General features: G+C 43.0%; 2 protein-coding genes and 1 long non-coding RNA gene across 26 annotated transcripts; 2 read left to right on the top strand and 1 right to left on the bottom strand.

Annotated features, from left to right (window-relative positions):
- The first annotated feature begins 6,078 nt into the window (after positions 1-6,078).
- On the top strand, positions 6,079-21,108 carry LOC102556513 (uncharacterized). Its single transcript, XR_015651843.1, has 4 exons — positions 6,079-6,144; positions 18,694-18,787; positions 20,395-20,524; positions 20,810-21,108. It is a non-coding gene; the product is annotated as an uncharacterized LOC102556513 (long non-coding RNA).
- A 15,254-nt stretch (positions 21,109-36,362) lies between these two features.
- Positions 36,363-89,006, top strand: Hdgfl3 (HDGF like 3). Of its 6 annotated transcripts, XR_015668217.1 has the most exons (7): positions 36,363-37,060; positions 65,347-65,423; positions 70,197-70,335; positions 70,784-70,939; positions 74,413-74,569; positions 76,442-76,588; positions 84,233-89,006. XR_015668217.1 is itself a non-coding variant. In NM_145785.2 (6 exon segments), coding segments are annotated over 6 exon segments (609 nt in total). In that variant the 5' UTR covers positions 36,854-36,976; the 3' UTR covers positions 84,239-86,240.
- On the bottom strand, positions 85,273-115,527 carry Tm6sf1 (transmembrane 6 superfamily member 1). 19 transcript variants are annotated; one of them, XM_087569857.1, is made up of 12 exons: positions 115,302-115,484; positions 114,040-114,273; positions 109,370-109,473; positions 107,964-108,044; positions 107,272-107,369; positions 101,643-101,746; positions 99,212-99,294; positions 98,521-98,642; positions 96,432-96,536; positions 94,780-94,872; positions 94,491-94,610; positions 86,231-87,072 (listed from the first exon to the last, which is right to left on the bottom strand). In XM_087569857.1, the coding sequence occupies exons 5-12, from the start codon at positions 107,290-107,292 to the stop codon at positions 86,881-86,883; spliced, it is 840 nt and encodes a 279-aa protein (XP_087425983.1). In that variant the 5' UTR covers positions 107,293-107,369; positions 107,964-108,044; positions 109,370-109,473; positions 114,040-114,273; positions 115,302-115,484; the 3' UTR covers positions 86,231-86,880.
- Between the last annotated feature and the right edge of the window lie 9,779 nt (positions 115,528-125,306).

The following is a 125,306-nucleotide window of genomic DNA, read 5'->3' as shown; positions in this document are numbered from 1 at the left end:
TCCTGCATCAGCCTCCCAACTGCTGGGATTGCAGGTGTGCACCGTCGTGCCCAGCTCACTCAAGCCCTTCCATGTCCAAGCCAGGCCTTCTGGACTCTTGTCCTTTCTTGTGGTATTCTCCTGCAACCAAGTCAGTCATGGTTCTTCCGTGACACTATTAAAGAGCCAACACACACGAAGGTTCCCGGTGCCTTTCTCATGGTCACATTCAAAGAATATGTTTGGTTATTTGGTGTGTCTTGGTCGTGACTTGAACTTTGTCTCCTCTTCCCAGGTTGTTACATCTCCACAGCTGACTCACGCATAGCTAGCGCCTTCTCAGGTAGTAAATAACCCACTAAATGTCACAGAATAGCCAGTTCTCAGCTCTTCTGGTTCACCTCCTTCACTCAGTTCAGTGGCACTTGAGTTTCTCCTCTACCTGACCACTGTCCCCCAGTGTTTCCTCATGTTAGAGAAAGATGTATCGTTACCAATGAACATCTCCAACCTGGAAGAACATCAACTCTAGTCAAGGACATTGATCTTTAACTGTCCAAGGTCAAGTGGCTACTCCACATTCTAGCAGGTGACTTCAAGGAAGGAAGGACTTCTCTGACTCATAGTTCCTCATCAATACCATGAACATAAAAAATGGCCTCTACTTCAGGGATCTTTTTTTGGGGGGGGGTTCTTTTTTTTGGAGCTGGGGACCAAACCCAGGGCCTTGTGCTTGCTAGGCAAGCGCTCTACCACTGAGCTAAATCCCCAACCCCTTACTTCAGGGATCTTAAGAAGACCCTAATGACAGTGGACATGTAGCTCTTCGCTCACAGCCAGGTACATAAGCGCTCAGTACATGTGGTCTGTGGTGCTGCAGACCATCTAGCACTTCTTTTTCCTCAGTCCTAGTAGGCAGCAGTCACAACATCCCAACACAACTACCTTCCCCACACACTTCATACCCATAATGAAATTTTGTTTATCAAGATCAGTGGTTCTCAACCCCATGGGTTGTGACCCTTCAGGGATCAAATGAGCCCTTCACAGGGGCCTAAGACCATTGAAAAACACAGATATTTGCATTACGATTCACAGCAGTAGCAAAATTACAGTTATGAAGTAGCAATGAAAACAGTTGTATGGTTGGGGGAGGTGATCACAGGAATGTGAGGAACTGTATTAAAGGGTTGCAGCATTAGGAAGATTGAGAAACACGGATAAAGATAATGCTTTCCTTTTTTGTGTAAGACTATTCCAGTAAACTACTTCTGTTTGCTCTCAGACGCTCAAGTTCAGCCTTCACCGAGCAATCTTAGGAAGTTCCACCACTGCACACATTTGACTGTGTCCCAACCTCTAGCTGCATCCACCACCCTCAAGTAGAATCCAGCAACACCAAGCCTGTCATTTATGACTACAACCATGCTCCAAAGCCTGACCTCTACAGTTGTCCCTCTGTCTGGGCTCAGCCTCTTATGGCCATGCATATGACACCTGCTCTGCAGAGGGTGCCTTTCCAGCTCTGGCCCACTGTCTAGGATTTTTTTGTTTGTTTTTGTTTTGTTTTGTTTTTGAGACTCAACTCAGCAATCATAGTTTGTAGGAAACCTCTTTTGACACCTACTGTTTCCATGGCAGGGTTGAGAACCACATTCTCAGGGTTGGCTCACAGATTTCTTTACCCCATGGCCCTGGGTGATGGTCCTCTATTCACAAATCTCGATGGTAGCCTTTCAGGTTGGTGTTCCTCAACAGAGAGAGAGACTGAAAACTCAAGAACTGCTAATATATAGTATTAAGTCACTAAGCACTTAGTCCCTACCTTTAGGAGATTTGGAGTCCATCAAGAAAGGCATATTCTTGGGGAAGGGACTGGGAGGAGTGGAAGGAGGGGAAACTACAGTCAGTTTGTAAAGTATGAGAGAGGAAGAAAAGAAAGATTCTAAGCCAAAAATTAAAACAAGAAAGTAATAGAAGCTAAATTGTTAGAAGACAATTCTACTGTGTGTTTTATTTGCTATAGTCCCTCTCATAGATACCCATTTGTAAATAACTGGGCTACCGTCAGGACACCTCCCATGGCTTCTCTTCTTTAAGAAAGGTTAAAAGCTCATACTGTTTGTGGTGGTTTGAATGAGAATGACCTTCATAGGCTCATATGTCTGAGTACTTGGTCCCCAAATGCTGAAATGCTTGGGAAGGATCAGGAGGTATGGCCTTGCTGGAGGAGGCAATGGGGGAAGACTTTGAGGTTGCAAAAGATAACATTTCAAGTTAACTCTGTCCACTTCCTATTTGTGGATCAAGACATGAGAGCTCAGCTGTCCCTGTGGTCCTGTCTTTATTCCACCATCATGGACTCTAAGCCTCTGAAACCGTAAGTCAAATTGAATGCTTTCTTTTGTGTTACCTTGGTCATGGTATTTTGTCACAGCAATAAGAAAGTAACTGAGACACTGTTCTTGCAGAGGACCGAAGTTTCATTCCCAGCACTGGTGTCTGGCAGCTCACAAGTGTGTGCAATTCTAATTCTGGCGGATCTGAGGTCCTGGCTTCCAAGAGCATGTGCACACGCACTTACCTAGAAACAGAGATATTTTTTAAGGCTAGCTACATAAATGGCTGCACACACGCATGTAACTTAAGTGTCAATTGCCTATAGTGGCCTTGACCTTGAATCTTCTAAGGCCATCCTTCCACTTATATTCATATTAAATAACTGAGTCCCCACCACACACGGGAAGAAAAATTTGTCTCAGCAATGATTCTCTCCATTAGCTTCTAAATGTCAGAAAAGCACAAACCTCATTCTGAAGACAAACTTTCAAATATTAAATCACAGCCTCCGGGAGGAAACTTGAATCTTTGCTCTTAAATCACAGGGTCCGATTGTATACACTTCAGTCAAACTCCAAAAGCATCTTACTCCCTATCCTGGTCAAGTGTTCAAAATCACAGGAGTACAGCTTTGTCATGTTGTCTAGGTTAGGGCATTTCCCCAGACTAAGCTAATAAATCTACATTGTCCCTGGTTTCTTAAAACCTCTTTTAGGAAAGCTTACAGAACACTGAGGTTGACTTTCTTGTGTGTTTTGTCCCTTGAGATAAAATGTGTGTAACATAAAACTTACCATTTTAAAGTGTCCTCTCTGATGGCTTTCATAGTGTTGTACCACTCCGTCTAGTTCCAAAACATCTCAGCCTCCTCAAATAAAACTATGTGTCCACTAAATACTCAATCTACGGAAATTCCCAGCGCACACCAACCCTAGCAACCACTGATCTACTTTCTGTTTCTATGGATTCACTCATTCTTAATACCTCATGGAAATGGACTCATGCAATTTGAGACCTTTTGAAACTCGTTTCCTTTATGTGTTCAAGGTTCATCCATGTCATGGCATGTCATTTCTTCATATCATTAGACAACATCCCATTGTGTCCATAGAACACATCTATTTTAATGCATTGATCCGTTCATCAGCTGATAGGTATCTCTTGTCCCACTTTACCGCTGCGAACACCTGGGAACAAATTTTTGTGTAGGTTTGTGTTTTCAATTCTCTTGGGTGGTTATCTAGGAGAATTACTGATCGTATGGTAAGTATATGTTTAAGAAAATGCTAGTCTGTTTGAAGGTCCCTGATTCCTAAGTGGCTTTATACTGGAATTTCTGTGCAGCTTTTTAAAGGACTGGTGGTTAGGTCCGATCTTCAGAAGTTCTGATGTAGCCTACATCATTCTGTGACCTTGGTAAAAAACTTAGAAACTCCCAGATGATTCTCCCCATCCTGACTCAAAAATGTCGGCTGTAGGCCTGAGAGACCCAGAGATTGTGTCCTTAGTCAATAAGTCCTGCATTTAACCTCCCAACACAGGATTTTCAACCCAGTTTGATCATATGTTCTGATACACTCATTTTTTAAAAAACGAGTATAAAATAAAATAAAATAAAATGAAAAGAATCAAACCTAGCCATAGGTCCTTCCTTTGGAGATGCCCTCCTTCTTGGGAGTGAGGGAAGCCTGGGACCTAAACACTTTGTGTTTCACACAGGCAAATCTGAGGCAATGTCTTGGGTTTTTCTCAAAATGTGGTCCTAGACAAACACTAACAGCATTGCCTGAAACCTGTAAGAGATGTAAATTCCACTAAATAACTCAGACCCTGTATCTTAGTAGTTCTGTAGTGACACAGATTTGTAGTCTAAAAGCATCAGTTTCTGAAGCTGCTACTTTTAAAGGATTCCTGGAAACTGGCCTGAGTGGATAGCTCTCAGGAGACACTGTGGGTGAGGGGTAGAAGGTGACAGAGATCAAGCAGCTCACTCAGGATGGCATGACTGCTGACCAGAAACTTAGCAACACACTTTCCTCCTCTAAGCAAACTAGCTTAGAAGTACACCATTAAACTGCCAGCCTCGGGTGTTATACTCCCTAGACAGGTCTCTCAGGTTTGAACTTGCTACAGATCATCTGAAAGACACATTGCTACTGCATGGCCATTGCTCCCAGCTCTGACGTAGCAGGTCTGAGAGGGCACCCAAGACTCCACGGGTGTACCAGCCCTCAGATGATGCCCCCATGCTAAGTCTTGTGACCACACTTTAAGAATCTCAAGTCCCAGGCCTAAACTCCATTTTCCCAAACTCAGCAGTAGTACTGACGTCTCAGATTAGGGCACTCGGCCTGTCCTGTGCACTGGAGTGTTCAGTTGCTGCCCTGCCCTGTACTCACTAGATGTCCCAGTAGTTCCCTACATTATGACTACGAAGCATTCCCTGATGCGGATGGAGACAAAGAGCTCCAAGTTGAGAGCTAATGGTCTACCAGAAGCATCCAACCTTTTGATATCGTGACATGATGTCATTATCTGTAAATATCAGCCCTGTTCATGGCCATCCTGGGTCGTGTGAAGGGGCATCAGGTTAGACAGGCCTGACATGCATGGGTTCTGCTGATCATTCCCTTCACAGGGACAGTATAGTGGGTACCGGGCTCAGGCAGACTCTCTCTGCCTGTCCCCACGACACAGATGATCAAATGGCTACAGAGGAACAGGAAACCCAAGACAGCAACCCTGTAGACACAGGTCTCTCCATGCAGGAAATGAGACCTGGCCCAGCTGCCTGACCATGGCAAGAGCAGGAGGAAAGTGTGTTCCTAAGTTTCTGGTCACCAGCCGTGCCATCCTGAGTGGCTGTTTGATCTCTGTCACCTTCTACCTTTCATCCACAATGTCTTCTGAGAGCTATTCACTCAGGCCAGTTTTTCCAGGACTCTTTTAAAAGAGCTGCTTCAGAAACCTCAGAGGAAGGATTCCTTCTGGCCACCTGATGCTTTTACACTATAAATCTGTTTCATTGATAAGTTTTGATCCTATACTGGTAGATACTGATACCAATTGTACATGGTGGTACATTTCATAAAGACGTTTTTAAATGTATGCCATATACTTTGGCTGAATGTCCTCTCTGTACCTCCCCCTCTCTTCCTTCTTGCTATGGCCATTCCTTCCCCCCAATCTCACTTGTAATTTTTTACATGTATGTATAACATCATTTGATATACCTACTGTCATGTTTATGTGTGTATGTGTGTGTATGCGCGTGTGTGTGTGTGAAGTGTGTATGAATGTGTGTGTGAAGTGTGTATGAGTGTGTGTGAAGTGTTTGTGTGTGTGAGTGTGAGTGTGTGTGAGTGTGTGTGTGTGTGTGTGTGTGTGAAGTGTGTGTGTGTGTGTACCCATGTGTAGGTCTCTGGATGTCTGCATGTATGTGTATGTCTCTATATAAAATCTAGGATTCACAAGTGAGAGAAAACATGCAAAGTCCGCCTTTATGAGTTTAAATGATGTGTTTTCTCTAATTATAATTATGGTACTTAATCTTTAGAGAAATGCAGGAATACTAGGGGTTCAAAGAAAAAAATTATAAAGGAATACTGTGGCTTCCAAAGAAAGCTGCTAGCTGTTCGGATCATTAGGGAAGAGTGCCCTCTGCCGGAATTTGTGGGTTATTGCAATAAGCGCTGTGTGCTACTCTGGAATCCTTCCAGATCTAGGAATGTAATTGGAAAGTTCCCCTGCGGCTACCGTACTTGCCCTCCAGTTTAAGGGCAGCTGAGAAGAGACCTGTTCCCTGCACACTCCCTGTTCCAGGAGGTAAGTGTCTTAGATAGAACTTCAATCCAGGGCTCTAGCCTCCACACCTATGGCATTTCCTTGGTGAAACAAAAGCATGGGGAAGTCAGGAAGCAGTTCCTGACTATAGGAACCTATCCTGCTTCCTGCCCTGGCCCTGGCACCATCTTCCACCAGAGCACACCTGGCTATGAGACCTTAAACATCAACTCTGGAGTCCTCGTCTTCTTATCCGCGACATGGTGGCCCCAGATTGCATGTCGAGGTGTTCTGGGGGGACCTTAGAGTGCCTCGTGTGACACTGTTGAAAGACAGAGAAGAGGATGTAGAGAGAAGCTACCCTGAAGGAGCTCCCTCTGCTTCCACGATGGAGATGGAATTCAGTTTCCATCCATTGAGGTTTTACTAGGGGTCAGGTCTTTCCTTGGGGTGGGGCGGGGGTTGTCGAGCTTATTTTGCTGAGGTTTTGGTTTTCAGTTACAGTCCCTGAGGTTGAAACAGGTAGCTCAGATTGTCCTTCAACTCTTGGTGCACTTGCCTCCACCTCCAAGTGCTGGACTTGGAGTGTGTGAGATTATATTCTCCAAGGTTGGTTATTTTAGGGGTCGTTGTTCTTTGCTTGTATCTGTGGTGAGAATTCTTTCTATGGGGAAATATGAACAACGTCTACCCTCCTCGTCAGGTCCCAGCAACAAACAAACTATGAATCCATCAAAGTTCCTGGGGAACTGACGGGCTTACCACAGAGTGTGAGTAAGGAGTGTGGGTTACCCCAAAACAGAGGTACTGGAAATTCTTCAGCAGCATTGGTGATGGCTTCCCAAAGAAAGGGAACCCTCTCACTTCCCCTCCCAGTATTCTCTAGCACCTCCTAAGGCTTGAAGTCTCTGAGGCTGCAGGCGATTAAGGCAAATTGGAATACAAATGGCTGGAATCACTGGTGGGGCACCAGAGAACCTGGCAGGACCTCTGTGCCTTGCCAACAGTCATCCGACTAGATCTTCAGGGCCTCTTGCAAGCAGGAACGACTGGTTTGGTGAAAATGGCAGCTGTCTTGCTCAAAGGAGCACATTCTAGGACACATAACTGCACAAGTATGGTCTATTGTAAACCCAGTCAGTACAGATGTATACCATGCAATGACCCAATCAAGCATTTCCCCTCCTCAGGCATCAATTATGCTTGTTCCGGTGACCTTTGAGCCTCTAGTTATCTTGTAATGCAACATAGATTATTCTAGACAGTAGTTACTGTACTCCTACCTAATCTCCTACCTTCCCATCTCCCTGCCTACCAGGTTTTATTCATAGATGCTTTTCAATGTATGATTCAGCCAGCTTCTAAACCCGCCAGCCTCCTGAACTGCACAGGAGACCTGTCCCAGCTTAGCTCAACACCTGCGTTAGCCTAGCGGTACACAATCGTCTGACACGCCTTCCCGATAGAAAGTGTTGACTGTCTCATTGTATGGGCACACTTCCGCACCATCATAAAAGCCACAGATCACTTAATATTGTGTGGATTGATTCTAAAAAAAGAAAGACTTTTTTCTCCAAAACCATTCAGAAAATGATATCTAAAGTCCATCTTTCTCTGATTCCTGCCCTACACTCCCCCCTTCCCTGGTTTTCAAGCTGTGCTATGGAGAACACAGTGAGAGCAAGGATGACCTAGTTTTCCCAGTGAGCTGCAGCCAGTTTCTCAGTCTGTTGACAACACTGGTTCCCTCCAAAATCCGTTTCCTAACAAGCTCAATAATTGTCTCATACCCAGGGTTGTTCTGCATCTTCTGTGAAGCAACTGGTTCGACCAAATGCAACCTCTCTGAGCTTGTCAGGAAGACTTGTGACTATAGCGTGTGCAGGGGAAGCTGACACAATCCTTTGAAAAACCTTTCTAAAGTTTCACATGGAAGATGTGAAACCCCCAGGAATGGGGAGGAAGCTTAATGGATATTCACATTTAAACACCTAAACCCCAGGAATAGCGAGATGATTGAGAGGCTACAGTGCTTGCCCTACAAGCATGAAAGCTAGAGTTCAAATCCCAGTGCCCATGTAAATGCCAGGCAGGTGTGAGGGCACATCTCAATTCCCACAAGACGTCAAGAGAGAACAACTCCCGAGAGTTGTACACGCACATGTACACACGAGCAAACGTGCACATGCACACACATTTAAGCCCTTTTTTGGGTGCTACTCAGTGGTAGAGTATCTGCCCAGCATACACAAGCCACTGAGCTGTTTCCAGCACCAGAAGCTGTTTCCAGAGGTCCGACTAATGGCCACCCGAATTCTAGACACTGTGAAGCTGGGTTCTACCGGGTTCGTAAAATGGATGAGATTTTTAAATTCTTACTAGGCCCAGTAGAATTCTTTGAATCAACAGTAGCTTCTGGGAAAGCCCCACTTTTTATATACTTGAGAGGTCCCAGGCTCAGAGCTCAGGAATGAACTAAGCTAACATCACTGTTTCATGATTAATTGTAAACTACAGAATAATTCCTTGGGTTTTTGGAAAGCACCAAATAATTTTCAGAGCACTTCACATGAGCCCCTCCAGGCAAGTACCTCAAGAAACCACAAATCCAGGACTGTAAACCCAGTCAAAGGCCCATGGCTAGGGAGGTAGGTCATAGGCCCTAGTTGGGAACTCATTATTGTTGTTTAGATAAGTCGGCATGGTAAAAAGCTGCAGTCTAAATATCAGTGTTTATATCCACAGACACTCCTTGCATTCTTAATCAGAGAAGCTTGTCTTTGCAGTGAATGCAGAGACTCACAGCTGCTCAAGATGCTTAAAATATATGATGGTTGAGTGCTCGGCCCTAAGCAGGACCTTTGTAAACCCCCTCTAATGTTCAGGAAACGCTGCAAGAGAAAGCAGAGAGGGTAAGCGCCAGAAGATAGGGGCCGGGGAGCGTTGCTATTTTCAGGGCACAGCCTAGCCATGGCAGGCAGGAGCTCACAGCAGCTGTGACTGCTTGCACTGGGTCAGCAACAAGACTGGGGTGCCAGCGTCCCTTTGCCCTCAGTTAGCTGTGAACCAAACAGTGACCTGCCCGCTCAGCTCCAAAGGGTAGTTGTAAACCCATGGCCAAAACAGAGGGTGCTGGTTAAAAACAATGTGCTGTAAATCAAATGGTCACGAAGGTGAGGAGACCTGTGGGGTGGAGAGAGTGGAACAGCGTGGGGGAGAGAGTAATGGCGGGGGGAAAAGGGTAAGCAGGATTCGCCAAAGTCATGTATGAAACTGTCAAAGAACAAATTTACTTTTTTAAGGTGACTTTCTCCTAGAAGCTCATCTTGGTTTACTCACTTGTTATGCAAGGCCAAGAGTGTTTCCTGCCTGTACCCCAGTGTAATCTCCAAGCAGCCTCTTTGGCTGTGATCAGTGAGTTTGGGCACAGCGCATACTGTACCAGAGTTGGAAAAACCCTACTGTGGAAATGTCTCCTGGGGGAATGTGAACAAACGTCTACTCACCCAAACAGAATAGGGGCACCAACTACAGGGCACATAAGACTCCACCCAAGTCTAGGTGGATGAGCCAATGAGTTTATCCGGCCTACTTACAAGTGACACTCCCTGCCCCACACAAACAGCGATATCACTAAAACGTCTTTCCCAGCATGGATGATAACTTCCTCAGAGCTGCAGAAATGCTATCTCTCAGCCCACTCCACTCAACCCTCCACATGCTATATATAATCCAGCCGCTCCGGAAACAGCATCCAGAAGGGGGCAGAATTACATAGAGCTGGCACAGGCATTCACGGCAGTGTGGCCAGGGTGTTGGTGAGAGTTTAATGACCCTCCTCACCTCCTTCTAAGTAGGGACAGCAACAGCCAAACTTGGAGGCCACTTGTGAGTAGTCACAGCTGCCGTGATGATGATGGTGATCGCCGCCATCCTTGGAGGAGAGCATCCTACAATGGGCCTTACACAATGGCAACATAGGCTGGCTCTTTAGGCCGGAGTAGGAAGAGCTGGGGGGAGGGAGGACTATGTGTCTACTCCCTATCGAGGGAGTGATAGAAGTTTCCTTAGGCATGGTCATTATTGGCTCTGTTATAAAAGGGTCACCAGGACTGGTTTATCCAGTAGTAGTAAGGCACCTGAAGCTCTTGCCTTCTGGATACATGCTGGTGGCGGATCCAGGTGCCTCATGCAGAGCTGAGAGCATCCCCTCTGGGACACTCATACTCAGTATTGTCAGTGGTGCCTGGTCAGACAAGGCATGAGGACACCCACTGTAGGGACCCACGTAGATTCACAGATGGTTAAAATAAAAATGATGTTACTCTGCTGCTACCACAAGCGACCTCAGGCCTCCCTGGCACATATGCTTGAAAACAAAGTATTGGCCAGGACCTTTTCTCCCACTTCTTTCCTTGTAGCATCCTCCAGAGATCAGTAGTGAATAGGCTGCAGCTGGCTCCAGGCAAAATTCCTGTCAGCCAAGGAGCTCTCAGAAGAGCCTGAGGTCAGACACCACCAACACCAGGGCTACTGGACTTTCTTAGGCTGTGCGTTTGGAGCAAGGCTACATCATCTAGGCGGGATGTATTAGTCAGGGATCTCTAGCGGAACAGAGCTGGAGGAGTGGCTCTATAAAATATACAGGAGGGATTCATTAGAATGGCTTACAGGCTGTGGGCTAGCTAAAGATAGCTGTCTACCAACTGAAGGATCAAGAATCTAGTAGTTGGGCTGGGGATTTAGCTCAGTGGTAGAGCGCTTACCTAGGAAGCGCAAGGCCCTGGGTTCGGTCCCCAGCTCCGAAAAAAAAGAACCAAAAAAAAAAAAAAAAGAATCTAGTAGTTGTTCCAGACATAAAGCTGACGTCTTAGCTGGTCTTCAGTAGGTGCTGGAATCCAGTGTGCTTTAATGTCAGTGAAGGAATGGACTTGCCAGTGAGAATGAGCACAAGCAAGGTCTTGAACATCCAGCAAGCTTCTTTCTTCCACAGCCTTAATAGAGGCTGTCCGCAGAAGGTGTGTCCATGATTAAAAATGGACCTTCCCACCTCACATGATTTAGTCAGTACCTCACAGGTAGGTATATGTAGCCACTTGAGTTTTAGCTAATTCTAGATGTAGTCAAGGTGACAACCAGACAGCCATCATCCTGGACAGCCCCAGCACTCCACTGGGAGTTGGAATTAGTAGAAACTAATAATTCCTCCTGCATCTTGTAATTGATATAAACACCTATACTTGACAGTAGGACAACTGCCAATGCCACCACTCTGGTCCTGACTCCCACAGGAAACTGTCCGTAGACTCAGTGAGTAGGCGCTCATCTCCTACCCCTTGCTTCCTCTAGATGGCAGCCTTCCTTCCTTCTGCTTTGCACAGTCTCCCTCCCTATAGTAGCACTCTCTGGAAGTCTGTGTTAGCATTGAGCCACAAGCCAGGTCTGGTTTCTGAGGATGCCACCTGTAAAGCTGATACAGAGGTATCTGGTGTCCCCAGGATGGGGGCGTGCAGGGCTCCTAAAGTAGCCCAAATTCAGCCATGTAGGGTCCCTCTCAAAAGAGCTCTGAATGAAGTCAATTCCTTTTCAGAAACAAGCAGCTCTGCGGATCTCAGGGGGCGTCATCTGTTCAAGCCTCAAAGCCACAAAACTCCAGAGCTAGGAGTGGCGCTGAGCTTTCGCCTTGCTCATTTAGAAAGGAGACTCTCCCTTCCTGGCTTTGGAGCTGGAAAGGGGATGCTGGGTTATTTTGTTTCTCTTTCTATGCTATTTTCCACCCCAGGCTGTTTGTTTGTTTGTTTGTTGTTTTAATTTTACAAAATATCGATATTCTATTTTCGAATGCTAGGGCTGCTCTTAAGATCACTAGGAATTTCTGGTCCCCCATTGCCTCCCAACTATGCTCCTAATCTCCAGAAACAGCCATGCACAACTATTGTTTAAACAAACATTTTCACAGGGGCTGGAGAGATGGCTCAATGGTTAGAGCACTGCACCCTCTTTCAGAGTTCTCAGGCCTGATACCCAGGAACTATGGCTGTCTGTAACTCCAGGCCCAGGGGATCCAGCACCCTCTTCTGGCTTCTGCAGATACCAGGTATACACACACACACATGGTACACATACATACATATGTGCAGGCAAAACACTCATACACAAGAAAAATAAAGTAAATATTTTTCAAAAATTAATAATTTCTTTTCTAAAAAACAACTTTATTTGTTTGAGTTTGTGTGTATGTGTGCTATGTGTGTGCAGGGGCCTGAAAAGACCTGAAGAGACCAAAAGAGGCTTGGGATTCTCCTGGAGCTCGAGTCACAGGTGGCTATGAGTGACCTCTAGGATTCTGGGAACCGAACGCAGGTCCTCTCTAACTAAGGCAAATCCTCTTAATCACTGAGGTATCTCTCCAGCCCTCAATGTTTTCATAATGTTATTGATAAGTCATGCGTATATTCTTAGACACATTCACACATTAAAAAGCAACTTCATATGTAAGGTAAATAGAACATGCCTGTAATTAGAGCATTCAGGAGACTGAGGCAGAAGGATTTCACATTCAAGGCCAACCTGGACTACTCAGTAAGACCCAGGAGAGGCCTAAGCTGGAGACTTAGAGAGATCAAGCTAATTCATATATTCATAACCTCAGATAGCAATTATTTATAGGGACAGCTTTTGAAATGTCCTTCAGCAGTTCTGAAATACACAGTAGATTTTTTTCCTCCCTTCCTTCCTTCCTTCCTTCCTTCCTTCCTTTCTTTCTTTCTGTCTTTCTTTCTTTCTTTCTTCTTCCCCTCTTCCTCTTCCTCTTCCTCTTCTTCCTCTTCTTCTTCCTCCTCCTCTTCTTCTTCTTTCTTTCTTTCTTTCTTTCTTTCTTTCTTTCTTTCTTTCTTTCTTTCTTTCTTTCTTTCTTCCTAAACATGGTTTCTCTGTGTAGCCCTGGCTGTCCTGGAACTTGATCTGTCACCTGCCTCTGCCTCCTGGGCGCTGGGATCAAAGGTGTGCTCAACCACTTCCTGGCTCACAGTGCCATACCCACCAAACTGAAAAATGGTTTGAGAACTTGCCTCAAATCCTGTCTGAGATTCAGTAGCTTTTGGTTAGCACCTCCCCTTTCCCACTCCCTGGGCCCTGCAACTACCCTTCAGTTTCTAGGAGCTTCATTGTTTTAGATCCAACAGGAGAATGAGGTCACTCGATATCTGTCTTAGTTAATTAACTAAGGAGGATATTTTCTATCTCTCTCTGCTGTCGTAAACTGCAAGGTTTCTTTCGTTTGAGAAGCTGAGTAGTATCCCATTGTGTATGTACACCACACTTTTTTTTAAAGAATTATTTATTAATTGATTTATTTTATGTATGTGAGTACACTGTAGCTGTCTTCATGACACCAGAAGAGGGCATCGGATCTCATTACAGATGGTTGGGAGCCACTATGTGGTTGCTGGGATTTGAACTCAGGACCTCTGGAAGAGCAGTCAGTGCTCCTAACCACTGAGCCATCTCTCCAGCCCCCTACACCACACTTTTTATCCACCTATCTGTAATGGATACTCAGACTGGTGCCATAGCTTGGTGATTGCATGTAATGTTGCAGTCACAGGAGGTGTCCATTTCTTTTTCATACCAACTTTAACTCTGAAGTAGAATTGCTGGTTTACATGGTAATTCTTTTTTTAGTGTTTATGAACCTCCACACCTTTTCCATGCCTACTTTATATTCCCACCAACAATGGACAAATGTTTTCTTTTCTCCACATTCTCATCAAAACCTGTTGCCTCTCACCTTAAGATAATATTTGTTCTGGAAGGCGTAAGGTATCTCACCGTGTCCTCTTTGCCGCCAAAACTCCAATGTCACGCATGTGCACACCCCAGGGAAGGGCCTGTCTCAGTTGGGCGCTGCACACTGCCCTGTAGCATCCCCACCTGGATGAGGTTGACATCTGATGACGTGAAGGATTAACATACTGGCCAAGAAAGACCTGACTCCCCCTAAATCAGTGTGATCCCGACGGACTCATGGTGTGCCCCGAGTCTGTTGAGGGACTCAAATGGTGTGCCCCGAGTCTGTTGAGGGACTCATATGGTGTGCCCCTAGTCTGTTTTGTGACTGGTAATAAAATCTTGAGAATCCTTAAGGCCGTGCCTCCCCGAGGATGATCTCTACCATTTGCCTAAGAAAGAAGTGGCTGTCTGCAAGCATCTTGAGAGCAACAGAAAGGATAAGGGTGCTAAATCCCATCTGACTCTGATGGAGAGCAGAGCCCACCCATTGGCTCGTTTTAAGACCAAGCGGGTCCTCCCAACAAACTTGATACCTGGGTGGTCCACAGCTTCTGCTCTGTGGCATAAAATCTCTTGGGTACTTGATATATATATATATATATATATATATATATATATATATATATATATATATATATATATATACAGGCATGTGTGGTTGGTAGCACATGCCTGTAATCCCAGCTTTCGGGAAGCTAAAGCAGGATGAGTATTGTAATTTGAGGACAGCCTAGACTACAAAGAAATACTAAAAAAAAAATTATTACTTAAATTAGATAAAATAAAATTAGGAAGTTATTTGCAAAACATAATATAATTTGCAAGTGGTTTTAAAATGTTAAGGGAGACAACACGCAATAAAGGTATGTCCACCAGGAATCATTGAGCAACAAATGAAGTCGCAAAAAAGACTGCAGAAGTTATTAGCATCCCACAAATACACAGAAGCAGGAGGAGGCGGTGCTTCATTTCTCTCTGCACGTGACAAGCCATCAATCAGAACTTGAGTAGTATGAACAGGTCTGTGCTGGTTCATAATCAGTAATGTTGAATTCAACCTAACCTCCTCAGTGAGTGCTGCCCTTTCCAGTACTGACATATTTATAAAAATCAGCCTTCTGTAAGGCCCAAAACAAAACCTGTATCCATTCCAAAGAAGTATGAGAAAAGCATACCCAGCATGCTGCTGAGACACAGTGAAGGTGGGAATTGGGACCCAGACATGCTCACACACTGCTGATGGGACGCGGAATGGTACCATACTTTGCAGTATCTACTTTGGTAGTTTCTTAATCAGTCACACGACTACTGTGTGTCCAGATCTCTCACTCCCAGGCACCTACTATGGAGAGAAGAAAGCTCTTGTCCATATTACCCAAGTGCACATATATGCAGGTTCGTCTGGAATTGCTAAACACTAGATCTCACCTGCTGTGGCTTAACTAGGGCCTAGCTCCTTGACCTTGTATAGAAATCTCCAGAGCTCATGTTAATAGCATTGAGAGTGTAGAAATTAGTGTTAGAGGATGTGGAAACTGATCAGGTTTGGATAAAGTCATTAGGGTGGAACCCCAAGACTGGTGGCTTTAAAAGAAGAGAACTCAACTTTGCACCAGAGAAGCAGAGACAGGAGGATCAAGCAGGTTCAAGGCCAACCTAGACTAAAGTGTAAGTTCCAGCCTAATCTTGACAACAGGGTGAAACCCCAACAACAGAGAGAGAGAGAGAGAGAGAGAGAGAGAGAGAGAGAGAGAGAGAGAGACAGAGACAGCGAGACAGAGAGACAGACAGAGACAGACAGAGACAGAGAGACAGAGACCAGATGCAGACATGGACATGTACTTTCTCTATGACACATCCTGTCTCAAGGCTCTGCTAACAAGAAGGCCACCATCAAAACTGAGCCAATGCCAGCACTATGACCTTAAGCCTCCAAAACTGCAAACTAAATAAACCTATTTACTTTATAAAGTCAGCCTGTTTTGAGTATTTCATTATAGTAATGAAAGACTGACAAGCAGATGAGTGGATAAGCAAGTGGTTGTGGCTTTGGAGACTGCAGATGGGTCCATATGTCCTCTTGGTTTGTTGATACTCCATGATCATGTCATTTGTCAAAATCTAGTAAATTACACATTTAAACCCACATACTTTATTGAACATCTTTTATGCCTCAGTTGTTTCAACCCAACCCTAGGAATAAAGTTAATGAAAACTACATGAGACCTATACGAAGAAACTCTCAAACACTTATTTTTCTCCTTTTAAAACACATAAAATAAATAGAGTCCAATAGAAAGACAGTTTACCCATTGGTAGGGACACTCTATTTCAAAAATTGGGTGCAATAAAAGTACCACAAAATGGCCAGGCGGCAGTGGTGACACATGCCTTTACTCCTAGCACTTGGGAAGCAGAGGTAGGCAGATCTTTGAGTTTGAAGTCAAACTGGTCTATATCATCTCATCTATATCATCTGTATCATCTATATCATATCATCTATATCATCTCATCTATATCATATCTATATCTATAATCTATATCTATATATATCATCTATATCTATCATCTATATTATCTATATCATCTCATCTATATCATCTGTATCATCTATATCATATCATCTATATCATATCTATATTTATATCATCTATATCATCTATATCTATATCATCTATATCATCTTATCTATATCATCTATATCATATCATCTATATCATATCTATATCTATAATCTATATCTATATCTATCATCTATATCTATATCTATATCATCTATATCATCTATATCATCTCATCTATATCATCTATATCATATCATCTATATCCTATTTATATTTATATCATCTATATCTATATCATCTATATCATATCATCTATATCCTATTTATATTTATATCATCTATATCATCTATATCTATATCATCTATATCAATCATCTATATCTATATCATATCTATATATCTATGTCTATATCTATCTTAGTTAGGGTTTTAGTGCTGTGAACAGACATCATGACCAAGGCAACTCTTATAAGAACAACATTTAGTTGCCGCTGACTTACAGGTTCAGAGGTTCAATCCATTAGCGTCAAGGCAGGAACATGGCAGCATCCAGGCAGGCATGGTGCAAGAGGAGCTGAGAGTTCTACATCTTCTTCTGAAGGCTGCTAGCTGAATACTTATTTCCAGGCAGCTAGGATGAGGGTCTTAAGCCCATGTCCACGGTGCCACACCTACTCCAACAGGACCACACCTCCTAATAGCAGCACTCACTGGGCCAAGCATATACAAACCATCACACACACACACACACACACACACACACACACACACACACACACACAATTAATTTACTTTTTCATTTGAGGTTCAAATTGATTTCAAAATTACTGTAGAACAATTATCAAGTGAAAACACCAAGGATGTCCAGAAACAGAAGAGCAGCATGTGTACAGGAACGGAGCAGCAGCGGAAGGGAGCCAAGCACACAGGCCAACCCAGAAGTAGACAGAGCCTGACATATGAAAAAGATGGTAGACCAGAAGGAAGGGCAAGGGGACCACTAAGACTGTCCACCAGGACGACTATGGCTTACTCAACTTCACCAATAGAATTAGTGAGTTGGACTCACAGGGTCAAGGGCCATTCCAAGTACCAAGTTGGTGCTGCTGGCAAAAGGCTTCAGTCCCTCCCTAACTATTGATAAGTTAGGTTGTTGTCCCTCCCTCCATCATGACAATCCTAGAGTAGTAAAATGCCATTGAAGGAATCAGAGAAAGAACTGGAAGAGCTTGAAGGGGCTCAAGACCCCTTATGAACAACAATGCCAAGCAACCAGAGTTTCCAGGGACTAAGCCACTACCCAAAGACTATACATGGACTGACCCTGGACTCTGACCTCATAGGTAGCAATGAATATCCTAGTAAGAGCACCAGTGGAAGGGGAAGCCCTGGGTCCTGCTAAGACTGAACCCCCAGTGAACTAGACTGTTGGGGGGAGGGCGGCAATGGGGGGAGGGTGGGGAGGGGAACACCCATAAGGAAGGGAAGGGAGAGGGGTTAGGGGGATGTTGGCCTGTAAACCGGGAAAGGGAATAACACTCGAAATGTAAAAAAGAAATACTCAAGTTAATAAAAAAAATAAACCATCAAAGTTCTATGGCAAAGCATGGATGAATACTTTCATATTTATGGAATGAAAAAACAAGTAAATTAAGAATGAAAAATTTAAATGTATAATGGGAAAGACTGGTTGACTTTTAGTTTTAAAACTTTGGCGGAGGCCAGCAAGACAGCTCAGCAAGTATGGGAGCTTTCTGACAAGACTGACGACCTGTGTTCAAACCCTGAAACCACGTGGTGGAGGAAGAAAAACGACTCCTGAACTGTCCTCCGACCCAACACACACACACACACACACACTCTCTCTCTCTCTCTCTCTCTCTCTCTCTCTCTCTCTCTCTCCCCCTCACACACACACACACACACACTCTCTCTCTCTCTCTCTCTCCCCCCCCACACACACACACTCTGCATAAATGAATGTAAAAATGTCAAATATATATAAATTAAAAATATATGTAAAATGTATATAAGCAGCAACAGACTAGTTTCCTCAGTTAAAAGACCATCCCCTGCATATCAGTACAACAAATCTAAATAAATCATCGAATCAAAGAGCAATGCTCGTCAAGCCTGTGAAAAAGCAACCAAATCTTATTAGAATCAGTATGAACTGAAGAATGATTTTAAATGACTGACAACTGTAAGTATTCATTGTCTCTAATAATTTTTACAGATTGAAAATTCATACATGCCTCTACTGGACATTTCTGGGCTGGGGTCCATTGAGAAGCTGCCATCATCAAAAAGCCAAGCGTCTTATACTGTAGGTTAGTTCCCTATATCGGTTGTTCAATTGTATAGGGGGTGGTGTCATAACATTTTTGCCATCAATAAAATATTACCGAAAGTGCAACAACCAAAACTACCATTCAAACTCAAGTGTGTCCCATGGTATGAGTGGCAGCTCTTCCCATGTGCTACACAGGGCAGGGCTCTGCACTTCATATGTGTGACAGGACACAAAACGCTAATTCATTTAACAACCATGTATAAGCATTCCCTATGTGCCCAGCGGTACAATAGTAACTCATAATGACCCCATGGAATTGGTAACCTCCATTCTGTACAAGTAATTGAGACACAGAGAAGTTAATGAACATTAAAAAAATCACTCAGTAATAAAAAGGAAAAACCCAACCTTTCAATCTGCCTCCAAATTTCATGTTTTTTAAATCATTAAAGTGAAATAGTTTTGTTTATTTATTGTCTCAAGAGATCCTTTTACTACTGGATAGTTTCTCTTCTCAATCAAATTCCCTAAACTTAAGGTCCAGTCCAGTATATTCAATGTGTCTTTTGAAAATGTGATTGAAACCTCCCTCTCTGTTTCACTCCATGGCCAGGGCATAGAGTCACCACAGAAAGCAGCAGAAAGGATCTGCATTATTACTTCCTGGTAATGCCCCTCTCCTGGGCAGGAGGAGAGCTAGGAGAACCCTGCCTTCCATGTTACAAGCCTGCCTTACATCATTGTCTGTTAACATGATGTGGACAGTGGTAACTCCAACCAGTCCTGTTGGTGATGGGCACTGTGCTATTAGGAGAACTAGCCTCATCTTCAGGGTGATTGACAGCTAGTGATGTCATGTTACATTCCTGAGATGTCTTATGTCTTGTCGTTGCTCACTGTGGTGGTCCTAGCAAGACTCACCCTCCCTATGTCATCTGTTCTCATGGCAATCCATGAGCCTTTGGGTATACACAGGTTCTCTCTCCCATTTTTAAGCTGCTGTCAAGTAGGGCAAATTGCCCTCGTCCTTCTGCCCTGGCACATGTTTCTCTCACAGCAGAGGGGTCAACTAACTGAGCAAGCTCATAATCAACAGCCAGAAACGCCAGGGGCCTCTCCCTATAGTCGCTCCCAAATGCTAGAGGAGGTTCTTTTCTTGGGTCTCCTGACTTGCCTTTGATAGATGAGTAGTGGAAAGACCAAGACTACATGGCCCAGACAGTGCCTTCCTTCTTCCCAGACCTCTGTGGGTGAGAAACCCTGTGCCCCAGACTGTCCATGGTTTTCTAACTCTGCTCCCTGGAATGCAAGTTCTTGAGCTGTCTCAACAGTAAAGGATACTGTGAGTGAATCCATTTTGAATGAATGCCATACTCTGTTTCTCTTGACTCCCTTTTCTTGAAGTTTTCCCCCTTTTATTAGATTCTGTAAGCATATTAAATGCTCCGAGGATTCCCTAAGATGTCTCTGTCTGTGCTTTAATTTGGCATTTCTCAAACTAATTTGACTATGCACTTCATTTTGCTTCACATTTATATGCTGTCCTGGTCACAAGCCCTAGCAGCAGAAGCCTTTGTCCTGGACCCCACATGTAAGGAACATTCCTAGGAACTAGAGAAAGGTGGTCATCTATTGCTTTTCCAGCCTCTGCACCCTCAAACTCCAAGGTGACTGTGGGAAAACATAATGAAAGTGTGTGGGTGACTCTGCTGGAGTGTGGATGCTCCGAGCTGGCTAGGAGTTTGGAGAAGAGCCAAGTGGGCGAAGCACTTAGGTAAGAGAAAAGAAAAATGAATGTGCAAAACCCTTCTCAGATAGCTGGAAACAATCCATCTTTATATAACCAAGCATCTTTCCCTGGTGTAGAGAGACTTCTTTTTCTCTTCTTTCTTTGTATATGAGTCAGGGTGGTTGCAAAACATTCTGTGGACTCAGCCATGAAAACTGTTTTAAAAACCATGTGACAGGTGACAGCAATACCTTGTATTTGTCACTACATGGATATTTTATGCTAGAAAGGCAAATAACTTTTCATAAACATTTTTGTTTAATCCTATAGGTACAGTAGTGGCACACATACCTTGGCAGTAACCAATGGCTCTCTAATTGGACTGAAGACTCTCATAACAAGAGGGATACTATGTGTGATAACAGAAAGCTAGCTAAGAGACAATAAAAGTCATGATACCGAAAATAATACGTAGTGAAATTGAAGTATTTTATAACGTTCTATGATAATGATCATTTATATAAGCTAACCCATTATAATGATATGCATGGCATGTAAACTTGCTGACTTGTTTCTAAATCTTATTTGAAAATATTATTCACAATTAAAGTTGTTACAGCTCAGGCAAAGCAGTGCTTTTTTTTTTTTACTTTAATTTTTTAAAAAAATTTCATGTCTACGAGTGCTTTATTGTTGTTGTTTGGTTGTTTGGTTGGATTTTTGAGGCAGGGGTTTCTCTCTGTAACAGCCCTAACTGAGTGCTGGGATTAAATGCATGTGCCACCATTCCCAGCTTTCTTTTTTACTGAGTGTTTTGCCTACATGTATTTCTGTGCACTGCAAGCAAACCTGGTGGCCGAAGTGGCCAAAAGAGGGCATTGGATCCCCTGGAACTTGAGTTTCAGTTGGTACACATCATGTGGGTACTGGGAACCAAATCCAGGTACTCTGCAAGAGTAGATTGTACTCTTAATCACTGAGCTCTCTCTCCAGTCTGCCTTTTATTTTTAGGTATGTGTTTGTTTGCTTGTTTGCTTGTTTGTTTTTAAGAACAGGCATTTACCTTGTTGCACATTCTGGCCCTGACCTCCTAGACTTAAGTGATCCTCCTGCCTCAGCCTGCCAAATAGCTGAGAACTCTGGTGTGTGCCACTGTGTTGTACTCTGTTTAAAAACATCTCTTAGGGTTTGTGTTCCCTGACAGCCCATTGTGACTAAAGACCTGGTTCCCAGGAGAAGTGGCCAGGTGATAGGACTTTTTAAAGTGGGGCCTCATGGGAGGTCTTTATGTCACTGAGAAATATACTCGGCAAGGCTGATAGGTACCAGCTCCTCCCCACTCCTCTTCTCTCTCTGTCTCATCCTGGATCAGCTCTGTTGTTTGCTCATGCATACTTCAACCACTGCTCTCTGCCATGATGGGTTGGAGCCAAGAACTGCGCTAATGTCAGCACCATGTACTTGAACTTCCAAAATGTGAGCTAAATGAACTTCTCCTTCTTCAGAAGTAGCTTGTGTCCAGTATTTCATCCCAGTGATAAATAGCTAGTCAACATACTATTGAAGAACTGCAATAAGGTATTATAGACATTAGTCATATCTGTTTTTACATTATTGTCAATAAAATGCATCTTTTAAATCTCGATTTTGCTAAGATAAAGGATAGGAAGTAAATATTGAGGGGAAATAAAAACAGAGTCTCCTGTAGTCCAGACTGACCTCCAACTTGATATGTAGCCAAGACTGACCTTGAGCTCCTGATCCTCCTGCCTCTGTTTTCCAAGGCCTGGAGTTACAGCTGTGTACCACACCTGGTCACATGTGCTTGATAATTCATCATCATTGATTTCTACCATCTTTTGGATGCATAAAGAAGTTTGTCCTTTTGAAGATGTTTGTCAAAGTAGGTAAATAGTACCCATTTTATCTAACGTGTGTTGTCATGATTCACAAGCGGTGCCACTGCAGCCTACACCCTTGACCTGGGTCTTGGAAATGTTCAGAGCAGGCCTATGTTTACTTATGAAGAGCCTACAAGAGTCTTCCTTGGAACAGTTGTTTGGGAGAAGTTGATGTACAGTGTGGTTTCCTATTCTGTTTTCACCTCACCATGATGTACTGTCAACATCTTTCACTATTCTTTCCCCTCAAACGTTATTATCTTCACAGTAATTGTATAGATTGGTTCACTGACGTTTCTGTCATAATATGCAGGATTAGCCCGACGTCTTTTGCTCCAACTGTGAGATTCTTCTCTTTTTTTTTTTTTCCGGAGCTGGGGACCGAACCCAGGGCCTTGCGCTTCCTAGGCAAGCGCTCTACCACTGAGCTAAATCCCCAACCCCCAACTGTGAGATTCTTGACCAATGAGGTTTATAATTCAGTGTTTCACATTATCTGTCAGCATCTGATGGTTGTGGGATTTAGGGATCAGATGGCTAAAATGGGCCCGTGAATCACTGTTTAGTATTTACATGCATTGCTCAGGGGAGGCAGAGCATGTCCTACTGATCCTATGGCAGATTCAAGATGCATTCTATACTGCTCCAGGGAGCCATTACCAATGGTTTGGAATTGGCACAGTGGGTGAAACCTATTTGCCTTTCTCTAGTGCGCCTAACTGAATAAAAGAGCCTCCCCTTTGGGGAAGTTTAAATGTCACTGACAAGTGACCTTTAATGACCTGAGCAAGATTCTGAGTTTCATCTAAGAATTCTCTCTCCCATTCCTGAAGTCATTTCTAAAGTGACAACTCCCTTTCATCCTTCAGGGACTTGTTTAAAGAAGGAAACATTAGGCATACAAGCACATGTGTGGCATTCAGGTCACAATTTTTAAGTCACGGCTCCAAAACTCAATAAATGTTTTTATTTTGAAGTAAACTTTATTCAAGCGTAATAGTTATAGTGAAGAAAATCTTGCATGCAGCTTGATGAATTAGCATAAATGAACATAGCTGTGCAGCCAATCCCCTGTGAGAAATAAACACTTAGCACCCCAAAGTCCCCATGCCTTTTCAAATTCCATCTTTCTTCATAAAAGCAACCACTGTTGCTTCAATGCCATTGACAAGTTCTGGACTTGGTGTCAGGAATGGCGTGGGATTCGCTCTTCCCCATGCCTGGCTTCCCTGTTTGACATTCTCATGTAATCCGTGCTACTGCATGTAGTGTCCATTTGCTCTCTCCATTCTCATGAGCTATAATGTGATTGCCTCACGGTACGTTTACCCACTCCAGTGCTGGCTTATTTCCAGCTCTTGACTACACGAATACTGCTTCTCATCAACCTGCTGTGCCTGACTTGGTCATTCACATTTACACACATGGAAGACTAAGCCACCTCAACTGTGGTGACAGCTCCAACTTTAGTGAACATGAGCACACGATTTCAAATTGTTCTGGTGGAGTCCTTTCTTAGTCTGTGGTCATCTGTGGTTGGAAAAATTAAATGACAATTTTCAGAAGTAAATAATTCTTGTTGAAACAACCTTGATCACATCACAGTGTTAGAATTATTCTGCTCTTTGATTGTTATTATTAATTGCTCACTATGCCTAATTGATAAATTAAACTTTGTCATAGTGTGTATGGGGACTATGTTCCTTTAGATCCGTCAGGCCCCTCAAATAATTCATATTACATCCTTATTTTTTGCATAATTGAGAAATTATATATTTTCTAACTCCTGTATGTACAGCTCCTTCCCATAGCTTTAAGGGCTGTCCTGAGGTCCTGGCGTTTACCATTTTGCTGAGAAGTAGCAGTACCTCAAACTCATGCTGTTTCTAATTCTCATGGAGTCATTAGCGTTAGCAGGGAGGACATTCCTCAGAGGGATGAGAAATATGTACATTAGTATACAAACAAGCCATCTACCCATGGCAGCCATCAACATCGGGGCCCTGTCCCAGGGTCAGGAACCCTGTCACTCTGTCCTTTCAGGGCCACACCAGGCTTGGCAATACACATGTGGATTAGTAACTGATCTTGCAGTTTTAACTCACAGTCTGTTAGTCTACTTTCATTCTAAAACCTACTGTCTTGATCACTGCATATTGAATTAATATTGGAAAATATTAATACCTAGTAGCATCAGTCCTTCCAGTTTGTTCTTTAATATTTTCAAGTTTCTACTCTGGTTTACTACATTTTATATATGTTTTGGTTCTTTTTTTTTTTTTTTTTTTTCAGAGCTGGGGACAGAACTCAGGGCCTTGCGCTTCCTAGGCAAGCGCTCTACCACTGAGCTAAATCCCCAACCCCTTATATATGTTTTAGAAGCAAGATCCACATTGTTAGGGTCCAGGAATCACTGAAGAATTATAGCCAAGACTCAAATAGTATGCAAAAGCGAAGAGCATTCCCTGCTGAATGAATGCAGGGAATTTCCTCTATTCCGGAATGGAGACCCCTAGCAGGCCCAGCTTTGTCAGTTAGAGGAATTTGGGAGGGATCTGTGCCCTTTTACCTTGATTGGTTAGCTCTATCTCTAAGGCCTGACTAATTCTATAATTGGTTGGGGCTCTGGAGACCTCCCTGGGGTGGCTGGGGGAGGGGAGGTTGTCACTTATTCATTCTAGCTACCCATTCTTACCTCAGGCCAGATGACAACTTGCCCTTGGATTGGCTGCCCAAGACTGTGGTTGGCTGACCCACAGGTTTCTGGGTCCGGATTCTCATTTCTAGGAAACAGAAACTTAGGCCTGGTCTCCCGAACTGTCAGTTTGCAGTCTGTCATGGAGTCAGACTGGCCCTGAGCTTAGTCCTCTAAACATACCTCAAAAAGCACTGGGATTTTAATTTGGCTTAATTAGAACCCATAGATTAGTTTAAGGTGGAATAATATATTTATAATATTAAGTTCCAGGATATGTGCACAAATCCATTGATATGTTGGTATTATCTTTAATTTGCCTATATAATGCTCTATGTAATGCTCTAAACTCTGTCTATGGTTCTTATAATCTTTCACTGATTTATTCATAAGTAGTTGGTTTCTGGTATTATTACAAATGATGACATAGTTAAAATTTCACTTTATAACTGTTGCTATTATAAAGAAATACATTTATTTTTCTTTTGAATTACGTTAATGTGTATGAGTGTTTGTGTGCATGTGTGTCTGTGCACCATGTGAATGCACTGCCCACAGAAGCCTGAACAGAACAGCAGATCCCCATGCGGGTGCTGGGAACCGAAACTGCTCCTCTAAAAGAGTGGCCGATGCTCTCAGCCTCCACAGTTAATTTTTCTGAAGCAATATTGTCACCAATAACCTTGCTGAATTGACTTCTTGATTCTAATAGCTACCAGGTTTTTAAATTATTACATGCATAATTAAAATTTAAGTTTAAAAAGTGGATTTAATATTTTCCAACCCTGTGGGTTTTGCTTACCATATTTCAGAGGCCAAGAACTCTAGAGTGGTCTTAAATACAAGAAATAGTTTCAGATGCCTTTTTGCTCATAATTCTAGAGAAAGTTTTCAATATTCTACCACTAAATGGAATGTTTTTTCAGGTATTTTATGGATATCTTGTATTTGAGTTAGAAAATCCCTATTTCTAGTTTTCTAGGATATTTTATACCTTTTTTTTAAACTTAAACACTTTCCCGAAATCCCTTTAAAGAGTCACTTTTTTTCTCCTATAATATATTAATGTGATGACAACAGTTGGTGTTAGAATAATGCCTTATGTTCTGTGCAAAGGTTGTCTTTTTATTATTTAAATACTGATTTCTGTACCAGCAGAGAGTTGAGAACAGGCCAGACGTTGGTATTCTTATTTTTAAAGAAGCATCACCTAGCTCAGTGTTTTGTAAACATCTTCTCCATCATCTTCTGATTGGTTTAATAAAGAGCTGAATGGCCTATAGCAGAACAGGAGAGAGTAGGCAGGACATCCAGCAGAGATTGGAACTCTGGGAAAGAATCAGGCACGGAAAAATGGCCAGCCAGAAATGGAGAAAGAAACGGGACAGTACTGAGGAGAGGGAACAAGCCTTGTGGCAGAAGGTAGATTAGTATCAATGGGTTAATTTAAGTTATAGGAGATAGTTGGAAACAAGCCTAACCTAAGCCAAGCTTTCAAAATTAATAAAAGATCTCTTCATTACTTGGGCCGCTGGTAGGTTGAGACAGTTCGGTGATAGTTTGGTTTTCAAATGCCAACTTGCATTCTAGATTTATTTTAATTTGCTGTGCTGGATAATCCTTTTTGCAGAATTTAGTTTGATATTTGGTTTGACAATATTCCACTTATATTATGAGAAACTGGTGTGAAGTTTTCTTTTCTCATTTTATACTTGTCAAATGCTGATATTAATATTGCACTGTTTCCTTAAAAAATTTGGGGTTGGGGATTTAGCTCAGTGGTAGAGCGCTTGCCTAGCAAGCACAAGGCCCTAGGTTCAGTCCTCAGCTCTGAAAAAAAAAATTGGTAAATTCACCCTCTTTGTAGGCTCAGGTTTTGTATGGTCTTGGCATTTATTAAGCCTAAAAATACTTAGTATGACTTGCTAGTAAACCTATATAAGCCTGAGTTTCTTTTTTTTTTTTAAATTTAGAGAATACTTTATTAGTTTTTGTAATCAAACCCACGTAGATAAGACCTTACATATTTAATACAGTGTGTTACCCCTGTACAAATGGAAAAAAACTTATGTTCAACATTTCTAGACCAATATGGCTGTTAATTTCTGTACAGTGCCAACTCAACACAGTAAACGGGGATACTTTTTTCCAAAGTTGACAGCACAGCTAAAGTTTCAAAAAATTCAAATTATATATCTGTATATATATTTATATTTATATAAAAAGACCAATAATAGCAGTGTGTTATGCATCAACAGCAGCAACAGCTTTTCCAGGTTCTGCAGTCATCTGAACAAAACTGTAGAGACATCCAGCACACTCCATTAAAAAAAAAAAAGTAAAAAAACAAAACCCGAGAAAACAGCACAGTTCTGTTACTCTTGTGGTACCTGGCACCATTTTTTTTTTAAATTAGCTTCTCAATCATCATCTGGAAAGAAAACATTCTGAGCAACATCATTAAAAACAGCTCTGATAAAGCACGGTCACTACTACGTATCATAAAGCAGGTACAAGCTATTTTACATCCACAGAGGTATGATACAGTACTGTCCTACATCTATAATACTAGAGGATTCAATTTAAAAGGCATTATTTGAGACTTGATTCTACTTTTCCAGCAGAGGGCCCAAAGGATGGTGTGACACAGCTTTGTAAAGAAACATACTCTAGACAGGATTTCCTTTCACTAGTGGCACAGTTCTAAGGATTCATTCTCTCCATGAATGTCAGCTAAAACCGTTATTAAAAAAATGAAATATCCCTAGAACAAAACTGTATAACCACCGGATTCACATGAAGATGACCTAGTGGAGACAAGCTGGACCTCACCTTACCAACAAGCTATCAAATCTGTTATGTTTAAACAGTGAGACCTCCAAGGAACGAGATGCCAAGTAGTGCTTCAAAGCTTCGGACCACAATCAAACACAGCATCCTTTTCAACAGAAGCAGAAGCTCATCTGAATATTAAGCCTGAGTTTCTTCGACAGATTTTATATTATAGATGAAATTTATTTCTCTGGAAGATATAGGACTACTCTCACTTCTCTTTCTTCTTGTGTCAACTTTGTAAGCTGTATTTTCCCAAGATGTTTTCTTTTTTTTTTTTTTTTTTTTCGCAGCTGGGGACCGAACCCAGGGCCTTGCGCTTCCTAGGTAAGCGCTCTACCACTGAGCTAAATCCCCAGCCCCCCAAGATGTTTTCTATCTCAACTAATATTCAGATGTATGGGCATTGACTTGTCCATAAGGTCCTTTATGTTGAATATCCATAGGACTTGACGTTATGTACCATTTTTAACGCTCATATTTGTTCATTACACTTTCTATCTTGATCAAATTCTACAGTGGCATGTGCAATTTATTATCCTTGACTTTGTTGAATCACTATATTTTTTATCATATATTTATTCTCCTTTTTTTTTTTGGTTCTTTTTTTCGGAGCTGGGGACCGAACCCAGGGCCTTGCGCTTCCTAGGTAAGCGCTCTACCACTGAGCTAAATCCCCAGCCCCTATTTATTCTCCTTTTTGAGTCATTTTTGGGTTTTTCCCTGGCTTTTTGAGATCACTGCTTTTCAGCCTTCTTCATATGCTATGAATTTAGCATTCTCTAAACAGCTTTAATTTGAGCTTTCACGTACAGATACATTGTGTTTCCAGTATTATTCACTCCAAATATATTTTAATTTCCATTGTTATCTCTTCCTTGAGTCATGTATTATTTAAAATTGGAAGTAAACAAATTTAATTTCCAGGCTCCTAGGAATTTCCTACTATTTTGGTTATTGATGCATAGTTCTATGATCAGAGACTGTATCGCATGTCTAATTTTTTTCTCCATCTTTATTAACTTGGGTATTTCTTATTTACATTTTGATTGTTATTCCCTTTCGCGGTTTCCAGGCCAACATTCCCCTAATCCCTCCCTCTCCCCTTCTATATGGGTGTTCGCCTCCCCATTACTGCCCTCCCCCCAACAATCAAGTTCACTGGGGGTTCAGTCTTGGCAGGACCAAGGGCTTCCCCTTCCACTGGTGAATAGCTCTTACTAGGCTATTCATTGCTACCCATGCAGTTGGAGCTCAGGGACAGTCCATGTATAGCCTTTGGGTAGTGACTTAGTCCCTGGAAGCTCTGGTTGGTTGGCATTGTTGTTCATATGGGGTCTCGAGCCCCTTCAAGCTCTTTCATTCCTTTCTCTGATTCCTTCAACAGGGGTCCTGTTCTCAGTTCAGTGATTTACTGCTGGCATTTGCCTATGTATTTGCCATATTCTGGCTGTGTCTCTCAGGAGAGATCTACATCCGGCCCCTGTTGGTCTGCACTTCTTTGCTTCATCCATCTTGTCTAATTGGGTGGCTGTATATGTATGGGCCACATGTGGGGCAGGCTCTGAATGGGTGTTCTGTGTCCGTTTTAATCTTTGCCTCCCTATTCCCTCCCAAGGGTATTCTTGTTCCCCTTTTAAAGAAGGAGTGAGGCATTCGCATTTTGGTCATCCTTCTTGAGTTTCATGTGTTCTGTGCATCTAGGGTAATTCGAGCATTTGGGCTAATATCCACTTATCAATGAGTGCATACCATGTGTTTTTCTGTGATTGGGTTACCTCACTCAGGATATTTCCAGTTCCATCCATTTGCCTATGAATTTCATAAAGTCATTGTTTTTGATAGCTGAGTAATATTCCATTGTGTAGATGTACCACATTTTCTGTATCCATTCCTCTGTTGAAGGGCATCTGGGTTCTTTCCAGCTTCTGGCTATTATAAATAAGGCTGCTATGAACATAGTGGAGCATGTGTCTTTGTTTTATGTTGAGGTATCTTTTGGGTATATGCCCAAGAGAGGTATAGCTGAATCCTCAGGTAGGTCAATGTCCAATTTTCTGAGGAACCTCCAGACTGATTTCCAGAATGGTTGTACCAGTCTGCAATCCCACCAACAATGGAGGAGTGTTCCTCTTTCTCCACATCCTTGCCATCATCTGCTGTCACCTGAGTTTTTGATCTTAGCCATTCTCACTGGTGTGAGGTGAAATCTCAGGGTTGTTTTGATTTGCATTTCCCTTATGACTAAAGATGTTGAACATTTCTTTAGTTGTTTCTCAGCCATTTGACATTCCTCAGCTGTGAATTCCTTGTTTAGCTCTGAAACCCATTTTTTAATAGGGTTATTTGTCTCCCTGTAGTCTAACTTCTTGAGTTCTTTGTATATTTTGGATATAAGCCCTCTATCAGTTGTAGGATTGGTAAAGATCTTTTCCCAATCTGTTGGTTGCCATTTTGTCCTAACAACAATGTCCTTTGCCTTACAGAAGCTTTGCAGTTTTATGAGATCCAATTTATCGATTCTTAATCTTAGAGCATAAGCCATTGGTGTTTTGTTCAGTAAATTTTCTCCAGTACCCATGTGTAAACACTAAAATTGTAAGATGTTGGAAATTATCTTACTACCTTGCATATGATCAATTGTGGTAAATATTCCAGATGCATATTTGGCATTGTATCTTAAGTATATTAATAAAGTTATATTGTGTGTGTGTGTGTGTGTGTGTGTGTGTGTGTGTGTTCTGTGTGGGTGTACATGGAGGTGTATGTGCACGCATGTGGAGGCCCAAGGCTGACGTGAGAGTAGTCCTCGCTTCTGCAACATCTCATCAAGGCAGGGTCTCGCAGATGAACTTAGAGCTCACCTTGATGACTAATACCTAGTGTACCTGCCAGCCTGCTCAGGGTATCCATCTCTACCTTACAAACATAAGCATTGTAACTACAGACAAGACACCAAATGCACCCAGCCTTTACATGGGTCTAGGGACACAAACTCTGGTCTGCATGCTTGGGCAGCAAGCACATCATTCACCAAGGCACCCTCTCAGTTCTCCTTGGGAATTCTTCAAAAATACTTATAGTTAATTTTATTCATGTGCATGGGTGTTTTGTCTATAAATGTCTGTGTCCACATGCTTTCCTAGTACCCAGAGGCCAGAAGAGGAAGTGGGTGTCAGATCCCCTGGTACTGAAGTTACAGATGGTTGTAAGCTGTCCTGTGAGTGCTGGGAATCAAACCCAGGTTCTCTGGAAAGGCAGCTAACACGCTTAACCTCTGAATCATCTCCACTGCCACCTTCTTATGAATTCCTAATTCACCATAGATAGCTCAAATAAGCAACCACTGCCCAATCAAAGCACTTGATTTACTGTGATTTACTGTGATATTTGTTCTCTCAATTGTCTGTTTCTTCTGTATCTTCCTGCTTCAATTTAGGACCACCTTGGTTTTGCCTGACGATCGCTCATTAGTATTTCATTTAGTGTAAATTTGATGTTGATGAGTTCTCTGGATTTCTATATCTACAGTCTTTATTTCTCCTTTATTTGAAAGCTAAATTGATTTAGAATTTTAGGCTGTTACTTCTTTGTGTTGCTAAATCAGCACTTTGTCTTGTGCTGTATCTCTGGAGATAATGAGGTTTTGCACATCTTTTTCGTGTAGACACATCTTGTCTATGTGTCCCAATGATTTTATGATAAGATTAAGCTGTCGTCATGATTGGCATTCAGAATACTTTTTAATCCTTGTCTTTGTTACTAAGTCGACTTAGGCTGCTGTAACAGAGGACTTTCGAAGGCAGCTGGAAAGCCACTGAAGCTCACCCCTGCTTATATAAGCACTTGCTTTACTTATTTTTTAACCCCACGAAGGTCCTTTGTGAATTTTCTTAGAGGATCCATTATGGCTTACCCATGTGGCTGGTGACTCAAATGTGGAAGACAGTAAGAACTCGGAGCTGTTCAGTCTTCTCTCTCCTCACTCTCTCACTTTGTCTTTTACCCATCGTGGAGAAATGCTGCTTGCTGACTCGATGGGAGGCTCTTGCTTACTTAGCTTGCTTACATGTCCCAGAACCATCTGCCCCAGAAATGCTACCACCAAAAATGCTCTCACTCCCCACTACGACATCAAGTAACAATCAAGACGACCCCCACAGATACAGACATGCCTACCGACCAGTCTGATCTCACAATCCATCGTCTCAGACTCCTTTTCCAGGTGACTGACTAGGCTGTGTCAAGTTGACAGTTAAAGCTGACACCATCTCTCCCTATATGCCCTTTCCACAGCCTCAACATACTCATACTTCTTGACATGGTGTTGGGACTCTACAATGATAAAAGCGAAAGCACTAAGCCTCTGGATGTCTAACCCTGGAACTTCCAACATATCATTTCCTCTACGGCCCTCACTCCACATCCCCTTGAGAGACCCAGAATCTCAGCTGTCACGGGATCCTGTAGCACTGCTTTCATGGCTTGGCCCCTGGCACCATCGGTCTTTGTTCTCTGTGGTCGTAGGTGTCTAGAATATGACTGGGGCGCTCCAGCATTCCAGGAGTGGACACTAGTCCTGAGCTAGCGCTTCCTTCATAACCATACACATTAACACTGGAATGACACTAGCAAACATGGCAGGCAATTTTGCAGATTCTAGAGTGTTTAATGTATTCTACAACCTGGATCTATTCTCCCCAAGAAGCAACTAATTTATTAAACTTATCCACTTTCTTCCTCAGTGTGGAACAGGACGGTGAAGAAGTAAGAGTGGAACTGACCTCGGTGAAATAGCTGTGTCTCAGAATTCCTGAGACCTACAATGATCTCAGGCAGTCCATGCTGCATCTTCAGAGGCTTTTACTATGTGCTAGATCATTGCGAGAGCATTCTCTGCTTATCTGCTTGCTGGCCTCAGTGTGGTTTCTTATGTTACCCATCCACTCTCTAATGCTCAGACGCTAATACTGTCGGGCCCTAGCTTCTCCCACCCTAACCCGTGTAGGCTTTATGGCGCCTTCTGCCCATTTAACACTGCTTCCAATGCACGCCCGATGAGGGGCTTCTCTCCGGCAGTTTGCTATGACTTTCAAGATGTCAGTGTCAACGAGCCAATTTTCTCTCAAGGAGGGTAAGACCTAGGGATGGGTTGCAGGCATTTAAGAGATGCTTCAAGTAGCAAAATCAGTTGAAATGGCTTGATGCAAGGCCACACGAGCTTTCTTCTAACATAGTTACGGTGCATGTTGGATTAGGCCCACCTTTCCCAGACTCCTTTTTCAGTTACTTTCCCCTTGCCATGTTAACAATTAAAGAGCAGTTGCTGTGTGCTCAGCACTGTCTAAATTATATCTCTCTATATGTGTGTGTGTGTATATATATATATAATTATATTTATATAAAAATATATAGTAATATATAAAATTGATATATTGCATATAATATACATGTTATATGATTATAAATATGCAACATATAATTACATTTATATATAATTTTATATAATTATCTATATATTCCACTTCACACATAATCTCAGGCAGAGGAATAGATTTTTGTCAGTTGAAATGGGTGAATTTAAAGGCAAGATGTGAGGAAAGTACTGGAGCTCTATTGGATGCTAACTTTAAACATGAAGGAGATGGTAAAAGCAGGATCAGCTCAAATACATGGATAGATATGAGTGAAATAAGGGTGTGCAAAAATAAATCTCAGAGCCAGAGGCAGAGAAATTGTTAGCCCTGGGTATTTGAGAATACTGAAATTAAAAGTAATCAAAGAACATGGATAACATTACAATTTTTGAATGTATTGCCCTCCAAGTTTTGGAAATAAAACTAATTTTTTTGTTGTTTTTAGATATGGTCTCATACAACCCAGATTGTATGTACACTCATTTTGTATCTAAGGCCGGCTTTAAATTTTTGATTCTCCTGCCTCTGCCTCTCAAATGCTAATGTAACAAACAGACCAACTTCTGGGACCACACAGACTAAATAAATACATCAGGTTCTTTTTGGATGGTCCTAACCGTACCTAACCTTTAAAGGGTTTCATATTATCTGCTAAATATTGAATAGAGCATTGTTCTGGAATTTCCACAGCATCAGTCCTTTGGAGAACACAGTCGGAGCTTGAGTGGATACTGCAAGACAGTGTTTCACCCCAGCAGGTCTGCATCCAACCTGGCTCTGAGCCAGGCATGAGGCAGTCCTGATGAGCATCCAAAGACAACCCAGAGGGGTTCCCTGTTTTTGTGTTATTAAGTCCAGCTTGGTTAGGGCACAAGAGTTGGGCCAATAATATGGCGGGAGCGGTAAGGCCAAGCTCAACTGAAAACGAGACTAAGACTGGGAGAAACATCCATCTTCTCAAAATAACCCAAGTCCTGTCAATTATCCCCGTCAGCCTCCCTGACCGCTTGGCCAGCTGCTTCCCCTTTCTACAGACACTAACACTGAAACAGTCTCTCCCTGCCTCCTTGCTGACTTTTCTCCACTGCTGAGAATGAGCTGTCTGAACTTCCTGCTTCCACAGTTGTGCCTCGGACGCACCTCAAGCCTCCCGCTCTGCTTTCTTTCCACAGCTCTTCAGTTCCCAACAAGCTCGCCAGCAACTTCCCAGTTAGCATAAGAAATGGAACATCTCCTTCAGAAACTCACATATCCTCTCTGTGCCATCTACCAAGACACTTCCTGTCTTCTAGAGATGCTTTAACTCTCTGGCCTCCCAGGACCAACATCTTCCACTTCTTCCTAAACTTCTGGTGACCTGTCTCCAAACGGTCCATCGCTTCTCGAGTTTTACAGACTCTTCGATCACCACTCATAATTGATATCACTCAAATCTCTACAGTCCATCTCAACCAACAGCCTGCTAAATATGACCCACAGAAACCTCAATCCATCAAAAACACTCATGGCCCTATCTTGCAAACCTGCCTGTTCCTCACAGCCTTTCCAGAAGCTGAAAACCAAAGACTCATATTTTAGTCACCATTCTTCCTACTACTTGTCACTCATGAGTTGGCAAGATGCCTGAGACCATGTCTTCTCTCTCCTGGTGAAAGTCCCACTCCAGCCCCCTCCCCTGCCCCCAGAGCCACCTCTATACAGGCCACCCGAGTCCTCTATCTAAACCCAACTATGATCTCGTTATTTCCCAGCTTCCTTCCATGGCTTCCACACTGATTCCTTCTTTCAATTCTCTCCCCTACTCATGACCACTCTGAGGCCACTGGGAGCCTTGGGCATTCCAGCTTTGGACAATTAGGGTTTTGGTGACCTGTCAGGAGATGAGGCTTTGACATAAGGATCTAGGAAACACTACGATGTGTGTGTTATGTCTACAAGTGAAAAGCACATTCTCAGGCTGTCACAGTCAGGGCAAAAAATCTAGACTAACTTTGCCCGAAAGGAGAGAAGGTGAGCCTACAGGAAAGGTGAGGAGGTGGGTGCAGGTGAAATTTGGGATGCAAAAAGAAACCGCCAAGTACCGTGAACAAAGTAAATGCCTCTCAGGAAGAGGACTCTATACCCGGTCACTGGACGGAACGGCTATGTTAAAAAGCAGTTCTCCAGCACGAGTGAGGCAGATACTTGGAAAATCCACTTTCTGTAGAGGGGAGAAATGGCAGAGGGTAATTTACAAAAGAGAGCTGTCTTCTAAACTAGGTGCAGTACCAGCGGACATTTTAAAGGCAAGTTCACAGGGATGGAAGAGGCAGCATTCACTTGTTCACGGGCAGATTCAGAAAAGAGCAAGTTATTTTATTTACCTCTCACAAAGGAGAATGCTATAAAGATTCTCACTCCCAAAATGTCTTTTTCAAAGCAGCCAGTTGAAATCCAAATAAAACAACTGTGAATGCACACGTTGGTTCTAGACCTACTGACCTGTATAAAGAAATCTCCAGAAGCTGCTGTCCAGCATGTTAGCAGAATCGCAAACAACTGACTTGACTTGTCAGGGCAAGTCCTTTGCCCCAAAATTATTGGCCCATGAAGCCCCCACACAGAGAAGCATGACTTAGGCTATGGGCACTGAACCATATAGGTCCATCCATGTTCGAAACCCAACTGTGCCATCCTGTCTGTGAGAACCGGTCTTGACTCCAATGAAGTAGCTCGCCTTAGGTGGGTCACGTTGCATTGTTAAGGCAGACCTGGGGCAAGAACCTAAGGAGGTCGCTTGTTCTTTCCATCTGCCTACTGACCAGGCAGCGAGTCCCCAGTTCAGCTATCCCCCATGCCGGGGGCGCCTTTGTCCCTCCCACTCACCAGAGAGCATCCGCGGAAGTGACCCGCGGGTGGGGGGCAGCCAGAAGGGGGGTGCAGTCCGTGGGGGGTGGGCGCGAGCAGGAGGGGAAAGAGGGGCGGCCGGGTGGTGATTGGCTGGGCTAGCCAGGCAGCTCCCGGCCAAGAACAAAAGAGAGCAGGCGGCGGGCGTCCTCGGAGTAGGCGCTCCCACCCGCCGGGCACCGGCTTCGCTGCTGCGGGAGGACGCGCCCACTAGCAGCCGGCGGAGCAAGGCAGGCGGCGCGCGTGGTTTCTCCGAGAAAGCCGGCCGTGCACCTAGGAATTAACCGGCCGGCGCGCGAGGGGAGGGAAGCGGGGCGGGCGAGGGGTGGAGGGGGGAATGCTGAGCGCGCGCGAGAACAATAATAAGATCGTGTTTGCGGTCGCTGCCCGAGGAGGAATTCGGAGGAGGCGCGAGGCCCGGAGCTCGCACGGAACCCAGAAGCTCGGCGGGGAGGCGGCGGCTGCATGAGGCTGGCGACGCGGCTCCTGTGAGCAGCGCGCGGTGGTAGCGGCGGCGGCGGGACTCGGCGCGGCCGGACACGGGCTCCCCTCCCCCGCAGCCGGGCGGGGATCTGCCAGGCCTGCGGTGCCCCCCGCCCACCGCTTGCCTCGGCCTCTGCCTCGCTGCTCTCCCTCGTCGGAGCGGCCGCTCGAGCGCCCGGCTCGAGGCCCGCGGGAAGCGCGGCGCGGTCCGTCGTCCCGCGGAGGGGCGGCCTCCCGGCATCTTCGCGGCGACCAAGGACCAGCGGGCAGGGGAACCAACGGGATGGCGCGTCCGCGGCCCCGCGAGTACAAAGCGGGAGACCTGGTCTTCGCCAAAATGAAGGGCTACCCGCACTGGCCCGCCCGGGTGAGTACGGCGGCCGCGCGCGCGGGCCCGCCCGCCCACCATTTTCCCTTCATGATGGCGCGCCCGCCCCCTTTCCCCATCACCTCGGCTCGAGCCCGCCTCGCGGCTGGGCTGCGCACCGGGCTCCGAGCCGAGGCGAAGGTCCCGGGCTGCGCCCTCACCGGCTCGGCGGCCATCCTGACGCCCACGTTCGAAGGCGGGTCCGGCCGGACAGGCCCGACGTCGCCGACTTCCAAGAAGGTGACTGGGAAGCGGGCCCGGGGTGGAGGCGCCGGCTCCCAGCACTGTCCTGGGTAGACGCCCTAGTCCGGGGCGAACGTCGAGGCAAGTAGGAAAGCGAAAGGCTGCTCCCCAGCCGGCTAGAGCCGGTGACGGTCAGTCCTAGAAAGGGGTTAGTCGTGCCGAGACCAGCGGCAGCCTCGTGGCAGCTATCTTCGATCTCAGAGCATCCTTCATCTTCCAGACTTGTTGAGTGTTCCCTGGGATCGATTGCCTGTGCCCCACCTGCCCTCTCATTGTCCATTGCCTCCCTGGTGCCCTGGTTCTTAGAAACTGACAGCAAATAGCCTGTCACCGACTGGTGAGTTCAAGGAGCTCCTTGTGCCTTTTCACCTCCATATTTGTTTTAGGTCGGTTTCCGAACCTTATTCTTGGCCTCCAACCAAACCCACGACAGCTCTCTTCTTCCTAAATAGCGAGGCTGTCCCTAGGTTTTCTCTAGAAAGCATCTGCATTTAATACACAGCATTCAGTATTTTTATTATGCTCCCTGACTGAGGAAGAAGCATTACCATGTGTGCGCACCTTATGTTGGAAAAAAAAAATCAATCACTTTTACCTTTAATTTGTTTAAATTTAATAGTTGGCAGTTGACTGACTGAAATAAATATAGTTAAAAGATAGTTAAGGCAGTTTGGAGACAATGTTGGTATTCTTGAGGAACAAAAATGGTCAAGGGAAAAGCTGACAGAAAGCGGGAACTCATGTGTTGTGTGGTAATGAAGTGAAGATAACATGACCAAGGGGAAAATACACCCATTCGCACAAGGAAGTGACATCAAGAGGGGCAGGCTGAAACTCGGTGAAGTTGAGGTAATGGGTAGACATAATCATTTTGAAATCGTTTGTTTTGGCATGATTTAAAAATGGAAAGGACATAGGGCCAGGAATTTAGGGGATCTGGAGAGTGGTTCAGGCACTGTTAGGAACTAATCATTTTAACTGCCTGCACATCCATTTCTGTAACTTTAAAATAATCATCTCTAGGATTCCTTCCAACACTAACAACCTCAGGCATCGGGAGGAAAAAACAGTCTTACTCAGACTCCACTCGGCTGTGATAAGTTCTTCATGTATAAACTTCAAGTTCTTAAATAAGGCAAGGTTTCAGAGTAGAAGTACGGGTTGTTACGGTTTTGTTTGTTCTAATCTTACAAAATTGTATATAATACTTAAAGGGCAAGATTTGCAACTTTAGGGGTCTTTAGGGAGTCCCTGTGTCAAGTAAATAAATGGCTCTGTGAGGTTGTGTGTATATACTCAAAAGTGAAAGGTCACAGTCAGGCCATAGAATCTTGCCATTGAAAAGTGTCTTCTGAGAGTCAGAAGGGAAATACAATCTCATTAACATATTGCTCTCACAGGTTGACCACCTGTGGTCATTAGTGAAACAAAACTGCTACCGAAGTATTGCTAGTTGAACAAAAAAAATTCCTAGAAGGTTTAATTCAAACCAATATAAAAAGGGAAACAAGAAAGCAAAAGCCATTGGCTTCTCAGATTTAAAATGATACACGGAAGAAAAGCCCATGTGCTCACGATTACCTTCTTAAGGAACGTTCTGAGGCTCACAAAGACTACAGCAACATTTTACATTTTCAAGGAAAGGTAAAGGTTAGAAGAAGAGGGTACTTTGAGGCCTTCTCTTGATTACATGTGCCTGATTGCACAAGTTCTCATTTTCATCTCAATTTAGCAGCAGTACCCCTCCCTTTATACCTGCTTCTAACTTGAAGGTTGATATTTAAAATACTAAGTGGAAAATGAATGGTATTTGCATTTCCAATACTTTCACTATATATAAAAGATATAGTATGACATATGTATATGTCAAACCTAAGGTGGGAAGATAGGTTTTATTTCATACTGCAGGAAGGAGCTTTGAAAAGCCAGAGCTGGTCCATACAACAATGGAAGAATAATTTCCTTGCTTCTGAGGAAGATGTTTGGTTCAGGGAAGCACCTTGTGAGAAATGTGGGTCAAGAGGATGCAAGAGGAAAGCTTGGATTGCACTCCTGGCAGGCCTTGATGCTGAGTGGTCTGGCTATGCTTCTGCAGTCTCCTCTGCATTTCAGACTAGTAAATGCTCACCACGGAGAGCCTGATAGTCTCCTCCATCTGTGCTTTCATTTCCTAGAGTCCAAAAGGCCAGTGCAGTGCCACGCAATATTTTGAGAAATAGGAAAAGACAACATTTAAGTGATTTTTATTGCAGTAAATTGTTTTTAATTATTCTGCTTTATTGTTTCCCTTTACCGAATCTCTAAATTGAACTTTTTCATAGTTATGTGCATTTCAAGAAAAAAAACCAATTTTATAGAATTTTGTACTGCTTCATTTTACCCACTGTGAATCTAGAAGCCTATGAAGATAAGGAACTACCAAAGCAATGTGCTTGAGCAAATGTCCCTACTTTTTCCTTTATAAATTTATAACTTACATTGTACCATCATACAATTTAAATTCATATATGGCAGTGTTCAGCTCTTTCATAGATGTGATGATTTTCTCAGTATTTTATCATGAGAAATGATAAGAGAAGTTCAATTATACAGTGAACATCCATGTATCTTTTACCTAAATTTGTATTAATTACACTGTATTAATTTGTATTAATTACCTTATCACATATCTATTCACATATCAATCCTTTTATACATATAGCAGTCTACCTTAATTTCATACATTTCAATGCAATTTGTAGACATCATTATAATTTACTCTTAGACAGTTAAACATGCTTGTCATTAATTAGAGGTCAATATATTTAATGGATTTTTCCCCTTATGGGTAAAATTTACACAGAGGAAATTTAAATGTGTATTCACTTAAATTTGACCAACATATACACTAGATTATATGTGATACAATAAAAATACCTACCAAGATATAAATTAGTTCCAGTAACTAGGAAATTTTTCTTGTGTCTCTTCCATCATTTTCTGTGTTATTTTTAACAACTATTTCTTTGACCGTTGCATATGGTTTTAAAAACCAGTTCCTTTGTGCATAAGGATTTGCTAGCTTAATACTAAAAAAAAAAAAAGTACACTAAACAAGAATCTGAACCCTTGATTGAGTGTCCTGTTGGTAAACTGAAGCACACATCCCTAATATGTGTAACGCTATCTTAAAATATAATATATTCTTTACTTTATACTACTACTGTGTACATTGTAAAATAAACACCCAGGTGATCCAAAGGAGATGAGTTAAGGATATTTTATGGTTTAAATGTGTTAGTGTCAGAATAGTAACAGTAATGTATTAGAGCCATAGTTTTAAACCTTAGAATATTTCTGGCCTGCACTTTGTGGAACCCAATTGATGATGGCCTTGTAGTTTTTAATCTTCTAAAGTGTTTTAGCGTTTTTTTGTTTTGTTGGATTTTGAGGGATTTTTTTGTTTTGTTTTGTTGGATTTTGGGTTTTTTGTTTTGTTTTAGATTACACTTGCCAATTGAGCCATTTTTAAAAGTTGTTTGCTTGTATTCATTAGCATTACCTGTGTAGACCTTTTTTAGTCATCTGTCTGTTTGGTGAAAGGTACTTGAATTAAATATTCAATAATTCTCTTAAGCTTTCCCAGCTATAAATTGCAGTGAGCCTGAGGTAAATAAACACAACCGTCCTGAGTAAGGACATGAATGTTTATATATTCAATGACAGTGAAACTTACTTTTTAGATAAAAGAAATGAAAACAAAGTGTTTCCTTCCTCACACCCACCCCATTCGCTCAGAGTGTGAGGTATGAGCACTCTATGTTACCGAGTACAGAGAATAGTCTCAAAGCTTTCGTGCTTCAACTGAGGAGCTTTTTTAGGTTGGAAAATATGATATGATGGACTTCAGTGGTAAATCATGTGCTTTGCATGCATGAGGTCCTGAGTTTAATCTCTGGCTCCTCCCCTCTGCCCCAAGTTATTTTCAGGCATGTTAGCCCATGCCTTTAGTCCTACTACTTAGGAGGCTACCACTAGAGGATGGCTTGAGTCCAGAAAGTTCAAGTTCAAGGACAGTCTGGGTAACAGTGAGACACAGTCCTCCTCCCCATCTCAAAGTTTCAGTGAATATATTTTTATATGAACTCTTTTTTTTTTTTTTTTGGTTCTGTTTTTCGGAGCTGGGGACCGAACCCAGGGCCTTGCGCTTCCTAGGCAAGCGCTCTACCACTGAGCTAAATCCCCAACCCCTTATATGAACTCTTAAATGCTGTTTGTAAGTAATTGCTATTTCACTTTTAAAATCTGGCCTTTCTTATCTGCTGAAATTGAACACAAACCTACTTTGTGGCCTAGCAGTTTGTTGTCGCAGAATCAAGAAAAGCTAAATGTTTACGTCCAGCACGAAGTCTAGAAGTGTCTGCATACAGCAGCATATTCATAATAGACTAGTAGAAACAACCAAATGCCCCTCAGAGGAGAGAGACTCTGTTCCGTGTTATGCATTACTGATACTGATACCACAGAAAATATGAAGGTGAGGCAGAGCACGCAGGCATGACAGTATAGTGAGTAAAAACCTGTTTACATAATGTTCAGGAACACACAAAGCTTCATGGTGACCGTGAGCCGCACTGCAGCTGTCCTGTGCCTTCCTCTCCTGGTGCTGGTTGAGCCTGAGCTCACAGAAAGCTTGTCCAATTGTACTGTAGTGGAATTCGGTCTTAATTTTTAGAAACACATTTTGGGATAGTATGTGGTATAGCAACCTCTCACATTTTATATGAGGTGAGGAGACAGAAACTAGTTGTATAAACTACATAGATTAGATTTCGCCATTTTTAGTGTTCAGTGTTTTGTTTTCCTTTTACTGCTGGAGATTTGGCTCAATGGTAGTGCTCACTTAGCAATGTGAAGCCTAAGTTCCATCCCAAGGCCCTGGAAGACAGAAAAAGGTTTCATTTGCCACTTTACAACTTTCTCTCAGGTCTCCTTTCAGTTCTGGTTTCAGCTTCGTTTCTTTCCTTGCATTTGTCTTTTTGTTCTTTCTTACTAATCACTTTGGATCATGTTTTGGATCTGTTTCAACCTCTGTCACTTGATAGAACTTTACAGAAAAAGCATTTGCCTTACCCTTCTGTATTGCTTGAACTTTTACGACAATTTTGTTGGGTATTCTGTGTAGGGCATAATACTTGGTGCAGTTTAAAATTTAGATTAAATTTGAGGCAAGATAAAACCATAAATATAAAGTATTTTTATAAACTTTACAAATGTAAACATTTGGAGCATTTTGGTTGCTTATCATAAGCATTGTCCAGGTGGTGGTGGTCATGCATTTGTTTGTTTGCCTTTGGCAGTAAAGCATTGGTATATAAGACTTCATTTCTAGAAAGCAGGCCACACATTTCCAAGAATTTAAGTTTGAGTAAATCTCAGCATAAAGAAAGATGTCTATAATGTTCACTATTTACACATGAGCCCAGAGAAGTTATCTTAAGGTAGAAAACAGCACAGGCCTCTTCCCCAAAGGGCCGCATTGACCTTACCAAGAAATAGGTGGGCTGTCTCATACTTTTACATAAACTGAGAGCAAATAGGCAACTTAACCTTAATACCAATCTGTGCATTAGTTCTTTGATGTAAAATCTCCAAGATACTGTTTATGATTCTTTTAGAAGGTGACTGATGGTTTAGAACTGTAGACCACTTTATTAGAAGTGCCCATCAGTCTCAAAGCAGTATAGGCTAGTCATCAGGGGATCCTTTTCTAGTGTAAGAGTATCCAAAGGTTAGACCAGACTCTGGTCTGCTTGATGTGGTTACTGGTTTAGGCCTTTCTGATCACTTCAAGCCTGTTATTGGGAGCATGAGCTCCAGATTGTCAGCTGTCATTGGTAAAGAAAGTATAATAATGTGAAAATGTAGCGCACATGCCTTAAATTCTAGCACTCAGAAGGCAGAGGCCAGCCTGGTCTACAGAGAAAGTTTCCAGAACAGCCAAGGCTTTGGAAAAGAAACAAAAATATATGCGAAAATCATTTGAGGTAGTTTAGTTTGTGAATATAATTATCTTAAACCAAGGCTTAATTTTGTATGCCTTTTAATTATTACTTTTTAAATTATTCATCTTTATTGTATTTTATAAACAACAGTAGACTTTTTAAAAAATACCACTGTCCTTCACAGTAAGTAGAAATGCTATTTATAAAAGACTATTTTAAAGGCAAATTACTAGTGTCCTTCTCTTCTAAAATATTTGACTTAATACTATAAACTACTTCTACTAGTGTCAACTTTTTAAAAAGAAAATAGATTGAATTTTATATTGTAGGTACTAGCTTCTCCTAGTAAAATGTTGTATTATGCAAATTATATTCATTGTAGAACGATTAATACCACTGTACCTAGTTATAACCAACCTGAATATATATGCGCTGAGAATGGTTATCAATTATAATAGCTCCTGTTATGCAATAAGTTATTTCAATTTATAACTGTATTACACAACTCAGGAACATTCTTTTTACTAACTTGTTATTTTATTTGATGAGCCTCTAGAAATTCTCTTTTTAGGTCAAGGGATGTGTATGCATTTTAGAGCTCTGGATTTACATTTCTAAAATTGCTTTAGCAGAAATTTTGACTCCCACATGTTTATTAGCAAAGAAAATGAATACCTGTTTTCCTTCTAATTAATTAAAAATAAATAAGTTGACTTTTTAAAGTGTCTAGCATACATAGGGCTCTAGATTCTACCTTCAGCACCAATAAATAAATAAATCTGTCAATTTAATAAATGCCCACATGTACCTGAATCAAGTTATTTAATTATGGCTAATTATCTGAGAGTATATATATATATATATATTATATATTACATATTTTTTATAATAGGATAGGGTAAATATGATAATACTTTTTACTCCCAAGACTTATCTTAACTGCACTAACAATTACCCAATTAAAGACGATCTTATTTTTGTTATTTTTTTTTTTTTGGTTCTTTTTTTTCGGAGTTGGGGACTGAACCCAGGGCCTTGTGCTTCCTAGGCAAGCGCTCTACCACTGAGCTAAATCCCCAACCCCATTTTTGTTATTGTTTTAAAATAGAGTCTCCTACTTTCCAGGCTGACATCAAATCCATTAATGAAGTAACAAATGACTTTAAACTTCTGCCCTTTCCGTTGTAAACCCTCTGAGTACTAGGACTATGCGTGTGCGTTACTATGTTCAATCATAGAGTGCTGGGAGTCAAACTGGAGCTCTAAGCAAGCACTCTGCCATCTGTCTTCATCCCTGACTGGTAAAGAATAACTCAAGAGGCTAACAAGTGTGGATTCAGATTAAATGAAAGGACTGAAGAAACATTTAAAAATATGTAAGAAGATCAGAGAGAGAGAGAGAGAGAGAGAGAGAGAGAGAAAGAGAGAGAGAGAGAGAGATTGATTCTCAGTATATATGAAGCTGGCAATCTTAAATCATAGACCATTCATTTATGGTGGTTTGTATTATATTTCTCTAGTTCATCTCTTTAAAAAGCCCTTTTATTTAAGAGAATATAAAAACAAATAAGGTAGTAGTTATGTGTTTAGACAAATTAGAGAACTATTAAAATCAATTCTGAGTTAATTGCACAGTATTATTTACCTAGGCGAAGGCTTCAAAACCTGCATGTGTAAGAGAATAGGTACTCTCTGAACATCAGGTAGGCTAATTAAGAATATTTAGTTTGCAGGAGCCTATAAGTTAAGTTGAAAGACTATTTTTTTTTAAAGATTTATTTATTTTATTTTGTATATGAGTACACTGTTGCTGTCTTCAGACACACCAGAAGAGGGCATTGGATCCCATTACAGATGGTTGTGAGCCACCATGTGGTTGCTGGGATTTGAACTCAGGACCTCTGAAAGAGCAGTCGGTGTTCTTAACCACTGAGCCATCTCTCCAGCCCAAGTTGAAAGACTATTAGCCAATGTAATTTCTACCAATTTACTGCAAACCTGATCCTGAGAACATTTTCCTGAATTTCTCTGCCATCTATATGGTAACCTTTCAGCCTAAGTAAAATATAGTGAGTTAAATGATTTTCTTTTCTATCTCTTCCCTGCCCAAATACAAATTGATTACAGTTAGACTGGTAAATATGTGATTACAGAGAACCACATAGAAGGAAAGGAAGGAAGGAGAAAGGAAAAGGAAGATAAATTTAAACCTGCAGGAACATCTTCCAGACACTGAGGAAGCCAAGCATCTGTTCCACCACTGTTTAGGTGCCTTTTACAACAAGAAGGATGATAACGTCTCAAACCTTGCTCCTAGGGATTCACTATTAAACTACTAAGTGACTATTCAGTTACCTCCTAAAAGCACCCAACTCTCTACTTAGTAATGCAATAAGAGGGGCTAGTGAAAATCTCAGTAAATATTTTGTATGGCTTGGTGGGTATATTTTTCAACAATTTCCTTGTGATTTTATAACAATAATTTTGACACTAGGTTCTGGGAATTATGGGACCTTCCTATTGTAAGATTTTCAAGTGCAATGAACCATTTCTAGAGATTCCACATAGCTTCAGAATTTGGGGGGCAAGACATATGGCCATTTTGGTGCAAAATGGGTCAGTGAATGAACAAATCAGCCTTTCTGTTTGGTCACTGGCACTCAAGCTTCATAAAAATGCTGACAGTAGTTTAAGGCTACCCAGAGGTGATGTCCACTTTCCACAGAATGGTATAGTCAGTGATAGCAATAATGTTTCTTGTGTGGGCACTAGAAAAATTTTGATATTACAGTAGTCATTTCTAATGCAAAATATGCTTAAGATTAAAGGTATTAAAAATTTGGTTCAGTAGTGCTTAGCACATATGAAAATAAGCTTCACAGAAGATTGAGAAATTTATGTAGGCAGGAATGTCAGAAACTAACTCGGCTTTAGACTCTCCTTTTAGATTCTGAGGTAGAAACTTTGTACTAATGACATCTCTAATTTTAAAGGAAATATATATCTAGAGGGAAACAGTATTAGAAATTCTCAGTGAATTTTCGAATTTACATGTTGAATTGATTGAAAATGAATTTTTCTCTACCTGTCTTTGATTTTCAATGAGACCAACTGTTGTCAAACAAAGTAAAACGTTCTACCTCACTGGACTGCTATGTAACTGACTCACTGCTTTTGAAGATGCAGACTCTAAAAAATGAGTAATTGCTGCTTCACTTAGCATGGTTTCTTGTTTTGTTTTGCTTTGTTGTTTTTGCTATATTCCATAGGAAGAATAAATGCTAGTTCCCAGCACACACACACTAGAATTTTTTTCTGATCCATACTTTCTACATGTGATGCAGCCTGATAGTTTTATATTTGATTTGATTTAAAGTTAGGTTAAATACCAGTGAATCAGTTTTTACTAATTTAAAAGCACATTTTTGTTTTTTTGTTTTTTTGTTTTTTCTGTTGGGCCAAGTTGGAGTTGTGTGTTATATGTGTTATATGGAATAATTGTTAGGTTTTAAGAATAATAATGGCTTACTAACATTCCTGAATTGTATATTTTAATGCAACTACAGCCTTATATTAAAGTCATAAATAGAAGAAATGAAAATGATACTGTGTTAGATATTTTAATCATCCAGGCCTATAATATTCTGTGTTCTCAAAAGACTTTAAAATACAAGCTCAAACTTTCCTACTTTCCTCTTCTTTCTAATTTTTTAACTGTAATTTATCTATAACTTCCTCAAAGCTGTTATAATTTTATGTATATCACTTGTTAAGGGTAAAAAGTACTATGTGTTTACTAATTGCTATTTATGCAGAGTCTGACTATATAATGTTCCCTGGCTAATATTGAGGCTCTGGAATTTGCTTGAGTTTACAGTGCTAAACTATTAAAGTGTGAGACCATCTGTGACTAAGGATGAAGACTTCTGTTTTGTTCACAAAAGGCGAGTTTGTGGAATACAGATGGTGGGAGGAGAGAACCAGTTCCCAGCAGTTACTCTCTTACCTCAGTAAGCACAAGAGCACTCACACACCAAAGAAGTAAATGTGTGGAGAGAAAATGTTTAAAGGAGAAAATTTGAAGCATTTATATAGTATTTGTGCACCACTAGTCAGCACAGAAGACCAATATAAAAAGTATTATTACCCCTTCTTTTACAATGGGAGAAAACTAAAGTCTAGGGAGATTCTAAGTGTCTCCCCTAAGTTGCCTAATTATAATAATTGATATACCGAAAGCTGTCTCTAGTACTTACTAGTAAAACTAGTCAGTGAATTCTGTGTTTACGTCTAGCAATCCCAGTTTATTCATCTTTTCATTCAAAAGCTATTGAGTGCCTGTACACCAAGCACTGGCCTAGAGGCAGGGTTTATATGTTTGGACTCTGACAAAGACCCTGTCTTCAGGCATTGCTTAAATAGCTGAGGAGATGGTGTGTGCTACCAAGTATGCAGAGTACAGAGTAGATGTTTCTGTGTTACATAGAATATCTGAGAAAGTCCTTTAATACAATGGCATTTAAATAGAGACCCTTAGAGAAAGATCACTAAATCCTGAACAAACCTACTTTTACGTTTTGTTCTATTGCTTCTTCCCTGCATGCAGGCAGTTTTGAAACCTTTACTAAAAAGTTAAATGGTGGTACTTTCTGAAATATAAGGTTTAAGGTTTGTTGTTTTAGAGAAGATGAGAAAATTTAAATGTATTAATCTAGGCAATTAACTAAGTTGCTTAGATTACACTCAATTAATAGAAAGTGTTTTGCTAAAATTGATTTCTCTTATTTACCTGTGCAACATAAGGGAGGAAGTGCAGGTAAATGAAGTCACTCTGGCTTTGACAATTAGAAATCATGGCATAATACACTACTATAAACCATCGTAACCATATCTTATTTGTTCCAGGATTTTGCTATTATTAGAGCAGTGTGGAAATTTGCAAAGAAAACGACCACCATTCCAATTGAGTCTCAACAAGGCAAAGCTTTACTCTTAATCAGGAGGGTATGCCACTCACAAAAGCGGAAGAGCAAGGGGGTCAGGAAGTACAGGTGGTGGCTGTGTCGTTCCCCTGTTGGCTGGAGTCCAATCTCACAGTCTTCTCACAGTTGGCTAGGTTTAAAAGAATCCACGCAAGAGATGGAGGAAAGGTGGTTGAGCTGTGCTACTTATACTTAGTCCAGTAAGTTCTGAGAATACAGTGTGACCTTTGTGTAAACAAAGGTTTTGCCCAGTGGGAGTGTTTTTAAAATTTGCACTAAAGTCTTACCAGGTAGAGGAGATAAAAAAAAAGACTAGAATTCCTTGTTGGAAACACAAATTTTACAGTGTTTGATAGAAAAATTAATATTTAATTTTTTATACTATATGGCTCAGGCCTAGAACTTTTAGTCTTTCTACATCAGTTCCTTGTTAATGGAGCATGTACCAGCTTAATAACCTCACAGAAGTGGACAGGTTAGTAATGTGATATCACTTTATCTATCCTTAGATCTAGAACTTATTTCCTCCTATAAAAATAAAGCTCTGTGTCCTTTTAACAGTAACTCTCCATTTCCTATCTGCTAACTCCTGCAGTCTGCATGTGTGTGATGTGTCTCACATGAGAAGAATCATACATTATACATGCTTTGTGACTGGCCTATTTCACTTAGCATAATGTTTTCAAGATTCATTCATGTCATGTTAGAATTCTCTTCTCTTTTTTTTTTTTTTTTTGGTTCTTTTTTTTTTTTCGGAGCTGGGGACCGAACCCAGGGCCTTGCGCTTCCTAGGTAAGCGCTCTACCACTGAGCTAAATCCCCAGCCCCAGAATTCTCTTCTCTTAAAGACCAAATAATGTGGGGCTGGGGATTTAGCTCAGTGGTTAGAGCGCTTACCTAGGAAGCGCAAGGCCCTGGGTTCGGTCCCCAGCTCCGAAAAAAAGAACCAAAAAAAAAAAAAAAAAGACCAAATAATGTTTCTTTGTGTGAATGAAGAATTGGAGTCCTAGGACAGAGGCCATATTCTAGTGAAGGCTAGTAGGTATGGCCACTTGCCCTCCAAAAACCAAATAGCAAACGTTATGGTTAAGTATTTCTTAATCGGGATTACGTACCATTGCTGTGATAAAACACCCTGATGGAAAGCAGGTCGGAGAGAAAGGGTTTATTTGCTTACCTCATTGCACTCCCCGACACATACCTTATTTATTAGCATTATATGACCTCATCCGTAATGACGTTAACTTTCTAATCACAGTACTCACAACCATGTGGTTTAAAACTAACTTACATTGATAATTCCTTCCTGCTGCTTACTTATTCTGTCAAAAGCATATGTCCATCAAAATATTTTTTTTTCCCAGAGCTGAGGACCAAACCTAGGACCTTGAGCTTGCTAGGCAAGCGGTCTACTACCGAGCTAAATCCCCAACCCCTATTTTTTTTATTTTTGTGTTAAAGCTTTTGAAATATAACAAAAGCTTTATATTTTATCCTCAAAAAGAGATACTTTATAGAGGGATGCATTAAATCCTTTGAATGGTATTATTACTACTATTGGTTGAATTTTTGAGGTATTTGATAGACTATGAAATGTGTGCATTGATTCAGTGATTTTTGCCATTATCTAGTACATATATTCCTGTTTTCAGAGGGAAATAAGATAATTGTTCAATCCTAAATCTGAAATTATATAAAGTATCTCTCTCACCAGTCTTTGCATTATTTCTTTCTTGCCCAGTTTTGTGTCCTTTTGTGTTAATATCGTCTTCATCCAAAGCCATTCTTTTTGGGGTCTTACCCACATCTCTGATTCTTAAAATGTTTTTAATCAGTGAAGAAAATTAGAATGTTAACAACAATGGCATAAAATAAGAAAGTCCAGAATGGACTCTATAAAATTCTGACACCTAGTAGAATCAGTGCTGCAGAAAATAAGCTAGTCAACAGAGCTAGACTTTGAGGGATATGGACAAAACAAAAGATAAATTATTAGCAATAAAAGTGATAATGAAATATACTGTGGGAAAGTCAACTTTCTGAAACAATAATGCCAACAGACAGAGCAAAGCATTTAAGATTACCAGGAAAAAGCTCTAGAGCTACTTTAAAAGAAAGGTCTAAATTTAGAATCAGGTAGCATTCAACATGTTTTACAAAACACACTGTTAAAGTCTTAGACTTGTAATTCTGAATATTTCCAGTCAATGAACTGTCTTGGGATTTTGGATTTTGATTGGATTTAAATCCCATCATGATAAGATGGGAAGAATTGACATACCCATGAAGGTAGTTTATTTACTTCTCTGTTCATTTAGGCCTTTAAATGCCTGTGTAATTTTCTGCACATGTGTTTTAAATGCATGTTAGTCTTGTTATAATGCTTGCTCATGTTATGTGTGTTTCATTTATTTTTTTGTTTCTTCTCTTTGAAATATACATAAAAATAAGAGATGGCCAAGACAAAACATTTCTACACTATTAAAATGATGGGACTTTATAAGATAGCAAAACATAGAAATTTTCAAAGAGTAATTAAAGATAGGGTAAGGTAGTTTAGACTCAGAAAAAGTGAATTCAGGAACTGGTCCACAGAAGATGCGATTCACAGTAGGTGACGGTGGGGTTACAAATGGGGGTGGGGTAAAGTGACGCTGACATGCTTGGTTAGTCATATGCACTGTGGCAGAGTTTTATTTTATTTTTTACAAATAACTGAGACAGTTAGACAGCGCTTGTTTTGTTCACAGCTTTAGATGTTTCAGTCCGTAGTCATCTGGTTCTTTTCCCTTGTGCCTGAAAGAAGTAGAACATCATAGTACAAGGCATGAGAGAACAGAACTCTGCTTACTCACTGTAGGCAAGAAGCAAGTGGGGAGGAACGGTGTGGGGCCAGGACAAGTTAACCCTTCAAAGGCATGCCTCCAGTTACCCACTTCCTCTCGCTGACCTACACTTCCGCTAGCTCCCATAGTTAATGTGTTGATTACGGCAGAGCCTCATAATCTAATCATCTCTGAAATGCCCTCACAAGCATACCCAGAGAAGTTCTTCACTAATTTTGTAGGCATATTTAACCTTAACCAAGTGGAAAAGACTAATATCACATCAGATATTCAGATGAGTTAGCTGTCATAACATCTGTGTAAAACCAAATGTCTATTTTTCACCATATACAAATGTTGGATGAAAGTGAGGAGTTTTTAGGATGTATGAGAGCACCCTAAGAGCCTGTGTCCTAGGAGAGGGAAGAACTGTGTGACAAGAAAGCAGAGGGGATGCACTGTGAGAGGAGAGACTGGTGAATTAGAACTCATTAAAGTCACTTTTAGACAATCCCATAGTGTAATTGCAAAGGTAAACGAGATTGAAAAGGATGCTCACTGCACATGGCACCTGTAAGGCCTGAGTGTGTTTAATGAGTCAAGAAGACAAAGACAGACACTCAACAGAACAATGAGCAAAGCTGCACGAACATCCATTTCACTGAAGAAATACATAATGTCTACAAGTTTATGAAAGTGCTCATAGAAATGCAAATTAGTATCACTATGGGGATGCCAGAAATTTTGAAATTTGTAAGTATCATAAATTATTGATGATGTAACTCAAAAGAGATTCTTTAACACAACTGATATTGGGTAAGGGTCCACCACTTTGGAAAACAATTTATATTGTGAATTAAAATGTTGCATGCTTTCTGACTCGGCATCTATAATTTCCATGGCACATAAATTCCCACTTCTAGAGGACCAGGAATGTAGCTTAGTTGGTAGAATGAAGTACATACACACACACACACACACACACACACACACACACACAGAGGATTTATTAGAGTGGCTCATAGGCTGTCATCCAAATAGTCAATAATGGGTTTTCCCAGTAGACCAAGGATACAGCAGTTGTTCAGTCTGTAAGACAGGACGTCTCAGCAGTCTCAGACTGGTGCTAGACTCTCCAAGAGTCAGAGAGTTGCAGTCTATGTTAGAATCCTGAAGAAAGAGCTGCTAATACTAGTGAAGCAATGCCTCACCAGCATGATAGATGAATTTGCCTGTGAGAGTGTGGACAACTGGTCAAAGAGCAAAACTTCCTTCTTCTATGTCCTTATATCTGGGCTCCCACCAGAAGATGTGGTCCAGATTTAGTATAGGCCTTCGTACCTCAGATAATTCATTCAAACCACAGGTGTCCACCTTCTTGACTGATACCAGATCAGATGTAGTCAGGTTGCAACCAAGATTAGCCATCACACTACACACTACACACTACACACTACACACTACACACTACATGTCCTGGGTGTTACAGATCAAATGCTGAACAGTATGAAAATGTTTCTGTCCTTGAGAGATGTTTTAGTTTAGAAGGGACTAATGAATAAGCCAGCAAGCAGAGTCACATGTAATTTAATGTGACTCTGAGAAGTTAGTGATGACCAAGGTGTAATGCCTTTGAAGATTACATCAACAAGTATCTTCCCAGTGTCTAGGAGAGGAATCAAGTTAAAGAGGGTGCTTATGATGTGATGCTGAGATGAGGACAGGGAGAGAGAGCCTGTGTGTCTGTATGATAAAGGGAAGAACTTTCTGCAAATGCCAATGTTCCGGCAGTTCTTATTATTGAGTGGTAGAAATCCATACAGCACCCTGAAGGAAAGGTGGCAGTGAGGACCAGGAATGTAGCTTAGTTGGTAGAATGATGGTAGATGGAATAGTCAAGAAGGAGTAAGTAGGCGAGCGAGGTTCGTACAAATTCTCCTTAGGTAAAAAGACACAGACGATGAGTTCTGCAAGGTAGGCAAAAAAGCCTTACTATGTAGGCTTTTAGATTTTATAGCCTATTTAGAATTTCGTAACTGGTAAAGAGTCACTGGGGAATTTTGAGCAGGCAGTGGCTATCTGATTTATATTTAGGTACTGAAGAATTGACTGCTAGGTGCACAGTTGGGAAGGGTAAGGACTGGAGATGTTGAATGAAAGGCATTCTTAGGAGGCTTGTAGAGTGTGGGCTTTAGATAATTGACAAGGACGAGATCAGTGGGCTTGGGAAGAAGTGGCTAGTTGGTGATGTTTCTTAGCAACATAATTGGAAGAAGTTAGTGATGACCAAGGTGTAATGTCTTTGAAGATTACATCAACACGTATCTTCCCAGTATCTGGTAGGAAACAGCAGAGTAGACAGTGATGCCATTTACTTATGTGATGACCAGCAGGTTAGGGCACAAGCTCACATTTTTTTAGGACAACCTCAGTATGTGATCAGAGTCTTACAAAACTCTGGCATTTGGGTATTTACAAAATGAGACTCATCAACTTATAGATGACATTTAAAGCCATGAGGATCACTAATAGAGTAAGTGAAAAATAGAGATGACTCATGAGAAGAGGAAGTTTGTGTGGGAACAGAGGGTGGGGGAGAATGGATGGATGGATAGATAGATAGATAGATAGATAGATAGATAGATAGATAGATAGATAGATAGATAAGATAGATGATGATAGTGATGATCAATCAGTCCTGGAACTCAGAAAAAGAAAATGTCTCCAAAGACACTGACTGTCTTGGGAATGCTTTGTACTAAGGAAATAACAAATGTAGGGTTAAGACATGGCAGAGAATGATAAAATAAAGAAAATTCTGTAGGGAAATGAAAAAAATTATATGAGTAGGCAATTTGCTGAAGGGCAAATTATAATGGCCAATAAAGCTATGAAAAGATGTTTAACCTCCCCCATCATTCAAAAATGTAAATTTAAAACAAAAGTAACACCCAGATACTATCAACAATGGAAAAGGAGGCCATTTTTATACTTCGGTAGAAATGTGAGTTACTATAGCCCTATGAAAACAATTTTATCTATGAGTCAACAAAATCCTAGCAATCCTCTATTTCATTGACATTGAAACAGTGTTACATAAATGTAAGAAAAAAAGGCCCTGAAAAGCAAGGTACATGTCCATCTCTTAGGGGAAGGTTAATATATAGGTTCTATAATCATTTTATTATTAGTCATTAAAAAAGTTAATTGGTCTTTGCCAGTTTTAAGAATTTTCATAGTGAAGAAAATTTTATAAAATAAAATTCCGTTTCTTTTTGTGTGAGAAGTATCAGAGGCACCACACTTCCCCCTCCCCTCCCCCTAAACCAGCCCAACACTGTCTACAACATTTGCTTTTGCTTTTGACTATGTGTATAGAAATGGAGAAAAGCGCACGTGCATGCGCGCGCACGGGCACACACACACACACACACACACACACACACACACACACACACACACACACACACACACACACCACCGAATACAGATCTACCTGCCTCTGCTTCCTGGTGCTGGGATTAAAGGTGTGCCGCCGCCACCACCACCAAGCTAAGAGTTACAAATAGCATTACCTGGGAATGGGCAAGTCTAGGAGAAGAGAGGAAAGTAAGCCTGTCTCTTAAGAAAAGAAACTCCATGATCAAACATGTCCCATTTATGTACCATGGATGCACACATGTAGATGATGCAAACAAACACAATCTCAGGGATAATTAATTTTAAAGATAAAGTGCTCCTTGGTAAGTACTAACTCTTTATTAACCTTTCGATGTTGGTTTCGATGGAAAAAAATCTTTACATTGGTCAAGGTTCAATTCATATTAATTTACTTGTGAGAAATATACAGAAATGTTATTATTTTGTGCTTTACACTAATTTTTATTTCCATGTTCATTTCGTTAATATAACTTTACATTTTTAACCATCACCTTCATTTTGGGTATAAACTAAATAATAACAAACATTGGAACAGTCTAACAGTTGAAGTCACAAATAGCTCGCAGTGATTAGTTGAGTGTAAATTGTGAATACAATTATCTGATATCCTCTACTGTTAAACATATTTGCTCAATAGACATAGTAACCTACTGTTAGGTTTTGGAGAAGAAATATGTAAATTATTATTTACTTTTAATTTTAAATGGAAGTGAACTAAAATCTGTCAGTGTGTTGGGTACCTGTGTGTTTACCATTTATAAACTATTATATCTAACCTTGTTAGTTTTCTGTTGTGTCCTTAATTTGGTGTGGGGCTATAATTCAACTGATAAGACTTGTTTGTTTGCTTACTTTGCTCTGTTGAAGCTATGTTTTGTTTCTAATTATGTGATGCTGGCCTTTTCTCTGCCACCTTGAGTAAGGTCTGCTAATGAAAAGTCCTGAAGTCAGTTCTAGTTAAACACACACATCAATAATTAATATAGTCGATTCTATGTAATGATTGAAGACTTCGAGTTTTCTGTTCAGCCAGTTCTCCTGTCTAAAGAAGTTTGTGCATGCCTCCTGAATGGTGACCTATTACAATAGGAAAGGAATCAACTAGTATTTCTGACCTTTCCTATCTCACAGACCCCTTTTCCCCACAGCCTTACTTGCCATTTTCTTCAGCCTTCAGTCACCTCAGTGGAAGTGAGGTAGAAATGGCAGGGAAGGTTTGGTTTTGTTTGGGTACAGAGTGTTGCGCTCCGGGCTTTCTATAATGCTAAGCTCCTCTGCTGTTGAAAGTTCTTGCCCACACTTGACTAACAACTGGTGAACTAGTGTTTCTGCTGCCTGGACTTGGCAACTCTTTAAAGCTAATTCCTTGCTTGTGAATTCTATGCAGTTTCTTCTTAATTACTCCCTAATTGCCTTTATATTACTTACTAATCTGTTATAATATGTTCCCATTCCAAACTAAACACCTTCGTAATAACAGCTTACTCTAAGTTTAGTTTGAAACAGCGCACATTGTTTAACAGTTTCTGTAGATGTGGGTCCTTCGGCTCTGAATCTTCAGAAGAGCACAGTTATCTTGAGGCTCAATATAGGATGAATCCACTTGTCAGACATATGACTAGTTAGTTGGAAGGATTCAGGTCTTCATGATTTGTTGACCCAAGGAATTCTTTTATTCCCCTCGTTAGTTAGTTAGTTAGTTAGTTAGTTAGTTAGTTAGTTAGTTAGTTAGTTTTTCAAGACAGCGTTTCTCTGTGTAGTCCTGGCAGTCCTAGAACTTGGTCTGTAGTCCAGGCTGCTCTCAAACTCAGATCCACCTGCCTCTGCCTCCCTAGTGCTGGGATTAAAGGTGTGTGCCACCACCACCACCACCACCTTTGCAGGCTTAAAATATCAGTTCATAGTAAAACAAAAGTCATTGTCTGATTAACCTTAGACATGTCATCCAATCATGTTTGTCATGTTTTACTCATTACTAGTATATAGCTAGATCTAGCCTGTACTGTAGGAAGGAGATTCTACACAAAACAATGACTATCAGGCATGGGTATCAGTAGGCACCATTTTTTTAATATTTAATTTTATTTTCCTACTTATTCACTTTACATCCCACTCATTACCTCCCTCTCAATCACCCCTCCCACAGACCTTCCCCACATCCCTTCCCCTTCTCCTCTGAGCAGGTTGGGGGTGCTCTGGGTATCCCTGCCCCACCCCCTGCCCAACCCTGGCACTTCAAGTCTCTGTGAGGCTCTCCCACTGAGGCCAGACATGGCAGTCTAGCTAAAAGAACATATCCCATGTACAGGCAACAGCTTTTGGGATAGCTCCCATTCCAGTTGTTCAGGACCCACGTGAAGACCAAGCTGCAAATCTGTGCGGGGAGGCCTGTGTCCAACCTGTGTACATTCTTTTTTTGGTGGTTCAGACTAAGAGCTCCAAGGATTCAGGTTAGTTGACTATTGGTTTCCTGTGGAGTTCATATCCCCTTTGGGGCCCAAAAATCCTTCCTCCTATTCTTCCTTAAGAGTCCCCAAGCTCCATTCACTGTTTGGCTGTGGGTGTCTGTATCTGTCTGAGTCAGCTGCTAGGTGGAGCCTCTCAGAGGAAAGCCATTAGACTCCTGTCTGTAAGCATAACAGAGTATCATTAATAGTATCATGGATTGGTGCTTGCCCATGGGATGGGGTCTCAAGTTAGGCCAGTTATTGGTTGGCCATTTCCCCAGTCTCTGTTCCTTACTCTGTGCCTGCATTTCTTGGAGACAGGATACATTTTGAGTTGAAAGTTTTGTGGATGGGTGTGTCTATTGCTCCACTGGGGTTCCTGCCTGGCTACAGGAGGTAGCCTTTTCAGGTTCCATATTGTGAGTCACAGCTAAGGTCACCCCCATTGATTCTTGGGCACCTCTCTTATCCCAGGTCTCTGTCTTGTACTAGGCACCATTTTTAAAGCAACTGACAATTCTCATACCAACAACATTCCTGGGATTAGTTTTTATTTCCTTAATACAAATAAATGTACATCCTCTTGGTGAGCTTTTCCCTGGTCATCTGGTGTTATCAGCCTCCCTGCAGTCACCACCTTATTCCCAGGCGGCCTTTTAAACAGGAGTTCAGAGAATCTCATACTGCTTCTTGTAGGTGAACCATGGAGTTTGACTTTCACAGGAATTCCTGGCATTCTCCCTTGATTTCATTCTGCCGTCAGAATAACCAAATGATTCTGTCTGTAGCCTCTCTCGAAGATTTCACAGATTTAAGTCATCTAAAAATTTAGCTCTCAAGGGACCTGTCTGTAGGTTGAAGTCCTTGGGAAAAGAGAGAGTCCCAGCATACCAGAATCTTCTCCAGCTCTTTCCCTCTAACCCTTCTGTTTGTTATGTAGAGTAAAATAGACATGGATTTGACTGCATTCTCGTCCAGTGGGTGATTATTCACCTCTTTTTGGAATACACTATTTCTTTGTGGAATACACTCTTTGTGGAATACACTATTTTTTATTTTGGATCTTCAGCTACAACTGGCACTTGGGTAGCTCTGTGTTGACACCCCGGCCTGTGTATTTATCTTCCTGCAGCTTTTATATTTGGCACTGTTTACCCTCAGGGTCACTGACAAGAAAAGCGGTGGCTAACTAATTTATTAAACCTCGCCCTGAAACCTAACGAAGAGGAGGGGCAGGTTAATAAAGACCTAGGAAGGGAGAGCAGGGTAAGAAGAAGGCACTAAATATCTTATTTTAGGTGAGATAAATACTGTGTTTTTGAGATAATTTAACTGCTGATAAGAGTTTTAAATGAGGTGTTTAAGTTATAATTTACAGGAAAAGAGATACATATAAAAAAAGTTTGGTGTTTAAAAGATAGATAATTATTATTTTTATTTGGACTAGTAAAATCCAACAGTATAACCCTTATAAAAGACTGAGTTAACAGAGAATAGAAAGCAAAATACAGTCCCGAATTGGAAAGGTATATTTAGATGAGACAAAAAGACGACAGTACTTGTGTGACATCAAAGGGGGTGTTGCAGATTGTCACATTATCTTGTAACCCGGGTTTACAAGTGTTTCAAACAATTAACTTCATGTGCTCATCTTTATTTAAAGTTTTTACTGAGAGGGCACTGGAAAACCAGGTTTAGGTTCTTTCCCCTATTAAAATGTACTATAGAAAATCTTGACTATGGTTAAGAAATTTTTGCTGAATAAGAACCTGCTAAGAATCCTGCCTGGGGACCTGGAAAAAGAGGTTAAAGTTTCTAGAAATAAAAATTCTTTAAACATTTTATACTAAAATATAATAAAATAAACCCTAGCACACAGGGATTGTGTTAGCAAGCAAAAAGCAAAGAGCCTGAGAGAAAGCACAAGAGACAGAGACCCACTCATTCACACTCACAGAGTCCATGAAAACTAAACCAGAAACCGTAATTTATATATACTCAAGGCCTGCTGCAAACCCTCGCATGCTGTGGGTGCTGCCTCAGGCTCCGTGAGTTCACATGAGCTTTACCATTTTTATTTAGAGGGCCTTGTTCTCCCTGTGTCCTCTATCCCCTCTAGCTCTTACACTCTTTCTGCCTCCTCTTCCACAGGGTTCTCTGAACCCCAAGAGGAGGGATTTGATGGAGACATCCTGTTTAAGGCTGAAGTGTTCCAAAGTCTCTCACTCTCTATAATGCCTGCCTGTGGGTCTCTGTATTTGTTCCTGTCTGTTGCAGGAGGAAGCTTCTCCTCCAATGGCTGACAAGACACTGATGTACAAGTCTAGTAGAATATCATTAGGTGTTAGGTTTTTAAGCCTAGGACAGATGGCGGAAGTGCCTATCTAACATATATTGGACTTGGCCACCAGGTTCTCCCTGCAATCCCCAACTCCATACATGTTATAGAGCCCTTCTGGCTGGCATGCCCTGCCCTCTACCCTGAACTCTCTAGCCCAGAGAGCTGGACTAGACTTCCCTGTGTAATCCAACCATTTAGGTTACCTGCCTGCTCTCTTTGTACCTTTGGGCTGCCTGGCTGCTGCACCATTCTTCCTTCCAATCCTCTCCCTACATGGCACAGCTCATTCTAGTCATGTCTACTCTCAACTGTCCCAGATATGTCTGCCTCTGACTATGCTCTCCCTTTTATGTACAGTAAACCTCCTTTACTATCTAGGACTGACCATATCAATCATGTCCTTTCTTCTCCTTTTTTTTTTCATTTAGTTAGTCATTTTGTTGCATATATAAGTTGGTTTCACCCTAGGTCCCTGGACTATCTAGTCTCAGGCCTAGTCACTCAAGCAGTGAATATGGGTTCCACCTCATAGAGTGGGCCTTAAATCAAATCAGATACTGGTTAGTTGCTTCTACAATCTTTGTGCCACCATTGCCCTAGCATATTTTACAGGCAGGACATCGTTGTAAGGTTTCATGGCTGGGTCGGAGTTTACATATCTTATAGTAGCATGCAGAGTTCCTTCATGTGCCAAAGACACTGGAACACTGAACTTCTCCACGTTCAATGAGTTGTAGCTGTCTTCAGCAATGAGGCCTTCCCATCAGTTTGTGGAGAGCAACCTGTAATCTTGCCAATGGCCTGGGCCTTTTGGGGATTCCCACAGGATGCCTTTGGCCAAGAACTTAGATGTAACCCAATCCTAGTACTGGAAGCTTCATATCCAGTTAGGGCTCTGTCTCCCCATTATTTGGCAATTTATATCACCTTCTTATATGTAAATATTCCAGGAAGCTTCTACTCTATAAGGTTTCATGCACTACCCCTCAAATGGCCCTTAAGATTAGCTCTCTCCCCCATTCCCTCCCTCATTCCCCTTCTGTCTCCCCATTTAATCAACCCTGTTTTCGCTCCCTTCCCCCATCCTAACCATGTATTATTTTCCCTTTTTCTAATGAGATCTATTCGTCTCCTGTTTATAACTTTATAACTATACCTCAGTTACAGTGCTTTTTTTTTCCTTAGTTCTATTTATTTGCCTAGAATCTTACAATGCCATTTTTTAACAGCTGAGTAATACTCCAATGTGTACTCCTTAGTACCCACAAAAGAACAAGTGTACCAAATGATACCTGTAACCCCAGCATGGGGGTGGGTCAGAGAAATCACTGTATCCTAACCCTCCCCCCAAATAAGAGACCCTACCTCAAAGGAGTAAAACAGAACCATAGAGGAAGACACCCAGTGGCCTCCTGCCTCTACAGAGATGTGCATAATTATATACACAGGAAATAGTTGTGAAAAGCTAAGTGTGATAGAGCATGCCTGTAATCTCAGCACTCAGAAAGCTGAGTCAAGAATCTGAAGCCAGTATGGGCTACATAGTGAGACCTACAAAGAAAAAACAAAAAACTCAGAATTGTGATTTGTTTATATTCTCTTTAATTTTAAACGTTATGTGGAAATTTTTAGCTTCACAGTAGTGTAAGAAATTTTTAAAGTTCAGAATTAATGTCACCACAGGAAAACAAATTCATCTTATTTTAAATAGCAAAATATTTGCTTATCTTACACACCATAGTCAGATAGCTGTTTTTATATCAAACTAGTCTGATCTGTTCCATTATTTACTTTGACTCTTTGAATTTTATTAGTCTTTTAAATACTTGCGAGTTTCCAGTTACTGTAAAAAAAAAAGTCTAAAAGGCTACATATTTAACAGTACTTTCTTAACGAACTAGGAAAACAAGCTTGCATTGATACATTTTTGCAAACTTGAATTTTTGTATCTTGAATACAGAAAGCCTTCAGAGGACTTTCATGTAAATACAAACACTACAGCCCATCTACAAGAGCCCAAGCTAACAAGTCTTATAGTGTGTCAAAATGGCCTGGCACCTTCTTAACACACTGATTTCTCGGGACTGTGGTCCTGTGCTCTCTGTTGTCCAGCACCTAAAATATGCGTTGACAAGCTCCAAGATTGTTTACAATCAGCAGACTAATTTTGGAACATGTTATAATTAGAAAATCTTGTCATAAAATTTTTTGATTTTCAGAAATAAACTTGATGCAATTTTTTTGCACACTGAAATAGCTTGTTTTGATCTTTAGGGTGTGATTAAAACCACAGCAGTAAAGAAATACAAGAGATTCTCTATGTAATGACAATTATAGTCTTCTGATAGATTTATTTTTACAAATTATAGCAAGGAAATTGAAGAGGGCGAATTTTTCCCCTTTAATACCACACTGAACTCACACTTAAATGTTTGTATTTTCCTATTCCTTCTTAGTTCCTGTCTTTCAAAATACATACTTAAAATTATGAACATGAAGTATTTGTTTTTATTTTTTTCTTAACGAAGTGATGAGGTTTTTTTTTTTCCATTATGACATGTTAGATTTTTTTTAACCATTATGACAACAACGATTGATAACCACTATTCGCCATACCTAGATAAATGAATTAGTCATTTTGTGGGTGGGTGTTGAAAGTCAAGACAGCATGCCACTAGTTCTAGTGAGGGCCCCTTCCTTCATCACATCAGATGAATGATAGCATAGTGGTAGAAATGTATCAAGAGGGAAATGCTACAGAGAGACAGGAAATGACAGTCATTTAGGAGTCAGGCTTCAGCTTAAATAAAGCTCACTGTTACAAGAACTAGTTGAGGGAGCCTATAAGAGCTACTGCAGTAGGATAGCCTGCCAAGCTCCAAAAAGGACCACCACTTCTTCTGTCAGTCACTACACTACAGTCTTCCAGATAGGAACCATCGAGGGATATTCTCAAACCATATTCAAACAGTATATTAGGGATGATATTTTAAATACGATTAGCTCTTACAGTGGCTAGGAAATGATTACTGAATCACGAGAACCTGAGTTTAGATCCTAGTGGAGTAAAAACAGGCAGCTAGGGCCCTGAAGCTCACTAGCTGTCCAGTCACGGAGAATTAATAAGCATCATGTTCAGAAGAGACCATGTCTCAAAAAATGAGATGGAAAGCATTGAAGAGAGGCACCTGATGTTCTCCTCGGGCCTGTTATATGTGCGTACGTGCAAGCGCAAAACCAAGATATGGCTCTAGAAACTTTTACAGGTTGATGGTGATAGTAATTATCTATACTTTTATTTATTGAGCACCCGGTGTTAGGGATTTTAAACTACCTTTCACTTTATAGTCACGGCAACAATATGTGTCATGTGAAGAGATGCAGAAACTGCAACTGAGTAACTAGCCAGTAAGTGAGGGAGTCATGACTTGTACTCATATCTGGCTTCCAGAGAAAAGCATGGCCAACAGTAGATTTACCATGCTACTAAATCTTAAACTTCAGAATTCCTCATTCATGATTGCAGGGGCTAAAACTGTTCCAATTAGAATTGGAAGGCTGTATTATAACTAGAAACAATTCCATATAAACATGTTGAGAAATTGCTGATGATGTATGTCTTGTAGATTATTTTGTTATTATAAACAAATACTCATTTTTGTAATTTGAACAACATGTGTCTCTGAAAGATGGGAAGTTCAGCCATCAGAGAAGGCTGAGAGAAAATGATATGCTGGTGCTAATCTATAATCTCAGGGTGCAGGAGGCAGAGGCTAGAGGATTGCAAGTTGCGGGATGGCCAAAGCTACATAGTAAGTTCCAGGCTAGCCTCAGCTACAATGTGAAGCCTGTCTCAACAGCAACAAAAAAATTAAAAATAGCATGTTATAAATAATTCCATGTAGTTTCATGTTGTTTTGTTATGATATGAGGAAAATAATGACCATTTTTAAAATAATCTAATAAATGAAGACCTTATCCTATCTGAAGTTTTCAACCTCAGTGTACACAAGATCTGGTAGGTCTTGAGAAGAGCTGACTTGTTTTTATTTTTAAAAACCCCAGAAATGGCTCCAATATATAACTAGGAATGATCTATGCAACAAAAGGCTGTAGAATCTGGAACACATAAGTGAAAAAGTAAGTGTGCATCTTTAAGGCTTCCATGGATGGAGAGAGAAACTCACCATGGTTTAGACCAATGTTTACATAATAATGCAGTTACTTCTCATAACTCTCCTGTGTTGAAACATGTTCTATGGATATGTGTTTGTCATTGCTTTAAAATATACAGCTTTGGCAGGGGTGAGGGTATGTGTGCTGGAGAGATGGCTCAGTGGTTAAGAGCACTGACTGCTCTTCCAGAGGTCCTGAGTTCAAATCTCAGCAACTACATGGTGGCTCACAACCATCTGTAGTCTGATGCCCTCTTCTGGTATGCAGGTGTACATACAGATAGAACACTGATGAACATAAAATAAATAAACAAACAAATAAACAGCAAGTAAATAGTACAGATTTTTCAGGGGCAGCACCAATGGTGTGGGCTGGTTCCTCCTCCTAACTGACTGACTCCCAGGCTGACTAACTCAGCTACCACCCAGGCCCAAATCCAAGGCTTTGAGTTGGCCACCCCAACATTTATTCCATCTAGAGTGCATGAAGAGACTGGTCCCATGGAACCATAGCCACAGGATATCCATGACTCTGAGCGATAGCAGAATATCCAAGAGGTTCCAGAATTAATGGTGTAGCAGAAGCCAGAGGCTTTGAATCGGACCAACAGCTCATTGCAGCAAACATTTGCATGTAAAGATGTTTGGGCAAAAGAGTATTCTATGTGACGTACTACAGCTTCCAGTACCACTATGGTTAGCCAATATGTGATAGAGAGGTAGGGAAGATGGAGGTTATGAACCGTGGGTGCACAGTAGAACTGGAGACTTGTCAGCATGCTTGATAGAGGAGCAGGTTGTCACCCAGTAGGGTTGAAGGATGGTGTGCAACAGCTTGGAGCTTGTGCAGATTCAGCCCCTAAACAGGTTGCCCAGCCACAGGATCATACAAGTGAAGAATGGTCTATTTACTGGATTGGGCCTCCTCAAAAGACCTCCACAGTCCATGTTTCTCCCAGGGCCATGCTGGCCAGTTGCCTGTGTGGCAGAGGACCATATTAATGTTCTCAGTCCATACTGCAACCAGAGACCATGGGGATGTTCAGGGACTGTACTGTTGCTAGAAAGCATGCGGAAGCCTAGGATCCCTGCTCCACTGACCGGGGCACAAGGAATCTGCTCTTGCAGTGTTAACAATGACTGCACATACATAGTTGAAAAAGAGGACATAAAAGACTTCTGTGACAACCCCTACCTCGACTCCAAACCTTCCCCCAAAAAGTGACAGCCTAGAAAGGAAGCCATCAAATAGAACTTTAAAACAAAATATGTGTGTGGACACTGAGATGTAGCTCTCCACAGTTGATGGCTTCTGACAGGGGGTGCAAGTGGAAGACTCATTTTCTCTGGGGGCAGCCATTAGGCATTTGACCACATACTCCTTAGACATGGACTTGGATTTTGTTTCTTTCTTTTTCCTTTTTTGAGGGGGAGATGTGAGGGATGGAGGAATTGGAGGTAAGTCCAATTGGGATGCATAATATGAGATTCAAAAGTAATCAATAAAATACTATGTTAATAAAAAAGATCATAGATGGAACTTGAGAGGTTTTAATAAAAAGTGCAGCTTTTGTTTCTCTTTTATTTCACTAGAACAAATTTCCAGGAGTAACTCTTGAGTCAAAAAAATGAATAGTTTGGGCTCAATAAATTATTATAATGGATATAACCATTTACAGTTTTAAATAGGCCAACTAGAATGGTTAGGATAATTTTGCTAGGTTTGAGGAAAAAAACTATTAGAATTTTTATTATACTATTTTTATTTTGAAATTAGCAGTAAGTTATCAGGACGGTGTTTACATTGTATTCATGTCATTATTTCATAACTGAATTTATCTTTACTAGATTGATGAACTCCCAGAGGGCGCCGTGAAGCCTCCAGCAAACAAGTACCCTATCTTCTTTTTCGGAACCCATGAAACGTAAGTCACAATACAGCTTACACTTCCGAGAGCTCTGATGTGACCCCACTAGATTATATACTTAAGTGTGGTGTATACTAGTTTATATGTTGCTATATTCATTTATAAAGTAGCCAAACATGGTGAACTAGGACATGTAGAAAAGGCAAAACAGGAACAGACATAGGCATAGCTTAAAAGATTGGTTTCTAATGGCCTGTCATTCAGGCCTCACCTCATAAGACTTCACAACTTCCCAAATTAGCATCACCATCTGGGGACTGCATTCCAAACACAGAAGTAGGGGAAGCAATTCAAATTCAAGCCATAAAATAAGTTTTCATTCATAGAAGTCTTGATCACTGAAAGTGCATCATTGCTTCTGTTTCTTTTTTAAGTGTTGGCTATCAACCCACAGTCTCTTTTCAGGACACTTAAAGTCCTGGAGCGGTAGACCAACCATCCTGGTATCCCCTTTTGGAACTCTGCATATTTTCTCTTTACAGAAGCTTTTTCAACTCATTATGTACAGGACAAAGTTATGTTCTCTTAAACTCTTCTGTCTCTCGGCCTATAACAAACGCACTTCCTTTAAAGGTTTTCTAACTATGTCTGTTAATATATAGATTAAAGTAACATATACATGTCTTTCCTTCTTCCACAATATTACAGAAGTGAGCACAGGTAGGGTGGACAGTCAAATTTGCTAAGAACTCAGTATTCTCTGTCAGACCCCGCCAGTTCTTGGTGTTAATCTTGTGAGAGTCTCACTCTGTAGCAGACGGGGCCTTGATCTCACGGAGATCCCCTGCTTCTCCCTCATGCGTGCTGGAGTTAAAGTCACTTGTTTGCTTATTTCTAACACGCTTCAGTTATTTGTGCACCACCCGGGGAGAGGGAAGGGAGGAGAGTGAAAAACAAGGAATACCTCATAAGGAAGTGGCAAGAAAGGCTCGTGGGTCACCTCTGCTTACGTTCACCTCACTGTCAGCAACTTGGTCACACAGCCACACTCGGCTGTGGGAAGCTGGGAAACAGCCTCCAGCTGAGCAGTTCTTAAATATGGGAGAAGTAATCTGCTAATAAAAAAAATAAGAGGATGCCTAGGGGGACAGTTGGCAGTCTTGCCACACTTCCGACTACACCATTTGTTTGCATTTGAATGTTGGCAGACTACGGCATGACTCTTAGCTTGCTCTTTCTTCCATGCCACCTTCACTTCATTCTGGTCTTGAAAGCACTGGGATAAAGTCCTAAAGACAGATTTTTTTTCTTATGTGAGAAATAATTGTGTATTTTTCAGAAAATAAACATTTTGTAAGAGTTTTTTCTATATTGTTTTGAGTTTGGCTTAGTTATACTTTTGTATTAGGTTTTTTGTTTGTTTTCTTCGAGTGTGTGTGTGTGTGTGTGTGTGTGTGTGTGTGTGTGTGTGTGTGTGTGTGTGTGACATTTTGCTAGACTAGTGCAAGTTCTCAGGCAGGCAGGAATTTTACAACTAAGCTATACTCAAGCCCTATATCTTCATCTGATAAAAATTGTATGTGCCTTTTCTTCATTAGGTCCTTAACCCACAGTTACTTTGTATGCATAGTCAATGCTTGCAGAAAGTCACAAGCCAGAGTACTAATTCCTTTTATGTTTCTTTGAAAATGAACTGGCCTTACACAGTGTCCTTTTGTCTCTCATGCTCATATTGTTTGTCAGATAAGACTTCAACCTACACAACCCTCAATCCATTTTATTAGTTCTTGATCAAACACATTTGCCCTCTCCCAAATCTTCCTGGACCCACACCTTCTCTATCTGCTCCACTTTGTGTTGTCTCTTTTTAAACCATCAATAGCAATTTGTACTGCCCAAATATTCTTGGATGTGTGGCCTTCCTAGAATATGATTGGCTACTAGGGCTACATTCTTAGATAAAACTGTCTTTCCTTCTTCTTTACAGACAGGGTCTCACATAGCCCAGAACGGGTTCAAACTCCCCTTCCTAAAGGCATTAGGAGTGTGTATCAGCATGCTTAGTGTAGATAGATTTGTTAGTTGTATTTTTTAATCAACTGGACAGTGTGAGAGATCATTGCTATACCCTGTCAGAAAATGGAATTTATGAATTGCTCGTAACGTGTTGACTGGAAGGTTTCGATGTCATCTTTTGCTGATTTCTAAATTCCTGTCTCTAGCTCACAGCCTTTTTTAATTTCCATAATCATCTTCTAACTCCCTACTTGATATCATCTCTTATATTTCTTAACTGGGACTTTAGATTCTACACCTAACAATGAGCTTCTCCCCAAATATTTTCCTCCAGAAGAAAAATCATATTTCAGTAAATAACAACTCTAGCTTTTTTATTTCTTATTCTGGAAACTTAGAGATAGCCAAATATTCAGTTTTTCTATCAAAACTCCTTTCCTAAGGATGAATTCTGGAGTTGACTATTTCTTCCCCAGTTACGTTATCCATCCTGGCCACTTGCCCATATTACTTTACTTCAGTAGCTCTCTGTCACTCCTTGCTTACATCCTCCTGCCTAATCTTTACTTGGGTCCCAACACAACAGCCAAAATGATGCTGTTGACAAATCTCAGAACCTTCATGGCTTCCCATATCACTTGATACCTTTGCAGTGACCCTGAATAATCTGTGTTGCTAACCTCTTACTTCTCCATCCTTATCCCACACTGGTCTACTGTTACTAATTTCACCCTAGGCCCGCAGCCTCTTTTTTGTTTCTCAGATACATTATTCTTTCTCACTACAGCACAGATGGTCCTTCTCCTCCCCCCCCCCCCGCCCCACCCCTGTTGAGGTTTGATCTGTTTCTATGTATCATAATGTTAAGTGTGGGGTCGGGTAAGGCTTGTTCCAGAGACCAGAGAATCTGCCCTTATATTTTAGTGAAGTTCTGACCTTGCCTCCAGGTTATTTTTGATTGGTGAGTAAAGATGCCTACAGAATTGAGATAGGTGGGGCTTGATGTTCCCTGACCATGAGTAGGGAGAGAAGTAGGTGAAGAGAGGAAAAAGACTCTGAGGATTAGGAGTCAAGAAAGTATGGCCATGAGGGCTGGCCATTTGGAGTTAAGAGCAGCCTAGATAAAACATAGTAAGGAATAGCTCAGGGTTATCTATAGAAAATAGATTTTAGTAGCATAAAGGGTACTTATCTGTCCAGTTCTCGTACTGATTGAGGCTTATTGGAAATAATAAAAGCTGTGTATCTTAATCAAAAACTGAATGGTTAAAGGTGGAGTAAAAATCCCAGATTGGAATTAAGATTTTTCTACAATTCCTCCTTTTCTTAGGTGTTCCCTTTCTGGTGATGCCTTCTCCAATTTTTACAGCTAAAATTGCAAAAGTGATCCCTGGTGTATCCATCTGTGATGGCTGGCTTTAATTGTCAGTTTGATTCAATCTAAAATCACCACAGAAAGTTTCACTGAGACATTATCTAGACCAAGTTGGTTTATGAGTATGTCTGTGCAGGCATTTCTTAATTCAGTTGAGATAGAAAGACCCACTCACAATGACAGCAACTTTCCCTAAAATGGATCCTAAGTGTATGAATGGAGTTAGTTGAGCATTAATTCGTTGTTCTCTGCTCTTGACTGTGGATTTAATGTGTCTACTTGCTTCAAATCCCTACCACTCTGACTCCCCCACAATGATAGATAATAACCTAAATTGTAGACTAAGTAGATCTTTCCTTCTCTAATTTGCTTTTTTTTTTCAGGTGTTTTTGTCATTTTTGTTTTGTTTATTCACTTTTCATCCCACTCATTGCCCCTGTCCCAGTCACCCTCTCCACAATCCTTCCTTTCACCCCTCCCCTTCTCCTCCGAAAGGGTGGGAAGCTCCATGGGTCCCCCTGACACACACACACTTCAGGGTGTTTTATCACAACGATAGAAAAAGAAACTAAGATACTATCCTTCCTCTCTGAATAAACAAAATGCATGCTTTGTTTGCCATTTTAATCTATTAGCACCTGCACTTTATGATGGTATCAATGGTTGCCGTATCCTCTGTGCAATTCCAGTACAACTGCACTGATACCTCTCACATTATAGGTGTTTGATTGGTACTTGTTTAATTAATAGATACATAAACCTTAGTTTGAAATCAGGTCTCCAGGGTGTCAGCCAAGCTGAGTCTCAGTAGCTTCACTCACTAGATTTAGATCACAGATAATGATGCTAACAGACTGTTAAGACTGAAGCAGTGTGTTAGCTACAGAATTTAACTACTTTTTAATGGTTACAATTAATTTAGAGTAAGATTTAAATTAGATACAATTCTGTATACCCTTCTGGTTTGTTCTCCCCGACCCACATTGATGCCCAATTTACAGAAATAATACTGGCTAACTATTCTAAAGTAATATACGTTATGAATTAAATAATTGTTATCCCAGTATTTGATTTCTTATTATAAATCTCACAAATCCTTACTCACAGTAAGATTAATATAAATACTAGTTTAAGCAATGAGAGAAGCAATCAAAGTAAATAGCTCTAGTTCTACTTGTAAAACTAGGAGTCAGTGTCAAACAAAGCACATTGTGTAATATTAATGTCAAAGTAGGACAATCCAGAGTTGATGGTTACACACTCAGTTACCCATTTGTATTGCCTTGAAGTATGTTTCTAAAGCATCTTGTGATATGTGCTTACCCACAGGGTTTGTGTATACTTAAATATGTTTGTTGACATCACATTTGATCCTGATATTTAGAATACCTTGTATTTGAAGATCAGCATGTCAGTTCTATTTCTATCTATCCCTGCAGTGCATTTCTAGGTCCTAAAGACCTTTTCCCATATAAGGAATACAAAGACAAGTTTGGAAAGTCAAACAAACGGAAAGGATTTAATGAAGGATTATGGGAAATTGAAAATAATCCAGGAGTGAAATTTACTGGGTACCAGGTAATAGTTTGCATCACGGTCTCTTGTTCTGTCTCGTTGCTTTTAACTCTTATGCACCTTTGTGAAGTGTCCTTCCTGTTAGTACTAACCTTCCATTCATTTGAGGTCAGAGTTCTTCTTTGATTAAGTACCAGCTCTTGCCCAGAAGAGCTTGAGTTAAGTGGACATTGAAAAATTGACTTTGGCAGCCACTTGAGTCATTAATTGAATCGGGTTTACACATGCTGCTAAGGTTAGCTTCAGTATCTTGGTTTCAAACAACCCTCCTACCTCAGCCTCCCTGGTAGCTGGAATTAGATATATGTGCCATTGTGCCTGGCTCTCGTAGTCCTTTATTTTGAAAATGTTAAAGTGGGCCAGTGTCTTTGAAATTAAAACATAGTGTTTTTTCCAGTTTGTGTTCCTACTCTTTTTTTAAAATGTAATTGGCTAATTTTTTTTTCCTTAGACAATTCAGCAACAGAGCTCTTCAGAAACTGAGGGAGAAGGAGGGAACACTGCAGATGCAAGCAGTGAGGAAGAAGGTGACAGAGTAGAAGATGGAAAAGGCAAGAGAAAGAATGAAAAAGGAGGCTCAAAACGGAAAAAGTCCTACACTTCAAAGGTCACTGAAAACCTCCTCCTCCTGTTACTGTTTCCTGCATACTCACTGAAGCTTTCAGATTGGGTGGGAGGTATTGCTCTTTGGCAAAGTACCTGCCTAGAACATACTGTTCAGGCCCACTCCCCACCCCCCACCCCAGCACACACTACAAACTTTAGGGGCAGTAGTAAATTGAGAGAGAACACCAAAACCCCCAGGTAGTAAGGGAGTCATTTCTGACTTCTCCTCAAGGCTGACTTGCCCTGAAAGTACCACAAGCTTAGTTGAAGGAGGAAAGTTAAGCATATAGGCTGAGCCAGACACTGAATTGAACGGGTTGTGCAGGAGTGAGCAGTAAAATCGACTCCATAAAAAAGGAGAGGGAACATACTAACAAGTTAATAATTAAATGTAAATTGTGAAAGGGGTTCTGAAGGAAATGAATGAGACCAAGAAAACACATACTAGGAAAGTGGCCAGGCCTTTCTGTAAAGGCACAGCTTATGCTAAAGACTTGAAAGAAGGGTGAAAGGAGAGCCTTGTGCGGCAGAGGAAAAGGAACAGAGCAGGAAACCTGAGAAGGCAAAGTCTGACACACACCTAAACACAGTGCAGGCGTGCCCAGGCCCTCAGTAAAGAGAGACAGGTAAATGCTGCCTAGGGCAGACTGTAAGCTGCTCCAGTGAGTCTGGATTTTATTCCAAATGTAGCAGCAGTGACATGGTGATTTACAAAAGAAAAAACTAGGTGTGTTATACAGTATTGCAGATATGCAATCAAAAAACACCCGTGACATTTTTGAAAACTATTCTGTAGGCACTGAAAGCAAGAAAAATGGATCCTGGAAGACCTAAGGTTCAAGATTCAGTAGAGTCTAACTCATAATTGAATACTTGACGAAATTACTTCTACTTAGATTCTTGTATTTAGTGGCTGAATATATTTAGAAATCATCTGAGAAAACAAGTACCAAGCGTTTCTCCAACTATTAAAATATGATTTTGGCAATCTTTAAAATCCACCTTACTGACATGCAGGTAAAATTGTATGCATGCATTATTTCCTATGTACCTGATTGTGTTATTCTCTATGGACCTTATTGACTACACACGTGGTCGCTGGAGCTGGGGAGATTGCTGAAGTGGGTAAGGTGTTGCGTGGCTGTGAACTCATTAGCTGGGCAGGTAGGTGAAGCAAGATGATCCCTGGAGAGGGCTTGCTGGTCAGCCCGATCAGAGAACTCCAGGTTCATTCAGAGACCCCATCTAAAACTAGAAGGTAGATTCAGGCCCTTTGAGGATATCTGTGTTCTGGTAGATAACCCTATACCTGTGAACATACAGGCTAAGTGGACACAGTGGGCATTAAGTTAAATTTAAAAAACGAACAAAACAAAACAGCACAAGCACATGCATTTGGGAAGGAAAGCAGTGGGAGGGGCAGAGAAGGAGTTGAACATACATGTGCATGCACACACAAACCACAATAAGCAAGCAAACAAGAATGATTACTTTTGATGGGGATAGAGTTTATAAATGGTTAAAAAAAAGTCCCTCTCAAACTGTTTCTTCCATTGCATTTATTTTTAGACTGAATTTCTATTAGCATTTTGGGTTTCACTTAAACATCCATTTGAGTTATTTTTATTTAATTGATTGCCTGCTGAGCTTCTATGGAATGTGTTTGCAACCCTAATTTATGTAAAAGCTACATAAGGTTTGTAGACTTTCAACAGTGAACATGGGACCTTTAAATGTAATTATGTCACTGCGTGTTTTAAAGATCAACAGTATGAAGGCTTGTAGTTAGGATGGAGTTAACACTTCACAGCAGTGAAGGCGAGGGCTAAAGTTTAAATGTTTAGATGACTATTTAATTTTATTTAAATTACATTTAATTTCTGCTTTCACTGTCTCTTAAGAACTGTTTGATTTTTTTTTTTTTTTTTTTTTTTTTTTTTTTTGCTGTTGATGTTTTGCACAATGCTAGGCAAACGCTCTACCCCCTGAGCTACAGCCCAGCCCAGAAATTTAACTTTATAACGTTTGTGTGTTAGAGTGGAGGAAGGGTTACTTTGTTGTTGTTTTGGGTTTTAGTTTTGTCTTTTTTTTTTATTCCCTTGTAGAGGAACAGTCTCTGGCCACACAGATATAAACACAGTTTATATCCCAGGCTAGCCTTGAACTCATGGTGTTCTTCTTGCCTCAGACTTCAAAACGATGTGATTGCAGTATGTGCCCAGAAGCTAGTCAGAACTCAGCTTTTTACAGCTTTTTACTGCCAGTGTGACATAGGGAGTCTCATGTGTATCATAATCCTGTGGAAAACTGTTGACATGACTTTCAGGCCCCAGCACTGCTAATTCAGAACTTTGAGCAAAGGACGGGGAATGTAGTTCCTATGTCTGCGGTGTGGGAATAGTACTGGAGAGACTGCTTCCTGCTGTAACCCCGGTACTTTTTCTGGAGTCCCACTGTTTTCTTTTTGTTGAATGTGCTGAATTTCTCTTTTGAGTAGTCTCCTTTGCACTTAAAAACTAGTAGTCAGTAAACTTTCTACAACACCCCAGTTAGGTAAAGGATTATCTCACAACTTCTCTATTTACCTAATTTCTTTTACCTGTGAGGGAAAACAATTTCAATAATCAAAAAGCCAAAGTACAACAAATCCGAAGAAAATTATATATCTTTTAAATAAAGATATGGCTGATTCATATTAAGCACTAGCAGATAATGAAAATGTAGATATTTGTATGCAAATGATTTACACTTAAGGTTACAGTTAATCAAATTCTTAAATTAGTAAAGATGCTAAAAGAACAAGAATTTTAGTTAACAGAGTAACAATTAGATATAAAACCAACTCAAAACCACACTAATAAAATAAATGATAAACACCAATTTCAAACAAACATATAGGGATTATGATCTGAAGAGATTTGCAAAGTTAGTTTGGCAGCTAGACTTCCTGCTAAGATACTAAATATGGTTGCCCATTAACGGAAGTACAGTGATGCCCAGTTCCCATTAGTACTGAGACTCCGTGTTTGTCATGCCCAGGGCTGAGGGGCACGTGCTCAGTGTCACTCACAGACACCCTGCACAGGAGATGGATACTGTGGTGTGCGTTAGGCTGAGTGGCAGGTCAGCACTGTTACTTGAGGGTTGCTGGATAATGCACTTAACACATTCATCTGTTACATGATATTACTAAATGAAAAGTTACCTATATATTGTCGTATGGAATCTTTAACTGACCCTGCTCCAATCTTTTTTAATAAATCTTTTTTTTAATCTAAAAGTTAAAAGTGATAGCATTTTAAACTAATATTTTGAGTGCTGTTTATAGTTTTAGTAAAGTAAAATAGAAGCGGTGTAATGTTTTCTGTCCTGTAACTGGATGATCTCTCTTTGTATTTTACATTTATTTATTTAAATGTGTGCGTGTGCCGCCTGCATGTGCGTATGTACAATACATGTGTGTATTGCCTGTAGAGACCAGAGTGGGGCTATGGATCCTCTGGAACCGGAGTCACAGATAGTTGTAAGCCATCATGTCAGTGCTGGGAACTGAACCCAGGTTCTCTACAAGTAAATTCACTGACCCATCTCTTCAGTCAACAGAACAGAAACCCAAAACCTGATGATGTAGGTAAGGGGCTGGAGACGTGGCTCAGAGACTGCAAGCACATGCTGTCTTGCAGAGAACCAGAGCTGGGTTCTCAGTACTCACATCAGGTTGCTCACAAGTGCTTATACCTGCACCTGCATGTGCACACACGCACTTACGCGCACACACACACACACACACACACACAAGCAAAAATGATATAATTTTTAAAATCTGATTGTATGAGGGGCTCAAGTTTAGTAATTCATTTCTGGAAGGCCAAAAAATGATTTGGCTGAGTCCATTTACCTTAGTTTTTGTTTGCAAAGTATTTGAAGATTAATTTCCTTTAAATTTTCCTCTCCCCTTTTGACTTCTTTCCCTAGAGAAATGGTCGCATGTAACCCAAGTTGGTCTCAAACTCATCGTGTAGTCCAAGGTTGCCCGTGAACTTGTGATCCTCCTTTCTCTCTCTCCTGAGGGCTGGGGTTACAGACCTGCACCCTCATAACCAGAATATATACTGCCAGAGAATTAAACCCAGAGTTTGCTGCATGCTAGGCGGGCACTACTAACTGAGCTATAATTTCAGCCCTCAAAATTTAAGAGGAAAATGGATTTGACAGATGAAAAGGCAAAAAAAAAAAAATGTTAAAGGGACTGCATTAGAACAAACTGTCTGACTTCTCTACCTAGTGGTCTTTCACACAAGCCATTAGTCATTGTTTATATGCTTAAAATTGAATGCATTTTTTACTTAGAAAAACAAACAAAAAACAACAAACCACTTAAGAGCAGTCATCAAGGTGAGTGAATTCACTTGCTACCAAGCCTGATGACCTCAGTTAGACTCAGGAATCATTTGATTGGAGGACAAAGTTAGCTCCCACAGGTTAGTCTCTGGCTTCCACACATGCCATTGTCGGTATATACACCAACACAAAAACATACACAGTAAATACATTAATTATAGAAAGTCAGGGCTGGAGAGGTGGCTCAGCGGTTAAGAGCACTGACTGCTCTTCCAGAGGTCCTGAATTCAATTCCCAGCAACCACATGGTGGCTCACAGCCATCTGAGACCTGATGCCCTCTCTGGTGTGTCTGAAGACAGCTAAACTGTTCTTATATAAATAAATTAAATAAATAAATAAATCCTTAAAATTTTCAAAAAAACTTTTAAAAGAAAATGTTAGAAAGTCCTACATTTCATCATTTAGAATAAGACATAAAATTGGAGACATCTTTTTCTAACTTTAGTACTGTTCTGCAAGGAGACTTTAGTGCAAGCTATAATTTGATTTCAAATGCAAGATGACAAAGAAAATAGACTGTTTTACAAGCACAGCTTTAGTGTTTAAGTAATTGCTCATAGTTTAAAGATTAAATTGTGTTGTGCTGTGACAGAAAGCTTTATCTAGGTTCTTTCTGTATCTATCCTTAGCCACACTGCTGCAGGAAGTATTCTTCCGTGAATATCATTCTCGGAGCGCTCACCTCACTTCTCTGGACCTTGGTTTCTATTACCATATGTGACAGAGAAGGACATGATGATTTTTGAGCATGCCTTCCAGTTCTAATGTCTCCTGAGGTAGTAGGTACTCGCCCAGTTGTATTTAGTCCTGTTGTGGGTATCTGTGTAGTCTGATTTTTATTATCACACTTCTTATAAGAATATGATAGTTGTCTAGCCCACATCTGCTTCCTTTCTAGCTAGTTATTAGAGGCCCAGAGAAGTAAAATGACTTGTCCATCACCACCCAGCCCAGCCTTGGCACACTGCATGTGTTCTCTATCTGTGCTGTGTCAAGCCACACACACTACACGCCAACAGCTCCTGTGCACCTCTTTACTTACACTTGTGCATTTGGAGCCCCACTTTTGACTCTAATTCTTGACTTGTCTAAATGTTTAGAAGTCTTCTAAACAGTCCCGGAAATCTCCAGGAGACGAAGATGACAAAGACTGCAAAGAAGAGGAGAACAAAAGCAGCTCTGAGGGCGGAGATGCTGGCAATGACACAAGAAACACGACTTCAGACTTGCAGAAAGCCGGTGAAGGGGTGAGGATGTGCTGACGATTCCCTTTTCTCCTGTTGATCTCTTAGAAGACGTTTCCTCTGGGATCCGTGTCTGTGGCTAGTGTCACTAACCATTAGCTTGTTATGTCTGTTCACAAAGCCTGAATGGGTGGCCAGGAGTTTAGAGTCGGAGGACAAAAGAGGGCCATGTGGAAAGTATGCCTTCCTGGAAAATTCAAGCTCTCAATATTACTTTTTCAAACTACATTAGTAACTGTAGAGTATTTTAAAATAGGTTGCAAATTATTGATCATTCTTTTATCACAAAGTCAGTGGCATGTCCAAAATAGAATATGTAAATGAAGTACCCTTAATATAAATATAAAGGATGAATTAATAAGGCAGCTATTTCTTTACCTTATGCTATTCCCCAGTAACCATACAGAAGAGGAATATTTATTTAAACCTGCATTTCAATAGCTGAGCAATTAAATGATTACCTTTACCTCCTATGCCTATCTGGCTCCCTCCCAACCCCACCCCATGATGCTTGCATATTGTTACTGATCCAGCTCTTCAGACCCCCTCTTCAGGGCTCCAATTCCTCCATCCTGCTGCTGATCTCCTTTCCCCATATCTAGCTATCTACCCCGCCCACTCTGCTGGCAGATGCCCTACCCACCCTATTCTCTGTTCTGCCCAGATATTGGGTGATCAGCATTTATTGACAAGACAAAATAAATGGTAAGAACGGTTTACAGAAACTTGACAGGAGACTCTTGGTATAAACATTACAGTGCCATGTCCAGGTTGAAACAAGATATGAGGGCAGAAAAACCAGCGCTTGCATAACAAGGGTAAAACATTACATCTACAAGAATAAAAGTGTTCAAGCTGTATTTGAGTACTGCTATTTAAAATACCTGTAGGAACAGATTTACTTACCTGACTCTTGTTAGCTTCTGCTGACTTTGGCATTACAGGCCGGTCCGCATTCATAAACTATAGTAAAGGTCATTTGTGCACATAGCATTCCGTCTGTGTACACTACTCAGCTTCAGATGACCAGGAAGGCTGAGCACTTGAGGGGTAGAGCAGTGGCTAAGGATGGACGCTTGCACTGAGTGATGGAATGAGTGGATGAGTGGTAATGCCCATCAGGTACATTGTTACACTGTGTTCAACTCTGACTGTGTCTGTTCTTACCTGTTCTCATCAGTCCCGGTGCCTCTCAGCTTTTCCTTCCTTCGTCTTGGTTACCCAGCATCACTCTTGAAGTGTGGGTTTAGTTGTTGTCTTACTCCTGTCACTCAGGTTAGCCTTCCTCAACTCCCTCCTCCTCCCTCCTCTCAGTTTTTGAGACAGAGTCTTGCTGTATAACTCTGTCTGCCTCACTATGTAACTCAGGCTGGCTCCCAGGCTTCACCTTCCTGAGTGCTGGGTCTGCAGGGTGCATCACCACACTTGGCCTGTCTTCTCTAGCAGCATTTGGTATCATTAGACAGTTTGTTCTGACTTTTCTTACAGCCACCATCCTCTTCTGCTTCCCCTCAGTCTCCTCGAGTGCTCCTTCCATCTATCTCGGTATACTTCCTTAAAATCCTTATATCTGTCTTATCAACATTGTACAATTTAATGAGTATTTTTAATGATGACATTTACTTACCACTGTGCTTCTAAGATTTATTCATTTGGCTAATTTTAAAAAAGTTATTTCTTGTGAAGCCTGTCACAGCTTGCAGTGGTCCATGTATGGAGGTCCCAGGACACCTTTTGAGAATCCATACTCTTCACATCAGGCCTGGGGACACAGTTCAGGCCATGGACTTAGCAGAAGGTGCCATCTTGCCAGGCCTTATTCAGTTTTCAGTGTTTCCGTTTGTATGGCGTATGTGACGCTATGCGAATCTGCCTGTTTATTCAGTCTACTGTTAATAGGTATCTGGCCTTTCCAGCTTTGGACGGTATTGTTATGAGCATTTTGTCTCCTAGCGTACATGCTCAAGTTCTTTAGGTTTGTAACTAGAACTGACAATGCTGATGTACAGATTTATGGCTTCCAGCCTTATCAAGTTGCTTTATGGAGGAGTTGGCCAGGCCAACAACATATGAAAGCCCTTGTAGTTAAGTTGGTGCTATCTGACTTTTATCTCTGACAGTGTAGTGGTGTAAAATGCTATTACAGTATGAACTTGTACTGCAGTATGAACAGTGATGAGGTGAGGTTTGTTGTTGTTCTGTTTCGTTTCTATCAGCCAGCCATGTTTCTTCTTAACACACATTTCCAGGGTTGTCACCTGTTTTCCCATTAGACTATTTTTGTACTGGTTTATAGGACATCACTTATTCTGTAGGATACTCTAATTTTTGTGTCTTATCTGTTCACTGTCTTTGGCTTTTTTTAAAAAAAAAATACTTTCTTAACTTTATTTATACTCAACCATTCTCTTTCCTTTTTGTGGCTAGCATTTTCTGTCTTTGAGCATAACCATTTCAGCCATCTTACTGAGGTGGTCTGTTTCACAGCATGAGTTTCTGCCTGGGTTCTCCTGGGCTCCCTTGATCAGTAACCCACCCACCCTAATTATACTAGCTTTCTAAAGAGTCATGATATTTCATAAAGCTAATGGCATGATGTTAAACTTATTTTAAATATTTAGAAGTCATGAGCTGGGTAGAATGTCAAAGAGCCTGTTTTCTTTCTTGATGCACAGCTCTCTAAAATGGTTCAATATATGACTTATCAAGACGAAAAGTCAATGGCATCATGGCCTTTAGAGAGCAGAGAAGCACAAGACGAGTACACATCGTGAGGGTGCAGTAGGGCAGAGACACAGGTGCTGATGCTTGGGGTCCCAGCTTATAAAAGCTTCTGGTGTGATTGCTTGTTTTCTAAAGGGATAAGGTCATGGCTTGAGGGAGTGCGGGGCCAAGTGATGAAGTTTCACAAGAAAGAATGAGGTTTGAATTAGTTTCTTAGAAGAGTAGGAGAGTGGATGGACTTGGGAAATGAGGGTGATTGTTGAGGCTCTTGGGTGTGCATCTGAAGTAAGCAGTGGAAATGGTTGAGGTTCGCTCCAGGTAGAATGAGTTGTGCAGGCACAGAGAGGGCAGAAATTCAATTCATCTTGAGTACAGTCAAGGAGGTTGAGGCCAAGGAGCAGTGGGTGGGAGTGGGATGGGGGTGGGTGACTAGCTGTAGAATCCAAATTTCGTTTATTAAATTTCTTGGTGTTCAGTGTTTGCAGTTTCTCATACATTCTGTGCCCTAATCCCCTGGGAAGTGTAGAGTTGGCGAAGGTTGCCCCCACACACAACAGGTTGTCTCTCTACCTTCTTCAGCTTTTCCCTCACCTTAGCCCATTTATCACTCCTTGGGATTATTTCTTATGCTGCTGAAGCCTTTAGAAAGCCCTTGCTATGCTTATGTCTTAAAATACTTTGCCTATGTTTTTCTTCAGTTCTTTTAGGTAAAAATAAATTATTGAGAATTTTGTACATACATCTAAGGCGGTTTTGATCAAATATTGATCCTTCCAGTCCATAAGCACAGGAACCCTTCCATCGCCTGCTCTCCAGTTTCCTCAGCCTCTTCAGCTTTCCTCTTGAAGGGCTTCCACCTCCTTGGTTAGAGTTATTCCTGGTCGTTTTGCTTCCTTTTACAGATGAGATGGTTCTCTGGTTCTCAACAAACTCATTCCCAGTGTAGAGCAAGTGTTCTGATGTCGGTATGTGGTCTTTGTATCTTGCTTGTTTGTGTGGTCTGTGGATTCTCTGGTGGAACTTTCAGGACTGTCAGCTGTATGTGAGGATGACTTCTTTATCCCCATCTCTAGTCCTTCTAGTTCTTGTGTATAGTAGTGTCTTAAAGGCCGCTGCATGTCTGCTTTCCTTATGCTGCTGTGATAAACCACTGACCAGAACACTGTAAGGAGGAGAGGGTTGATTTGGCTCACATTGCAGTCAGTCTGTTACTGAGGGATGTTAGGGCAGGAACTCAAGCAAAGCAGGACTTGAAGAGGGAGCCACAGTGGAATGTTGATGGTTGGCTCACACATTGCTCTCCCACTGGTTTGTAGTCAGCTAGCTTCCTTATATGGCCCAGGACCACCTGCCTGGCACCGGCCACAGTGCACTGGGCTCTACCACATCAATCATCAAACACAGCCATAGATAGCCTAATCTGGGTAGTCTCTCAGTTGAGACCCTCAGATAATTCTAGGCTGTGTCAGGTTGACAGCTGATGTTAACAAGGACAGAATCTGAACTTTTTATGTTTTGGTGCAGTAAACTCTCTTAGACTACTTGATCCTTCAGATAACTTATGTGACTTACTGACTTACTACTTCTTCACGCTGCTATTCTGTTGTGGTTACTACTTCTCGTATTAATATCATGTTTCTAAATATCGCTGTCTTTTCATAAGTCTTTAAATGTCCAGAAGCTGTTACATGGAGGATTTAAAATTATAAGTTTCACTTAATTAAATTTTACCACTGGCAACAAATACTGTATTTTTCCCTATGAATTAGTAAGTCACTTTATTTTTTACCAAGCGCCCAATAGTAAAGTTTTTATCAGTGTATATAACTACACAGACTCATGAGGAAGTTTCATATATATGTGATATATATGTCTGTATATCACATATATCTATATATCAGATAGATAGATAGATAGATAGATAGATAGATAGATAGATAGATAGATAGATAGATAGATAGAGGGATGGCATTATTATATTTACCCAAACCTGGTCCTTGTCCACTCCTACCTCCTGCTTATCTCTTTCCTGTTTCCAATATGTATATGAGAGAAAACAAGCCTTATTTGTCTTTCTAAGTCTTGTTTATATGTTTTAACACAATAATCTCTAGTATTAATAATTTTTCTTAAACACCACAGTTTCTTTTGATTGAGTAAAGTGAGTGTGCGTGTCTGTGTGTGTGTCTGTCTGTCTGTGCCACATTTTCTTTATCATTTCTTAGGTGCCCAGCCCAATTCCATACCTGGGCTATTGTTGTAAGTGGCCCAATAAACATGGGTGTGCATGTTCCTCTACTGTATGCTGCCTTTGGTTCTTTGTATATACATATTCAGGGTTGGTAAACATGGTCTGTAATAATCCTCTTACTGATCCTTTTATTTGTATGGATGTCTCTCTCTCTGTCTGTCTGTCTGTCTGTCTCTCTCTCTCTCTCTCTCTCTCTTTGTGTGTGTGTGTGTGTGTGTGTGTGTGTGTGTGTGTGTGTGTGTGTGTGAGGGAAATATTGAAAATCCTTTATCATTCTCCACTTAAGAAGAAGACAGTTTCTCAGTAAACCTGATGCTCACAGATTTTGCTAGGCTGACTGGCTAGTGCATCCCCCATGTCTGCTTTCCCCTTACAAGCACTGGCATTACCAATATATATACTGCCGTGCCCAACTGTACATAGTATACTGCCATACCCAGCTGTACATAGTACATACTGCCGTGTCCAGCTGTACATAGTATACTGCTGTACCCAGGGATTTGATTCAGGTCTTCATGCTTGAGCAGCAAACACTTCACTCGCAGAGCTATGTTCCCAGGCCTTAATTTTAGTCTTGGGGACCTCCATACAGATACTAATAGCTATGCTGATTTGTTCCCCAGCAGTGCCTTAGGCTTCCATTTGCCACCTGTATCCTCCCCAGCATTTGATGTTTGTTTTCTTGATGGCGATAGCTATTCCTGCTGGATGAGATGGAATCTTAACTGTAGTTTTGATTGCCATCTCACTGCTCAACTCACCAAATATCTAAGTCATAATACCAACTTTTTTCATATAAAAATGGTATATATATATGAAAAGAATCTTTTGGCTTCTGCCTGCCATATTTTGGGTGTCCATTAGCTTTGCTGTTCCTAAAGCCTCTTTCACTGTGTCTCTTATTAAAATACCTCAAGGTACAAAAGATGACCACAGAACATGACCACCACATTGGACTTTTAAGTCGAGGAAGCACCAGGCCTGGCAGATACCTAGAGTTCTATGTCCAGTCTATAGAGATCATTATGAATTAAAAATTAATACATGTGAGCACAGTAGTTATAGTAGACATTTAAAATTCATAAACTCTACAATTGCTCCACAAGCACCCATTTGACAGTGCCTTATTTCAAACAAGGAGGTGAGCTCTTAAAGTGCTCAGATTGGTGCTACTGTCTCTTCAGTGCATGGACAGTACTCTGAGCCTACTGTTGGGTCTGCTTTAAATAGTCTTTAATATGAATTGAGCTGTTAAGTGAATTTTTTGCTGCATTAAACAAAGAATTTATTGCCTTCACATAATATTAATAAAATATTTTAAAGGTTTCTTTGATTAACAAATTTTGATTATTTGGGTATCTTCCTCTTCCCAAGGGAAGAGTCCTCCAAAGTATCTGTGAGTAGAATCGTGTTTAGTGTTTCGTTTACTGACCAATCAGTTACCAGGCATTATATTTTTCAAGTTCAAAGGTTGTAAATGCCTTTAAAAGTGTAAAGATCTACTAGCCTCCTTGTTTGGGGTAGGGACAGAGAAATTTAAATTTCCTGTTGTGTGGGGATGGTAAGCTTGATGCCTTTTCTCCTTGGGAAGGTCCTCTGTGATTTGATAGGGAAGTGTAACAGACTTTAGTTAAGAGGGACATCTACCCACACATGTGTTGACTGAGTTAGTGATGAGATAAGCTGATTTAGGGGAAATATTGGGGGCCTGAGTTCTCTTTTTTGTTCATCTCACGAGAACTAGAAGTGGTTAATATATTTAGGTTAATGACACAGAAAACAAAAATAACATCTCTCTAGGGAAATAGAACCTGACACAATTTAAAGTGAAATCTAAATTTAAGTGTAATTCTTGGGTCTATAAGATGGCTCAGTGGGTAGAGACTTGCCACCAAGCTTGATGACCTGCGTCTTGATTCCCAGAGTCCACATGGTAAGAGAGAATCTACTCCAGTAAGTTGTGATCTGACCTTCATATGTGCACTGTACCATGTCCATGTGTACTCGTGCACACATGTACATGCACACAAATAAACACACATATTTAAAAAGGATAAAATATAAAAATTAAGATTTTAATTATTTTACAAAGCAGGAATATTTTATCTTTGTCACATGTATGCCATATAAGTTTTAAAGAAAATCTGGGCTTTTTTTGTTTCATCTATTTTTTTTTTCTTCAAAAGCACAAAGTCAGAGATGAAACATACTGACATTGACTTTTGTTCTTTGTTATGCCATGTGTGCCACAAGTAACTAAAGTTGCAAATATTATGAAGGACAGTCTGAGTGCACCCAAATGGTTTCAGCTTTATGCTGCTTACATCTGTTCAGACAATCCAGTCGTACAGCACAGGTCACCTCTGTCTTAGCCTGGTGTCACCAGAAGTGCACATCCTTGAGTGGTACAGCATGTGCCCCAGCCATCCCTTCCTTCACTGAGCGTACAGAGGCAGGATGTGTTTTGGTTTTTAGCAGAATACTAACAATAGGTGTGTAAGTTTTTAGTTGATAAAAAGCAAAGCTTCTGACACTGTTTTCCAACCATGGCTGCTGCCAGGAGGCTGCTTCAGATCCAGAGAACTGTAGTCCATCCGGTGCCCACAGGATGACTAGCTTCCTGCTTAGTGTCCTAGCTCATCTAAGGCTTGTTCTGTTTGCTTTCTTTACAGACCTAACTACCGTAATGAATGCTGCATATTGAGAGAAACCACAAGAAGGTTAACTGTTTGATTGTCTGATTCTTGGATTTGATATGAACCAACAGTCTTTGTTGTCACTGACAAAGCCCCAGTGTGTGTGTGCATTACATTCCTCTCTGTTCTGCTGAAGGGAAAAAAGAGACATTTTAACCTTTTTAAGGTTATTGACTTAATTTTATGTTATTTGGTTGCATGAAGTTGCCCTTAACCACTAAGAATGATCAAGATTTTGCAGACTTCTCCGTGTCTAGGCTCCTTTTCCAAGGCAGTCCAAGTCATCAGCTTTCTGCCTCTATCCCACCATCATCAAACACTCAGCGAAATAGTAATTCGTATTTTTAGATAATTACTCAACATAATACTTCAGGATGGGATTTTCTTTATAGCAGAACTCAAGAACCAACTCCTAGATACATACTGTTGGTATATGGAGATGAAATTACAGTCATCTTTCAGTTTTAAGGCCATGTGTAAAGTTTAACCACATTGTACAATACCTATTCTGTATTAGAAATAGCTAGTTGAAACTTATACTTCTCAAAACTCATGTTCCTGTGTACACAAGCTGAGTTTACATGTGAACTTAGTGAGTCTTTTTATGTCATACCAAAATAAAGCAAGGATTTATTTTTTTCCCAAAGCCAATACGATTTGAGCTAATCACTCAAGATGGTCACTTTACACTTGAAAGCTGAAATCAGCAGGAGCACTATGGGAAAACAAAGCATTGACTCTTGAAGATAGACTTTTAAACTAAACTTTTCTTTTAGAACTAGAATTAGAATAGTTACCATTCATCCACCAAGCATTATTATGTGTACATTATCGTCGCTGCTGTGCTAATAGAGTCTTATTTATTTTTATGCCAGCTTATACTGTGAGAACACATTAGTCAGTTTGGGTTTCCCTAGCCCTGCTATGCTTGTCCTTGGAAGATCTTTTGTGTATGTCTGAGGTTTGTAGCCGAAAAGTTTACTGTAAAAAAAAAAATCAAAAACAACAAAAAAATGTATTGTTTTTACAGAATAAATTTATTGGAATGTGTCCTGGGAGTAAGGTTTGAGGTTGTAAACACCTGAGTCAGTGTCATTTGGCTCCATATGTGTAATGTGAAGTATTGATGTAATTCTTGTGTTATAGCGAAGGTGGACAGCAAACTGACATTAGAATAAGTGCAGGTGAGAATCTTATTTTTTCTATCATTTTTCTTTTAAATACTCTGGATGTTAGGTTAATCGAAAACACTGGGAGGGACAGGAGGGAAAAACCGTAGCATCTGTCTGCATGTCTAAGAAAACACCAGCTCAGTGGACACTGTGTTTACACACAGCCTTACGTGCATCCTGTTTGCTTTGGGTGTTCTTACCGTGTTGAAGAACTAATGAACATGAAGAGAAAACAGAAGAAGACTTAAATCCCAGCGTGGTCGTGATGATGAAGGTGATGCAGGGCTCTGAGGCTTAGATGCACCAGTCAGTCTACTGCCCCTGCGACATCACCGTCCTTCAGGCTTATTCCTGTCATTTAGCTATCAATGGCTCCCCAACGTACTCACACATTTCCAAGTATGGAAAATTCGTTAAAGACAGGCTGTCAAGTCAGCTATTTTCTTTAAAAGGTACTTTTTCATTTTAAGTATTTTATTTTAAAATGAAATTTGTCAAAAGATATCTTCATTGTAATGCAAAACATATGGAGAACTTAGATAACAATTTAAATTGGAAGATATAACAAAGGTTTTTTGTTTGTTTGTTTGAGACAGGGTTTCTCTGTGTAGCCCTGGTTTCCTGGAACTCACTCTGTAGACCAGGCCGGCCTTGAACTCAGATATCAGCCTGTCTCTGAATCCTGAGTGCTGGGATTAAAGGTGTGTGCCACCATTACCTGGCACAGATTTCTTAAATAAAAAGTTCAAAATTTGTCATGAAAATGTATATATAAAATGCTTCAAAATTAATAAAGTTTATCTTCATAAGCACCAAAAAATAATTTTATTGAAGATATACACAGAAACACAAGAGAAATAATCAGCCAGCCACCTATGAAACAAGTGTTCATTAAGGCAACTAATGAAGTTGATGTGTGTCATCCTAGCTGTTTACATTCAATAGAAGTTTTGACAGCAATTTTGAAAACAGCAATAAATAATACACTTTCCATATGAAAACACTTGAATCAATTTAAAAATATTGTGATGATCTGGCATTTATATTAGGATTGTCAACTCATACATTTCATATGAAGCTATTTCTCCAACCTGTAACTGCTACTTTGAATTCTTTCCTATGCATAGTGAATATGGTTAGTCACTTCTGAATAGCTTCATTTTTATGGTTTTTGTAGGCACTAGAGTTGTACTTTTCACACGTACTGTGTGCAAACAATGTTAAGATCAATGGTCACATTCACAGACAAATGTTGATATATTTCCTTAAACAAGCTCTTTCTCAGCTTTAATTTTCTTTCAAAACCGAAAATATACCCATTCAATACGAGTAGTTTCACTCACACGTATGCTGCAAAGCAAGTGTGTATCCTTGTGAGTATTCGTGTCTGGGAGGGGATAAAGGAGAGCAAGCGCCAGTTCCATAACAGGTCAGAGACAACGTGAGGTATGTTCATTCCAGCTTTTCATCTGCCTTGGTTCTTATGAAGAACTCGGGACTGTAGGTACAACGGTAAGCCAAGAGCTGAGGAAGAACTCCATATGCTACGTTTAATGCTAGAAAAAAGATTTTCGCTTCTTCAGGGACTCTGTAGACATAAGCAGTTCTGGCATGAAGGGACGCACCGATGTGAGAAAACTGAGCCTGTTTACGTTAAAACAAAACAAAACCAGTAAGGACAAGATCTCTTCGCTTGCATTAATGATGAATTCTGTCTCCTTCAGCCCATATGCCCTCAAAACCTATCTTAAAGGCATAATACCTTTAGGTAATCCAGTCTTAATATATAGTCTTTCACTAAATTTAGGGTTGTTCTTGATCTAACTATTCAAATAATGTATCTGCTTTAAAGTATGTTTTTAACCTGTCCAGTGCCAAATACCAAACAGTACTGGCTCAATTCAACAACAACAAAAATTTGAAACACCCCCCCCCCTTTTTCTAATTTGAATTTTAGGAAGACTATGAAGACACTCAGCAGGGTCTCATAAATTGGGTTTGAGTTACAAATGAAGTTGTTTTTAACATTTAAGCTGTAGTTAGTATAATAAGCTACTTAAAAGAGAAACATTGAAGGTCTCAGACCGCCCACTGGAAGCCAGAGCTCAGAGCCCATCAGCATATACTGTTTATTCATTTGCGTGCTTGGTTTTATGTAACTCAATAGCTCTATGGTTGTTTGTAAGATAAGCTTGCTAATAGCTTGGCTGTGGATAGCAATATGATTATAAAATGACAAATATATACACAGGCAGCCTTTCCAAAGCAGACTGAAGTCTACTTAGGGCAGTGACTGCTCAGCGTAATTGAAGTTTGAGAACAGAACAGCAAGGGCTCCGTCTGTTTATATGGAATAGTTTATAAACTACTCAGAATGTGACGGTTGAATTTTGCTTGGCTCATTTGGTTTTTGTACTTTTCATAAGCACAGAGAAAAACTATTAGAAAAGTAATACAGGACATAGCAGGATTAAAAACCAAGAGAGTATTTTCTCAGAAAATTTGTTATTATAATAATATAAATTCCAAGTCTGCACTTCTATGTTTGCCTGAAAATCAAGATACACAGAAATAAAGATTAAGGATTTATGTAGTTAAATAGTAAATTATCCGTTTACTATGCTTAAAGAGAAAAGAGTAAGGATCCTGCAATCTAAGGAGACAGAAGTAACAATGGATCACTAGGGAATTTGTTTTCAATGTATTGTTACTTTATATGTCTTTCCTTATGGAGTCAATTGAGAGTGCTAAGTGCTAACAGATAAAATGCTACTTAGCATTTCATGTGACCTTGACAAGAAAAGAGCATGTTCAGGATTTGTATCAATGGCAGATATTTTAATGGGCTACAATTTATAAATTACTGATATATTCCAGATACCTCTAATCTGTTTTTACTTCACTGAAAATTAAATTCCCGTGGCGTGCTGACAAGGACCCACAAGTGGATTACCTGTACTGTGGTCCTTGGGCACTGAGAAGGTTCTGCCCTTGAACACACCTCCCTGGGGCAGAGAGCAAAAGGCCCATCCAAGGTTTGCCTCTCAGGGCTATGCAGACAAAGACCTGAGATAAAGGGCACTTTGAAAGCTGCCTTGAGGAGAGAGACTGTTTGGACAGTAGGGGGACTCTGAACAAAAATGGCTCCTGACACTTTCTCTAGGTCCTACTTTAGCTGATTTTCTGAACATACAACAATTTTATTTTGGACTAGAGGCCAGTTTTGAACCCTGGTTTTGTCAGATTTGTGGGTTTAGTGATTCTGTCCTTATAGATTGTTGTGCTCATCATAAAATGACCGAAAAACACTATCCATAATTCCCAAGAATAAGAAACATGAGCAGTTGGTTGTACTTATGTAGGCAAACCGTCCTGAAAGGTCAGTGATTGTGTGGGTCCTTTCCTGCACTGAACGGTGCGCTTAATACCTCATTCTCATGAACAGAAAGCTCATGGCAACATTCAAAAAATGATCTGTGTCCTTAGATTAGATTGTACGCCCACCGGGCAGATACTGTGTCTAATGTTTTGTGTGGCACCTATCACATTGTTAGAGTTCAATAAACGTTCAACAACAATGGTCTTGTTACTGTCAGAATACAAAAGAATCTTTCAGCATACTTCTATACCTATGGTAGTAGGCCATTATACTCAGAATTAGTAGTAAGGGTGAGGGTCATAGCACTCATCACCAAAAGGTGTGTAGCCCTGAGAACAGAGGGAAGAGACTAGTTGTGTGCAGCTCTGGTATGCACAGGGTGTGTTTGTGGCAGCTGAGTGAGCCCACACCTGCCGCTTCCTCTGATGGTGGCTGCTCAGGGTTCCACGTTTCAGGAACTGTGGTTTCACCTGTAGAGGATTCCTTTCCCAGATGCATGTTGGTCACCAGTACTCACCACACTTGCTTCCCTGCAGGACCTGGGACTCTGCCTGGAACCCTGCTGGAGTTGAGGGAGTAGGGATGTGTGCTGCTAAACTCCACATCTCAATTAGAGCTGTAAAGCTCAGTAGTGTGGCTGCCACATCTAGTCACTTCCCTTTGACTTAATTCTAAGCTTTCTACTTGCAGAAATAGGAGATACTTGGGTTGTTTTGTTTTTTGGTTCAATGGAATGTTTAGAATGTAGTAATGAAAGTAAGAAAAAGCTAAACTGTAATAGCTCCCTCTCCTGTATTTATAGAGAAAATTAGGAAAGGATGACTCCCCTATCCTAATCCCTCTCCTCACTAATCACAAACCTAGCTCCACGTGAATGTTAAGGGAACAAAACTGGGCATTAGGACAGAACCCTCTGTTGGGCCCCATGTAACACAAACGTGATCCACAGTGTAAGCTGGTAATTCTGACTGGATTGAATCATAGCTCCACCACAAGCCAGGTAACAGCCACCTCTGGCGGGGGAGGGGTAGGCATACAAAGCTCAGTTAAGTACCTGTTTGTGATCTGCCATTCCTTGACAACTTGGGCTTACAGTTTTTTAGGTCCCTTTGTTGACCTTTTAACTCCTTTATCAAGGGATAAGCTTGTAAGAAAGTGAAACAAGGTCAAAGTTTAACACTAAAGGTGCTTGGTAATGAAGCATCAGAAGCAGATGGGAAATTGGTAGCCTAGTTACCTAGGAGCTTCCTGAAAGGTTAAGATACTCCTTAAAGGTTTCCCTGAAGAAAAACGTTACAAGACACTCTTTTCAACTAAACTGTCCACAGATGTGGCTGCAGATTCCGGCATAGACAAGAGTGGGGGCGGGATTGGGGAGTGCATGGGGAGAGGTGTAACCAGACTCAGCTGGCCCAGTCGGTGTAGTCTAACCGGTGCCCACTAGGAACCTGCCCTTAAGCTTTTACCCAGATTTTTTTTTTTTTTAGGTCATGATATGTGGATATACTTTGTTTAAATTGTAGAAGAATCTCAGTGAGAAGGCATTTTTCTCTCAATTCTTCCTGGGAATCTCTATTTAATAATTATAAATCGGAGTCTCATAGCTTTTACATGTCAGGCTCTGGTACTCATAACCTCTTTAATCCTTAGCAGCTTTACAGAAGACAAAGTCGGTGATCAAGAGAGCTAAAGTGACAGAGGCTGCTTTAACTGAAATTACAGATTTAACTAGTGACAACAAGGACAGTGAATCCGCTCCTGCTGTTAATTATATTAACTTAGACGTTGGTTTCATTTTCAGTGATTCTAACTGTGCAGTCAGCCATTGGGATCCAAGGAGGATTGGATCCAGGACGTTGGGAAATCCCATATATGTCAAAATCCTTGGAGCCTCCAGTCCCTTGTATAAAGCGTGTGTGTTATGTATGTTTCTGCATGTGTCATATTAAATGACTTACAGAGCTAAAGTGTACCTGTAGTGCATACTAGCAGTATGAGCAGTTGTACTGTGTCTTGTAGGAAATAAGAAAAGTCTACCTTTTGTTGAGTACTGAGGCCCATCATAGGCCTCAACCTACACTCTTAAGTTGGTTAAATGTGCACATAACTAGAAACTGACTACTTCAGGCGATGGGGAACAATAATAAGTGAATTGATACACGCTGCCATGTTAGGCTTACAGCTTTAGTCCTATAGCAAGCTGTGTGTGAAAAGAGATTATAGGTCCCCCAACGAAACTTGGCCTGGTTTTTATTTTAAAATCTTGACTGAGCTTTCATTTTCTGAAGAAAACAAACTTGGGAGGTTCCTAACAGTCTGAAATCCAAGACCCAATCACTACCCAGTGTGTCTTCCAGTGATCTAAATAAAATATTACAATTTTTTATTAAGTTGCAGTGCCTTAGGAGTTTATTGTTCAATATTAATATTTTACACGAATAAGACATGGCGGTGTGTGTTTGTTTTTCCGGCACTTGGGAGGCTGGAGCAGGAAGGTCACAAGACCAGCCTGGACACTGGTGGTGCTAGGGAGCCAACAAAAAGGTTTGACATTGTCAGTGGGAGCACAAGTGTGCAAAGTGTCTAAACTAGACAACAGCTTTAGAAACTAGGGGATGCTGGTCGAAGATACAGCGATCCCTTGGGCCGCAAGTGTGCCCTCTTTACTGGCGGGGCCCTTTCCTAAGTACCGTAAGTGCAGAACAAAGCACATTCTGGTTATGCGCGTCATTTCTAACTTTACTTAAGCTGAACACTGAGTAAGTAGACATTAAAGCCAAAATGAGAGCTAGGAGAATGTTGAACATAAACTCTTTGGGCCATGCCACGTGGGCTGACCTGTTGAGAGAAAACTGACATTATAGGACCTGACCCTCACGCCCTGGACTGCACTCAGCAGCAAGACTGACTTCAGTCTGTTTTGTCAAACTGGACTGTGATAAGCTTTAAGGCTGCTGCAAAGCTTAAAGTCTGGCCGCGCTCCCTCTGCCAGGCCTACAGCCCACACTGCCCTTCCCAGGGCCACCTGTCTGGAGTCCCAGGTGCCCACTTGAAACTGAACCTCATCCACAGAGCAGTTGGTCTTACTGTAGGCTCTAAACCCGTTTGCCTCCAGGGTAGGCCTTCCTGACCCTCCTGTCTTAGCCATGATTATTCCACATAACTGGATGTGTGTGTTTGGGTTCTCCTGTCTAGTGCTCAGGTTATCCTCTGAGACTGACCTGGCCGCATCCCTGTCCTTTGCTGCCCTTCTAGCTAAGGACACTCAGAATCTTATCTTGGGGTGGTGGCAGCAGGCAAACCGGTGCACATGCATGTAGAGGATGCCATGTGAATAAAGGCATAGTTAGCTGTTGGGCTGGCTGGTGAGTGAAGTAAGTTTGTCCTGGACCGGACAAGTGAAGAAGAGGGGAACCAAGCCAAGGCTAATTCTGCCCTGACCGCCTGCTTCCATCTGTTGTCCCCTGAAGCAGGTCAGCCTAGTGAAGTTCCATCAGCCGTCAAAAACTGGCTGCAGGCACCACTATGCCTGCCCCACAGTGGTTCAGCTCCCTAGTGCACACACCAGGCCTACTTTGTGCTATCAGGCACTGCCTCAGCTGATTGCTTGCAGGGGGCAGGAGGAGATGATACTGTGGATAGGAACCTTTAGAGCTGAGCAGAAGAATTTAGTCCTATATTTCATTTGGTGATGCTGTACCTCATCTTTGAAGGGATAGTTAAATAAAAACACAAAGATGTTCCATCCATTCGTCACACCATTGCTTCGGAGAACTGAGGTCACATTTGCCAGCCTCCCCTGCAGCTAAATTGCGAGATCTGGCCCATGAAATCTTGCTTGTGATCTTTGCGTAAACTGACTCAGCTGGCCCCAGTAAACACGTTTACTTCATTAAGCCACTGAGAACTTGTTCACTACCACAGAGCATGTAACCTACCCTCACACAAGGCAAGTAAAACAAAACATGGTTACACACTCAGACTAGCATAGTGGCAACAGGCTCACTCTGGAAACAACTGACTTGACCTGACCCTAGGGATGGGTGCATATGTAGTGGGGGAGGGGGAGGGGTGTATAAAGAATTATCTCAGGGTCTGGGAAGATGGCTCAGTGGTTAAGAGAACTGGCTGTTCTTTAGAGGACTGGAATTCAGTTCCCAGCACCAGCACAACCATGTGTAACTCCAGGTCCAGGTGAGATGGTCCCTGCTCTTGTCTCCACAGGTCTACAAATGGTGCAGAGACACACATGCAGGCAAAACACCCATATACATTAAAGGAATTTAGATTCCAGGTTTGGGGCTTGAGTTGATCAATGCAAGCCCAGGCTGTTTACAGAGATAATGGGAAGAGGAAAAATGGGGAGATCAAGTCCAATTTTAATCTACATTTGACATCTACCTGGACATGGTGAGAGACTGAGAATCATGAGTCAGGGCTAGTCTGGGCTGCAAAGCAAGACTGTACCAAACAGGAAAATATGTTTTCTTGTATAGACTTATACTTGCTTTGCAGCTGTGCTTAAAAATTCATGTGTACCGGGGTTGGGGATTTAGCTCAGTGGTAGAGCGCTTGCCTAGGAAGCGCAAGGCCCTGGGTTCAGTCCCCAGCTCCAAAAAAAAGAACCAAAAAAAAAAAAAAAAAATTCATGTGTACCTGCTTCCGTTACAGAGGCATCAGAAGTTTCTCAAAATGCCTCAAAAAAAAAAAAAAATCTGGTGAGCTAGTGAGACATCCAGATGAGATGACTAAGTTGGGAGTTAAATTTAGGAGTTAGTGGTCAGGGCTGAAGAGACCGATCACCAGCTTACCGCTGTTATGAAAAGATGGTGAAATTAAAGCCCAAGCCAAGGCCTTGAGGATCAGATGTTCAGAGGTTGACCAAGGAGAGCAAGTGGTGTTTCTTCTGCAAGCATTATCTATTTTTCTATGAATTTTCTAATTAAGTGCCCCAGGAAGGATTTAACCCACTGACCCCCATAAGTACTCTCTGTTTTTTCAACCCTATGAATTCTGGGGTCTTTCTGCCATCGTGGTTACTGTACCATGAGTGTGTAATTAACTGTGCTTTGCTTCTGGGTGGACCCCACTCTCATTTCCAGGTCAGTGTTGCTTTAATTAAAAACCTGCTGTCAGGGACTTGGCAAGGTGCCAGGGTCAGCCTTCCAGAGACAGAACTTTGTTAAATTAAACCAGCCTTCTTGGTTCTGTTGATCATGTGTAGCAGAGCTCTGGACTCTCCATTGAGATAGAGTAGGCAGCTTAAGAGGTACAGCCTCAGCCCATCAGTAATCAATGCCCATGGACTGGCACCTCTGCTCATCAGTAATCAATCAATGCCCATGGACTGGGACCTCAGCCCATCAGGAATCAATGTCCATGGACTGGAAAGCAGTTCTACTACATAGCCGTGCCACTTGCTGCTTTTGTGACCCCAGAAATGCCTTAATTTCACCAAATAACTATGTCTAAAAAGTGATATCATTAGATTTAAAGAAGTGTGTGTGTGTGTGTGTGTGTGTGTGCGTGCGTGTGTGTGTTGTGTAGTGTAGGTGTAGGTGTAGCAGAAATGCCTTCCAGCAAACTAGAATGCAATTTCCTATTCGGACATGAAGCAGAAACATAAATCCAATAAAAAGCTAGAGAACTAATGAACTTTCTCCATTGGGAATATTCTCAGTACCTGAGCTAGACCTCCAGCATGGACCAGGGTTATATCGGGCATCCATGAACATCCAGGGACCACTAAGCCATAGAGTGCAATCACAAAGTAAGGGACAGAATAGAACATGTATGCCAGCATCTGTGTGAAAAGGAAAAGAAAGAAAAGACAAATTAACAGCCTGACCTTAACAAAAATCAAAAACATGAAATATTTTAAGATATTTAAAGATAAAATGCTAATTCCTATTCCAGTTTAAAATAAGAGAAAGTTAACTTTAGCCAAACTGTAGGCTTTGTAACTACTTGACCTGGATTTTCGGGTAAGCAGCAGGGTCCTTTAGGTAGGGCTCCTGAAACTGTGTGTAGAGTCGGCAGAGCTCAGCTGGGCAGTCCAAAGCGATCTAAGGACAAGGTGAGTTCATTATAAATAGTCTTGTCTGCTTCTTCAGTTTGCTGATAAGGCTGTGTGCCAGCTTTAGTCATAAACTGCTTCAGATCTCAACATAAATTATGTGTCTTCGTAGGCTCAGCAGTAACAGAAAAGAGAGAAATATTCAAGAAATAATCCGACTTCTCTAAATGACTAAGCCTAGGTTAATGGCGGAGTAGGGCTTTTGAGACTGACAGTCACAGCTTCAGCACCTTGGTTTAGTGAGCCAAAGCTCGGCTGCTGGTATAGCTAGCCAGTTCTGCTTTTCTTGGGAATAACTAGTCAACAAGTCTCTACAGGAAGAAAAAGGACACTTCTGTACAAAATTAATTTTACTACGCTTTGCAAGATTCAAAAATAGCAACCACCTCTCCCGTGCTTCAAAGAGCATATGGCTGGAGGTAGTGAGGGATGCTTTGAAAGCAGGGTCCTCCTGTGAAGCCCCTTCTGCCCGCTTTGAAAAAGAGCAGAGAGCCAATTTAGTCCTGGCAGTGAACACTGGGCCACAGAATAGACTTTGGCACATCCCTGAGACACTTCTCCCTCAGGCACCATTCCTCACATCCTTGGCCGTACATGAAATTTTCCACCTAGATGACAACGTAGATTACAGGCTAGCGGTAGAGTTGGGCCTTTGCCCAAATTCTCATCTGCAAAAGCCCCACCCAGTATACATGCACACATCTTTCTCAGGGGCAAGAGAAAAGGATATGGAAAGATTCCACTGGATCTCTTATGTTTGAACTGGGCAAGCAGAGCGAACCAACTGGAAACTCAGGTTCTATGGCTCGTTCTCAACTTGTGCCCACCAGGGAGTTTAGAATAGTTGGTAACTGTTGAAACTGAATATGGTTAGCAAATAATTCTGACATAGTAAATATTTCTTCAAAGAATAAATTATAAAGCTGGGTCATTGTGAAGGATCACTGATGAATTAAGACCGTAACAATTGTTTACTGAGCATGTGCTATGTACAAAGGTGATACAGAGCAAAAACAAAACAAAACAAAACAAAAAGGCTCATGAGGCCTTTATGTTATCAGACTCCAAACCTGGGCCTCACTCAGCATTACCCTCAGCAGTGGGAAACTCACGTGGCCCTGCATAGGTGAGGATCAGGGACCCCTTCCTTGATCCCATCACCCGTACTCTTGAGAGCTTGTGGATGCCCTGGACCACAGGTGTATTGAGTCTTAGGGGATCACCCTGACCAAGGATGGTTTCCTCTAAATCAGAAAAGAATAAAGGAAATGAAAGAATAAGATTCTAATACTAATTTGTCAGGTGCCTAAAATACTTCTAGACAGAGCTTGATCTGAGGACCCAAAAGAAGACAGATGAGATAGCCCAGGATGAGCCATTTCTCTTAAGTGGGGGGCTGAGGGCACTAGGATAAGAGGAAGGTAGTCCAGAGCTCCAGATTATGTCAGTTTGATTACACACACACACACACACACACACACACACACACACACACACACCAGTTTTCCTGTTTGGAACAGTATATTGTTATTTTGACATCATGCTTACCAAGCCTCTGAACAGGCAAAATCCAGTTGCCAAGAAAAGACACACGACCAACACTAAGTCAAATGGTCTTCTCAGCAGGGTCTTTGCTTGGGCTTCTTGAAGAACCTGAAATAGAATTTGTTGCCAGAGAACAAACTTGTCCCAAAGCCAGAGCCAAGTCTGAAACACTGAGTTCCATGATATGAATAAGTCTAGAAGATGCATAATCGACATCATAGCCCACAGCTGACATCATAGCCCACAACTGACATCATAACCTACTGGCACCGACTGTCATGAGAGAGTCTTCTCCTCCAGTGCACTCCTTCCTCTGTGAAATGGAGCCACTCAGCCAGGTGATGTGGGGCCCTCCCAGCTCTACTCCATATTCTTTCTTGAAATTACATTTTTATGATTATAAAGGTTAGCTATGTTAACTTGAAAAATGAAAACTTGGAAAGTAAGTATAAGCTGCCACACTGCACACAGTCCCTGTCATACAGGGTTCTCTTCGGTTGGCTGGTTGGCTGGCTGGATGGTTGGTTGGTTGGTTGGATTTTTTGAGATAGGCTCCCTGGGTAGCTCAGGTTAGCCTCAAGTTCTTGATCATCCTGTCTCCACCTCAGGATTAGATTCCATGCATGCCACCATGCCTGACTCATACGCTTCTCTCTCTCTCTCTCTCTCTCTCTCTCTCTCTCTCTCTCTCTCTCTCTCTCTGTGTGTGTGTGTGTGTGTGTGTGTGTGTGTGTATATGTATGTATATATACATATACTCACATGTAACCATTTTGAAAAACAGAATTTAGAATGTAAACAGTTTTGCAGTCTTCACTGAATAACTGCCTATGGGCACATGCCCACATGAGTAAAAATTGAAAACACCGTAAGGAAGCCACACTTGTTCCTCCCGCCGCAAGACACTGGGCGTTTTCACTGTAAGCTTCCCCGAGATGGGGGGCGGCTGGCAAAGATGTCTCTGCCGTGTCTGCGCCGACTGCCTCAGGACAGGCCCTGACGTGGAGATGGGTTGGAAGTAGAGCTACACTCTTTGCAGAGTGCTTCGGAGGTTGTTGGTTTAGTTCTGAGTTTAATTCTTACCAGCACTGTGTATCAAAGCGCTCAGCTGTGCTCTAGCACTGAAACACCAACACAGTGGTTCTGTGTCTTGTTATGCATGCAGAGTTCACACCCTGGCAACCACACCTTTCAAGGCTGTGGAGCTGGGGCCACGGGGCTCCTGTTTACCTTTCCCTTTAATACCGGCTCACTCCTCAGATGTGTGAGTGTAGCTGCTGTGGCCTGAGTTTACACAGCAGTATGTAAATACTGACAGACGAACTGTGTAAGTTATAGTGTACACAGAGTGAGACGTGAACCTCAGTGGTGGAGTGGCCAGGAGTTTATCCCCAACACTCCCCTTAAATGGCATTTTAACGACTTTTATTTGTAAAAATAACTTTGGCCAGGTGTGGTGGTGCACACTTTTAATCCCAGCACTCTGTCTCTTGATATCTAAAGGACCTTACCCAAGGATCAGTGTAGAAACTGAAGAGAAAGTTAGAAAGAAATCACTAGCTTAGGAATAGAGACCTAAGCAACCCTGCAGGGCTACCTTTACTCCACCCTGACCACCTCAGCAGGGAACGGAAGGCAGGGGCCTCGGGTGTGCTCCTGCAACCCCTGTCCAGAGACCTGCATCCCCAGGGGTCACCCGACGGCTGTGCGGATCACCTTGAACACCTCAGCAGTAAACGGTATTATTGAAAGACACACACAGGCCATTAACAAGCCAGGCAAACCGCATGCTCTGAATGTCACCTGTCGCACTAGCACAGAAGGGCGACAGGAACAGAGGTGATCCCTGCAAAGGAAGTCTCCAGAAGTGTAGCCTGGATGGGCTCAGGCGAGGCAGACTGCCGGGCCATGTTACAGAAGATACCGGCAAATGCCAAGCCATCAATCCAGCACCAAATGCTCCTCTCCTCACAGGAGAAGTGAGGGAGCTGTGAGTCTGAGAACATGGGAGAGTTACCAGCAGCTGGAGTGTTAGCCTGAATTCATACTCCAGCATATTCGCATTGGACATATCTAAAAGTAATGAAATCACCTTTGAGGGATAATTATAGTTTTCTGATGGTTGATTATAGATTCTGAATCCAGCCCAGACCGGAAGACACGTATATGGTATGCTTAAGAAAAATGCAGGGCAAATCCGTGTCCCATATTTTCCTATTCGAAAGAAAGAGGAAAAGACAGTCAAATGTGTGTTCACCGCACTACGTGCTGCATGCATAAACACAGTAACATTTAAGCTACCTTCCACCCCAAATTATACAATTTCCTATGAACCAGGCAATATTTGTAGATTAGACAAGTCAATTTAAAGCCAGGAGATGTTTGTAACAGTGTTGCCCTAGATACATTAAAAAGCATGGGTAACACCTATGTCCTAAGGTCTCACACATCATAGGATTTCTCTTGGTTCAGCCTGGAAGACTCTTAATGTCCCCTTAGCATAAGCTCTCATAGCGTGTGAGGAGTAAATAATGCTAAGAGCTACGAGCGGTGCACTAAATGCCAGCTGCTCAGCTAAATGTTCAGGGCACGCGTCTGAAAACGGCTGTGAAGCACCCCTTAACAGGCGAGGGTGCCGAGGGGAATAGGAACAACTTTGCAAAGTTGTCTTCATAATCTTGAAATTACTCTATTAGTGTTTTTAAAACAACTTCTCTTTAAAAAAAAAATCACCAAACAGACAAACAAGGACAACAAAGTGATTGTTAAAATCAGGTCCTTACCTACGATGTTTCCAGGCACAAAAACCACAATGCTCATTATAATGGATCCCACCCAGTATAGGCCAATGGTTCTGTAACTTTCCCTGCAACAAAACATTTTTGATTCAGTGCATTTGTCTTGGGATACAAAAGACCATCCTAGAATGATCTTTCATTCTAGTGATGGAAGCACATGACTAGAAACTCTCTGAACCTAATGATAAGCACAGGAAACCCCTAACAGTCGAGCCTCACAGCCACAAGTGTCTTGTGTAGGTTTGAGCACTCATTCACAAAAACATGGAGTATATGTGTGTGCACATGTATGTATGGGCCTACCCACGTGCGTGCCTGTAGAGACCAGAAGGCTGTCAGTCTCCTTTCTCAGGCACCTCTGCTGTAGTTTTTGAGAGAGGGTTTCTCACTGAGTCTGGAGCTCTGGACAATCCAGCTAGGCAGGCTGGACAGCATGTCCCCCGGATGCTCTCTCCTCCTCACTGCACCCAGCCTGGGACTCCAGGTGTGGGCCCTCACACCCACTGTGGAGATGTAGAATGGTCTTTTTGTGGCTAAAACCCCAGAGGGGAGGATAGGGACATGTCCCTGTGTTCTAAAGGGGCTGCTGTAATCTCAGTGATGGCCAGATGTCCCTTCATCTCACAACACCACTCTAGAGACTGAGAAGAATCCAAAAGGAGGGGACAGAGTGGTGAGCACTCTGCATTTTCTGCTCTGCTGCTGCCCCATAATGGAGCCAGTCCCACCTGGCCAATGATTAGTCTCCAAATGCCACAGGAAGACAAGACCAAGCTAGAACATGGCGCAGGAAGTGGGGGTCGGCTCATGGGCACATGGCAGCTTCCTAGAGGCAGAACTCAAAGACCTTCTGTAACCTCAGGCCACACCAAGACTGGGGAAGCTCAGGCTGTCTGGAAAGGGGCCATAGTAAAAGACTGCCTCCTGGGCCCAGGAGAAGCCATGGACGCCACAGTGGCCAGAGAGTGAGAATTCAGCCAAAGTCACTGGGTACTTTTGCAGTTGGTGTGGCCCAAAGATCTCTGCTGCTGGAGTCCCCAAAGAGCCCGAGTACTGCGAGCTTGTCACAGCAAAGGGTACTGATACCCAAAACCCAGCAACTGTTAGAAAATCTTACCTAATTTCTTTAATGGCATAGTTATACTCCCAGAGGGGCCAGCCACAAAGATTTGGAGGGTAAGCCCAAGTCTGTGTACAATTTCCCAAGCCCTAGGGCCACACCTGAACTTGAGGAGAAAGTGGAATCAGAAGGAACCTTTGGATTACAACGTGCTCCACTTTGATTCCTTGTGGACCTACGTTCAGATCTCTAGCACCCAAAGGAAAAGCTGAACCTGGTGATGTGCACCAAGATGAGGGCAGAGACAAGGAAGACCCCAGGTGCTTCCCAGCCAGCCAAGCTCTTCAAAACAGTGAGAGACCTTACCTCTGAAGATAAGATGGTGGGCATGCCAACAAGGAGTCTCAGTGGGTAAAGGTGCCTGCTGCCAAGCCTGTCAACCTAACACGGTTCAAGGAGACACCCAGCCCTGTAAATTAACTTCCACATGCCATACCTATCACAGCCACACACACACACACACACACACACACACACACACACACATACACACACACTCACACTCAACACACACACACTCACACACACTCACACACACTCACACTCACACACACTCACACACACCACACACACACCACACACACTCACACTCACACACACTCACTCACACACACTCACACACACTCACACACACTCACACACACCACACGCACTCACTCACACACACACACACACACACCACACACACACACACTCACACACATACACTCACACACACACACCACACACACACCACACACACTCACACACACACTCACACACACACCACACACACTCACACACATACACTCACACACACACCACACACACTCACACACACACTCACACACACACCACACACACACTCACACACACACTCACACACATACACTCACACACACACAAAGAGGTTTATTGTTGTCATGTGTTTGTGTATTTGTTGAAATAGGATCTCACTGTGTGCCCTAGCCTGGAAGTCACTCTATAGACCAGGCTGGCCTTGAACTCACAGTGCCACCTGCCTCTGCCTCCTGAGTGCTGGGATAAAGGTTTGAGCCACTACACCAAGAGAGATTAAACCTAAGGGGCCATTTTGCTTAAGCTGCCACCAAAGGGAAAAAAAGGAGAGAGAGAGAGAGAGAGAGAGAGAGAGAGAGAGAGAGAGAGAAACAGTGATACACATAAATAAAGCTTTGTTCAACTTGAGAACATTCCCGTCCCCGAGTGCCTGCTCGCATTTGCCTCTGTGCATGCATTTTCCTTACATACCCCTTGTGGAGTTGCAAAGGGTAACAGCCACCAGGAGAGCTAACTTACTCCCATGCTATGGCAGCCACCATCACCAGGTACATCAGGTAATGAACAGAGCCATCCCAGTAGCAGATCATGTGCCCATAGGCCGTGTTCAGATATGGTTCACCCTAAGGAAAGCATTAAAAAGACATTTTAAGGAGGACTCAAGTCTTTACATTGCAACCAGAACAACAGGGCTAGATGCCATTTGCTCACTGAGATGAAACAGCTTCCGTGCAGTTGGTAGGACTGTGAAAATATGACTTTACCCTGGGGCTGCCAAAACCAGGGTCTGCCATGGCATCAGAAGGAGAATCCCTGACAGATTGGCATTTGATTGCTCAGCAAAGGTTTGTACAACAACACAAAGGCATCAGATGGCTGTGTGGGCAAAACCAGCCAAGTGGAGCAAGGCCAAACCTGGGCCTGCAGGTGGTTGGCCCTGGCCCTTGGGGCAGCCCATGAAGGCTCTGTTCACTGGTGCCACCTGCTGGCCTTACCAGTCTGCTCTTGTAGTGGTCTGGGCAGTATATGGGGGCACCCAATTCTGCTCTGGAGCACGTGCACACGCGTGCGTGCACACACCGAGACAGGCAGCACTGAGCTCAGTTTCCTACCTACTCTTTATTTAGCCTTCCTGTCAGGCTTGTGGCTGGTCAGGACTGACTGTCCAGGGAGGAGAAAATGCATTTCAAGAGCTTCGAGACTTGCCTGAGGGCGCGTAGCTAACGCGAAGTCGCTCGCGTATCACCGAGAACCATATTTCTGAGGTAGTTTTTAGTTTCGTGAACACAAGATTGTATGATGAACTATGCCTGCTTCCCTTCCTCAGGTAGTCATGTTTCCCGGTCCCATCATGTCGTAGGATATGGCTTCTTCACTGGTAGTTTCTCTCTTCCTTTCCCCAGGTCAGTACCCTCCCAGATTGCTTCTTAATGTGTCTCCTATACACCTGTAGTCACTTCTCTAACTAGGAAAGGGCCGAGCAGACAAACTGTATCAAACATCCAATAAGGCATTCCCTGAAATCCCATGGTCCCCCTGGGGCAAGGACAGCAGTCAGATGCCCAAAGTCAAATCAAATTCAAATCACAGTGGGGGAGGAAGCCACACCCAAACTCTAGCCCTAAGCCTGGCCACTGCCCTTTTCTCTCACCACAGCTCTCTGACTGCATAATTCTAACTGCTGTCATGGCTCCAGTTGTGCCTGCCTACACACTCAGCTCTGAGAGCCAGCACTGGTCTCCTCTGAGAGCTTGACGACCCCAGTGGGCCCTTCAAACTCACCTGAACTCCTTCCACCAAGCTTCAACTGCTTCTCCCTTCAGCTAAGCCCTTCCTGGCCTCTCCACAGAGGGCTCGGGCTGCTCCGAGCTCTGCTATGCAGACTTTGGACAAATCTCTCCAATGTTATGTCTGTGCTGTCATCTCAGATGTAGGCCTTCAGAGTCACATATAGAACACTGCTCCATTTCCAAATGGCCATCCCACCTCTCCTGGCTTCCCATCTAAGGCACGCCCGCTGCAATGCCTCCCTCTGCCTGAAAGCCTGTGGGTAAAGCCCCATCTCTTCTACTAGGTCCCCAGGTCTTACCGCAGTTGCACCCCAGCTCCCTTTCTTGTACCTATTTGCCCCCATTGTTGTCAACCTCACCAGATGGATATCTTGCCCCTGACCATCAGCCTCCCTCCTGAAGACCTCTCCTCTGGGCTCATTGACCCCTCTCCAGGCTTCCCTTCTGCCTCTGTCTGCCCACCATGGTCTGTTTCCAAAGCTCCTCCCCTTCTGACCAGTCTCCAGAGTTTGAGCATCTCTCCATCACTGCCTGTGCGAGCAACTCTCTTCTTGGACGCCTAAGTCTCAACTATATTTGGGTAGCTCCTGAATTTCTCTAACAGAACCATTACTCATAGGCCCAGACCTGCCCAGACCTGCCATCTTGGGCATTAGTAGATGTCCTTCAAGCACCCAAAACTCCAAACAGTCCCAGATGAACTCTGGGTCACCCTGCAAACATTCCTAGGCTTCTAGGAAGGCCCTAGGCACTGGGCCTCCTCTCTAGACCTTTGCCTTCCTTGCACCGTAGAAATACGTGTGGTCCTCTCCCATGGTTATTCTGAAATTCTATGGAAACAACACTCCAAAGAGGCTTTTCCTGTCAGTCCCAGAGCCCATTCATCTGTGCAGAGAGCGTGCCTCTGTCATAGAGAGTCTCTGTCATAGTGTGACTCTGTCATAGAGTGCCTCTGTCATAGAGAGTGCCTCTGTCATAGACCGTGCCTCTGTCATAGAGAGTGCCTCTGTCATAGACCGTGCCTCTGTCATAGAGAGTGTCTCTGTCATAGAGAGTGTCTCTGTCATAGAGTGCCTCTGTCATAGAGTGCCTCTGTCATAGAGAGTGCCTCTGTCATAGAGTGTCTCTGTCATAGAGAGTGCCTCTACCATAGAGTGTCCCTGTCATAGAGAGTGCCTCTATCATAGAGTGCCTCTGTCATAGAGTGCCTCTGTCATAGAGAGTGCCTCTGTCATAGAGCGTGCCTCTGTCATAGAGAGTGTCTCTGTCATAGAGAGTGCCTCTGTCATAGAGCGTGCCTCTGTCATAGAGAGTGTCTCTGTCATAGAGTGTCTCTGTCATAGAGTGCCTCTGTCATAGAGAGTGCCTCTGTCATAGACTGTCTCTGTCATAGAGTGCCTCTGTCATAGAGTATCTCTGTCATAGAGTGTCTCTGTCATAGAGAGTGTCTCTGTCATAGTGTCCCTCTGTCATAGAAAGTGTCTCTGTCATAGAGAGTGCCTCTGTCATAGAGTGCCTCTGTCATAGAGAGTGCCTCTGTCATAGAGAGTGCCTCTGTCATAGAGTGCCTCTGTCATAGAGAGTGCCTCTGTCATAGAGAGTGCCTCTGTCATAGAGTGCCTCTGTCATAGAGTGTGCCTCTGTCATAGAGAGTGCCTCTGTCATAGAGCGTGCCTCTGTCATAGAGAGTGTCTCTGTCATAGAGAGTCTCTGTCATAGAGTGCCTGTGTCATAGAGAGTGCCTCTGTCATAGAGAGTGCCTCTGTCATAGAGTGCCTCTGTCATAGAGAGTGTCTCTGTCATAGAGAGTCTCTGTCATAGAGTGCCTCTGTCATAGAGAGTGCCTCTGTCATAGAGTGCCTCTGTCATAGAGTGCATCTGTCATAGTGTCTCTGTCATAGAGAGTGTCTCTGTCATAGAGAGTGTCTCTGTCATAGAGAGTGTCTCTGTCATAGAGAGTGTCTCTGTCATAGAGAGTGTCTCTGTCATAGAGAGTGTCTCTGTCATAGAGAGTGTCTCTGTCATAGTGTCCCTCTGTCATAGAGCATGCCTCTGTCATAGAGAGCCTCTGTCATAGAGTGTCTCTGTCATAGTGCCTCTGTCATAGAGTGTCTCTGTCATAGAGAGTGCCTCTGTCATAGAGTGTCTCTGTCATAGAGTGTCTCTGTCATAGAGAGTGCCTCTACCATAGAGTGCCTCTGTCATAGAGAGTGTCTCTGTCATAGAGTGCCTCTGTCATAGAGAGTGCCTCTGTCATAGAGTGTCTCTGTCATAGAGTGTCTCTGTCATAGAGAGTGCCTCTACCATAGAGTGCCTCTGTCATAGAGCGTGCCTCTGTCATAGAGATCCTCTGTCATAGAGTGTCTCTGTCATAGTGCCTCTGTCATAGAGTGTCTCTGTCATAGAGAGTGCCTCTGTCATAGAGTGTCTCTGTCATAGAGTGTCTCTGTCATAGAGAGTGCCTCTACCATAGAGTGCCTCTGTCATGGAGAGTGTCTCTGTCATAGAGTGCCTCTGTCATAGAGCGTGCCTCTGTCATAGAGAGTGCCTCTGTCATAGAGCGTGCCTCTGTCATAGAGAGTGTCTCTGTCATAGAGAGTGTCTCTGTCATAGAGAGTCTCTGTCATAGAGTGCCTCTGTCATAGACTGTCTCTGTCATAGAGTGCCTCTGTCATAGAGTATCTCTGTCATAGAGTGTCTCTGTTATAGACTGTGTCTCTGTCATAGTGTCCCTCTGTCATAGAAAGTGTCTCTGTCATAGAGAGTGCCTCTGTCATAGAGAGTGCCTCTGTCATAGAGACTGCCTCTGTCATAGAGTGTCTCTGTCATAGAGAGTGCCTCTGTCATAGAGAGTGCCTCTGTCATAGAGTGTCTCTGTCATAGAGAGTGCCTCTGTCATAGAGAGTGTCTCTGTCATAGAGTGTCTCTGTCATAGAGTGCCTCTGTCATAGAGAGTGTCTGTCATAGAGAGTGTCTCTGTCATAGAGAGTGTCTCTGTCATAGAGAGTGTCTCTGTCATAGTGTCCCTCTGTCATAGAAAGTGTCTCTGTCATAGAGAGTGCCTCTGTCATAGAGAGTGCCTCTGTCATAGTGTCCCTCTGTCATAGAAAGTGCCTCTATCATCATCACATCCTGAGCCATGTCATCATCCCTTCACATTGCAGAGTGAACTCTTTTTTTTTTAAGAATTCTTTATTTATATATATATGAATACACTGTTACTATCTTCAGACACACCAGAAGAGGGCATCGGATCCCATTACTGATGGTTGTGAGCCACCATGTGGTTGCTGGGAATTGAACTCAGGACCTCTGGAAAAGGTCAGTGATCTCTACCATTGAACCATCTCTCCAGCCCTGGACAGTGACCTTGTGAAGGCAGGAGACAAGGTTAGATTCAACAACTTTCCACAGAACTTTGCTCCTCAAGTCTCCAATTTAGTAACACCCGCATTCTAACAAACCTCAAAGCGGGGATCAGGACCTCATCCAGGCCCTTCCTCTCTATCACCCCCCAAATCCACCCCAAATCCACTCAAAATCCCTGAAACTCAATCCTCAATCTCTCTGTTTGCCCTGCACTGCCTCTGGCTGCCTCAGTGCTCTGGCTGGCCTTGCAGAAGCCACCTTAGGGATGTCCTGCCTCATGACATGGCTCAATGCCCACAAGCTTGCCTTCTTCCCTGGTTTTAACCCTCCTCTCACGTTCTCCTGGGGAGACATATAAAGCTCCCCATTATTTGAAGCACAGAAAGACAATGGACAATACTGTTTCCATCTCTGTGCCTTATTCTCTACGTGACCTTGAGCAAGTCACTTGGCCACTCTGGGACTGGCTTCAGCCCACTCTTGATCAGAAAACAAGACGTGTCTCCTCCTGTGATTTGGTTGGTAGGGACTCAGAGCGCCTAAGTAAGTACCTTAATATCATTGTTTATTATTGTTATTGTTGTTATCATTATTATTTTGATATAGGGTCTCACACTGTAATCCATGCCGGCCTATAACTCTCCCTGTTGTCAGACAGCCCTCAGACTTGCAGCAATCCCCCTGCCTCAGTCTCCCAAATGCTGAGATTACAGGTAGGTAGGTTAGGGATCTCCAAGATTACAATCCAGTAACAGAAACCCAAATACTAAATCCACGTGAAGCTCTTCACTGAAAGGGAAACTCGAGATCACACAGTGCCTCTGGGGTGAAGGGACCGTGAAGAGAGAGCCGTCTCCCAGCCCTCTGTTTGCCGTGGCTGGCTTGCCATCTGCCAGTTTGGGCATGGATGAGGTGACTGGAGAAACACTCCAACAGCAGCCTGCATTTAAGCCACCCGGACACAGAGCGACCCCTGAGCAACCCCGTACCTCTCTCAGGTAGTGTGTCATAAACCCATCGATGATGCCATCTTGCTCCAAGCCTATGATGAGGTTCACCACGCTGGTAAATCCAAACACCGCATACACTAGAACAAAGGAAGTAACAGTTGGAAATGCAAGCCGTAGGACATGGATATCCACCAAGTATCATGGAATGTCGCTCATGGTTTTTCCAGAAGATGCTGTGGGTATTGTCTACACAAAAAAGCAGACTGCACCTATTTCACATCAGCTGAACATTTACCTGTCGACATGGACCTCTCCATACCTATCCAAGGCTCTCACTGAGGGAACTCATGTCAGGGAGACAATCACAGTGTCCCAGAAGACTCTGACAGGCAACCCCACCATCCTCACTAGTTTCAAGTGAAACCCACTTCCTACTTGGGCAGCAGGGGCTCTGCCTGTGACCAAGCAGCCAAAGAGGCCCTCAGGTGTGTCTAGAAAAAGTGAGTCATCTCAGTGTGGCTTGCAGGACAATGAAGAGTGTGTCCAACATTTTAGCCTAGTCTGTAAGTGACAGCCGACCGCTTTCAGAAAAGAGGGAGAGCACAGGAGGCGGCACAGCTGAAGACGCAAGGGGGTGAGCTGCCGTGCCTGAGGAGTCCAGCCAGTCGGACAAGCTCCCTAGCTGAGTTTTAAACACTGCGAGTGCCCACCAGCTAAGGACCAGAGCTTACCAACAACTGGCGATCCTTCTCAGGCATCCAAGTCTATAAAGAAAACGGCATTTCCAAGTTATAATGAACTGGTGTCTGAGCCTGTGGAAGGGGGCGTAGAAAACCCAGTTTGTGATTTCAAAAGCTATGGGAAGACAAAGGGAGCATGGGAAAGCTGTATCTGTGGGAAGCCATCAGGAATGAGGGGCCTGTGAGAGGACCAGGCTCCACTGAGGCAGGCCATGTCTACTTCCTGCGGGCATTACCCTTTTGACTCCCAGGTGAGCAATGTCCTGGAAAACCCATTAGCAGCTGCTGAACCATGGAGGGTCAGATACTGTCTTAGAAGTGACAAGGACATAGCTTCTGCCTCCTAGTTGATAAGGAACCTGGTCTAAGGCTTGACCCCAAGGTGGAAGTGTCCCCCGAGCTCTAACAGAACTGAGGACACAACAGTGGTTGTCCTGCCTCAAGGACTGGGGACTGTATCAGTAGGTTAAGAGTGCGTTCCCTGGTGGGGGAGGAGGGAGGAAGAGGAAGGATAGACAGCAGCAGGAGACTGGTCTGGGACTAGATCAAAGCCTACAGGGTTTTGGGCTGGAGAGATGGCTCAGTGGTTAAGAGCACCGACTGCTCTTCCCAAGGTCCTGAGTTCAAATCCCAGCAACCACATGGTGGCTCACAACCATCTGAAACAAGTCTGATGCCCTCTTCTGGTGTGTCTGAAGATAGCGACAGTGTAATCATAATATATAATAAATAAATAAAATATTCAAAGCCTACAGGGTTTTGAGGTGGGACAGGGATTAAAACCCAATGCTGATGTCAGAGAGGTGCAGCTAGACATGAGAGGTGTATGGTTTCTCTAAGGGTCAGTTTTGCGTGTGTGTGTGTGCAAACAGGGAGAAACCTATGGGTTGCAACCCTTTGTGGGTCACCTTACACCATTGGAAAACACAGATATTTACAGTATGATTTCTAACAGTAGCAAAATAACAGGAAGTAGCAACAAATAATTTGGGGGTCACCCACAACAGAAGTGTTTAAGGGTCCAGCATTAGGAAGGGTGAGAGCAGCTGGTGTGGACTGAGACACTATATGCTAAATCCAGTCCCACATGCCAGCCGCCAGCTGAAGGCAGAAAGCTCAGCCAGGAGGCTGAGGTAAGAGCTTCCTGGGGGCTCAACAGGGTGCAGGGAAGAGGCCGCCTGGCCCTGCCAGTCACTCTCGAGCAGAACTCTATTTAAAAAGTAGACACCACAGCCTAGAAGGGGAGCTTAGAGGGAAGGACCTCCTTCTGAACAGCCTTACACTTCTGCTTTCTGTGGGCTCAGAGCAGTCATAACGCAGACGGGATTCATACCCAATGCCCAGCTTCCTGTCGCAGAGTGGACTCAAACCCTTCCCCTTTGAGGAAGCCTACCTACCGTAGAACAGAGGGTCCCTCGGTGGTTTTCTTCTGACAAGGACCCGAGCCAAAAGGGCCACCAGGAGCAGGATGAGGGCAGCAACCCCAACAATGGTCCAGGAACTGTGAGGACCAGAGAGCAGGGAGGTGGTCAGGAATCACAATAAACAATGGTGTCTGGAATTTCCTGGCTGTTGAAGGCCCAAGCTCCCAGTGCCTCAGAAGGCTCCTGGAATCCAGCCTCAACTTCATTGAAAAGTTAGTGGAGTTTATCTACAGACAGCACGCTGACCTGGGTCACAACCCCATGACTCGCAGGACCAGAAACCCGGCTCATTTGCTTCTCCTTCCCCTATCCCCAATATGGCGGCGGCCTAGCTGCCTCTACTCTCCTGCTTCTCTAACCCATTACCCTGGAAGCTGACAAGCCTAAGCACCGAGCCTGCCACCTCCCCTGGGCCAGCAATAAACACTCATTACGATTGCGCATGCGCTCCAGGGAGAGCCGGGCTTCCCTGTGGCAGACACCATTGCTGGCCTCCAAGAGACTCCAGATGAACAGGAGAGGCCTTGCCTATGTGGAGAGATTCGTCTTGTGGATTCCGAGCTCCACCTGCCATAAGGTCACCCTGGCCTGACAGAGACAGAGACTGCCAGTCCTGGCAGGACTTCCTACTCTGGACAAATACCTGCGGGGCTCTCTCTGTCATCCTGGTATATACCATCTGCTCTCCCTCCACTGCCACTCAGAGATGCTACAAGCACTGGTCCTCAGCCAGTACACCTCCACCACGGCCTGCACTCTGGGATCTCCAGATAACCTTCATCACATGCATCTGGGAGCGAGGAAGACAATGGTGGGGGAAGAAAGGAGGGATGAATGAATAGAAGGAGAGATGGTGGGCAGGTGAATGGGTAAGAAACATGGATAGTGGGTGGAGGGCTGGTAAATGAAAAACATGTATGGGGGCTGGGGATTTAGCTCAGCGGTAGAGCGCTTGCCTAGCAAGCGCAAGGCCCTGGGTTCGGTCCCCAGCTCCGGAAAAACAACAACAACAACAACAACAAAAACATATGGATGAATTCTACATCCATACATGTGAGAGAGGCTGGTCTGTGTGAGAGATAAAATTGGAGGCTTCTGATGCCTCACACCAGTGCCTTCTCCAGACTTCTCACAAGGGTCCAAAGCAGAGGAAGGAGAAGCTGTCATGGGTCACAAGCATGATGCTGCTCTAAGATATCCAGGGAGGGGAGAGGCAGTTGGGAGAGCCATATGACAAGGTGTGAATGATGAGCCCAGAGGCAGGTACTGGTCAGGAGACAGCCCTCTCCCTGGACACCAAAGGCTGAGCTCACAGCCAGCCTGCTCACAGGGTTGGGAGCTGATGGACTATGGCAGGCAGCATGATTTAGTCCAGGCTGTCCTGGCATGCTCCCTGCCTCTGAGGGAGGAAGACAAATGAAGAGAAACTGGGGCAGTAGGTCATTTCTTCCTCCCAGGTCTGTCCTTGGAGACCCTCTAGGGAAAGCAACACATGCCCAAGACAGACGGACAGAGGTCTAAGTGGGACTCCAGGGAAGGGGTGCTTTAAATAAGCCCTGGTTCTTAGCCTTGATTGGTAGGAAAAGTTACTGAGCTCTTTCATGAATCCTTTGGGCTGCTAAACAGCCCTTCCTAGGCTGCTGTCCCAACAAACACCAGGCTAGCCCTCTCCTTCCTTACCTAGCTCACACATACCCCAGAACACCTGCAAGGGTCTGTCCCCAGATCTCACCATAACTGAACATAAGTGGGTGCACTGGGAGACCCCCCCCCACGCCTCCCTGACCCTTCAACCTATCTGATCATGCTGTTTCTCAGAGTTTCATAAAAGATCTGGGGAAACAGAAGCTTAAGTTATGAAAGTCAAGTGCAACTGAATGCCGGCTACACACAGGGACCTAGGCTGGGCAGGGTAGTCCCAAGACAGGTTGCAGCCTGGAAAGATGGGCTCTGACCACAGGAAGGGACTCTGTGGGAAAGGTGAGTCATGAGGCTGAGGGGACTCAAAGCAGAAGTCCCTGATTCAGAGAGAGGATCCACAAATGAGGAAGTGATCGTTTCATTTACTCAGGGCTGTCAAGTTAAGGGTGTCTTCGGCAATCAGCAATGGGGAAAAAGGAAGAATCAACAGCCACCGAGGCAAGGAGGTGGAGCAGGTATTAAAGATCAACGACAATCAATGCTGGGGCGGGGGTGGGGGCTGGGGCTCAGAGATATTCGTGGAGGGGGGCGCTCAGGCAGGAGGAAGCCTTTGCCACTGTCTGTGCCAGAGGAAGTCAGTACCAAAGAGAAATCAGAGGGGGACAGGGACACTAGAGTAGCACCCTGAGACTTACCAGGAAAGAAGATAGTAGGAAGGAGAAAGTGAGGAGCTATAAGGGAGGAGTTATGGACTGTTGGTATTTCATCCTGTAGGTCCAACAGTACAGGAGGATGACGGATGGCTGGGACTAATCCATTCCAGGGCTCAGCACTGACCAGTAACACACAGCGATATGTCATCAAATTCTCACCCCCACCAGCAGCCCTTCCTAACTTGCTCTTCCAGCAAATACCTGCCCATCACATCCACTTCCTTCCCCTACCATGCTCACCTCCATCCCTAAGCCTTGTTCTGTTGTCTTCATAGCATGCTACTCTATATATCTGTGATGTCTGATTTAATGCATGGCTCCTTAGCCATCCCTGGCCTGTCATAGCTGGTCCCCAACTTCAGCAAGTGATTCAAGCACAGAGGTGTTCGATGAATGTTCACTGAGCTGCTTGTTCACAGTAGGAGCCTAGGTCCCTGTGCTTTACTAACAGGCACAAAGCATCTGACCACTCGGAGTTGCTGCTTCAGGAGATGCACCCAGGGCCTGGATGGTCCAAGGGCAGAGCGTCTAAGGGAGCGTCTCAGTGTTCACGCTGTCTGGATGAGGTGACCGCAGCAGTGAGAGATAATCCACTGACTGTGTGCATACTCTGCTAGCAGTCTGGAGGTCTGGTGGGGCTTGCAGTGTATAGATTGATGCAATTTCCTTAGCACCAACTGCTGTGGAAAACAGCCGGTTACTTCCTCCTCCAGCAGCCCACAATCAACTTCAGCAGGGCCACGGCAGGCCCCTTTCTACTGACCACACAGGCTTTCAGCTACCCATAGGGGCTGGTTAGTCTGTGATCCCTTTAGAGAAGTGGGAGGCAAAACTGGGACCCAGAGTCCTTACAGAATTCTTAGGTTCCACCCGTTTCCTTAGCATTAAACCAATCACTGTGCCTTTGCTCCAAGCCAGCATTGAACCTCTATTCCTTTCACACCACCCTTGCACAAAGTTCCCACAAGATCCTTGAGGTGCAAATACTGCTCGTTTGACAGACCAGAACGCCTTTTGGGGCAAAGTCAAAGCCCCGAAAGCCATGGTTATTTCTGCTAGCCGCTCACAACAGTTTCTAAAATTTAAAAAATGGTAACTATGTGAAAGTCCATACATGGAAAGCGTTCCCGTCAAATAGGGCAGTTCGTGCCTTCCGCGTTGCTCTGCACCCCTCTGATATCTGAGAGCCTCGGTGGCAGGGGCATTTCGGTAATACCAGCTACCCACCCAGTACTGGCAAAGAACAAGAGCCCAGCTCTCAGACCTTGAACTGCCCTAGCCCAGCCGAGGACCTAGGGCCGGGTGACCCTGGTGCCTCCCTCATGCTGCGGGCGTGGCGTTTCTGGACGCTACCCAGTCCCAAAGCCGCAGTCCCAAGCCCGCGGAAAAGTTACGGGCGCTCGCCGACCCCGCGCGCTCACTCACTCGTGCTGGGCCGCCAGGTGGTTGAAGATGTAGGTGACTGGAATGGCTGAGAGGGAGAGCACAAAAACCCCCGTGGCCGCAGAGGCACTCATCGCCACCTTCGGGTCGCTCTTTCACCGCATCGCGCCCAGGGGCCCCTGTCCCAGCTTCCGGCGGCGCCGCGCCCCTCACCACTGCCCTTCCAGGCGGCCCCCGGCCGCGTCTCCTCTGCGCGTCCCCGTCGCCTGCAGCTGCTCCGCGCGCGCAGAGGCACCACCCCGTGCGCTAGGGCCGCGGTACTATCCCCAGAGGCGTCCCCACCGGGCTCCTGCTAACGAACGCAGGGACTCCGCAGCCACCGCGACAAGACAAGCGGCCCAGGACCCTTGCTTTAGTGAGAGAAGGAGGGGCCGGGCGAAGGACGCGGGTCACAGAACGGAGCTGGGCATCCTCGAGCTGGAACCGAGCTGGGCTGAGCCAAGGGCCAGCAGAGGGTGGAGCCAGATCCGAGGGTGTCAGAGCCCGCAGGCCCGCGAGATCCGCTCAGAGACCTGCGGGGACAGATGCTCCTGGAACCTTGGGAACAACCCTACACCCCCCCCCCGGCCCACGCCCCACCGCTACACACAGCAGCCATCAACAGCCGCAACCAATGTCCCAGTGCCAAGTGGAAATATTTGTTTTCCACCCTGGTGGCTCGCTCACCGGTCCCTGACCTTGATCAAGTTACTGAATCATTCTGTATCTTTTCTCTCTGTGAAATGGGGATAGCCTGCTCCATCCATCGTAGGATTGTGGAAATTAACCGAGTTAGCAAGTATGAAGTGCACTGCTCAGCACACTAGTCTGTCTCCTGCTCCCATTCTTTTTTGTAGCAGAACTGACCTTCGGATGGATGCCTGATGTAAGACACTGAGGCAGCATTCATTCCTTCCCCGGGGTGTTCTTGAAGGCCTAGCAGGTCCCCAGGGCTAAAGCGACTAGAAGACTAGGGCTCTCCGTGGAATAGTGCCAGATGTCTGGGTGTAGAGCATGACTGTGCCCAATGTGTTGCTTGACCAAGATCTCCTGTGGGTGTGCTCCGGAAGCCCCCAGGGCCTGCGCCCTGATGGTACGGCCCTGGGGAAGGGAAAAATGGGCTCCTGAGAAACAGCAGGAGCAGCAGAGTGCATGTCTTCCTGTCTTTAGGACAGAGGCTTACAGATCAGCTGGCTCATTTTAAACGTGAGGAAAATGAACCATAGATGGGCAATAACCTGTCCCAGGCCATTCGGTTGTTCCAAAGCCAGTTCTCCTACTGCCTGTCCTACCTTTTCTTGAAAACTTAGCTAACAATGAGCACAAAGGGGAAAAGCCTCTCTGTCAATACTGTCTCCAAAGCTTCTCCCAGAAGTCTCAGCGGGAACCTGGACAGCACTGTCTTCCATGCTTGCTCCTTACCTTTACCACCTATGTCCTTCCCCAAAGCACCTTCTCTCCTCCAGGCCATCAGCTAGGCCAGCTCCCCAGGTCAGTCCAACCTCCTCCACATCCCATGCCTAGCTGCTTTAGCCTTCTGGATGTGTCCCGAGCCTCTCTGGCTGCCCTAAATCTTTCTTGTCTGTCTAGACACTTGCTGGATATCACTTCTACTTATTTCTCATCCATGCCTTGTTTATTTTAAATTCAAAATTATAGTTATGAAAATAATTTAATACAGTCTGGGGATGTAGTTGATAGTGCTTGCTTAGCGTGCACAGATCTTAATTTGCCCTTGTGCACTTTGTAGACTGAATTTGATGGGGGCTCATCTTAAATCCCAGCGCTAGGAGACAGAGCCAAAGGGATTTGGTGGTTCAAGGTCATTCTCAGCTACCTAACAAGTCTGAGGCCAGCCTGGGATATATGAGATTATCTCAACTAACAAAAAGGTACCCGGAAATGCCAGAGTATGCCACATCCTGAGCCCTGCGTCATCTGTTTTGGTTGGAAATGCTGAAGTGTTCTGGGACAGAGAGGAGAGGAGGGTGAAGATGCGAGGTGGCCAGGCTCCTCTCAGCAAACCTCAAGTGCAGGAAGCCACTGGTAAGGTCAGACCTGATGACTGGGGGCATCTTAAAAACCTGTGGTGTGGGGCTGGGGATTTAGCTCAGTGGTAGAGCGCTTACCTAGGAAGCACAAGGCCCTGGGTTCGGTCCCTAGCTCCGGAAAAAAAAACAAAAAAAAAAAAACAAAAAAACAAAACAAACAAACAAAAAACAAAAAAAACAAAAAAACCTGTGGTGTGCAGGGCTGCTTTCTGGAGAAAGAGGAGGCAACAGACCAATCAGGAAGCTTCTGCAATTTATCCTGGCAAGGGATGATAAGAACCAACCCAATGGCAACGAGAGGGAAGAGGAAACAGATGTGAAAGACGCCAGAAAGAACCGGACGAAGTGGGAGGAGTCTAGGAAGAACCTGTTCTGGGTGTGTTGGGTTTTCAGTACCCACAGTGTCCCAACCACCCCAAAGGCAACTGGGAGTCTTGCTCTCTTCCAGCCAAAGAGACACAAGTTTGGATGTCATCAGCCTAGAGGTGGGACTTGAAACCGAGACAGTGAATTCAACATAGAGGAAGAGTCAGCAAACAGGAGTTCTCTGAGAGGGGTCGGTGAGCACTGCCACCAGCAGAGCAGCACACCCACACCTACCCTGACAGCACCATCAACTAACGTGCCAGGGCTGAGGGCTGACACAGCTTTCCGACAGGCTGATTGGACTTGTGTTTCCAGAGCTTTATCTTGAAGATGAAAACATGATCAGAAAGTGGTGGGACAGTGTCATGGGAACTTCCCCTGGGCTTGTGAGTTGTCACAGCCTAGCAAATATAAACTCATTTATAACAGTACCCTGTGGATGCAAAAGCAATCCCCGTCTTTTGCCACTCTGTGTCTGCTTCTCCATCTCGGGGTAGCCGGGCTCCGTTGGGCACCAGGTTTGGCTGGAGGGAGGGAAGCTTAGCTGCGGCAGGTGGGTGCAGGCAGAATTTTTCTTTTCTTTTTTTTTTTTTGGTTCTTTTTTTCGGAGCTGGGGACCGAACCCAGGGCCTTGCGCTCAGAATTTTTACTCAGCAGTGAGTACTTGGGCAAAGAAAATACACCAGGAAACGGCTTTGAAGAAAGGTTTTGGTTTTATTGGAGGGAACAAAAGCTATTCAAACCTTTAGGGGTGGTGAGTAGGGGCTATGGGACTGAGTGCACATCATTGGCTGGGAGGGTGCGATGCCTCATTTGCATAAAGAGGAATTCCAGGTATTGCCGACTTGACTTTGGAAGGGGAGAGGACCTTTAACCTGGCTACCAGGTTTCATGACCTCCTCTGGCGAGACAAGGGTTGAGGGCACAAGACTACATGCATCAGGACATTCAGACTCAAGGCAGGGGGCGAGCAATCCTACTCCTGCTGATCTCAGGGCGAGATTTCCAGGGTTTGGAAACACCGTGACCCCACTCTTGCTCCAGGCCTGTTGCTCCAGGTCCCACGGCCCCACAACTGCATAATCTCTATCTCCTGTCGACAAATCCTAAAGAATGTAGAGCCATTTGTGGATGAAGAAGCAGAGAACTCAAAGAAGCTGGCTGACTTGCTAAAAGCCAAAGGGCAAAGACAAAGGAATGACGAGTTCAGGTCTCCTTTCAGTTGCTCAGGATGCCACAGCCGGCCAGCAACAGAACACTGGAAATGGCACCTCAGGAAACTGTGTGCGCCCACCTCAGCTTTCCTGGGTGATCCAGAGCCTCACTCAGTACAGCTTAGTAATTTAAGTTTGAGAGAGGGACAAACTGCTTTTAAAAGGACATTCGGGGGTCTGGAGAGATGGCTCGGGAGTAAAGAAAGCTGGCGGCTCTTCTTCCACAGGACCCAGGTCCAATTTCTAGCACTCATGTGGCCACTCACAACCACCTGTAACTCCAGTTCCAGGGGATCTGATGCCTTCTTCTGTCGTGCAAGAGTTTTGAGATATGCAGGTGAGGAAATTGCTTTTTGTCTTACAGGTATTTTTTAATTTGCCTGTAAAGGAATATTGATCCTATAAACTGTGACTGCTAAAACTATAGCAAAAACCAAACAGTAGACTGACTCCAAGTGTCCTGAAGGTAAAACAGAAATAGAAACCTGTCACCATTTTTGTAGTATCAATTCAACAACTGGCTAATGAGAAATTAAGCTGAAGTTTTCCATCAGTGAGGAGAAACGAAAGCAAGACTCTGAGGAGCTCGGTCACATGGGAACTAAGAACTCACATTTATCAGTTAGCGTTGAGGTCTTCTGAAATACATAGAAATCAGCCAACCTTTCACTTTTTACCCTCCCCCCACCAGCCCCAGGGCCTTCCCTCTCTGTCTCTTCTGCTTCATTTTGACTTGGGTTTGTATGGCTGGGAATGTAACTCAGTGATAGATCACATACCTAGCACATACCAGGCCCTGGGTTTGAGCTCCAATATCACAAAAAGGAAAACAAAACAACAACAAAAAAAAAAAAAGCTGGGGGGGGGGGGGCTGGGGATTTAGCTCAGTGGTAGAGCGCTTGCCTAGGAAGCGCAAGGCCCTGGGTTCGGTCCCCAGCTCCGAAAAAAAGAACAAAACAAAAAAAAACAAAAAAAAAAAGCTGGGTATGTGTCCTTACAGAAGCTTACGTGCTCTAGTGTGTGTGAGGCACTCACAGTGTTCTGTGGGATATACTGTGACAAAACAAATGTGAAAGTGATCAAAGTAAGGACTGTGTGACTCATGGGGTACATTCTGAGGACGCTGTCTGATGACAGAAACCAGGAAGGAATAACCCACCTCTTCCCTCCCTAAACCTCACCACTGGAAGAGTCTCTCAGTGCCTATGATTGCTTGACTCTACAGTGACTATGAGTGGACTCAAATTATAAACAACAATCTTGAGGGGGGTGAAGTTGCTGTGCTCCAGCCCCTAACAGCGCCAAGCATAGAACATGCTCGATACTGACTGTGGAGGGGAGAGCGAGTGGGTGGCCAGATATAGAAGTGACGTGGACAAGAGCAGAAGGAGACGATGAAAGCAGTGTTAAAGGTTTGCAGAGGTTCTAAGCAGCTGCCGGTGGAGGGCTGCAGTTTTGCCCTGGGTTTCCTAGCAACCAGACCAAAAAAGGAAACACAATCATTTGTAGCATTTACCGTGCCCATAAGATTAAGACCAGAGCAGTTGCTCAGAAGAAGCCTTCCCTCAGTCTTCTTGGGAACATTCCTACAGTAAATAGGGACTCATGGTCTAGACAGCTGGTGTTCAGTACAGCCTCAGGCAGGTGATTGGCATCTTGCCAAGTGTCACTCAGTAAACTTGAGTGGACAAAGCAGTTTCATGGAGATAAGAACTCTCTGAACACTTAGACTGGGTTCAGAGGGAAATTTTCTAAAACCTGGGGACAATGATGTATGGAAAATACTTTGCCAGCAGCCATACCATCACTTCCAGTTCAGCACAGGATAGACAGCACCACCTACCTGACTACAGCACTCTCCTGCTTTAGGTGTCACCTTCCCAACAGAGCATCCCGGTACGTTTCTCTTTGCAAAGCATGTGTCACGCAAGCTTGGAGAAGTGAATTTAATCCCCATGGTGGGCGGAAGCCTAGCACAGTGATGTGCACTTGTAATTTCAACGCAGAGAAACAGGCAGAGTCCTGGGGCTCACTGCCCATCTGTCTTAGTCACTATTCTAGTGCTGTGTGAGGAGACACCATGACCATGGCACCTCTTATAAAAGAAAGCATCTAATTGGTGCTTGTTTACCGTTTCAGAGCTTTAGTCCGCTAACATCATGGTGGGAAACATGAGGCACGCAGGCAGACATGGTGCTGGAGAAGTAGCTGAGAGAAGAACTACAGGAAAAGAGAGACTCTGGATCTGGCTGGGGCTTTTAAGATCTCAGAGCCCACCCCAAGGGACACACTCCCTGCAGTAAGGTTATACACTCTCCCTCTTAAATACTGCCACTCCCTGATGACCAAGCTTTCAAATATATGAGCCTATGGGGCCATTCCTGTCCAAACCACCATATTAATCTAGCCTAATCAGCAGTCCAGACCAATAAGAGACCCTATCTCAAAATAACAAGGTGGGGGAGGGGTTTCCTGAGAAATGGTACCTAAGGTGACTTCTGGTCTCAATAAGAAAACACACACACAGCAATGAATATCCTAGTAAGAGCACCAGTGGAAGGGGAAGCCCTGGGTCCTGCTAAGACTGAACCCCCAGTGAACTAGACTGGTGGGGGAGGGCGGCAATGGGGGGAGGGTTGGGAGGGGAACACCCATAAGGAAGGGGAGGGGGGAGGGGGATGTTTGCCCGGATACCGGGAAAGGGAATAACACTCGAAATGTATATAAGAAATACTCAAGTTAATAAAAAATAAAAAATAAAATGTAAAAAAAAAAAAAGAAAACACACACACACACACACATACACACACACAAAGTTTTAAGGTCAAGCATGAAGATATATTTCTGTAATCCCAGAACTTAGAAAATAAAAACAGAGGATGAGAATTCACAGATAGACTCAGTTACATAGTGAATTAGAGACCAACCTCAGAGACGAGATCCTGTCTCCAAGCATGAAAGGGAGAGGGGGAGGAAGAGAAGGGAGAGGGGGAGGAGGAGGAGGGAGAGGGGGAGGAAGAAGAGGGAGAGGGGGAGGAAGAAGAGGGAGAGGAGGAGGAAGGGTATTTTACTATACAAGAGTTAATAGGGAGATTGAAGTTGTGGCAGCTGGCAAGCAAGAAGGAAATTGTTCCATGCTTTTAGGTAAGCATGGGAAACAGATACTTTGACACTGAATGAAAAGGGTGGGCTGGGATTAAACCCTATATCAGCCCCCGAAGTTTCAGTAGTGTTCAGACTGTTCATGAGGCATGACAAGAAGACTTCACCAAGCTTTGCATTAGGAAGAACTGACTGGACCAGAGCTTAGAAACTAAGCTACTTAAAAAGAAAAATGATATGATTGACAGGCCATGAAATCTGAAAGATAGGCAGAGGGCTATGGACTGTCACAGGAGTGGAGATGGGGCGTGGGGACAGTGAGCCATGCCACTGGACTTCAGGCTTGGCAGCATAGCCTATTCCCTGCTGAGACACTAGCACAGGTAAGCTGAGGTCTGAAGGTGGAGTCCACTCTCTTAGAGCCTAGTTATGGTGTGGTGAGGAAAGTCCTAGTAGCCATGTGAAGAAGCCAACACAGAGGACCAAGGCCCTGTCTGACCGCCATAGACAGTCCCCGCAAGTTAGCAGCATTTTTAACCTTCCAGCCATCCCAACACTAATACCACCTGAAAACAACTTTCTTGACCCTTACAGATTACAAAGCTTTGGTGTCCTAAAGCAAGGAATTGTGGGTGCTTTGTTATGCCACAGTGGGCAGTTATGAGGAGACACCAGAGGAACCTAAACCTGACCTATCCGATGCTCCCTGTGGGAGAGGACGAGGAGGCCCAGGGTCAGAGTCCACAGACACAGAGTAGGAGGTGGGTCTGGACGGTCCTTCAGGAGCAGGGCTGGGCATGCCTGTCTCTTCCCTACAAGACTAGGAAATGGCCTGAAGTAATGGCTTCCTGTTTCTAATCAGGATCTGTACTCCCTGGAGGAAATTGGTGATCTGGCAAGAGAGGAGGGTATATGGACCCAGCCTGAAGTGCTAAAGTGTCCTATCCCTTAGAACAAGGTCCGCTGAACGGCCTACCCATCGGCAAAGGCACGAAAGTGTGCTCATTGATCACCACAGTCCTTCACTCATAAATACAAGCAAAACCCAAGGATTCGTAAATACCTCGGGAAAACAGGTAACTTAAAGAAGAGTGTACTCCCGAACTGGTTACCATCTGGAAGCATCTGAGGTGTCTTAAAAACAAGGAGAGGTACTTTGGGAAAGGAGCAAAGAGCAACTCAGCAGTTGGTCCAGGACTCTCCGGATGTAGAGTAAGAAAAACAAAGGACCAGAGAGGTATTAAAGAGGGGAGAGAACTAGAGATCCATCAACTGTGTGGTTAGGAAAAGATCAGACGGGCTGGAGAGATGGCTCAGCTGTTAAAGGCTAGGCTCACAACCAAAAATATAAGGAAAAGATCAGACATCACCTCCCGCATCACCTTCCCAGTCTGATTATAGATGTGTACCACCATGCCTAATTAAACACTTAAGTTCATGAGTCCTTAAGACTGGAAAATCTCACCCAATAGGATTAGGAGAAAAACAAACCCCGCTCCTAGCATGACCCTCATCCTGGCCTGCTCGCTTCTGTTCTCCACAGGCGTGTCCGTCACCAGCATGCTGCACACTCTTATGTATTCTACACATCAGCTATGACCTAGCTCCCCCTCCCAGCTCCCCCACCGCTCCAGGAAAGCAAAGCTGTTGCCCGATTTACTCACTAATAAACAGCGCCTAGACTCGAAGGATGCCAGCGAAGATTTATTGAATTAAGTTAAGCCTGGATACAAAGAGCAATGTCTTATAACTCCGGTTATAAGAAGGAAATCATGAAAAATTGGGTATTTCCTTAACGAGAACAGAAAGCAGAGCTGTCGTCACTTAACACAGAGAGCTTCAGGTCCTTGGAAACGGAGTTAGCAACTAAGACAACATTGGACCTAGGACAACAAGCTGTGCCAAACAGTAATTTGTACTGTGCTAAAGAGTAGATGCATTTTCAAGCATCTATAGCCTGGGGTATTTATTCCCCATGCCCCCTGGGTAGGAAAATTAATCAGCAATACTGTTCAGTACAGATCAGAGGAGGTCTAAGGAAGAAGACCACACAGAAACAAAAACTGAAATCCCTAAAGATGGAAAGAAGCTGCCTAGGACTTCGGGGATCCACGGAATCTGCTTAGAGCAACACAAGGCAATGGTGTGACTTTTCACATCTACACATGTCCTCTATGCGTCCTAATCCCAGAGTCCGTTCCCCACACTCCCCCAAGGAGGCAGTGGCCTGCCCCTCACTGCCCCCTCACTGCCCCCTCACTGACCCTCACTGCCCCCTCACTGCCCCCTCACTGTCCCCTCACTGCCCTCTCACTGTCCCCTCACTGCCCCTCACTGCCCCCTCACTGTCCCCTCACTGCCCCCTCACTGCCCCCCGCACTGTCCCCTCACTGTCCCCTCACTGCCCCCTCACTGTCCCTCACTGCCCCTCACTGCCCCCTCACTGCCCCCTCACTGTCCCCTCACTGCCCCCTCACTGCCCCCTCACTGCCCCTCACTGCTCCCTCACTGCCCCCTCACGGTCAGGCTTCCTGGATTCCTGAACTACAGAACTTCATGAAGTTGGTTAAAGTGGTGGTCGACAATGGCTTACTTACAGAAATATGACTTTAACCGTGAAATTAATTAGCAGGCAGCCAAGTAACAAAGATAAGGACTCCAAATAGGTAGCGTGAATATCAAAGGATCAGTGGTAGAGGCAGGCTGTGGAAGAGCGCAGTGGACACCGTCCCTACCACTGACCAGCTTGTTAGCAAGTACTTTGAAGAGTCGATAGCTTTTGCTACTTTTTACACGCTGTATGTAAATATTTAAGTGCCGTGTCACATACATCCTGCCTCCCTCTGGAGGCTCATGTGTTCACAGCTGGGTCCCCAACTGCAGGCACTGTTGGAAGGTGACTGGTCAGAGGGCCACTTAACCAGTGAGCTAATACACAGATGATGTCATACTGAAAGGACCGTTGTGGGTGAAGCCCGGCTGGAGAAAGCAGTTACCTAAGTGCATCTTTAAGGGCATATTTTGCCCGGACCCTCTGGGCCTCTAGTTTACCACCTCTAGTTTACTCCTGATGTTCTGCCTCAGACCCAGAAGCAACGGAGCTCAGTGGTCCTTGACAGAAACCCGTGAAACTTTAACTACGTTTTTGGGCATCATGTCTGTGATGAAAGCTGTTTCACACACTCTACAGCAGGATTTTGAATAACAGATAACCAGAGAATGTGAATTCTGGGTGTTGGGGGTATTAGCTGCCTGTCGTATACCCTCTTCCTTCAGTAGTTCACCATTTCCTTGATCCTAGTGTTTGCCAATAGTCAGGAAGTAGAAAGGAGAAGTGAGAAAGAAGACACAGCTCAGAGATGAACAAATCACGCTCCTCAGTCCTGGAGAGCTAAGCGAACCTCTACCCTAGTTGTCAGATTTAACGCCAATGTCCCCAAAGGACTTTCCTGCTTTGACTGGATACTTCCTGTACTAGGCATTGTGGGTAAGTTACCAACTCGTTCACTGTCTACAAGGGAGTTAGACATATCGTTCATCACAATCACAGTTGGGTGGGGAAAACACAATAACGAGGGTGAGGGCCCCACAGCAAGGGAAGTGCTACTTGATGAAAATGTATATCATGGGAAAATAAAACGAACAAAGGGGCTTGGGGATTTAGCTCAGTGGTAGAGTGCTTGCCTAGCAAACGCAAGGCCCTGGGTTCGTTCCCAGCTCCAAAAAAAGAAAAAAAAAAAAAAAAAACTGAACAAAGGCGGCCATCACAGGTTGGGATGGCGCCAGAGCAGTTTGTTTAGGTCTGCTTGGCATCTCTAGGTCTTCAGGGGTTAGGAGATGCTTTTCCTTAAGGGCATTTCTAGAATGAAAGCTTTGTGACCTGCTTCACGGGAAAAGAACGAGGGGAAAAACAATTTTCTGTTTCTGTTGTTTTTCTCAGATGTCAAGATGCTGCATTCAGAGGTATCTTAGGCACTGCTCTACTGCTGTGGAGAGACACCATGATCAAGGCAACCGTATTAAAGAGAGCATTTAGTTGGGTTGTGGTGGCACATACCTTTAATCCCACATACCTTGGAAAGCAGAGGCAGGAGGATCTGAGTTCAAGGCCTGGTCTCCACAGCAAGTTCCAGGACAGCCAGGGCTACACAGAGAAATGCTGTCTCAAAAAAGAAAAAAAAAAACCCAACAAAACAAAAAACAAACAAACAAATCAACAGCATTACAAGAAAACATTTAATCGGGGCTTGTTTACAACTTCAGAGGTTTAATCCATTCTTACGGCATGACCATGACAGCACATGGGCAGACATGTTGTTAGAGGAGTACCTGAGAGTTCCACATCTGGATCCATGAGCAACAGGGGAGAGCCTGGACCCAGCTTGTAAAACCTCCCCCCAGTGACATACATGACCACACCTTCTAAACCTTCTCAAGTAGTGCTACTCCGTGATGACTAAGCATTCAAAAATATGAGCCTATGGGGTCATTCTTTTTTTTTTTTTTTTTTTTTTGGTTCTTTTTTTCAGAGCTGGGGACCGAACCCAGGGTCTTGAGCTTCCTAGGCAAGCGCTCTACCACTGAGCTAAATCCCCAACCCCCCTTTTTTTTTGTTTTAACTTGAGTATTTCCTATTTACATTTCGAGTATTATTCCCTTTCCCGGTTTCCGGGCAAACATCCCCCTAATCCCTCCCCCTCCCCTTCTCTATGGGTGTTCCCCTCCCCATCCTCCCCCCATTGCTGCCCTCCCCCCAACAATCACGTTCACTGGGGGTTCAGTCTTAGCAGGACCAAGGGCTTCCCCTTCCACTGGTGATCTTACTAGAATATTCATTGCTACCTATGAGGTCAGAGTCCAGGGTCAGTCCATGTATAGTCTTTAGGTAGTGGCTTAGTCCCTGGAAGCTCTGGTTGCTTGACATTGTTGTACTTTTGGGGTCTCGAGCCCCTTCAAGCTCTTCCAGTTCTTTCTCTGATTCCTTCAACGGGGGTCCCGTTCTCAGTTCAGTGGTTTGCTGTTGGCATTTGCCTCTGTATTTGCTGTATTCTGGCTGTGTCTCTCAGGAGAGATCTACATCCGGCTCCTGTCGGCCTGCACTTCTTTGCTTCATCCATCTTGTCTAATTGGATGACTGTATATGCATGGGCCACTTGTGGGGCAGGCTCTGAATGGGTATTCCTTCTGTGTCTGTTTTAATCTTTGCCTCTCTATTCCCTGCCAAGGGTATTCTTGTTCCCCTTTTAAAGAAGGAGTGAAGCATTCACATTTTGATCATTCGTCTTGAGTTTCATTTGTTCTAGGCATCTAGGGTAATTCAAGCATTTGGGCTAATAGCCACTTATCAATGAGTGCATACCATGTGTGTTTTTCTGTGATTGGGTTACCTCACTCAGGATGA

The sequence above is a fragment of the Rattus norvegicus genome, chromosome 1 (assembly GCF_021556685.1).
Source record: "Rattus norvegicus strain SHRSP/BbbUtx chromosome 1, alternate assembly SHRSP_T2T, whole genome shotgun sequence".
Taxonomy (NCBI): domain Eukaryota; kingdom Metazoa; phylum Chordata; class Mammalia; order Rodentia; family Muridae; genus Rattus; species Rattus norvegicus.
Note: the sequence above shows the minus strand (reverse complement) of the source record. Positions and strands in the feature narration are given on the sequence as shown.

Excerpts from the sequence above, each read along its gene's own strand:
- Hdgfl3 (XM_087631584.1), top strand. The coding sequence starts at position 36,977 with ATGGCGCGTCCGCGGCCCCGCGAGTACAAAGCGGGAGACCTGGTCTTC. Across the intron at positions 37,301-65,346 it reads CGTCGCCGACTTCCAAGAAG|ATTGATGAACTCCCAGAGGG; the intron begins GTGACTGGGAAG and ends TATCTTTACTAG. Across the intron at positions 65,424-70,196 it reads TTTTTCGGAACCCATGAAAC|TGCATTTCTAGGTCCTAAAG; the intron begins GTAAGTCACAAT and ends CTATCCCTGCAG.
- Tm6sf1 (XM_087569814.1), bottom strand. The coding sequence starts at position 113,267 with ATGAGTGCCTCTGCGGCCACGGGGGTTTTTGTGCTCTCCCTCTCAGCC. Across the intron at positions 96,537-98,520 it reads ACTATAATTATCCCTCAAAG|GTTCTTCAAGAAGCCCAAGC; the intron begins GTGATTTCATTA and ends ATTCTATTTCAG. Across the intron at positions 94,611-94,779 it reads CTGCTTACCCGAAAATCCAG|ATGCTGGCATACATGTTCTA; the intron begins GTCAAGTAGTTA and ends CTTTTCACACAG.